At 41.3% G+C, this 124,243-nt stretch overlaps 1 protein-coding gene and 1 long non-coding RNA gene across 2 annotated transcripts; one reads left to right on the top strand and one right to left on the bottom strand.

Moving 5' to 3' along the window:
* The first annotated feature begins 52,403 nt into the window (after positions 1–52,403).
* On the top strand, positions 52,404–74,367 carry LOC122461046. Its single transcript, XR_006282739.1, has 4 exons — positions 52,404–52,758; positions 58,435–58,437; positions 63,536–63,541; positions 74,357–74,367. It is a non-coding gene; the product is annotated as an uncharacterized LOC122461046 (long non-coding RNA).
* Positions 74,368–78,703: 4,336 nt separating this feature from the next.
* Positions 78,704–121,089, bottom strand: LOC119858417. Its single transcript, XM_043518638.1, has 11 exons — positions 120,987–121,089; positions 119,540–119,726; positions 116,849–116,940; positions 115,678–115,910; positions 104,713–104,949; positions 103,672–103,717; positions 101,896–102,135; positions 94,656–94,864; positions 93,591–93,663; positions 87,178–87,295; positions 78,704–78,947 (listed from the first exon to the last, which is right to left on the bottom strand). Exons 1-11 carry the CDS (start codon positions 121,087–121,089, stop codon positions 78,752–78,754), a joined length of 1,734 nt encoding a protein of 577 aa, XP_043374573.1. The 3' UTR covers positions 78,704–78,751.
* Between the last annotated feature and the right edge of the window lie 3,154 nt (positions 121,090–124,243).

Genomic DNA, 124,243 nt, shown 5'->3' with positions numbered 1-124,243 from the left:
TAGTTATAGGAAAGAGCTCCTTAATTCTAATTAGCATTAATAGAAATTGAATACACACTTCTAGAGGAGAATTTCCCTACGGATAGCCAGTAATGCTTTTTCCCAAGTTTTGTTTGTGTGATTTTTTGTAAAGAGCAGAATATTGTAAGCAATAACAGTGTGGGAAAACAGACATGAGTGCACAAAAGATTAAAAAATGCACAAAAGATAAAAAATGATAGTATCCAACTTGGAGGCACTTACTACAATCTATAACACTCTCTGTATTTTTCTTTTCTGATAATGGGTCTGATTAATAAAAATGAAATGAACATTGTACATTACACGTGTGACAACAAAAGGATGGAAATTCAGCTACCAAGGGGCGGAGAATCTGCACATTGAGCAAAAAGGAAAATACAAAAGTTGCTCGTTCATGTGGGAGGTTTACATACTGAAGATGGCCTGCTCTGTGACAGCATTTGCCTTCTTTGTGCATTCACAGATTTTCAAGCAAGCTCACTGATTTCAGTACGGAAGAAATATAATGCCTATAGGGGCCAAAAGAGGCATCCTCATGGAAAGTGTACAAGAACAGATCCTCATCGGGTACAAATCAACATAGTTCCATTGAAAGCAGTGCAGCTATAATGGACAGTATGTCTATACTACAGGGGGTGTGAGTGCAGCTCAAATAGACATATCCTAGCTAGCTTTAATCTAGCTAGCTCAGATCCCAGAGCAGTGATGCTCTGGTAGCACATGCTTCAGCTCAGGCTAGTTCCACAAATAATTACCCATGGTTCCACTCCAGCAAAAGCTAACATGGGTATGTCGACTCGAGCTGCAATCACACCCCTTGGCAGTACAGATACCACCTGGGATTACAATATAGACATACCCTGATTTATATCATGGGAGCATCAACCCTGAAATTTACAAGAGATTTAAAAAGCTGTAACAACTACTCGTGTATTTCTTTTCTAGAAAAAAAGACTGTACAGTAAAAATGTTAGATTGTAATACTCTTCTTATAAATATTTTTAAGACCATATAGTCTCCTTTGCAAATTCAGCACTTTTTATTATAATAAAAATAGACTGCATTTGGGTGCATTAGACTCAACTGTACCTGATTTCTGTGCTTTTTGTTGAGCTAGGGGGCTGGAGTAGAAGAGGCCTGTTTTGTTGTATTACATGCCATACAATGTCAAGCTTTTCTCAACTTTAACCAGTTTAAGGATTAAAATGTGTGTTTCCATATTGTCTAGCCTGTGCCAGATGTCCTACTGAGGAGTAAATTTTCAGTGTGGAGAACAAGACACAGAGATCTGCCTCTGTCACACCCTTATTCACATTAGTTGTCCTTTCCTTATTCGTGCAAATAGTTTCATTGATTTCAATGCACATATGTGAAAGGGTAAGGAAGGCTACTCATGACCCTGACACTGAAATGTGATGCATAGAGGAGGACCTTTGCACAGTTGGCCTCAGTCAGATTCATCAGGAGCAAAGAGGTCTGTCCATGTGCATCATCTAGCAAGATCGGGGCTTATTTGACTAAGGCTTTGTAGAATTGGGCCCATATTTCCTATTTCCTATTACCTTTCAAAGCCAGCTTTTCTTCATATCAGAATCCATAGGTTCTCAAACTGTGGGTGGGGGAGTGGAGAAATGGCAAGAACAGGACCAGGAGAGTCAAAACCACAACAACGGCTAGATGGGACAGGTCTCCCGACACTTCTTTTGGCTGTTACATGGGTTCACCCACATGGAAAAGGTTGAGAACCACTGCAGCAATCGATGATGATCTTTTAAATAGTACAGAAGTGTCTCCTCACCTAACGGTTATGGGGGCATGCTATTTGGTTTCTTGTTTTATAATGCAGATGGATATTTTTGTGCCCTACAGCATGAACTAAGACACCCTGGAAAATGTTCTTCATCCTTATGTTATCTTAATGACTGAAAGGACTAACAGCTCATGTCTTCCCCCATAAAACGGTTAATTGCAAAATACAGCATACTGCATTTTCATGACACAGAGGAACTATTTAGCACATTGAGATCAGACAGCAGAGCAAGTGGGCTAGAATAATTTTCCCCCTGAAATATTCTAGAAATTAGTTTTTCTATTTAGAGATCCATCTTATTCCCACACATACCTGACTTTCACAAGTCAGACAAAATCCATTCATCAGATTCAGACTTAGACAGACATTGTTCAGACAGGTTAAGCACAGGTACTCAAAGCAATTCCGAACTGCATTTTTGGTTTACGTCAGAGAAAGGCCTACTCACCCAAGTGGGAGGCATTTGGGCGGCATCATTGGTCCATGCTGTCAGAATCAACTGTGCTGCCAAAGTGAATGTCAGCTCTGCAATGTGTGAAACCTCAACTCTTTAAGACAAGGAATAAAATATCACCATTTTGTAAATGGGAACATCTCCCTGATACTCTGCCTTTCTTCAGCAACTTTATTTTTAAACCACAAAACACTGACAGATTGGGAGGAGAAGAGAGCCAATCACAACGAGCCACTTGTTCCCCTCCTACAGAAAAGGATAACGTCCACTGCAAACTTTCTGAGAGTCTCCTCATGAAGATTCCTCTGCATCCTCCTCTCCCCCACCCCACCCCAGAGAAAATGGCTTTGCACTTCACAGAAGGCTCATAGGGCACAACATGGATTAGGCTGTAATCACTTTAAAGGCACAGATTCCATTCACTGTATGTTTTTACAGGTCCTAGAACAGTGTGGTCTCTCTCTGCTGAGATGTTAAACAAAACAATAAAATAAATAATAATGATAATGGAAATCCAGGCTTTGCACTGAAACTAAATTCTGTTCCCACAGACCACAGGCCTGGCGTCTGCTTCTCCATGGCAATCTGAATCCCTAAAGATGTGCAGGAGAGGAACCCAGGACCAGTGTCCTCAACCCAAGAAGATGGCCAGGTATAAAGAGGAGAGCAGGCTGCATTAGCCCTCTTCATTATCCTCCAGCTTCTGTGAGCTCCGGAGCTGATTTTACCTTTTGACACTATCTCAGCTTAACTAGGATGACCAATGTCTTTCAAACTGTAAATTGGTGGTGTGACTCTGATTAGGATCCTTAGGCACTGCTGTAATATAGATAAATTACTATTAATTATTATTATATCATTCCTGTGTTGTTGTTTTTAAATAAGGTTTCTGCTGAGAAACTGCACATTCTTTTATCACACACAGCATATAAATTGTATAGCCTAACACGTACAGGCAAAAAATAACGAACCCAATTGTTCTGGGCCAAGGTGTTCAAAGGACTGCAGGCCTGGCAGGAGGACTCTGAAAAAACAAGGCTTACACACAGCTGTGAGTTATTGGCTTTCCTGAAGGTTAGTGACCCATCCGCAACGGGGACTCCAAGCGTTGCAGTCACTGAGGCGGGGAATCCAGCACACCGGAGCTTTGCCTGGGACGGAGTCCCACGAAGGGGCAGACGGTCAGCATTAATAAGCACTACACAAAAACAGCTCATGAATATAGAATTAGGTACTTCCCAAAAGGGGCTTTCCGCTACCTGGCAAAAGGCCATGCAAAGCAGTTGGAACCGGTCAACGGCTAGTTCTAGCTGATTTTTTGTGTCCTGCAGTAACTTTCTATGACCTACAATAACCTCTCAGCTCGAGAAAGCGGAAGTGTCCTAGCTAGGCCGTAACAACGTCTTCCGCAGTCCCTTACATCCATATTGACCTGGATTTTCTAAATATTGTGTGTAAGAAACATTGGCATCTGATCTGTGTTCCCTGGCCTGTATAAAATGAGTTGTGGACCGAGGCCAACTCCTAATGGACATGTGCCTACATCATAAGCACCATCAATATAACACGCACCCCGAGCAATGATGCCAAGGATTGAGTGTACACAGAGCCCTTCCTGGCCCTTATGGTAGCTCCTCTATGCCCTGGGTCAAGGCATAATGTAAACAGCAATGCCTGCAGTGCATCAGCTCCCTTAATAAAGGGCTTTGTTCTCCAGAAACATCAGTTGGTGTCTGATGTCCACTTTAAAATAAGGTTAATAATAATTCTGAAATCCAGGGACCAAATTCTGCCTCCCCTCTAAAGTCAATGGGATAGATTGGGGATAAATGGGGACATAATTTAGGATGCATGCATCAGAATTCATCTCAATCTCAAAATGCTTGAGCATCCATTATTATCCCAATTTTACAGATGGGGAAACTGAGGCACATATGTCATTGTGATTTGCAGAGGCACCAGGCCTGGAATAGAACCCTTTTCTTTTGACTTCCAGTCCAGTTCACTACCCAGTGGATCATGCTGCCTCCTTATAAAACTGAAAGGAGAAAAAAAAGATGTTCACAGACATTCTAGGGAAGGCATGCCAGAACAGAATGTGGTAAATGACAAAACAATATTGAAAAACTATGCTTCTGTTTTAGACAATCTTGCAACTGAAACATAGTTATATTCATTCCCAGGCAGCATTATACTAAAACGAACATAGAACAAAGGGAAAAGAATCATATGAGTGCACAAGAAAATGATCATCAATGTCATTAAACTGTATACACAATGTATATTGCCAGTTTTGCCATGTTTTTCTATGAAATAAAAATAACAGCAAAGAAGAGAGAAGATTTTATTAGATCAACAGTATAAAAAGCATGAATGGCTTCCATTAGCACAGCACAGTTGAGAAAGGACAAGATTTAAGTCTAATATAAATATGATAAAATTATACAACTGAAGTGACATGTCCTGTTTAGAAAAGACAGAGCACAGAGAAAGGAGTAAGAAGACAGCTGAGAATTTAGTATTATAGTGTTAAAATATATGTTTCATCTGGCACAGTATTTACAACTCCCTGGCTTAAATGTGCTGGTAATGCTTCTATTTTATACTGTATCTGCTGTAGCTATGTAATAAGTGCACAGCTAAGTTACAGGAACATCCTTTGTTCATCTTTATTCCAGTAAATGGGTATCATCTATCTCCCCAAAGTTTTAATATTCCTTATCAGTTAATAAAATAATTATACACACACACACTCTAAATATTATAGCTGGCTGGAGAATGACAATTACAGGTTTTGAAATGTGTTTTATTTCTGCACTGGAATGGAAACAAAACCTTTCCAATGTTTTCACAAAATGCAATTGTATCAAAATATCTGTTTTTCAGATTTAAAAGGTCAGGTTTTCTCTTCTGGTCTCCCTCTCTCTGGAAGTGACTGGACAGTCCACCCTGAACCTCAGGAACTTTCTTGTCAAAAACTTTGTCAAAATCAACATGCCTCTGCAAAATATTTCACTTTTGCCAAAACACCACATTTCGACAAAAAAAAATTGTTAAACAAGTTTTGGCCAGCTCTACTAAATATACACACACACACAAACACATTTAGATAGATCAATCGATGGATCTATAGGAGTGTTTACATGTGCAAATGTATGCAATATCATATGTAAATCAATTGTTATTAGCCAGTAACAAAAATGGCAAGTGATCTTTAATTTTCCAGGAATTCTCTTGGTGGTATAATATCCACCCTTTTCTGCTATACTGGAAGCAAATGTGTAATGCTATATGCTGGAGAAGAATTTGAAAAGCCACGTCTTATTCTGTGGATATGTGCTATTCACTAACCCTTGTAGTTTTCAATTTCTTCTCTCACTATCTTATTTTATGACCTACTCGATCATTTCCTAGTTTACATCTAGCTACAGTTTTTAAAAGAAGTTTTCTAAATATTTCATTTCAGTAGAGCTTAAAATTAGGGACACGCATCAAGATTAATCTTTTCAAAAATATAATAACCAACAATTAATCCATTTCCAAACCCTCATTTTTAATACAAAATTCAGAGTTTTGTATAGTCTATAACCCATACATACCCATAAAGTCATTATATGAAAGAGAAAACTGGAAACATCCAGCTGGAAAGCAGAAGGTATATTTTTAGCTACATCAAGCCAATTGTATGCAGCTCTGCACACTTGTGTAATTCCAACATAAAAAATAATCCACAATATTCCAGAGGAATAAATCCAATTCTTAGTTATATACATTTTCCTACAAGTCCATCAAAACTCATTCCAAAAATGTTTCAGTCTCTTTGAGAGCTAGAGTTGGAACAAAAGACTGATTCCTTTAAAATGCCTTCAGAGCTTCCAGAGATGTTAAATCTAATTGCCCATAGCATAGCACCGATCCACAAAGGTTTAAGTCATGGAAAATGTATTTTACCTTTATAAAAGTTATCCTACACAAAGTTTATCATGGCACAGTAAAGTCAAATATAACTTGCTCCTTACATATTCCAGGTGCAAAGAAATTAACCTTTGATGCTTCACCTTGATTGCCTAGTCGGGCCATAAAACTGTATTTTCTTACTAAAGAGCTAAATATTTTTCTTTTTGAGTAAGAAATGACTGGAGGCCAAGGCACATATAAAAGTTATGCATGAGGAAACTGTGGAAATCAGGCAGAGCCAAGATCAGTGTCATTTGATAACCTTAAGAAGCTGCTTTATTATTATTAATTATTGGTATTGCAGTAGTATCTGGAGGCTCCAGCTGAGATCAGAGCCCTGTTGTGCTAGGCAGTGTACATACACCTAGGAAGAGACTGTCCCGGCTCTGAAGAATTTACCATCTAAATAGACAAAGGGTGTATTATTATTCTCAGATTACAGATGAAAATCTGAGACTAAGGCCTTGTCTACACTACGGGGGTAAATTGACCAAAGTTATGCAACTCCAGCTATGTTATTCAAGTAGCTGGAGTCGATATAGCTTAGATCGACTTACTGCGGTGTCTGCACCATGTTGGGTGTCTCTCCCGTTGACTTACCTTACGCTTCTTGTTCCGGTGGAGTCGATCTGCGGTCAATTTAGCAGGTCTTCACTAGACCCGCTAAATCAACCCCGGGTGCATCAATCCCTGATAAGTGTAGACATGCGCAGAGAGATTCAGAACTCCACTCTAAGGTACTTGCCCAAAATCAGAAAGGAATCTGGGATAAGCCAGGAACTGAGCCCCCAAGCTCCTGAGTCTTAGCCCTGGGCCTTAATTGCAAGACATGGCAGAATTCCAGATGGACATGTCTATAGAAAGGAGAGAGAAGGAACAGCAGGAGACACAAATCGTTTGAAAACATCCTTGCAATCATTCAAAAGGTGTCTCGGTTCTAATTCTTTTTGATATATGATAAGTTTTTAGACCTTGCCCCTTGCATTCTGCAGATCTGAGCCATTTGCTTCGTAGGGCAGGGTTAGATACACAGGCGTTATTCAATATGGACTTCAGTTAAGTCTGGAGTCAAGCCCCAGCAGCCGAGGGTAGGCTAAGAAATAGGGACCCCTCTCATCGTGGTTCTAACACCAAATCCATTTGCAGCCTTAATAAGAGATAGCTACATAGCTGAGAACAATGTTTACAGCTCTCCGTGCTCCAGTACACCTTAGATTGATGTTAAGTTTATTTTTTAAGTTGAACTAGATTGCCCTGCATCTGTATCTTGTGCCCTCCTCACGAATTACCTTGTGAAAAGCTAGGTGATTCAGCCAAAAACTGTAAGACTTAACTTGCATTTGGAAAACAATTAATAGACCAATATGGCCTTGGAATTCTTCCCCTCCCACCACACCAAACCTGTTCTAGTTCTATTAAGCACCAAAAGATCATACCCTCCTCCCCTTATGGAACCAGAGAGTTTCCCTCCTATAAAGCAGAGTTTAAAGGCCAGCTGCACTCCTGCGGCTGCTGTTACAATCTGCAGCCTCACTTGCCAGACCCCAGGATCTATATAGTCTCACAAAGACTATAAAACATTTGGTGCAGGGGAATGGGGGGGGGGGGGAAAGGGAAAGAAATGCCTGAGAGCTCTGCCAGACATTTTATACTTATATGCACGCATGCCAAATGATTCGCAACCTCTTTCAAAGGGCACCAGAATGTTACCCTGAATATACCCTGGAAGTCAAAGCCAGCTATCACCTTCTCTCATATCAGCTCTCTATGAGACAGGACCAAAACAGCTGCCCTGTCCCTATGACTTGGTTAATTCTGGGTTACATGCACACAACTTTGGCAGATTGAAGCTCAGTTAAAGTTTTAGTCTCTCTGGCAATCTAAGAAACAGGGACTCCAGGATCCTCGTCCATCTGTGGCTTAGGATGAGTCACTTAACAGCCCTGCCTCAGTTTCCCTTTCTGGCAAATAGCACTAATACCTACCTTGCAAAACTGTCCTGAGGATTCATTGAAGGAACATTGTCAACTTAAAAGAAAACCACAGTTCTCTCTGAAATATTCATCTCTCCTGTTGTTGCAACCCTAACAGCTACAGGGACTGTGACTTGAAAGCAAGTAGCAGGGATTAAAAATGGCTGGCGTTTTAGTTTGTTTGCTCTGTGCTTTCGGCAGCACTTTGTGAAGAGTCAGTGTTCTTGTTTTGATTCTGGTTATTGGCACTTCCTATATCTCGCAGTGGTGTGATAACATCACCTTTATACACGGCTCTGGAGGGAGCTTATGTGCAAGCTCCTCCCCAGACTTAGCATAAGATTTTGTGCCGGCTACAGTTGCAGAACAGCTGCTATTTCTCACTGTGTGTCTATAACACAGTCTTTTCCTGGGACCCTTGTGCAGAGCCAGAGAACAACAGAAGCCAGGTAAGAGGAAGCACAGACGATGGCTGGGGGAAAACTTGTCTTTGCTCCCCAGGTAAGCAGAGGGCTGATGAAAAACTCAGACCAGGGGGCCAAGGAGCAACCGTCCTGCCTCTCCAGACCTTTGCACAGTGGTAGGTAACATCAGCAGCCTGGGGCATGGCCACCAAGAGTGGCCCTATCTTTACATGCTAAGCGGGCTGGAAGGAGTGAGTTTTAAAGAGATTTAAAGGAGGTGAGTGAGATTGCTTGTGAAGAGGGGTGAGGGAGGCAGCTTTAGGCACTGATGGCAGCATGATAAAAAGGCAGGTGTCAGAACTGGGAGAAGAAGACTGGAGGAGTGACACGCACAGCACATAAGAAGGAAACGGTAACAAGCTGAGGTCCAGGCCGAGGCTGAGCTGTGTAGAAAGGTGAGTGCAAGCAGCTTGAATGTGGAAGAAACAAGAGGCTGAAGGTTTGAGTGGTCGGCTTTGCTGTGATCACAGCTATTGCTAAGGGTCTAAAAACAAATGTGCCCTGTCCTGACATGAAAAAGGAACATTTTAACTCAGCAGCTCTTTGGCCGTCATCCTCCTTTTTTCACTTGTGTGTGTGTGTTTTATTTGCAACCTCTCTCTGTAGGTTGATCTTGGCAACACACTTTCAAGCAGTTTGTGCTTTTGTGACAGCCGTACCTTGAATTGCAATGAGACAGGTTGAGTTGCTGATGTTGCCGAGAGTTGAGACAAAGAATATTTGAAACAAAAGAAAAATTATTTATATTACAGGAGCACCCACACTTTGCTAGGTACCATACAGGCATCTAGAAAGACATAGGCCTTATCCAGAGGATCTTAAAACATAGAAAGACAAAAAAAGATGATATGGCAGGGAAAGAGATGCACGATTCAAGTGAAGTGGTCAAGGTGATGATGGGCAAATGAGTTGTTAGTTCCATATTTTGGTTTGTTTGGTATTTGTTTGTATTAAAGTTCATTTAATTCTTCCCAACTGCCCTTCACCCTAGTAACTTACTTCTTTTTTTATTTTTTTTTTAATTTATAGTGTAAACACTCATTTTTTGAAAGTGATTCTAATAAAAGGAGAAAATTAAGAACGCAAAGCTTAATAGTAACTGTGCTCTGACCATCAGATCTGGGCAAGATCTGCTTAGCACAGGTTTGGACAGGGAGGAAAGATGGGCAAAGGTGACTGATTTTAAGAGCAGAAGGAACCATCATGATGATCTAGTCTGACCTACATTACACAGGCCATAGAATATCACTCAGTGTTTCTTGCATCAAGCCCAAAGACTCGGGATTCAGCTAGAGTATGTCTTTTAGAAAGACATCAAATTCTGATTTAAACACAGCGGGCCAGATCCTCATTGGGGGCAAATTGGTGCAATTTCACTGAAATCAGTGGAGCTCTGCTGATTTACATCAATTGAGGTCCTGGCCCTTTGTGCTTACTTAAGTGCTGGGAAAGCTGGGGACTGCTTTGGCTCCAGACGCAAGTTAGAATAACCTCCGGACTCCTTTAATATATGCCACCTTGTGAAAGCCACTTGGGCGCAAGGCACTGTGCCGGGGTGAGAGAAGCATTGACCAATAAGTACATCCCCTTGCTCCTACCCAAAAGATAGATTTGATAAGAGTTACAGGGTCCCAGTTCTATAATTTAAGTCTGTGGAGTCTCAAGGCAGGCAGAGTTACCAGTGCAGGTTGAAGAGAGCTTATTTCCCCCAGTCCAAATTCTGTCTTCCTTCACTCCTTCCTGTACAACATTGCTCACTTCTGCTTGTGCAACCTCTTTGGTGCTAATGGAGTAGCACAAGCAAAAGTGAGAGCAGAATTTGCCCCGGTAGCATGATCTGAGATAGTTAGTAGACTAAATTTTGTCAAAACGACTTTGTTCGACCCACTATTTTGAACTTTCCTATGTATAACAGTTAAGACTCAGATTTGTCAAAACAGGATAGGTGCTGCCAGAGGATTAGTAATTCATTTTTTGTCCCTGTACAAAGCCATTTTAAGGAAAGAAACAACATGTCAGAGCTATGCCAACAACTGACTGTATCAACAAGGAGGGATTTGACGTATTTTTCTATGCTGCAGTGACTGTTATAAGAAAAGACAGCAGTGCATTAGTGAAAGATTTATGCTAGTATTTTAACAATGGAAAACATGAGGGTGCCTGTGTTCTCATTCTCCCTGAGACAGGCAGCCAGGGCACGTCATGTAACAATATTGCCAGGAATGAAGTTACAGTTGAAGAAATGCTGATTTGCTCATGCAGTAAGACAGTTCCAGGAAGCAGGACAAACCCTAGCTTTATTTGTGGTCTCAGATGGAGAATTTCATAAGGGAACCGCCCATCCCCACCTGTTTAGGAAAAACTACTTTCCTGATCCCAGAACATGATGAGAAAAGGTGAGGCACCAACCTGCCTTGAGTCACCCAACCTGCCTTGGAGGGCCCAAGTTCTTTCATGGTCCCTTCCTAAACGTAGCATCCTTGGTGGCATCATAATTGAAGCCATCTGTACCAGGAAGCATAACTACAAGCTGATCGAATTTACTAATGATACATTCTCTAGAAACCTTTGGTTGCTGAACCCAGCGTTTTGTTCCCACAATTAAATTACAAACAAAAAGGGCATTTGGTAACATTTGACACCGTGATGTCCAAGTAACTGATTTACAGGAAAATCAGCACATAAAGGCCCACTCTGTCCAAAGCCAAAGGGAGATTTGACTACCAACAGAGATAAGAACAGGACTGGGTCCCTATCAGGGGCATTGGAGCTATGAAAGATTACTGTTAATGTTTTGATAAACATTTGTATTTAAAAACCCACCCACAGTCAGATATAACCAACATGAGAGAAAATTATATTAAAAAGTGAGTGAGAACAGCCATGTCATCCCAAAGCAGAGAAAGGGCTTGCTCCTTTCCCACCCACCATATACAGATTGCCCAGACTGCATGGAAAAGTGGGGATAGAGGCACCATCCACCCCGTTCCTTGGTGCTCCAGAGAGCCTTATCTAGGGCTGGGGGACCCATGCACAGGAAGGAAGACGGGTGCATGGTCTCCATTTCTAACAAGCACTTTGAGGCAGGGGCCATGTCTTCCTCAGTGTTTGCAGAGCACCTAGCTCAATCAAGATTGGGGTCTCCAGTCACCATATAAAAGATTAAATAATAATAATTCCTCCATGACCCTTCCCAAAAACACAGTGGGTTGTTTACAAGGGCTATACTGACTGTTCACTTCTACAGGGAGACGCTTGGCACAGGCAGAAACCCCTAATCTCCTTTACAAGGAGGCTTGGGGGACAACTGCTGGCAGGGGAAGTCCTGTGAACTGTGAGGTATCTGCAAAGGCAGGCAGCATAGAGTCTCAGGGACTCCAACCCACAACTTGGTACCTCCATGAATCTCCCAAGCATTCTGCATAGATCTTGGGGCACACGTGTGTTTCAGGTGCAAAGCCCTCTACTCAGTTTCATGTTACACAGTAGTAGGGCAGGCTCCATGAGTTTCAGTCATCTGCTCACGTTTATGCAGGTACAGGAAGGGTCCAGCCAAGAGAAGTTAATGCAGATAAAAATACAAGGGGAGCTAACCAATCCTGGCGGCTGTATGTTGTTGTCGGTGTTGCCATCATATGATATCAAATTTCTGAAAGGCTCATAGCCAGCCACACAGCAAAGTGAGTATGTGTGTGTGTTTGTGCACACGCTTAGAGTCCAGTCCTCCATGGAGGTCAATGTTCATTTCAGGTGTACCAAAGATGTAGTAGTAGTCTCCCAGGTTGCTTCCAGGGGTATAATGAATGGGGAAGAGGAAAGAAAAAGGGCAGAGAATTACAAGGCGAGTTAAACCTTGTATCCCTCTTGGAGATAAATCTGAACTCAACCCATTAAGTTCAACAGGACAACTGTTGTAAGTAAGAAAAACATGGCTTGGCTGCTTATTTGTCTCACTTACTACTGACAGCTCTCTTATCTATAGAAAGGGCATTCTAGCAGTAGGGATGAGTAGAGATAGTTCCTATAAAAAGCCCCTGATAAAAAGAAAAGAGCACATATTTATGGACAAGCCAAGTTCTTCAGTGAACATTTTCCCCCTCTACAGAAGTCTGATCCAAAGCCTATTGACGTCTATGAGATTTGAATAGGGTCTCATAGAACAGGAGTATATAAACAGTAGGATCTGGCAGTAGTACTCATTTAATGGAATGGAATACATATGTCCATGGACTTAAAAATAAAGCTTTAAGGGGCTAGTTGTTTTTTTAAAAACTTCCCTACTTGCAGGTGGGACCATAAAACGATTCTAGCATGAGTCTGAGAACCAGACTTGGCAAAACTAAGCCTGCCACTTTAAAAACAGAACACTAATTAAATAAAATAGCAACAAGGAGAATAAAATAGCTTCCCCCCAGCTCCCACCCTCCCCAAGTAACTAATCTAGCCTGAAGTGAATTAAAAAATATTTTACCTGGACCCCATTCATATACAAAATAAAGAAAAAAACATGCTTGCAAAAATTCACTTGGCAAAAGTCTAACTCAAACTGCCCTGGCATAAAAGTGCAGTATTATTTTTTTAAATGGAGTCTAAATAGAAGGAGGATTTAGCTCTAAGTGATTGCATCTCTGAGGAAAGGTCAAATGAATAGACTTTGTAGAGCTGTTCTGTGCAGAGCTCAGGCTGATTTGTGGCCACTCTGCTCATCTACTGCAGTGTTGGAAAGTCTCATGATTGTGATATTTGGTGTTTTTCCTAAAGCCTCAGCTCCTGGAGTCATGTTATTACATGAGAATGTTAGCTTTCATATTTTTTTAAAGAATATATATTTCCAGCCTCCAAGGTTGAAGAGAAAAGCTTAAAAATGTAAACCCTAAAGGCTCCAAACCCAGAACTCCAAATTTACTATTATTTAAAATCTCAGGATTTTTAAATTAATCCCAGGATTTCTGGAGGGGCTTGACTCAGGATTAGAGAATGCACGGAGTTAGTTGTACTGGTAACAAGCTTATGAAGTGTGTGCCACGTTTCCTTCTAATGGATAGTTAAAAATAGAGGGTAACAGCCTGCTACTACTGTCACCTAATGGAATTGCTCCTTTAGCCTGTGCTTTTGAACTAATGGTCCCCTGTGTACAAATGTTAATGTGAGGGTTATTGCAGATCTACTGGCTACATTCCTGTTCCCTCCTACAACATTCCTCTATGTTTCCAGGGATGGAGTGCCTGTAGAGCAAAACTCTGCAATGCATAGGAGGTGTGAAGGTCCACATCTAGGCTCTACTTTGGTCTGTCCTCTGCACATTTGAGTGCAAACATTCCAGAAAAATAAGACCAGTTTTGAAGTCACAACAACATGCAAAAATGTTCCGATTTTCAGCACTTCAAATTGTTTTACGGACATTTGGCAATTTTCTTAAAGATTAGTCACCAATTTGTATCATATCCATTGTTTATAAGAAACAGAATCCTAAGAAACATTAGGAACAGCGTAGCAGCCGTGTTAGTCAGTATTCTCAAAAAGAAAAGGAGTACTTGTGGCACCTTAGAGACTAACAAATTTATTTGAGCATAAGCTTTCGTGAGCTACAGCTCACTTCATCGGATGCATCCAATGAAGCGAGCTATAGCTCATGAAAGCTTATGCTCAAATACATTTGTTAGTCTCTAAGGTGCCACAAGTACTCCTTTTCTATTAGGAACAGCAAAACACTACAAAGATTCATGGGACAAAAGCACCAATAATCTGACAGAAAACAATCTATTTATCAAATACAACTAACTCCCCAGTAAAGCACCCTACACTTCTGGTATTAGTCAGGAGTAGATGTGAAGCTTGATGCAAGGATCACTGGGTGCGGTTCTGTAGCCTGTGTTATGCAGGAGGTCAGACTAGATGAACAAAGTGGTCCGTTCCTATAAAAATATGTCAGCCAAAATTGTGCAGAAATTCTGCTCACTTTACCTAAGGGTCATCCCATTAACTTCAATAAGACTCCACTTATGTGAATAAAAGCAAGACTTGCTCCAGAATTTCAGTTATCCCAGATAGGTGACAATGGATACAAAGCGCACAACCTGAAGGTATTCATTCCCAAGATTTCAGAGTAGCAGCCGTGTTAGTCTGTATTCGCAAAAAGAAAAGGAGTACTTGTGGCACCTTAGAGACTAACAAATTTATTAGAGCATAAGCTTTCGTGAGCTACAGCTCACTGCATCCGATGAAGTGAGCTGTAGCTCACGAAAGCTTATGCTCTAATAAATTTGTTAGTCTCTAAGGTGCCAAGAATATCAGAGGAACAGTGGGGGGTGGGGTGGGAGGGAGAAATACCATGGGGAAATAGTTTTACTTTGTGTAATGACTCATCCATTCCCAGTCTCTATTCAAGCCTAAGTTAATTGTATCCAGTTTGCAAATTAATTCCAATTCAGCAGTCTCTCGTTGGAGTCTGTTTTTGAAGCTTTTTTGTTGAAGTATAGCCACTCTTAGGTCTGTGATCGAGTGACCAGAGAGATTGAAGTGTTCTCCAACTGGTTTTTGAATGTTATAATTCTTGACGTCTGATTTGTGTCCATTCATTCTTTTACGTAGAGACTGTCCAGTTTGGCCAATGTACATGGCAGAGGGGCATTGCTGGCACATGATGGCATATATCACATTGGTAGATGCGCAGGTGAACGAGCCTCTGATAGTGTGGCTGATGTGATTAGGCTCTATGATGGTATCCCCTGAATAGATATGTGGACAGAGTTGGCAACGGGCTTTGTTGCAAGGATAGGTTCCTGGGTTAGTGGTTCTGTTGTGTGGTGTGTGGTTGCTGGTGAGTATTTGCTTCAGATTGGGGGGCTGTCTGTAAGCAAGGACTGGTCTGTCTCCCAAGATCTGTGAGAGCGATGGGTCGTCCTTCAGGATAGGTTGTAGATCCTTGATGATGCGTTGGAGAGGTTTTAGTTGGGGGCTGAAGGTGATGGCTAATGGCGTTCTGTTGTTTTCTTTGTTGGGCCTGTCCTGTAGTAGGTGACTTCTGGGTACTCTTCTGGCTCTGTCAATCTGTTTCTTCACTTCAGCAGGTGGGTATTGTAGTTGTAGGAATGCATGATAGAGATCTTGTAGGTGTTTGTCTCTGTCTGAGGGGTTGGAGCAAATGCGGTTATATCGCAGCGCTTGGCTGTAGACAATGGATCGAATGGTATGATCTGGATGAAAGCTAGAGGCATGTAGGTAGGAATAGCGGTCAGTAGGTTTCCGATATAGGGTGGTGTTTATGTGACCATCGCGTATTAGCACCATAGTGTCCAGGAAGTGGATCTCTTGTGTGGACTGGTCCAGGCTGAGGTTGATGGTGGGATGGAAATTGTTGAAATCCTGGTGGAATTCCTCAAGAGCTTCTTTTCCATGGGTCCAGATGATGAAGATGTCATCAATGTAGCGCAAGTAGAGTAGGGGCATTAGGGGACGAGAGCTGAGGAAGCGTTGTTCTAAGTCAGCCATAAAAATGTTGGCATACTGTGGGGCCATGCGCGTACCCATCGCAGTGCCGCTGATTTGAAGGTATACATTGTCACCAAATGTGAAATAGTTACTCTCCTTACAGTGTGTATGATAAACCCATTGTTTCATGTTCTCTGTGTGTGTGTATATAAATTTCTTATTCCCAAGATTAATTTTTATTGACCGCTATTTACAGAAGTATCTGCAGCTGCACATTTGGGACTCTCTCTATGGCCAGCTTAACCTACACAACGTTTCCTCAAGCATGAACCCAAGTGCAGGCATGATGTGCTCCCCATTTTTATACGCTGCAGCCTATGCACTGTATGTTATTGTTATGGGAGGACTGTGCACTCCCTATGCATCTAAAGCTTCCAGTAACTTCAGTGGGAGATGCGAGTGTACAGTGAATGCAAGCACAGGGCTAATATGGGGTGGAGCACATTCTGTCCAATATTATAGGGTCTTCATGCACATACATAAATCCCATTAATGCTAATTAGCATTCCAGGCACACATTGTAAGGGAAATAATTGACTGGGGTGCATGAAAGTTCATAGTGAGTGAGAATCTACCGTGGAACTATGTGACTCCTATTTATGAAGTGTCTCTCTATATTCCATGGACTACATTTGGTTTTCAGTTACAGCTGGGCAAGACCATTGGCTCAGTGGCTCATGCAGTATATATGTCTGGAACTTATAAGACCCCATCAACAAAATATTCTGAGCCCCTCACACGCATTGTTGAATTTACTCTCCCAATGCCCTCATGAAGAAGGGCAGTATTATTATACAGAGGGGGACTGAAGCACAGAGAAATCAAGTGACTTATCCAGGAAGGCTGTGGCAAACCCACATCTCCTGATTCCCAGCCCAGTGCCTTAGCCATGGGCTCATCCTTCCTACCTCCTGTAACAGAAGGCATCATGTGTTTCTAAATTTCTCGTTTAAATTACATTTAATAAGGAGGGTATGTGAGATTTTATTTACAGAAGTTTCCTGCTCAAGGTAATAGGAGAAAATAAAAATCTATTGACTGTGGCGAGAGAACAATACGGACACAGATATTGTTTATTGTCACTGTGTAATTACAGATAGAAAATCATTGACTATCACTATTGTTTATGGTTATCATCTGCAGTAGTTAAGGGACAGCTCCTACCTTTTTTCCTCATGCACAACTCCCATTGATTTCAGTGGGTAAAATACCATCATAATGTTGTCTCTCTATACTATAATCTTAGTAAATGATAATTTCTTGACAACTATATACCTGAAGAATTCTCACTAAATCATAGAAGTGTAGGGCTGGAAGGGATCTCAATAGGTCATCTAGTCCAGTCCCCTGCAATGAGGCAGGACTAAATATTATCTAGACCATCCCTCAAAGCATCCATGTTTGTCTAACTTGTTCTTAAAAACTTCCAAATGACAGAAATTCCACAAACTCATGGGCGGCGAGTGAACCGCCGGCTGGGGGAGGCTAGCCCCTGCCCTGCCCCTTCCACCCGAGGCCCTGCCCCTTCCACCACCACCACCTCAACCAGAGGCCAGAGCACCCCCACCTCCAACCCGGTCCCCCCCCAGGCTAGCCCCTCAGCCCCAAAGGAGTGCCGGGAGGGCGCACAGCCCCAGAGCACTGGGAAGGCGGGTGGTGCATGGCCCCGCAACCCCAGCCCTGGAGCTCTGGGAAGGCGGCCCCCAGCCCCAGAGACGGAAGACACACAGCCCGAGCTTTCCCAGCCAGAGCACTGGGGGCTGGAGGACTGGAGCGACATGCAGGGAGCGGTGGTAAGCAGGGGGCGGGGCCACGCCTGGCTGTTTGGGGATGCGCAGCCTCCTCCAGCCTATGTGACCCACCACCCAGGCACAAATTTCCTAGGTAATTTGCTCCAGTGCTTAACTACCTTTACAGTTGGGAAGTTTTTCATAGTGTCTAACCTAAATCTCCCTTGCTGCAATTTAAACCCATTGCTTCTTGTCCCGTCTTCCATGGCTAAGGAGAACAATTTATTACACTCCTCTTTTTAACCACTTTTTACATTCTTGAAGACTATCATCCCCACTCAGTCTTCTCCAGATTAAACAAATCCAATTTTTTAAAATCTTTCCTCAGAGGTCATGTTTTCCAGACCTTTAATCATATTTTTTTTTCTTTCCTGGACTTTCTCCAATTTGTCCACATCTTTCTTGAAGGGTGGTGCCCAGAACGGGACGCAATACTTCTGCTGAGGCCTTCTCAGTAAGGCTGCGAGTCCATCATGGAGGTCACAGAAGTCATGGATGCTGTGACTTTCCAGGACCTCCATGACTTCCACAGCTACAGCCACTGCCTCCCGTGACTTCCACAGCTCCTGGGGCAGCTGCTGCTGGAGCAGCCTTGGGGCCAGCCGCACCAGCTATTGGTCAGGCAGCCCCATGTGGCTGGTCCAGGGGGCTGCCAGTGCAGCAGTGGTCTCGGGGGTGGCCCTGGAGCAACGGTCTCAGAGCAGCAGCAGTCCCGGGAGCTGCCCAAGAGGCCATCAGAGCAGCGGCCCCCGGGAGCAGCAGGAGGTTGGGGCAGTCAGCCCCTGCCGCTGGAACAGGGGCCAGCCGTCAGCCCCGAGGGCCCTCCAGAGCAGTGGCACGCTGGAATGCCCGGAGCAGCTAAGATTTAGTCAGGGATATTTATGGACAGGTCATGGGCCATGAATTTTTGTTTATTGCCCATAACCTGTCCATGACTTTTACTGAAAATACCCATAACTAAATCTTAGCCTTACTTATTAGTGCTGAGCGGAGTGGAATAATTACTTCTCATGTCTTGCTTACTCCTGCTAATATATCCCAAAACAATGTTCACATTTTTTGCAACAGCATTACATTGTCGATTCATATTTAATTTGTAATCCACTATAACATCCATATCCCTTTTTTTCAGTACTCCTTCTTAGGTAGTTATTTCCCATTTTGTATTTGTACAGTTGATTATTCCATCCTAAGTGTAATACATGGCATTTGTCCCTATTGAATTTCATCCTATTTATTTCAGATCTTTTCTCTAGTTTGTCAAGATTGTTTTGAATTCTAATTCTGTCCTCCAAAGTGCTTGCAAGCCCTCCCAGCTTAGTATTATCCACAAATTTTGTGTGTATTCTCTGTGCCATTATCCAAATCATTTATGAAGATCTAATAGAACAGACCCAGAACAGATCTCTGTGGGATCTCCACCCAATATGCTTGAGTGTGAACCATTCAAAACTACCCTCTGAGTACAGTTTTCCAACCAGTTGTGCACCTGTCTTACAGCACTGTAGGTTCATTTAGGCTATATTTCCCTAGTTAGTTTATGAGAAGGTCATATGAGACCATATCAAAAGCCTGACTATAGTTGAGCTATATCACTCTACTGCTTTCTCCCTATCCACAACAGTTGTTACCCTATCAAAGAAGGATATTAGGTTGGTTTGACATGATTTGATTTGACAAATCCATGTGACTTGTTACTTATCACTATATTAGCTAAATGCTTACAAATTGATTCATAGATTCATAGATACTAAGGTCGGAAGGGACCATTCTGATCATCTAGTCCAACCTCCTGCACAGCGCAGGCCACAGAATCTCACCCACCCACTTCTACAAAAAACCTCACCTATGACTGAGCTATTGAAGTCCTTAAATCATGGTTTAAAGACTTCAAGGAGCAGAGAAGCCTCCCTCAAGTCACCCATGCCCCATGCTACAGAGGAAGGCGAAAAACCTCCAGGGCCTCTCCAATCTGCCATGGAGAAAAATTCCTTCCCGACCCCAAATATGGTGATCAGCTAAACCCTGAGCATATGGGCAAGATTCACCAGCCAGATACTACAGAAAATTCTTTCCTGGGTAACTTGGATCCCATCCGTCTAATATCCCATCTCAGGAGATTAGTCCTATTTACCCTGAATATTTAAAGATCAATTACTTACCAAAATCCCATTATCCCATCATACCATCTCCTTCATAAACTTATCGAGTAGAATCTTAAAACCAGATAGATCTTTTGCCCCCACTGCTTCCCTTGGAAGGCTATTCCAAAACTTCACTCCTCTGATGGTTAGAAACCTTCGACTAATTTCAAGTCTAAACTTCCTGGTGGCCAGTTTATACCCATTTGTTCTTGTGTCCACATTGGTGCTGAGCTGAAATAATTCCTCTCCCTCTCCTGTATTTATCCCTCTGATATATTTATAGACAGCAATCATATCTCCCCTCAACCTTCTTTTAGTTAGGCTAAACAAGCCAAGCTCCTTAAGTCTCTTTTCATAAGACAAGTTTTCCATTCCTCAGATCATCCTAGTAGCCCTTCTCTGTACCTGCTCCAGTTTGAATTCATCCTTTTTAAACATGGGAGACCAGAACTGCACACAGTATTCTAGGTGAGGTCTCACCAGTGCCTTGTATAACGGTACTAAAACCTCCTTATCCCTACTGGAAATGCCTCTCCTGATGCATCCCAAAACCACATTAGCTTTTTTCACGGCCATATCACATTGGCAGCTCATAGTCATCCTATGATCAACCAATACTCCAAGGTCCTTCTCCTCTTCCGTTACTTCTAATTGATGCGTCCCCAACTTATAACTAAAATTCTTGTTATTAATCCCTAAATGCATAACCTTACACTTCTCACTATTAAATTTCATCCTATTACTATTACTCCAGTTTACAAGGTCATCCAGATCCTCCTGTATAATATCCCGATCCTTCTCTGAATTGGCAACACCTCCCAGCTTTGTATCATCTGCAAACTTTATTAGCACACTCCCACTTTTTTGCCAAGGTCAGTAATAAAAAGATTAGATAAGATTGGTCCCAAAACCGATCCCTGAGGAACTCCACTAGTAACCTCCCTCCAGCCTGACAGTTCGCCTTTCAGGACCCGTTGCAGTCTCCCCTTTAACCAATTCCTGATCCACCTTTTGATGTTCATATTGATCCCCATCTTCTCCAATTTAACTAATAATTCCCCATGTGGCACGGTATCAAATGCCTTACTGAAATCTAGGTAAATTAGATCCACTGCATTTCCTTTATCTAAAAAATCTGTTACTTTTTCAAAAAAGGAGATTAGGTTGGTTTGGTACGATCTACCTTTTGTAAAACCATGTTGTATTTTGTCCCATTTACCATTGACTTCAATGTCCTTAAGTAATTTCTCCTTCAAATTTTTTTCCAGGACCTTGCATACTACAGATGTCAAACTAACTGGCCTGTAGTTACCTGGATCACTTTTTTTTCCTTTCTTAAAAATAGGAACTATATTAGCAATTCTCCAATCATTCGGTACTACTCCTGAGTTTACAGTTTCATTAAAAATTCTTGCTAATGGTGGAAGACACATTGAGGATGACTGGATGTGAAAGCTGTGGTATGTACATGATCCTGGAGGGGGGACCTGGTAAGAGTTTTTTCTGCATGAAATGCCGTCTGATAGCGCTGATGGAGGAAAAGATCCGAGGTTTGGAGATGCAGGTGGAAAGTCTGGTTGAGTTTCGGAAGGGGTTTGAGCAGATGATGGAGCAAAGATATGAAGTATCTGAAGTGAAAAGCTCAGACTCACAGATGGAAGCAGGGCTGGGGAATTCTGAGGGGAGACTGGGTGGGGAAAGTGGTCAGTGGAAGCATGTGACTAAAAGGACCAGGCAGAGGAAAAGACGGGCTAGTGAAGGAGAAATAGAGCTTAGGAACAGGTTTGCAGAGTTGGAAAATGAAGAAGGGGCTTAGCAGGTACTTGTTGAAGGTGGAACGGTAAGGAAGAAGAGAAGAGAGGCTAGTCCTATAGGAAAAGCGGAAGAGTCAAGGGAGACTACACCAAATATGAGCCCCAGGAGGATACAGGATGGGTTGAAGAGGATTATAAGGGAAAATAGGAATGGAAAGAACTTGCAGCCAGAGGTAACAGGGGAGAGACTGGAGAATAGCATTGTCACCAGGAAAAGGCAGGTCTATGTGATAGGGGACTCTTTATTGAGAAGAATAGACAGGCCAGTAACTAGAGCTGATCCAGAGAATAGAAGGGTGTGCTGTCTTCCGGGTGCTAAGATACGGGATGTAGATCTGAGGTTGAAAAGGATCCTAAAGGGAGTGGGAAAGAATCCCCTAGTTATCCTTCATGTGGGAACAAATGATACGGCTAGATTCTCGCTGGAAAGTATTAAGGGAGACTATGCTAGGCTGGGGAAGACGCTTAAGGAAATTGAGGCTCAGGTGATCTTTAGTGGGATCCTTCCTGTTCCTAGAGAAGGGCAACAAAGGTGTGACAAGGTTATGACTGTCAACAGATGGCTTAGGCAGTGGTGCTATAAGGAGGGCTTTGGGATGTATGGCCACTAGGAGGCATTCACAGACAGAGGACAGTTCTCTCGGGATGGACTTCATCTGAGTAGGGAAAGAAATAGACTTCTAGGATCAAGGCTGGCACAACTGATAAAGAGAGCTTTAAACTAGGAATTAGGGGGAGATGGTTGGGAGATGTCCAGGTAATCTCCACGCCGGATTTTAGCATTGAGAGGGAAGAAGACAAAGTAAGAAAGGATACAGCCGTGGGTAGGAGAATGTATATAAGGAGAGAGGGCGGTGTGGATACTAGTCTAATAGGTTATACTGGCTGTAGAATGACTGTGCCTAATAGGGTACAAAATGTGAGCGAGGCCAAACAGCAAAAATTAAGATGTTTGTACACCAATGCGAGGAGCCTAGGTAACAAAATGGAGGAACTAGAGCTACTGGTGCAGGAAGTGAAACCAGATATTATAGGGTTAACAGAAACATGGTGGAATAGTAGTCATGACTGGACTACAGGTATTGAAAGGTATGTGCTCTTTAGGAAAGACAGAAACAAAGGTAAAGGTGGTGGAGTAGCATTGTATATCAATGATGAGGTAGAATGTAAAGAAATAATTGTTTACTAGTTATCTTCCCCAATGTAATTTTTGCCCAGACGGACTCCGTCTTATCCATTGCATCGCTTCTTATTTCTCGGGGGTGAGCAACGGTCTCAGAGCAGCAGCAGTCCCAGGACTCTTACCTACGGATTCTCTGAATTTGCTAAAGTCTGCCTTCTTGAAGTCCATTATTTTCCTTCTGCAAAAGTGTATGTCCCCAGTGGAGAAATATTTTTTGAAAGAAATGAACTGTAAATACCTTCCCTCCATCTACATTTCTACACTTGTTAGCTTTTCCTCCCAGCTCTCCTCTGCCTTTCAGTATGCTAAAATTGAGCCTGGAGAAGAACAGGACATGTATTATGAAGAGTTTCTGCCTATAGGCTTAGCATGGGACTTGAGGACATGCATAAACTTAAGCACATACCTAATTGCTTTGCTGAACTGGGAGTTAATTTCTTTTATTCCACAGAGCGTGTAAAATCTATTCAAATGAATTCTTATAGTTGCCCTGTGAGTCTGTTTTGTACCAACATAACCAATTGCCCATTGTAAGAAGACTGTACCAAACTCACAATACCTCCTATTCCTCATAGTACATGCAAATAAGAGAAACTTAAGCTGTATTTGAATCAGTGTTTCTTTCTGTTCTTACTAGTTGTAACACTCAGACTAATGCCATTGATTGAGCTGTATACATTGAAATATAACATGCTTTTCTATATAATTAATGGAACTTTGATTCAGGAATAAATATAATGCAGCAACTATTCTCTTGGATCTCAGACTCCCATCAGGACCCATAGCCCTTTCTTTCTTTCTTTCTTTCTTTCTTTCTTTCTTTCTTTCTTTCTTTCTTTCTTTCTTTCTTTCTAACATTTGTCATTCTTTTACGAAGTTAAATCCATTTGACTATCAAAACTAAATGGTTTATTTTTCAAATGGTAAATTTTTTTAAAAAATGGATTTCTGCACAAAATATGTCCATCCTCATTAGATCCACTTTCCCAATTAAATTCAAGTTTCTATGTCCAAAAGGCATAAATCTGGGTATTGATTTAGTCATAAAATAATGAAACTCCCAGAAGCCTTCTAAAACCATTTTACTTGGATGAGCATATAGGCTTTTAAAATATCAAGTTATTCCAGTATTTAATACACATAACTGCTTTCAGAGGTCTAAGGCAATAAGGCATATCTCCCTACTCCATTTGAAGTACCACAGCTACAAGCAATGGCCCCCTACTATTTTTAAAGCTTTGGACGGTATTTTATTCAGTGGGAGCATGATATTTTTTGAACATGAACTTTATATCCTGGAGCCAAAAATCAATAACCTATCAAATCAAAGGTCTGTAAAGCAACAACAGGCTCCCGGTGTTGTGCACCCATAAAATGCATTTCAGTCTAAATCTACACTTCCAAAATAGTCTAGTTCTGAATTTATTGCCCTGTTCCAACGAGATTACTGGATAATCAATGTGTACTGCCAAAAAACAAACTTTTTTTAGGGAAAAAATTGTCTTCCCTTCTTATCAAAGCAAAGAACCAAAATCAATCATGCTACATTTTTTATTCAGGGCCCAATTCTACAATCCTTATTCACACTGAGTATGACATGACTATGCAAGTAGTCCCATTAATTTCAATGGGGCTACTCATACAGGGTGAAATAGATCCTTGTGCAGAGCACAATCCCTAGTCCTGTGTACCACTTACATCTCACTTAGGCTCTATTTTTGAAGGTTTAAATTGGATTTATCTGGTAAGTGTACATAGGATTTAGCAGTACATAGATCTCATACTGGCCATTTGCACAGGAGTGAATTTCAACCATTATAAAGATGGTGGAATCAGACCCAGGATAAATATCACAATTTTACCTGATTTTACTTTGAAATCCCATCTACATTCCAGTCACAGCTTGACAAAAAATAATCACACACAGTTAAATACAGTATTTTTATATTTATACAGAACGTTCAGAAATTTTCTTTTCTAGCGTGAAGTGAAATATACATGGAGATGTGTTACTATGAAAACCTATTTTGCTAAATCAGCATATATGCTGCGTAAACATTTTTTTCTTCAGTCTACAGAGTTTAACAAACAAACCTCCCTTGAATAGTGCATCATTTACTCTTTTGATAACTGGGAACAGCACTCTAAATTTGGTGCTTTTGCAACGTATTTGATGCTCCAAGTTCCTTCAAAGGCTATTTCTTCACCTGCCTTTAACAATAGGGGGCTTGATTTACCATTGCTTCACAGTGGTATAGCTCCAAGAGTTACCCTGATGTAAAACTGGATTAACAGCCCGTCTGCTTGTACATGTAAGTGCAAAAATAGCTTTTGAAGGAACTTGAAGTATCACTATCACGTTTCAGTGGAGTTATACCAACATGGAGTTACAATGGGGCATTGTAGTGGTGAATCGAGCCCAGAATATTTATATTAAGATTACTAATGAGCATAGAGAAACATAGGGACTTTCATTTATGGGAGATTCAAATAAACTCTTTAAACTATGATCTCAGAATCATCTGGTAGAGAATAGACAGTACATATAGTAAGCCAAATTCTGCAGTCCATTAAACTGACAAATACAAAGTAAGACCGAAGACTTCAGCCAAAGCTATGCTTATTTTTGTTTTGATGTATCCTTCACCTTTCAATTCACTCCCATAAATATAGCCAGGGTCTTGTCTTTTTCAGACAGCAGAAACATCTCCCCTCTGTACTAACCATCACAGACCCTAGGAGACAGACCACCTTTTCTTGCTTGATCTGTCATGTGTTTCCCAAGAACATAGTTCTTTGAATATGTTGCTACCCAAGCACCATCACTATTGTATGTTCATGGTCCTGTTCTCCAAATTGAATCGTTTCAGTGACTCTTATTAACTTAAAGTAATTCTTCAAACCCAGGGATAATGACAGGATTAACAGCACCTGAAATGTACGTCTTCCAGAATGAAATCCACCATTGCAGCTATACAAGGCAATGCCCATCTTTGAAAGCTTGAACAGCTGCAGAATGGGAATGCAACCTTTTCTTACTTCTTTTGTGACATCTCTTGTTTTGGCTGGTGCTTTTTTGTTATCAGAGAGATGGTCAAACAAATGTGCTGGAAAGTCCATTTCTAGCAGAATGGACCAGAGTTTTACATGACAAACTGTAACATTTGATTTTTGTGCTGCACCACCTGGCCTGTAGTTTCCTTGGTCTCAAATCAGAATCCCGATTATGAATGTTTTAAGCTTGACACTATCATTTATCAAGCGTGTTGTGGTTAAAAGGATGCAAGCGGCACATAACAGAAAAGGAGACACTGATCCAGAAGCATCCACAGAAAGCATTGCTCGAGCTGTCTACAGACTCCAAGATTAAGTGTGAAATCTGACAGGAAGAATATGTATTAAAAATATGTGTTGACAGAATGATTTAACTAATATTTTAAAGGCAAAACATCAACTGCATTTCCATATCATTTATAATCTTGGTGAACAGGGTACTACAGAGCAGGCTATCCCCTTCTGTCATCATTTCATTAGTCTCTACTTCATTTTACAGCTCAAGTATGTTTTAGTAAAACAAAGCTTGAGCTATAGGACCAGATTCTCAGCCGGTGTAAATCACTATCACATAGCACTATTGATGCCACTGGGGCCCAGATATCAATGAAGCTGCGCTGATGTACAACAGCAGAAGCTCTTAACCATAATTGTTATGCAAGTTCCTGTAGATACAGACAAAAGAAGTCTCAGGAAACAAATAACAGTGACACAAACACTGAAAAAAAAACCCCTCAGCACTCCATCTATGAGAAGAATCTACTATATGGATTCCACCGGGGTGTTTCCATTATCCCATGAGAATGAAAGTATCCAGGTAAGATGGCTGGCCACTCTTCCTGCTAGAAGAGTCTGTAAGGTCATCATTTTCCAGATGATGCTCAGTTCTCATTCTCTTTTTCCTCCATCTCAGATTCCACAGTCTCTTCACTCTCCCAAAGCCAAGTCTGCAGTTGGTGTAAATTGGCAAAGATTTATTGAAGCCTGTGGAGCGACACTAATTTACACCAGCTGTAGATTTGACTCCCCAGTGTCTGAATGAGGCAAGTATCTCGATGAAAGCAAACTAACTGCAGTTCAACACAGATTCATTGGCACTGAAGCTTGTTGACAGGATTGCATTCTCACCATCTACTGAAGATGCATGCCCACAGTCTCAGGGTCCCATTGGATCCATTACTCCTCCACTCTCAGATGACACAGTGTCCCTTCATATTTCTGGCCAAACACATTTTAGGTTACAGTTCTCTAAATCCATCTTCTTAGGGCTAGCCTTGAAATCCACCTTGAAATTCCAGCTGGAGCACAACACGACTAATCTGAATTCAAGATTCTGCACTGGCTTCCATGTACAATCCAAGGTAACTCATGCTCTGGGAAGGAATGATCTGAGAGATCATCTATGATCTGCTGGGACACTTAAGATTGGCTGAGATGTTTTGTGTCCTGGGGCTGATCTTCCCAGGGTTGATGGGAGAGCTTTCACGTTGGAGAGCTCACCCTTTGGAGGTCCAACTAGGCCAAAGAAAAGTAGCAAACTCAAACACAGTCTGGCTCTTTAAAAAAAAAAAAAAGTTTAGCTTAGCATTTAGTTCACTGGTTTTGTTTATGTGTATGTTTGTTTCTGGTTATGGTCCAAGTCATGTTTTCTTCCTAACAGCTCAGTAGCCTGCCCTTCAGAGTAATCTTGCCACCAGTGGCAGTTTTAGTTTCATTGATGCCTACTATTGCAAGTGGCTATGTACTGATGTGTTTTACCTTTTGTTACTGAAACACTTAAATGTCAGGATTGAAGGCACTATATTGAATACAATAAATAGGCAACTACACCAGGAATAGGTGAGGGATATGAAGATGTGAATCATCTCTGAAAGGTGGTACATCTAAGAATGTCAGTGTTAGACCATCTGTATTGCTAAGAGTTGAAACATCAGTTATAGAGATGACTGTAGTAGAAGGTACCTGGAATAATAACCAGAATAGTATTGGCCACCCCAGTTTAGAGGTGAATGCTAGGAAGGTCTCTAGGTGAAATATATCTGGAGGTAGCTACAGAGCTGAAATTGTTCAATCCATATAAAAATGTTAGCGCTTAGTTTTGTGAATGGAATGATATTTGTGCTGCATGCTCAATATTAGCCTTTCATATTAGCAACTTCATAGCAACTCTGTTTCTTAAAATAGGGAGTTACAGTGCAAGCTTTTATCTTATATAATCCTTTAGAAAAGAAAGCTCAGACACCTTTGGGGGGTTTAAAACATCAAACTTTCAGCCAGAGACCTGTCTTATCAAAGGAACTAGCAGCTCTATCTAGGGTTTATGGTTATTAGAGGAATTCCAAATTGCCTGTTTTTTATAGACTACCTACATAACAACCTCCTACTGTATTTAAATTTTTGTAATTTTCTACCCCTAATGTGATCTTCATATCTAAATTCACACAGAGTATTTTACATTTATCAGTTTAATCCCATAGTTATGTCTTTCTTTAAATGCCTGTTGTTCAACAACTGATTAATAGTGAATTGTTTTTTGGAAAGAAGATATTTAAACGTAGTCAGTTTATGATGATTCCCTATATTTTTTGAGCCAGGAAAGACATCATTAATGGCACAAAAGCCTATATTTATAAAACCTGTTTACCTATTTAACCTCATATATATCATTATTATGGGAGAACTAAAGCAATTACATGTCTTCTTTTTACCAATGTTTGATTTTTAGGCAATAAAAAAATATTGTTCTCTGTTTATTATTGGTAGTTAAACAGTGCTGGCATATAAAAAATGGTAAACGCACTCCCCACCCCCAACCCCATAGAATACTGTAAGTCTTTGAAGAATAATCCACTAACACAAGGAGGTGTGCTGGTATTGGCCAGGTGTTTCTATTAGTTGACAAATGAAGCAAAGGCAGAAACAGACAATGGATTATAACCTGGCTGCAGCAGCTATTATAGCATCAGAGTCTAACCCTCCCACTCCAGTCCTCTTAATATTGAGTTACAATTTGTCTACAGCTGGCACTTACTCAAAGAAAAATACAATCTTAAAGCGCAAGCTTAACTTTAAGCATGTGAATGCTCCCATTGAATTAAGTTAAGCCTGTTGTTAAGTGCTTTTCTGGATGAAGGCCTTGGTCCCACTGCATTTGGGGAGTAGGGAAGTACTTAATGTGGGTGCTGGTGACAGACTCTGGTCAGAGAAAGAAAGAGAAAGATGAAGGTTGATGGAGAATGATTAGACAATGCAGGATTTTAAAATGACAGACATAGTGTCAAGATGTCTGGCGTGGCTCATGCCTGCGAGTGCCAACCTCAGGGCAGACTATTAAGAAACAGGGCACAACCCCCAAATTGTCTGTGTATTCTATAATTATATTTCACCAACCAAGTATCAAGTGTGAACTCCTCAAGCACTATAGTAGCCTTAACATGGAGTCACAGGCAGTCCCCTTGGACAATCTATCTCACCATCTAGGCAAGTTTGCCTTTGTGATAGATGGTCCCTTATACCAAAAATCACAACAATATTCAGGTTACTCCCAGTTCCAAAGAACCAGTCACTTACCCCAGGTTCAATACACCCTGATCTCTCACCAGACAACACTTGTAGTAAATCCTATAATAAATTAACTAAAGGTTTATGAACAAGGAAAAAGAAGAATGAGTTATTTACAAGGTTAAAGCAGGTAAATATACACAAGTTATATATATATATACGAGTTACGGTCTTAGGCTTCCAAAAATAATAGAAGCTGCTAATGTGCAAGCTCTATGTGTCCTTTAGAGCTAACCCAAGCTAAACAGCCAGGGATGCCTTGTGTATGCTTAGAAGTCTTGTCCTATTTCTGAAGTCCAAGCAGCCCAGAGATAACATTTCTTCTTGACCTGGATTTTTATTCCCTTCCCCCAGAGCTCAAGCTGATGGGATGAATGTTTGTGCACCTCTCATCTTCATGGGTGTGGAGAGATCAATCAACAAAGTATTTTGGCCACTGATGTTCCACATTGGCTTGTCCGGTATCTCTGGGCAGTCTTCTGATGCAGAGGAGATGACACCTTTTGTGGTCAACTAGCATTTCACACTTGATAATGACATGTTTCAGAGTAGCAGCCATGTTAGTCTGTATTCGCAAAAAGAAAAGGAGTACTTGTGGCACCTTAGAGACTAACAAATTTATTTGAGCATAAGCTTCGTGAACTACAGCTCACGTCATCGATGCATCACGAAAGCTTATGCTCAAATAAATTTGTTAGTCTCTAAGGTGCCACAGTACTCCTTCTTTTTACACTTGATAATGCTTCTCTCCTGACTGTAGGTGTTCACAGTGTTAGAGCAAGCACTGTCATAGTTACAGAGCAAACACTTAAATATTGCCTTATAACCTGGGATACAAATATCATAAGTGAGATTAATGCAGGCAGCAACTCACAAGCATTTCATAAAGTCTAAACCTATTTTTATAAATCTAATACCTATTTTAACACTGCTAACACACAGGTGAGCCAGGCTGGTTTCCAGCTCTGCATTTGTCTGTCCAGTGAGGCCTAGCCATGAGCTGGCACCTGATCTGCCAGCGTCACAAATGCTATCAGGTAAATAAGAACGGTGGCTCCAAATTGTATGTTTTTTATTTAAGTGTAATTTAAGTTTTGTCATTTAAGTGTCCCTATTTGCTTTAATTACCCATTCCCACATACATATGAACAGGAGGGGAAAGCAAGTGCATAGCTTTTGAAAGGCCACTGGTCTGTCCATAATCACCAGGAGACTGGCTGGCCACTCTGATGAGCAGGAGAAAGACATGGGCAGGTCTTCCTAAGTAGCTTAGATCACATAGGTGGGCTGACCCTGGATGTAGTCCACATCCAAAACTCTCATTGATACCAGTGAAAGTTTTGTGCATACAAAGGGTACAGGACAGAGCCCAGAGAAAGCCTTTTGAACCTCAAGCTCCACAAGGACTTCCCTCATTGCTGTCCTTGGCTTCCCCAGTAATGTACCTCCATAAGCAATGCTGCCACTGTCTGCTCCCCTCCTGCTTGGCTCACATCCATTCCCCTCCATTGTATGGGCAAGCTGCAAAGGAGGAGTTAGCGGTGTTCAAAGTGGAAGCTACTTACAATGCAAATACCACGCAAGGTTAGGTGGAGCAACCAAATTGCTCCTACAGTATTAGGTGGATCCTGTGGCTACTCCTCTAGTAAAACTCCTTTGCTATGCAGAGCTCAATTCCAATGTAATAGCCATTGGTGACTGCAAGGCCCAGGACTACATGCCAGGCACTTTCTCTCTTCACAGCCCTATCTGTGTACAATTAGACGCTTCCTTGTCCCCACTGCGCTGTGCAAAAGGACATGAGTATACATGGCCCTCTCTTTCCCAATGTATTGTTACTTAACAACAGAAAAACTTTAGGAAAGCACAAGCCCTCTTTTATTTATTTAACAAGCATAATTTCCAGAAACTAAATTATATTTGAGCAGTAATGTATACATAGGTCTGTGCAAGGCAGCTCAGCTCCCTGAAAAGTTGATATGTGCTCTTGATTTGCAGTGTATAATTACGAGACAGGAAACGAAAGGGGGGTAGGCTGTCTTAGCTACCGCACAAGCCAATTTGACTATTGCAAAGCTAATTAAATATGTCTGCTGTGTATAAAATATATCATCTCCAGATCACAGCATACTGCTAAATTCTTCATCTTATTAAAAGCTTACATTAATGATTTTCCAACATAAATTTTAATATTGGACAGGTACTATTTGAGGACCCTGACAATAGGAATGACCTAGATTAGGCTGACAGTGCCAAAAGATATATCACCTAAGGCCGTCTTAAAGAGAAGAAGGATGAGGAATACATTCTCCATTATTGCTTAGCCCTGATGTGCTGGCATTATCTTCAAAAACCCGATCTTGCTTTGCCTCCTTCTCTGTCGATACAGTCAGTGGCTATACCAGGGAGAGGAATGATATTCCATGCTTGCCACATCTTATTCCCTGGATTATAACTCAACTGTAGAGGGATTTAATGGAGCAGTGGATGATGGTTTAAATCTGTTGACATGTCCTCGTGTAGTTTACAAAATTACCGGAGAAGTTGGGTAGTTCCACACTAATACATTTATGCACTGGGTGCAGCATGCTAAGAGAGGCTCAGAAACACAGTAATATTAATTCCATCTCCTTAAGAAAAAAAGAGAGACCTAGAGTCTGATTCTCAGTTATTCTTTCCATGTGCTTGGGGCTGGGGATACACTGGGGAACAAAGGTGGATCCAATGTGACTTCAATCTGGCACCATTCCAGATCTTCGTTGTAAATTGGAGCAGCCTTGGGGATGTTTTAACTTACACACTGCTTCCTGTGGGTCCAGAAAAACAGAGAATAGTGCATTGCATGTAGTCTTCTCCCTATGTGAGGGAGCAGTGCTGGCATAGAAACCTTGTACCAGCTGGAGTGTAGGGACCTGCACAGAGTGTATTCTTAGGGAGGCATTTCCTCACACTTTACATGGCTGGAGTGGTGTAAAGGGGCCTTAGTGTAACTGCACAGAGGTGATCAGAATGCTCTTCACAATGTCCTTATTCCCAAAGGAACCAGCAAGTAGATTTATAAAAGTCTTTCACTTTCACACCACTTCTAATGCAGAAAACAGGAAGATTACCAAACAGCAGCACTATTTCTTACGTGCATTACTGAATATGCAAAACAAACAAACAAATAAATAAATAAATAAAGTGAAAATAGCTTTAAGGATCCAAAAAAAGAGAAATTCCAAACTAACAGAAACTCTTCCATTGACTTTCGCACAACACTTGCATTGACACTGTAAGCTTTCTTGGTATTAGACACTTGATTGACATTGTGATGGCTCATTCAAAGCATAGATGATGTCAGTGCAACTGCATTATGGTCTTCTCTTGACATTGTAACAGCTTCTTCAGATTTTTTTTTAATTCTTCCCGTTGGCATCCCAAGGGCAATTGTATTGCCAGTGTAATGCTCCTGTTACAATATCAGTGTATGAGATATTCTCCTTTTAAGAGAGGTGATGGAAAAGGGCCTCATCACAAAGCAGCTCCCGGATAAAGAATTCAATATATGGTCAATGGAACCAGGAGATGGCATTGTAAGGGTCACACATCCTGATATTCAGCCATGTCTGGGAATTCTCTACACCAAGAACAATTTGGGGCCTGATTTTCAGAGGTGTTGAACACACCAGATTTAAGTGAAAGCCAATGGAAGCTACCTCTGGAAATCCAGCACCTGTGAAAATTAGACCATGTAAACTCTCTGCTATTGGGATAAGGCCAAGAATCTTTTTAGAAGTCACATTTTTCTTTTGTAATTGATTATGGTCTTTCCACTAAAAGGTCCCAATGTAGAACAGCTTTCATAGACCTCTTTCTTTTCACTTAAAAAGACTGCACAAGAAGCATTCTGGTAGCCAGATTAATTCCCCTACAGCTGTTGTGTGTGGGGAAAAAAAGAAAGGGAGAGTAACACAGATAACATTTTGTCTTCAGAATTTATTGACTAAGAAAGTGAGGAACACAAAAGAAGCCTATTCCGATGATATCCCAGAAAGGAAAATACTCTTTTACTGTACCGTTGGGTGACAGCGAGGCAGGGAATGAAAAACCAAGACTTACCTGGGATGAAAGATAAATTATCCAGGCTCCCTGTAGCTCTAAACAGATAAAGTGAAAACAAATGTCACCATATGTCACCTAGTGATTGTATCTGATAAAAAGAAAATTCAACATGAATTCAAAACACAGGAATGAAAAACCCACTGAGTGACAACAGAGGGGACTCTGGGCCCATTTTCACCAGTTAAGGAATTCGTCTCAGGTCTTCTGACAATGTCTTTAAAATAATGGTGCAGTCCTAAAACTGAAGCTACGGGCCAGAGTCTCATTTGCGCTAAGTCTCTTTTACAGCACTCTGTAAAGAGGATGTAAATTATATTTACACAAACTTCAAGGCCACTTTACAATGACAGAGTGGCACAAAGTGGCCTTAGTGTAAATGAGAATGCGGCCTTGTATTTTTAGAAGGAAAAGTATTATTTACGAGGAAAATCAAGGACAAACTGTTCCCCACCAACTGAAGTGACAAATACAGTTGGGGTACCCAGAAAAATATTTGAAGCTACCCCCAAATTAAAGGGGAAAAAAACAAAGAGTAACAATAAATCATCAACATTATCTGGCTGGCAGACTGGAGCACAGAAATAAAAAATTCTGCCTCTTAAAATAGGAGCTTGAATTATCTAGCTACGTACATAGAAACAAGTGACAACAGCTTTGAGATAACACTTCTCCTTTTCTGCATATTTCAACAAAGTCAAAGTTGAGTGGGAAAATATTACTGCCTTGAATACTGCCTTGAATACTGCATAAATATTACTGCCTTGAATACTACCTTGAATACTGATAAATATATAAATACAAATTTAGAAAGTGTATATTTTGAAGAAACCCAGGCCAGTAAATTTTGGATTATAAATTTATATTCAGAATTTCATGTTTTCTTAAAAAAAAAAAGAATTCTGTTTCACTGAACAGAAATGGTAATAATTTGTTTGTTGTACTGATATTCATTTTGCATTCTGTACTTTGCGCTAACATTTTCCCATTTCCTTTTAACCAGAAAAAAATGGAAAAATTCACCTTAAATATTTCCATTTAAATTTCTTCTATTAAATTATATACTTTTATAAGACCCACACTATGACCAAGATAGATTTCCTATAAGGAATTTCTACCCTTTGAGAGCTTGCCAGCAATTCAATACATATAAAACACAATAAAGTCACTAAAATTTGGTAATGGAAATTTGGAACTGATATACCAGAAATACTTTTTTCCCCCTGCACCACTCAGAAAGCCTATGGAATGCATTGCCACAATACATTGTTGAAACAAGGCATTCAGCAGGTTTTAAAAAAAGAATTGGGCATTTTTACATACAGCTAGGGTGACCAGATATCCTGTTTTTAAAGGGACAGTCCTGTTTTTTGGAACTTTTTCTGATATAGGTGCCTATTTCCCCCCCCCATCCCATTTTTTCACTGTTGCTATCTGATCACCCTACGTAGATTCAGAGTTATAACAGCTACAACAGTAAGGATTAAAAAAAAACACTCAAATGTTTTTGGAGGTGATATAACCTCATGTCTCAGGGTGTGAGCCAGCCTGTAATTAGTGTGAGCTAGGAAGAGACTTTTTCTTTGGACTTGTTATTCCCAGTTATTATAACTGCCTACTGTAGGGTTTCTTGCCTCTTGCTCAGAAGCGCCTGGTACTGGCCATGGCTGGGAACAGGATGTTGGACTACATTGATTACTGGTGATTCCTAGGTAAACTGTTAATATCTGAAATTCTAATTCTACATCCCTTAATCAGGCAGAACTGCCATTAGGCCTTGACTCTATAAAGCTTTGCTCATGAGGAAACAGGTTGAAAATATTAAAACAAGACAGTGAATAATAAATAAAAAATTGAAGTCAGCCTGGCAAGTGTCATGAAATTGAAAACGTAAGGTGTGCCAAGAGTGTTATGATTAAGCTTGGGAAGGAAATAGACTCTGGTCTCATAATTTATAAGAAACAAAACTGCTTAAGTGGGGCTAATAATAAAATGGTCAAGGAGAAAAATAAAACTGGTCTGCTATGTGTCGACCCCATCCTGCAAAATGTAAAAGGCACTTTTACTCAGTTTGTCCTTGCGCTTAATGCTGGCCAATAAGTGGTTCAAACGGGTGTTTTTTTCCACTGTATGGAGGAAAGAAATTGAGGAGGCACTACCTCGCTCAGCAGATGGGTGGGAGCATGTGCTCAGACTTTGGTTTTATGTTCTTACCTGGAAAACTGACTTCCACGTCATACAATACTCCACAGGTTTCAGTGGGGTAACAACGAGAATGCAAAATTTCTTCTTTCCCATTCAGTTCCTATGCTTGTTCATTAACATTTTAATGTAAAGTCCAGTTTGCTGCCAATCACAGTGTGGGGTACCTTTTTAAATAAATAATGCATAATGTGTACAATAAAGGACAAGGTAAAAATGCAGAAAATTTTAATGGGGTGTCTTGATGAAAGTACCAGTCACCGTTTCTGAATACTTTATTAACCTCCGAGCGTTGTGGTTTTTTAGTTTTTTATTTTTTTAAAGGCTCATAATGAACTACTAATATACCTCTAATGGTAGAAATAGCAGACTTCAGAAATGCTATTCTGATTACTGTTCTGTCTGAGTTAGAGCACTTAAGCCCTGTGATAAATGCTTATGTGGGGCTTAAGTGATGTATAGGGTCTTGTGCAGGCCTTCTTCACTAGGTGAATTTCAATCTCTGGGTATAAATGTGGATCCCAGTTTTTAAGGGAGGAATGTTGATCCTGAGAAAGCCAAATTCTGGTCCCATTGAAGTCAATGGGATCTTGCCCAACTTACAGGTAGATACTAATATTGCAGGCTAAGAACAGTAGTAATAGAAGGGTTTGATTTTGTTTTTTTACTAGGTTAATACTCTGGGAAAGTTCTGCTTTACTCTTTCATCATATTTGGTCATCTTTGATATTTACTTAAGTTTTTAAAAGGCTATTCATGGCAAAAGGTGGTCAAGTTATGCAGCTTTTAGAGTAGCAGCCGTGTTAGTCTGTATCCACAAACAGAAAAGGAGTACTTGTGGCACCTTAGAGACTAACAAATTTATTTGAGCATAAGCTTTTGTGAGCTACAGCTCACTTCATTGGATGCATGCAGTGGAAAATACAGTGGGGTAAGGTGAGCTATTACTAGCAGGAGAGTGGGGGGCTTTTGTAGTGATAATCAAGGTGGGCCATTTCCAGCAGTTGACAAGAACATCTGAGGAACAGTAAGGGGGGAATAAACATGGGGAAATAGTTTTACTTTGTGTAATGACACATCCACTCCCAGTCTTTATTCAAGCCTAAGTTAATGGTGTCCAGTTTGCAAATTAATTCCAATTCAGCAGTCTCTCGTTGGAGTCTGTTTTTGAAGTTTTTTTGTTTAAGTATTGCCACTTTTAGGTCTGTAATCGAGTGACCAACAAGACTGAAGTGTTCTCCGACTGGTTTTTGAATGTTATAATTCTTGACGTCTGATTTGTGTCCATTTATTTTTTTACATAGAGACTGTCCAGTTTGGCCAAAGTACATGGCAGAGGGGCACTACTGGCACATGATGGCATATATCACAGTGGTAGATGTGCAGGTGAACGAGCCTCTGATAGTGTGGCTGATGTGATTAGGCCCTACGATGGTGTCCCCTGAATAGATATGTGGACATAGTTGGCAACAGGCTTTGTTGCAAGGATAGGTTCCTGGGTTAGTTGTTTTGTTGTGTGGTTGCTGGTGAGTATTTGCTTCAGGTTGGGAGACTGTCTGTAAGCAAGGACTGACTCCCAAGATCTGTGAGAGTGATGGGTCGTCCTTCAGGATAGGTTGTAGATCCTTGATGATGCGTTGGAGAGGTTTTAGTTGGGGGCTGAAGGTGATGGCTAGTGGTTATTTTCTGTTATTTTCTTTGTTTGGCCTGTCCTGTAGTAGGTAACTTCTGGGTACTCTTCTGGCTCTGTCAATCTGTTTCTTCACTTCAGCAGGTGTGTAGTGTAGTTGTAAGAATGCTTGATAGAAATCTTGTAGGTGTTTGCACCAGCAAACACACACCACACAACAGAACCACTAACCCAGGAACCTATCCTTGCAACAAAGCCCATTGCCAACTGTGTCCACATGTCTATTCAGGGGACACCATCACAGGGCCACTCCCGAGCCCGGCCTTCCATATGGAGGGTGATAGACCTCTGCAGCCATATTCACCTCTTTATACTACAATAACAACTGCCATATCCAGTACATAACCCTTAAAAAATCACCTGAACTACAACCTAAAGGAAAAGGTGCAATTGTATATGGGTCTCTACTAGTGATGAAGCAGAGGGATGTGAGTCGCCTGTGTTACTTTTTGTCTCAAGCTAGCAAGAGATAGGGTTTCATCAGGCCCGTTTGGGAGATTTTAATTTCTTTAAGTATAGTGAAAGCATAAAAGCATGAGAACGGCCATACTGGGCAAGACCAATGGTCCATCTAGCTCAGTATCTTGTCTTCCAACAGTGGTCAATGCCAGGTGCTTCAGAGGGAATTGTGACAAAGCTCTGTCCTTGTCTCCATGGGTCCTGCATTTCCTGGCAGATTTCACTAGCCTCAGAGGCTCACTGTGACCCTCCACGTAGCCCTTCTCTCTCTCTAGAAACAAGGGTCACAGTCTACTGAGCCATTTTCATCATAAGCAGTGAGGGAGGTGAGGAGAAGTTATCCTCCCTTGCACAGTCTCTGTTGTGTCCCAGACTCACTGATTAATTGTGGGGGAGGGGCAGGCAAAAGGGGAAGCCCAGGCCCGCCTTCTACTCCGGGCTCCAGTCCAGGGACCCTAGTAGTATCAGCTGTGGTAGCTGACCTTTTAGAAACATGACACATACAATTCCCTGGGCTACTTCCCCAGCAGCAGCACCCACTTCCTCAAGCTCCACTTTACCCTTACCTCAGGGCCTCCTTCCTTGTGCCTGATATGGTGTGTACTACTCAGCCTCTCTAACAGCGCAACTTCCTCCCATAGCTCCTGACATGCACCCCCATCTGACTGACTGGGAGGCTTTTAACTAGTTTCAGCCAGCCCCTGATTGGCTTCAGGTGCCTCAATCGACCTAGCATCCTCTCTGCCTTCTGGAAAGTTCTTACTTGGCCCCAGGTGTCTTAATTGACCTGGAGCAGCTGCCATTTAACTTATCCTGGTACCAGGGATTTGTTTAGCCTGGAGCTAATATATCTATCTCACACTACTTTTCTATAGCCATCTGGCCTTGCCCCGTCACAGGGTGAACATATAATCATCAAGTGATCATCTCCTATCAATATTCCCAGCTTCTGACAATGAGAGGCTAGGGACAACCCAAAACACGTGCATCCCTGACTATCTTGGCTAATACCATTGATGGACCTATCCTCCATGAACTTATCTAATTCCTTCCTGTACCCCAGGATTTAGATATAGATATATATTTTTATACATTTATAGATTTAGCCTTCACAACATCTCCTGCCAACAAGTTCCACAGGTTGACTGTGCATTGTGTGAAGTACTTCCTTTTGTTTACTTTAAACCTTCTGCCTATTAATTTCATTGGGTGACCCCTGATTCTTGTGTATGTGAAGGAGTAAATAACACTTCCTTAATTCACTTTCTCCACACCAGTTATGGTTTTATAGACCTCTATCATATTTCTCTCTCCTCCAAGCTTCAAAGTCCCGTTTTTTTTTACTTTCTCCTTATAATGAAGCTGTTCTGTATCCTTAATAATCTTTGTTGCCTCCAATTCTCATATATCTTTTTTGAGATGAGATTACCAGAAATGCTTGCAGTATTCAAGGTCTGGGTGTACCATGGATTTAGTATAGTGGCATTATCATATTTTCTGTCTTATTTTCTATCCCCTTCCTAATGATTCCTAATGTTCTGTTAGTTTTTTTGACTGCTGCTGCACGTTGAGTGGGTGTTTTCAGAGAACTATCCACAATGACTCCACGTTCTCTTTATTGAGTAGCAACAGCAACTTAGATCCGTTCCATTGTTGTATGCAGTGTTGTTGTAGCTTTGTTGGTCAAGGATATTAGAGAGACAAGGTGGGTGACGTAATAGTTTTATTGGACCAGGCTTGTCTCTCTCACCAACTGAAGTTCATCCAGTAAATGATATTACCTCACCCACCTTATCTCTCTAATATAGATCCCATAATTTTGTACAGTATGTGAACTTTGAACTAATTGGGGGAAGAGAGAAATGAGAAGGTAAATTTCATTTACTTTATCTCCCTTTTTACAGTAGCTAAGGTCTAAGGTAAAGGTTCGGTCTCTTTTTGGTCCATAAAATATTTCAAACTACATCAACACCTCTAATAGCCATTCCCATTAGTCAGCCCTATAATAGCATTGTGATGCTATGAAATATTGACATGATAAAACAGTGTAGCCCAGAGGTTACTGATAGGGCAGCCTTTTTCATTGACAAATAAATGCCAACTTTTAAATGTGCTCCTCTTGGCAACTTTCTACCTGAGAGATAACATATAGAAACTTAGGGCTAAACTGTGGAGCCTTTACTCATCATAGAGAACCCTAACTTATGTGAGTACTCCCACTGAAGTTAATGTTTCTGCTTGCCAGCGTGAGAAGAGCCCTAGGACTCTGTCCAATAAAGGGTTAGTGCTGATTATTTTAGAACACATCAAAACCAGGGCTGTTCCACGGCTCGCAGGAGCGGGATGCAGGGAGCCTGCACTGAAGATGCCAACATCTTCTTGTAGTGCCCACATTGTGGACAGAGACTTCCAGGACAGGGGCAAATGGCAGGGCTGGTGGATCCAATCTCTCTCTCATACACATACACACTACGTATAGAGGCGCTGCTGTGACAGCTGCTATAGCAATACCCACAAAGCAGCTCTCCTTTGCTATTGCCACTGTCCTCATCTACACGGATCACCTTGACTATTCTGTCTACCCAATGGGAAGAGGATTTCGCCCTTAGAGCCGGTGTCTATTCTGCCTGTTGTGTTATGATTTAAAAACACCCTTGCACTTAGGTACCGAATAAATTATCCGTCTTCCTGATTCAAAACTGTTAGTGCAATTCTGTTTCAAATGGCAACATTCCATCTCCTTAGTCAGCTATCCAGAAATTGATCTTTCCATGTTAAAAAAAAAAATACGAGTCCAAATACAAAAGAAAGGTAACGGGCAATTTATTGGGGCATTTTTAAACTTCAAATTGTCTGCAATGTCTGTTTGATGGATCTCTCTCCACTCTGTAGTATACTTGCAGTGTGTTCTGTATAAATTGATGTTAAGCAAAGTTCAGACGGCACTGGATCTACAATAGAACAGATACGCAATCCTCAGAGGGGTCTGGGAGTAGTGCTTACAGCTCAGTTAGTAGAATACATTTCAACAGCATTAAACTAGAAATTACCAGCTAAGGCTCTTCATATAGCTTCCAATTCAGACTAAAATATCCAGCCAGTGCTCTCTGCTCCAACCGCTAAAACACTCATCCATGCTCTGATTACCCCCTGCCGTTATTACTGAGACCTCTTGCTCTCCCAGATACCGGCTACACTGGTTCTTCCAGTCTATCCAAATTCACCCACTAAAATCATGTTCAATGCATGCCATTCAGACCAGTCACTTCCACTCCTTGAATCCTTCCAATGACTCCTTATCTATGGCTTCAAGTTTAAACTTCTTGTCCTCACTTTCAAGGCCCTCCACAGCTCTGTTTCTGTTCACATTTCTGACCTAGAATCTTATCAAATTCATAGATTCCAAGGCCAGAAGAGATCATTATCATCAGTTTGACCTCCTGTTTAACACAGGCCATAGAACTTCCCCAATATAATTCCTAGAGCAGATCTTTTAGAAAAACATCTAATCTTGATTTAAAAGTTGTCAGTGATGGAGAATCCACCAGGACACTTAGTAACTCGTTCCAATGATTAATTACCCTCGCTGCTAAAAATTTATGATTTATTTCCCATCTGAATTTGTCTAGCTTCAACTTCCAGTCATTGGATCATGTTACACCTATCTCTGCTAGATTGAAAAGCTCATTATTAAATATTTGTTCCCCATGTAGATACTTAACCTTCTCTTTGTTAAGCTAAATAGATTGAGCTCCTTGAGTCTATCACTATAAGGGATGTATTCTAATCCTTTAATTATTCTTGTTATTACCACCCCATCCTGCTCCTCTCACTCTTAGCTCACTGCCTTTTTCCACATGCCCACCCCAGGCATGGAATAAATATCCACTCCATTCTTGTTTGCTAAACTTTCACCCTCTCTGCATTTATGTTCATCCTAAACAACCACTTCTGTTATGTCCACAAAAAATGAACAAAAATACACACACAGTTTGCCTTATCTCACCATTCAGGGCCAGCAGCTCTTGTTCTTCATCTCTAGGGGTTCTTGTCCAGGTTATCTTCCACGATAACACCAACCTTCTTCATGTCCTTCTGCCACATCTCAAAACACCTATTTCCAGGTCTTCATGGTCTTTGTCCCATGACTATAAACTTCTGTACCCTCTGGCCAACATATCTCACATCTCATGGTCTCACATGACCGAGACATCTCAGTCAATACTCCACTACCTTTTCCATAATGGGGACTACCTGCATCATGCTCATATTGTTTCACTGCAGAGACATTCCGCTCTCGTTTTACCCAACGTCCATCTGAGCATTCTCATTCTGGCACTGTGAAGTAGTTAGTTAGTCTTCTCTCTTCTTCATTGGCCAGCATTCTGACCCATATGACATGTCTGGCCTAATTAGGAACTTATACGCTTTGCTCTTAGTTAAATTGGCATATTCTTATCGTAGAGAATTCCCATCAACTCCCTCCTCTTACACCAAGTGCTGCTCATGTGGTTCCCAAGATCCACATCCACATTCCCATTATGGCTCAACACTGAACTGAGGTATTTAAATTGTTGCACAACCTTTAACTCTAGGTCATCTAGTTTATTGGCTTCTTATTGTTCCTCTCAGCGAATCATTATATGTATTCCATTTGTTGTCTAATTCATAAGTCATTTTCTTCCAGTGCATCCTTCCATAGTTCTAGGTCTCTTTCCAGTTAGTATTTATCTTCACAGCACAACATGTCATCAGCAAAAAGCATGCTCCATGGAGCCTCTCCTCTAATCTCTGACATCAAGGTGTCCATTACTATCACAAATATGAATGGGCTTAAGGCTGCTTCTCACTACTGTTGAAATACCCTTGGTCATATCCTTGATAGTCTGAACATGTGTCTTTGGCAGATTGTGCGACTGCAAACACCACTATATAACAATTCTCCACAAACTCTGTCATAAGCCTTCTCTAAAGCCAGAAACACTAAGTGCAATTTCTTGCGTTTCTCCCTATACTTCGCCTACAATATATGGGCTATAAACGCTGCATCCATTGTTGACCCTTCTAGCATAGACCCGAACTGGCTATCACTTATGCTCCTCCCAAACATTTTTCTCATAATTCTTTCCAGTAATTTTATTGTGTGAATCATTAACTTGATGGGTCGGTAGCTACTATATTTTTTGCATACCCTCTATATACATTAAACGCAAAGTTAACTGATGGATTTCCTGGTACATACTGTCTTATGCATTTAACTTATTAGACACAGATCCAGAAATCACATCTGCTAGCACAGACCCCTGCATCTCTGTAGCACCCCACGGTAAAATCATATAGAGGTGCAAAGGCTTAGACTAGTGCCTGCAATTCGTTGTTACAGCATAGAAAAGGAGGCTGAAAATTTACCTCTCACTGCAGAATTTCTTCTAGACCACAGAAACTGCCTGTATTAGTGGATATGAGTAGCTATGGTCCTTAAAATGTAGCTGTTCAGTCTTCATGCAGTCAAACTCAGCATCCCAGATTTGGATGTGAGAACAGGTCCTTGTGACAGAAAGAGTGCTGTTCAGTGATCATACTTAGAAGATGAAGAAACCTCAGGTTCTATGGCAAATATGGGGCTATGTTAATCATTGTAGCCAGATCTCTCATTTCCCAGTGGGAAGTGCGGTTAGTTGTTTAAGAGGAAGACAGGATGCACAGAGGCCCTGTGTTGAAGGCTGAGAGATCATATGCTGGAAACTGGAACTTCTTACCATCCTCAGGATCAGTCTGGCAGACCCAGAGCTCCCTTCAGTGGAGAAATCAATCTGCAGTAATTTAGCTCATTGTGGGAAAGTGAACACATGTGCTATGTGCTAAGGCCTTTAGCAGGGAAGTTCAATGTGGATCTCTGCTCAGCAACACAAATCCATGAGCTGTTCCTTTGTCTGTAAGGGCACGAGTCATGAAAAGGAACCCAAGGCCAAGCCAGAATTAGCCCACCAATCTGCAACAATCCATCTGCAGTACAGTGTGATGTGTAACTTTTAGCACCAAGTAAGCGGGGTGGGGGGTGCTTCTGGGACAGACATGGCAATTTTGTGCACTATCTGGACTAACTGGATTAAATTAAACCCTATTGAATTAAGTTTAAGTATTTTAGTAGTCATTGTAGTAAAATGCATATGTTTTTGTATTATTGTGCGTCTCTCAGAAGGGGACATGACTAACATAAAACCCTAAGAAGTGTTCTGAGCTTCAAAGGCCTAAAATAATGGGCCTACAAGAAGGAACTTTTGGGATAAATAAAGTTAAGTTCTCCTAGGAAATACCTGGGGGGGGGGAGGAATGCAAATTCCCCACCCTGAGACCCAATCTTTTGAAACTATGCCTTGAGGAGAGATCCATTGTCTGACTGATTACTCATTCACGGTCTCTAAGGATCAAAGACTCAAACTGTATAAAAGAGAAAAATCAGACTCATGGATGTGCTTGTTCTAAGACAAGGTGGTTGTGAACTTGTAACAACAGCAACACCCCTTTGTGGGGTTCGAAGGATTGCTCATCTGCCAAATCCCTTGCTGGATGATCTCTGGAAAATTTGTTAACATATGCGTAGACTCTTATTATTTTAATATGTTTTCTCTGAAATGCTTTCACCTTAAGAATAAATGTGCTTGCTTAGAAAGGGCCATCTGGTAACTTAACTGTGGGCAATTATGCTGTTTATAGCATCTGAGGAAGGAAGGCAAATCAGGCCTGCTTAGGCATTCTGACTTGCTGAGAAATTCACAGTGTAGGCAGGGAACTTGTGCAGCCTGGAATACCACAGTCAGGAGGGATAGAGACACTTGTGTCCACCCAAGAGAAGTCAGAGCAAGGAGCTGGAAGCCTAGAGTTGGTGCCCTTGCTGGACCACAGAGGGGAATGCAGGTGTGGTTGCCCTGGACTGTGACAGTTGCAAATTGCTGAGAGGAAAAAATGAAAGGTACGAGCAGCCAGGGGAATAAGAGTAAAGCGGAGAGTCCCTTACACTAAGGAAGATTGAGAGGCATAGCCATAACAGTGCAGAGAGCTAGTGAGCTTCACCACTGACAGAGGCAACACACTAGGAAAATGACTGACCTATAGAACAGGCACATGTGAGCACTAAAAATGTCTGAGGAGTCTCTGCTGATGCCTGTATACTATATTCAGCTATCCAAGGAGTCACTCTGGATTGATGGATGATATGTACATAAGAAAGCAGGTGACACCTAGCAGCTTTAAATTGGATGCTGCAGCACAAGAAGATAGCTAGACCATGGGGAATGTTTGAACAGCTTATGATTACTCCCATTTCCTTTTTCCACGTCCTGACTCTGGAAAGCATCCCTATTCAGGAAGGTTTCAGAGTAGCAGCCATGTTAGTCTGTATTCGCAAAAAAGAAAAGGATTACTTGTGGCACCTTAGAGACTAACAAATTTATTAGAGCATAAGCTTTCGTGAGCTACAGCTCACTATTCAGGAAGGGCATTTTTACCACATACTTAGGTTTAATCACCTGCTTAACTTTATTTGACTTAACCGTATGATTAAGTGCCTTTCTGAATTGGGATAGGCTTAATCAAATTTTCCTGAATCAGTGACTTACTTCATAGGTTTGGCCATCTCTATGGGCGACGCTGAGTTGTCAAGTACTAATGAACTGTGTTCTAAGTTGATTATTAAATTATTAAATTCATGAATGAGGAAAAAAGAACAGTTAAGAACTTAGTTAAAAACAAGATTTTAGCCTTAATGATTAAGGACATGACATGCAAATAAACTCATCCTGCCTCTTTGCCATTCTTTAGAAACTGATCGCAATCCCTAAATTAAACAGGTTTAAAACTGAGCCATGAACTCAGTTTAATTAGTTTTAAAATATCAACATCACAGTAATAGCTGTCAGATGGAACTTCAGCACTCAATCAAATGTACACCTTCATCTGTGCCCAAAGTGAAGCTTTGCTGCTCACACTCAAAACTTCTTATCGCTTAATGGCCTGGCTGGAAAGCAAGCTAATTTGGGATGGCAAATGGATTGACTGACCAACTGGTGTTTTAAGACTCTAATCCACATGTGCTAGACTTCACAGCATTCCTTGGTGAACTCCTCACCTTGTTCTGAAGCTTTCTACATGAGCTATCTTCGGTTACAAGTACAGGGAAGATGCAGGGAAGAGTTAAAAGTGAATCTCCTGCCTCTTTGAACTGTTTTCTCAGTACTGCATGTACACAGATACACTTTTGATGTGTTAACTAGAAAATCTGACTGAAAAAGAACAAAGCAGCTGTCACTGAAAGGAAGACACTGACGAAGAACCACACAGCCTTTTATTGAAGAACTGTCAAGATTGATCCTACAGCACTCAGTTTGTCTGTTGTATTTATCAAAGACCTAGATCAGATGAAGGAAATTAAAAAAAATTCCATCCACTGGACATTTATTAGTGGTCTCTGATAATGTATTTCATTTAAAACACTCGTGAAGAATATTTTTTTAGCAGTTATGGGACAGGAATACATACATCTGGGCATTTGTCATAAATCTTTAAAAAAATAATTTGTCATTGTTGAGCAAACCCATTTAATTGCCTGCAAAGTATTAAGTTGCAGACTCACTCAGTTAAAAACTTTTCTGGTTGGAAAAGTTCAAAAATGGTTGCCATTTAAGGAAAAGTATAATGTTCAATAAATATTTGTGTTATTGTTTGTACTGAAGTAGAGACTAGTGATTCCAGCCTTGATCAAGGCACCATTGTTCTAGGTGCTGTACATATGTATATTATGAAATCATCCTTGCCTGGAAGACTTATAATTTTAAAAGACAAGACAAACAATGGGTGGGATAACAGGAGTATAATTATCCCTTTTTTACAGGGGGTGAGGGGAAATCCAAGAGATTAACTGACTAACCCAAGGTCACACAAGAAGTCTGTGGCAGAGTTTAGAACTGAATCCAGACTTCAGCATCTCAGTCCAGATCCTTAATTACAAGATGATCAAGTAAACAAGCAGCCTGGCCTGACTGTTAACCAAACATGTCATATGACCTTGGGTGATAATGAGTTACAAATTTGATACAACAGACCATAATTGCCTTAAGAAAGACTTCATTTGCCAACAGCTACTGTAGTGTGACATTGAAGATCCTGATCTTGCAATGAGTCCCACTGAGAGAACTAAGACCCACAGTTTCCCCAATAGTTACCATAAAAAACTAACTGTGGTCACTATGTGGTATCTCATATTGACAATTTAGTGATGAAGATTCTATAGTTATATCTAACACACAGCAAACAATCTGAGCCTTTTCCATGTTACACAAACCTTTACTAAAAAAAATAAGGCCAATGTTTCTTTAAAAGTAATAATACTTTACCTTTCCTCCAAAGATCTGAAAGCACTATGCAAATGTTGATTAAGAATCAAACATCTCTGGGAGGGCAGTTAAAGTTGTACTTACTATATTTTCTGGAGGAGTAACCTTAAGCATAGAAAAGGTAAACAATTTTTTAAAATAATGTCCTCTTACATCACACACAGTTGCATACCTACAATTCCTGTGGTTGTCCACACATACTAAAGTTTTGTGCACGCAAGTGGCCACTGAGCAGCTAACTAGTCATTTTCAGCTGATTATACCCTATTTACACATTCATTAATGCCAGGTGTTACCAAAGGAGCACATGGTTGTGTGCAGAGGTGGGACTCCTTTGGAAACCAATTTGGTGGTGTGGTATGCCAAGTCATACAGTGAGTCAGTGACAAAGCCAGGAGTAGAACTGGGGTATTGGCTCCCAGTCCTGTACTCAAATGACTAGACATCCCATTTTTCTTTTTACTAAGCAACCTCATGTATATAAAACACCAAATTGTTGTGGATTGGCTATGCTCAGCACCTGTCAGCCTCTTACAGCTATAACCATATTGTGCAGCCTTCAAATTCTTGTAGTGTAAGGGGACTGTTGCCCCCTTACTAACATTCAGTCGGGGTGTTTTAGTTGCTAGCTCCCAGTACTAAAAATGGGGAAGGGTCGATGGGGAATCAGGACCCTGAGACTGACAGCCCCCAGGAACAGTGGGGAGAAGCCAATGCTCCAGGTCAGCCTGAATGACAGGGCTGGCAGGCTAATCAGGGAGTCAGGAGGCCAGGGAGGTCCCGTTCTCCATGTGAGCTGGAATTGCCTGGGTCAGACAGAGTGGGGCCGAGCTGAGGGGAAAGCAGGGGCCTGAGCTAAGCTGGGGAGCAGAGCTGGGCCAGATCCAGAGGGCCCAGAAAAGCAGCCCAGAGAGAGCAGCCCCTGTCCTGGGAGCAGAGCTGCAGCCCCGAAGCCAGAGGCACAGCCCAGAGAGAGCAGACTTGCCCTGGGAGCAGAGCTGCAGCAACCAGAGACAGAGGGGCCAGAAAAGCAGCCCAGGAAGCAGGTCAGTGCTGGGAGCAGAGTCACAGGAGCAGCCTGCAGAGCAGACCTGTCCTGGGAGCAGAGCTGCAGCAACCAGAGCCAGAGGGGCCAAAGAAGCAGCCCAGGGAGCTGGAGGCAGAGCAGCAGCAGCAGTGCAGAGAACGAGTCGTGGAGCTGGGTGTGGTGAGCAGCTGGGGAAACCGAGGGGGACCCTGGGCAGCAGGCCCAGCACAGGGAGACACCTCAGTCAAGAGGCTCTGCAGGCCAGGCTTGGATCGTAACCCCGACAGGGTGGGGACGACAATGGGTAGAAGGGTCCTACCACTTAGAGCCTGAGAACGTGTGGCCACCACCAGAGCGAGTGTCCAACCCACAGCATCCCTGCAGTCCAGCCAGGGCCCGAAAAGAAGGTCTGGGACTTACAAGGAACAGACTGTGAACTGCCCTGACGTTCCAGAGACACTGTTTGTGATGTTCCCTGCCACAGAGTGGTGTGATGTGTTTCCTTTAACCTTTTCCATTTTCCTTATTCTTTTTAAAATTAATTGTTGATTAAATAACTTGCATTTGCTTTAACTTGGATGTAATGGTCAGTGGGTCAGAGAGAGTACCCCGGAGTGGGGACACCCTAGCCCCTGTCCTAGGTGACCACAGCAGGGTTGGGGGTTGAGCCCCCCAGGAATCCTGGGCCCAGCCTTGTTGGGGTTACGAGGACTCTGCCAGACAGGAGAGTGGCAGGGAGGCCACTGGGTAAAGGAAGTGGGAGCGAGGACTCAGATCCTTTCACTAGCCCACTTCGCCGGGGTAGTGCAGAAGCCAGGAAAGTTCCCTTGCTTACATAGGCTTTACTTCTTTATCAAGAAGGAACCATCCTTTTGGTGGGTTTTTTTTCTCATTATATCTTACAGTATAAACCTCACAAGAGCAATTGACATCAAATATAAAATACACAGAAATCCTTCTGCATTTCCTAGGGCATGCAACTGAACACTGAGTAGCCAAAGAAATACACTACCAAAGAACTGGCACCAATGGTTTTATGTTGGCAAACAAAATCCTTGCTAATAAGGTACTAGCTATCTGTGGGTTATTAATGTGCCAACTGACTGTATTAAACCATTTGGCACTAACCTGCTGGTTTTAGAAAAGTGATACTTTCAGAAGTGGCAATCAGCATGGCAAAGTGAGAGATAAATACTTGGAAAGGAAATAAATATATGCCTTAGGTTATCAGTCACAAGTTAACTGAGGATGGATGCTACTTAAGTTCTAATACCACTCTCAGTGTTCTACTGTTTGAGGATCTACACCACCTTTAAAAGGTCAGCCAGTCTCTGATAGGTTTCAGAGTAGCAGCCGTGTTAGTCTGTATTCGCAAAAAGAAAAGGAGTACTTGTCGCACTTTAGAGACTAACAAATTTATTTAAGCATAAGCTTTCGTGAGCGACAGCAAATGCATCCGATGAAGTGAGCTGTAGCTCACGAAAGCTTATTCTCAAATAAATTTGTTAGTCTCTAAGGTGCCACAAGTACTCCTTTTCTTTTTGCCAATCTCTGATGGATCACTGAAATTTGAAGTATTTATGTGGGCCCATTCTTTTAAGGTGCAAACACAAACTCCCACCATCTAACTTTGGTAACTTAAAGGAAAGTTTTTGTTTCTTCCAACCTAAAGAATGGAGATAATTCATTAAGGGCAAGATCCTGAAGTCCTTATTTAGTTTTTGCTCACTCCTTATTCAGCCAGAACTTCCTCTCAAGTCAATAGATGATTTGTCCAAATTACAAACATTAGCATAATAACAGCCATACTGGGTCAGACCAATGGTCCATCTAGCCCAGGTTCCTGTCTTTCAATGGTGGCCAATGCCAGTTGCCCCAGAGGGAGTGAACAGAACAGATAATCATTCAATGATCCATGCCGTGTTGCCCATTCTCAGGATTTTGTTGATGTAAGATGATTTCAGTGAAGCTACCCTGAATTACATCCACTGAGGATCCGGCCCATAGATTTTACTTTTTCTGAAAAACACTGAAAGCTGTGGCAGACATAGCCCAGTACCAAATGCCTGAGCTATAATACACAATAAAGATATGGCTTTAATAATTTTCAGTTAATCTTCCTCTGCGAGCATGTTAGTGAATCTCCCCCAAAAGTAAATTATTGAGGCAAGATGATATAGAAATCTTTTGATGAGTGTCACTTTTCCATTTAAAGTTTTAGCAAGATCCTGTTGGATAAGATGCCATTTTTTTCCAATGACATATTTTGTTTCTATGCCTCTCTTTCAATCAGCAAGCTGTTTCTACCTTTTAATATACTTTTCTAACAAAACAGAGTGGCCATTCAAATGGGTCTATTCACAGGAAGTGCTCACATTCACATTCAGAAATACTGATCTATATTTTATTTAGTTTTAAGAATACATTTTTTTTTTCATTTTCAGAAGATGAAAAGCTGGAGCCAGATAAGAAATGGCAGTCTTTTTTCAAGGCAAGTTTGGAGGAAGACTTACAGTGGGTTGCATTAAGAATCTTTTTCTTTCATGTAAACAAATAGATCATTTACAAGAACTTTTTAAATGGGAAAAAGTGTCCAGGACACCAATACATTTTAACTCAGTTATATGGAAAAATGTATAGCAAACTGAAAGGATAAATTCCAGAATATTTCTTTTTAGATAGGTACTGAAGCCAGATTTGCAAAAATAAAATAACTATGGAATCAAATTAAAAAGCAGTTTAATTAGCCAGTCATATCCCCTTTGCTTTAATTTCAGGTATGTACAATAACTAGTCACTTCATTTTGCAAATACTCTGTCTTTCACTAAAAGAAAAGGAGTACTTGTGGCACCTTAGAGACTAACAAATTTATTAGAGCATAAGCTTTCGTGAGCTACAGCTCACTTCATCGGATGCATTTGGTGGCATCCGATGAAGTGAGCTATAGCTCACGAAAGCTTATGCTCTAATAAATTTGTTAGTCTCTAAGGTGCCACAAGTACTCCTTTTCTTTTTGCGAATACAGACTAACACGGCTGCTACTCTGAAATCTGTCTTTCACTGTATTTAAAAACCTGCATTTGTGACTCTGTCCCCTTACAGCCGAAAGTAACATCACAAATTTAACTCCAATCTGAGCCAAATTCTGCCCTTTGAAGCCTTTGGTTCACTAGGGACATTCTGCAAAAAAATCTTCATTCATTCACTGCTACAGATTGTTAACACTGTTAAAAGTGCCATGTCAATTAGACCTGCTCTGGTAAGGGTGAGATGACATGATGCTTCAGATCCCAATTAAGGAAAGTGTCCCTGTGATAAATAAAGTGGTGGGGTGGCTCCTTTTGATGGACACCCAGCTAGCCAGTTAGCTGTAAAATCCTTCTTGGTAGTTGTTCTCTGCTTGCTTTACACAGGTAAAGAAAAACAAAGTGGGCACCTGACCAAAAGAGCCAATAGGAAGGCTAGAATTCTTTAAAATGAGGAAAGAAACTTTCCCTTTGTTCTCTGGGCTGCAGGGACACAGAGCAGCAATGCTATAAGCAGGAGTGCTGCGTAAGGTATGAAAAAATATCTTCCTTACCTAGAAGAAATTATTTGGATAGGGAATGTGTAGTTAGACGCTGTCAGGTTTATTTCTTATTTTGGCTTGTGGATCTCTGTGCTAACCCCCAATGCTTTTGTTTGCTTGTAACCTTTAAGCTGAACCCCCAAGAAAGCTATTTTGGGTGCTTAATTTTTGTAATTGTTTATTTTAAGATCTAGCAAAAAGCCTAAGTTCCAGATGTATTTTTTTCCTTTCTGTTTTTAATAAAATTTACCTTTTTTAAGAACAGGATTGGATTTTTGGTGTCCTAAGAGGTTTTTGCATGTTGTTTGATTAGCTGGTAGCCACAGCTAATTTCCTTTGTTTTCTTTCTCAGCTCTTCCCCGGAGTGGGGTGAAAGGGCTTCAGGGTATCCCACAGGGAGAAATTCCCAAGTGTTCCTTCCTGGGTTCAAAGGGGGATTTTTGCATTTGAGTGGTGGCAGCATTTACCAAGCCAAGATCAGAGAAAAACTGTAGCCTTGGGAGTGTAATATAAGCCTGGAGTTGCAAGTATTAATTTTTAAAATTTTTGTGGGCCCCCACTTCCTGCACTCGAGGTGCCAGAGTGAGGATTCAGCCTTGACAGTCCCTGATCAGGACAGCACCTAAGAATGTGCTTAAACATGTGTTTAAGTCCCATTGAAATTAATGGAACTAAAGCACTGGTTTAAATGACCTGCTGAATGATAGGCTTAAGCACATTTTTAAATGATCTGGGCCTAAAACATTAGGAGGTAGGCAGTACCCATGTACTCCAACAACTTGGCAACCCCCCCCCCCCCCCGCTCAAAACAGTGGCACCTCCTAAACTATGTCATTGTAAGAACACAGGATCTAAGAGATGTCCAAATCACCTGTATCATGAGAGGAGCCTTCAATTGCTGGACTAACCACCACCTGGTGAGATCAGTCACATCCATCAGGATTGCGCCGAAACATAGAAAGCAATCCAAATCACACAGACGGCAGTACGACATCCAAAGACTTTGGTCCTCAGTGCACCAAGAGAACTTCCAAACACTCCTCAGTGAAAAACTGGAAATGACAACACATGTGTCAAAGAAGACTGGGAAGCCCTAAAACAGATCATTCATGAGGTTTGCAAGGAATCCATTATCATCGCTACCCACCAGCATCAGGACAGGTTTTGACAACAACAACATTGAGATTACAGCCCCTTTTGGACCACAAGAGAAAAGCTTTCTGTGACTGGCAAGACCATCCATCATCCAGTCAGAAGCAGAGCTCTTTCCATCAGCTCAAAGCTGAGGTTCAAAAGGAGGATCTGAGAAATCAAAAACAAATGAAAAAAAACAAAGAAAAAGAAATCCAAACGTGAGCTGATAGACATGATATGCGGAGCTTTTTTTGTGAGACAATGACCCTGTATGGATCAAGCTCAAGTGGCCTCACACCTCTGAGATCGAAGATGGTAGTCCCCTTCTTAAAGATAACGAATCCATCAAAGAGCACTGGAAGGAACATGACCGAAAGCTTCTAAATCAAGAATTGACTGTGACTGATGACACCATCGACTCCATCCCTCAGCACCCAATCTGGGAAACTCTTGCCAACCCACCAACACCTGAGAAGATCTGCAAAGCCATTAAACAAATGAAGAACAGTAAAGCACCAGGTCCTGATGGCATACCAGCTGAAGTACTGAAAGGGGGGGAGAAACACTGACTAACAAGCTTCACTTGCTGCTCCTCAAAATCTGGCACACTGAAGAAATCCCTGCTGACTTAAGTAATGCTAACATTGTCATCATTTTCAAAAAGGTAGACAGGGCTGACTGTGGCAACTATCAAGGCTTTCATGCTAGAATCTTACTGAATCTCCTGCTCCCTCTTGCAAAGGAAGCACTTCCAGAGCCCCAGTGTGGCTTCAGACCATCACGAGACACAACCAGCATGATTTTCTCAGCCAGGCAGATCCAGGAAAAATGTCAAGAACACCATTAGGAGCTGTATATGGCCTTTATCAATCTGACCAAAGCCTTCAACTCTCAACTGTGAGGCTCTATTTAAAATCATGTCAAAGTTTGGCTGCCAAAGCAAATTTATCACCATTGTAAGACTCTTTCATGACCAGATGACTGCCTCCATCCTGTGCAGTCACTCAACCTCTGAGGCCTTTGTCATCCAATCAGATGTAAAACAAAGCTGTGTACTGGCACCCTCCCTTTTCTTCATTTTCTTAGCAGCTATGAAAACACTAACCCAACACCGTCTACCACAGAGCATTGGCATCCAATATCGGATTGACAGCAACCTCTTCAACCTTTTTTATCTCTGAGCCAGAACTAAAGTAATATTGGCAACAATAACCAAACTCCAGTACACAGTTGACTGTGCTGTAGTTGCACACTCAAAGGAGAATCTACAAACAGCTCTTAATTGCTTCTTTGAAGCTTACAAAAGCCTAGGGCTAACTCTGAACATTGGCAAAACAAAAGTTCTCCACCAGCCAGTCCTCGGTCAATCATCAGACCCAGCAAGAAAGATCTACATTGACAAAGAAGAACTGGAAAATGTAGAATATTTTGCCTATCTTGGCAGTCATCTCTCACAGAAAGCAGACATAGATGTCGAGATTCAGCACAGAATTTGCTGTGCCAGCCTTGCCTTTGGCAGACTGTCTCACCGGGTGTTCAACAATCTTTAAAGACACCCTCAAGGTAAACATCATGAGATGTGCCATCGACACCATACACTGGAAGATAGGGCCCAGGATAGGGATAACTGGCGAAGACTTGTCAGAGAGGGAACATCCACTTTTGAGGAAAATTGCAGAAAAAGGCCAGAAAAGAAAGAAAAGACAACGGTCACGCAGCAATCACAGCCCAACCCTGTCTTCCAACACCATCTGCAGTGTCTGCCAATGAGCCTGTGGCTCAAGGATCGGACTCCTCAGTCACCAAAGGACCCATGAAAAATAAAACCTGTGAAAGAGATCATCCTCAATCTTGAGGGATCGCTGACAACAATTTTTCTGATCCCCATAGCTGCGAAGTAGAACCTGTGTTGGCAATAGTGGGAAATTTTAGAAAAAAATTCTCTAGTATAGACAAATCTTGATGTTTATGCTCAACGCCTCAAAGTGAAATTTGTCCAATAATATAATTTCAGTGTCAATAATTTGCTCAGCTCTGTTCACTAATTAAAGCTCTCATTCTTTTTTTGCCTTTGAGGGATACTGCTTCTGCCAGTCTTTTGTCTAATTCTTTATAGTTATATTTTTTCTTTGTAGTTAAAAAATGAACTGAAATATATTAGCAGCTCACAGCGAGTGACGTGAATCCATGAAAAGCCCTTAGTTGCCAGCATTCATTAGTGAATGCAGCAAAATATTCATTTATTTCCTGACATTAGCCAAGTGGAGCTCTCTCTCATTTTTGGCTCATCTGAAAGTCTTGCTGTGGCTAGTTACAAATAGTTCACAAATACCGAGGTTGCCCAGGTCTTTTGCATCTGGTTTACTAAAAGGCATTTTCCTTGGCTCTCTGTAAAAGCTTTATACAAATCTTTTCCACTTCCTCCCTCCCCCCAGTCTTAGCAAAACTTTTCCCATCACGTTACCTCCACAGATAATCTCTTGTCTTTAGCTAGCAATTTAATTGTGGCAGATATTTGCAACACTTTATCTGAAAGATTGCCACCAAGGTAATTGGACATCATGGTCCTGATTTCCATCCCCTAGGAAAGTGTGGATTTGCATTACACTAATGAGGTGCCACAGAACTGTGTGATGTTCTGCATCCCAATTTTTTATATATAGAACTTAGTACAAACAACCACAAAACTTGGAGAATAATAGATGCCCATATAATGTGTTAACTCTCTCTATATCAGAATTACTTGATTTCCTCCAGGATATACAGATTCTAAATATGGAACACAAATGAGTATTCAAGAATAAATAAAACTCGAACAAGGAAGTCCCTAGATGGGGTTCAAAGAAGACTGAAAAGAATGATCAAGGTCCTGGAAAACCTCTTAAGTGAAAAAGACATTGATAAAAATATATAAAAAAAAAATAGGAAACAATGAATGGTCTACAGAAGGTAGATTGAGAACTTCTGCTTTGTGTGTCTCAAAACACAAGACCAAAGGAGCAATCAATGAAATTAAAATTTGGGTAATTCAGAACCAATGAAGATTAATACTTTTTCAAACTTATGTGTAAGCTGTGGAATTTACAACTGCAGGAAGTTGTTGAGGCAAAGAACTTATGAAAATTCAAAAAGGGACTGAATATTTATATAGATCTCAGGAATATCCAGAGGTACCATAAGTAATAAAATACATTTTGGAAGTGATATTCAATAGAGCTGGTTGGGAATTTTTTTACAATAAGTTTTTTCATCACAAATTTCTGATTCATCAAAACCAAAACTTGTTGTGGAAACTTTTGTCAGGATTATTTCTCAGGTTCAGGATGGAATGGCATTTCAGAGCAAGGCAGACCTACTCTAGAAGGGCCAATAACCCTGTGGTTAGGGTACTTACTTGGGATGTGGAAGACTCAGGTTTAAGCCTCTGCTCCAAATCATACAAATCATTTTCTTATACAGTTAGTCTCAACCTCAAAAACTGTTCCACTTTGTATTTATATTTAGAATAAACAGACTGCTCTCTTCTAGCCCATGCTTACCAGGAATACTGTCCTCTACTGAACCCAATCAGCTCTGAAAGGACATCTGCAGTTCAGGTTCTCAGTTTCCTTTCCTGTTTCCCTCAAATGATCTTCCCTTGAAGCAGCAGGAGTCTTCAGCCTTTATTTGGCTAAATATATAAATATTTAGGCACTTACAGATTTGAAATATATGTATTTGTTGGAACATTTACCACCTGCTATGTAAAGTTAATCCATATATTACAGAAAACAACTTCTTTATCATGTTTAGTCTAATGCAAAATTAAACGCAGCTCAATGCCTACAGGCTTTTAATGTTTATGAATCAGTATTAGCATAATTATGCCTTTAAGGCGTAAAAAGTGGCATAGCACCAAAGTCTTGCATTAGGGGCAGTGTGCAGAGGTGCAGACAGCACTGTGCTCCCAAGGAACATAGCCATTAAAACACAGGCAGCAGACTAATGAAGGGGCTGTGAGCTTGTCTTCTTCATAGAGGCTCCTTGCAGAGTGGTTGTCCTCCCCGAGCAGAAGGATTCAGCCCATACAGGTGGGTGGCATGTGGTTCCTTGTGTACCGCTCTCCCTTGGACACACATCCAGGGTCCTGGGCGTGAACTGGCCTTACGTTTGGAGTTCATTATTTGCTGGTGCAATGCACTCACAGGGCCTGATTCTTAGCTCCACTAGGGAACCTGTACACCCCTATTAAGGACCCAGAGCAGTGTAAAAGGGACGTAGTATAAGTAGGAATTGGGCCTGCAGAGCCTAGGGTAGCCCTCTCCAATGTAGCCTTTCCTACACAAAGAATTGGTACTCTCAACATGGCAGGGTGTTCTGCTGTATTTTGTGTCTCATTGACTTCATGCAGCTTACACTGTGTAACAACCCCTTTGCTCTTGGAAAAGAGGGGTTGCTTTGGGAAGCATTTGGGGCCTTCAATATGTACATTGAATCTATGTTCTCCTGGAGTGGTTGGAAACCGAGTTCTTGGCAGAATGAGGTACATGTGTGTTGCTTTTGTAAAGTTTCTCAGGTGGCCGTTTGATCAGGCATTGCACAAGTACCAGGAGCAGTAGAACAAGGCCTGAATGAACAGCATTTCTTTGGGACAATACCTCACAGTAGATTAGCCACCGCTTATCGTTCTTACACATCAAATTGGGCTTGATCATTAAATACATGGCGTTTTTTCCCTGTGGACTTATAAAAAACAAACCAAAAAAGAGTAACCCCCTTAAAAATAGCCAAATTTACCTTAGACATTTTGGAAATGTCTAAACCGCCTGGTGTTATTTTCACTAAATGGATATCGACATTGTTAGTTCATTTACAAAGCCCAGGCACACTTCACCATTTATGCTACAAACAGTAAATGGAGTTGTACACTGAGGTGACAATTCATGACGCTGACAATAATATATGACATGACAGGCCTTGACTTAAACAATATAGCCAACACCTGGGGAACAGGTAGAGAAAGTCAGCTTTGATCAGACTGCAAGAATTCAATACCCTTTTTTGTTCTACAGACAAAATCAAATGTTTGCAGAATCTGAACAGAAGTATTCAGGGTTGGTAATAAATTCAAATATTTTGCTACGAGTCTTCTAGGAAAAGAGAAGCATGTATCTAGCCTCTAAGGAAAAGAGAAGTAAGACGCTTGAGAAGAGCTGCGCTGCGCTGAGGAATATGGCTTCCCATTTGCACTGACACATTTAATTATAACTTTTGATGTTTTGACATATAAATAGCTAAAATGTGCTTTTGCATTCTTGTTCACTCGTAAGGTTGAAATGTCATCAACTTTCATGGGGATTAAGATGGGGTCCAATTCGCTAAAAAATGCCTGATGCATAAGAAAGTTCTGTGCACTCTTTCACATGGGAGTCTCTCTGTCCAATTCATCATGCATTCATCTTTCACTTGGAAAGAATCTTGACACACTGCTCAGGTGAGTTACTGAAATGCAGGGAGAGTAACATCAAAATGTTCTGGATGCCATGGCCCACGTGGATGTATTCGTACAAATATTGCTAAAGTAAAAGTGAAGATATTTTATTGTATATTTTATTTTTTTATCCCTTCTGGCTAGTCAGAAACCATGCAAAATCTGTCTGTTGGGGGGGGGGGGGTTCTTTTAGAAAAGTCAGACCCTGATGTGATGGGTTGGATCACAGAAACTCTCTTGGGGCTGCCAACTGATGTGCCAAGACTATTTCTGCCTCTGCTTTCCCTGCTAGCATGGGACTCCAGCACCCTGTCTTGCTGAGCCAGACACACCGGTCTGCTCCAACACAGACCCAGAACCACATGACCCAAAGCTGCAGACTTAACTGAAAGCAACTTAAGGAGTGTTCCTGTCTTTAACACTCAGATGCCCAACTCCCAATGGGGTCCAAATCCCAAATAAATCCATTTTACCTTGTATAACGCTTATACAGGGTAAACTCAAATTGTTCAAATTGTTCTGTATAACACTGACAGATAGATATGCGCAAGCTATTCTGCCCCCAGCCCCCTGGTATTGATACATACTCTGGGTTAATTAATAAGTAAAAAGTGATTTTATTAAATACAGAAAGTAGGATTTAAGTGGTTCCAAGTAGTAACATACAGAACAAAGTGAATTACCAAGCAAAATAAAATAGAACTTGCAAGTCTATGCCTAAGAAAACTGAATACAAATAAAAACTTCACCCTTAGAGGAATTCCAGTAAGCTTCCTTTTACAGACTAGTCTCCTTCTAGTCTGGGTCCAGCAATCACTTACACCCCCTGTAGTTACTGTCCTTTGTTCCAGTTTCTTTCAGGTATCCTTGGGGGTGGAGAGGCTCTCTCTTTAGCCAGCTGAAGACAAAATGGAGGGGTCTCCCAGGCATTTAGCAAGAGATGTCAAGAGTAACAAGAAGGGTTTCTTCAGGTATGTTGGCAACAAGAAGAAAGCCAAGGAAAGTGTGGGCCCCTTACTGAATGAGGGAGGCAAGCTAGTGACAGAGGATGTGGAAAAAGCTAATGTACTCAATGCTTTTTTTTGCCTCTGTTTTCACTAACAAGGTCAGCTCCCAGACTGCTGTGCTGGGCATCACAAAATGGGGAAGAGATGGCCAGCCCTCTGTAGAGATAGAGGTGGTTAGGGACTATTTAGAAAAGCTGGACGTGCACAAGTCCATGGGGCCGGACGAATTGCATCCGAGAGTGCTGAGGGAATTGGCGGCTGTGATTGCAGAGCCCTTGGCCATTATCTTTGAAAACTCGTGGCGAACGGGGGAAGTCCCGGATGACTGGAAAAAGGCTAATGTAGTGCCCATCTTTAAAAAAGGGAAGAAGGAGGATCCTGGGAACTACAGGCCGGTCAGCCTCACCTCAGTCCCTGGAAAAATCATGGAGCAGGTCCTCAAAGAATCAATCCTGAAGCACTTAGAGGAGAGGAAAGTGATCAGGAACAGTCAGCATGGATTCACCAAGGGAAGGTCATGCCTGACTAATCTAATCGCCTTTTATGATGAGATTACTGGTTCTGTGGATGAAGGGAAAGCAGTGGATGTATTGTTTCTTGACTTTAGCAAAGCTTTTGACACGGTCTCCCACAGCATTCTTGTCAGCAAGTTAAGGAAGTATGGGCTGGATGAATGCACTATAAGGTGGGTAGAAAGCTGGCTAGATTGTCGGGCTCAACGGGTAGTGATCAATGGCTCCATGTCTAGTTGGCAGCCGGTGTCAAGTGGAGTGCCCCAGGGGTCGGTCCTGGGGCCCGTTTTGTTCAATATCTTCATAAATGATCTGGAGGATGGTGTGGATTGCACTCTCAGCAAATTTGCGGATGATACTAAACTGGGAGGAGTGGTAGATCCGCTGGAGGGGAGGGATAGGATACAGAAGGACCTAGACAAATTGGAGGATTGGGCCAAAAGAAATCTAATGAGGTTCAATAAGGATAAATGCAGGGTCCTGCACTTAGGATGGAAGAATCCAATGCACCGCTACAGACTAGGGACCGAATGGCTCGGCAGCAGTTCTGCGGAAAAGGACCTAGGGGTGACAGTGGACGAGAAGCTGGATATGAGTCAGCAGTGTGCCCTTGTTGCCAAGAAGGCCAATGGCATTTTGGGATGTATAAGTAGGGGCATAGCGAGCAGATCGAGGGACGTGATCGTTCCCCTCTATTCGACACTGGTGAGGCCTCATCTGGAGTACTGTGTCCAGTTTTGGGCCCCACACTACAAGAAGGATGTGGATAAATTGGAAAGAGTACAGCGAAGGGCAACAAAAATGATTAGGGGTCTAGAGCACATGACTTACGAGGAGAGGCTGAGGGAGCTGGGATTGTTTAGTCTGCAGAAGAGAAGAATGAGGGGGGATTTGATAGCTGCTTTCAACTACCTGAAAGGGGGTTTCAAAGAGGATGGCTCTAGACTGTTCTCAATGGTAGCAGATGACAGAACGAGGAGTAATGGTCTCAAGTTGCAATGGGGGAAGTTTAGATTGGATATTAGGAAAAACTTTTTCACTAAGAGGGTGGTGAAACACTGGAATGCGTTACCTAGGGAGGTGGTAGAATCTCCTTCCTTAGAGGTTTTTAAGGTCAGGTTTGACAAAGCCCTGGCTAGGATGATTTAACTGGGACTTGGTCCTGCTTTGAGCAGGGGGTTGGACTAGATGACCTTCTGGGGTCCCTTCCAACCCTGATATTCTATGATTCTATGATTTAAATAGACTCTCTCTTGTGGGTGGATACCCCTCCTTCACCCTGTTTAGAAGTCCAGCTAGAAGATGGAGTTTTGGAGTTTTTCAGAACTTACAGGTAGCAGCCATGGTTTACATGATACCTTGAACGTCCTCATGTAGACTTCCTATGTGGATTGGAGCCTTCCAAGATCCATTGTGTGTTAAGTGCTTCTCGACTGGGCACTTAACTTGCAAATTCCTTTCTAAAGAAGCTGACCAAATGCTACTGAGGCTATTTCAAAATCAAGCAAGTACACAGCCAATATTCATAACTTCAAATACAAAAATGATATATCCATACAAATAGGATTAATAGATTCAGTAGATCATAACCTTTACAGAGATATATCACATGGCAGATGTAGCATAAAACATATTCCGATTATGTCATATATACATTCATAAGCATATTTTCATAAATCCTTATCTGGGGCACTGTCACATCTGAAATTTCTGAAAGATCCTTTGCAAAATTATGATTTTTTATTTAATTTCATCTAATTTAAAATAAATTTAATTTAAAAATTTGCAAAAACATCTCAGTTCATGAATCTTTGAAGTGAATTTCAGTTCAGTTTAAATGAAATTTGGACACACATGAATTTTCTTGGACACCATCTAAATTTCAGATCCACATGTTTTCAGTACAATATCAGGTGAAGTGCAGGTGATTTTACTTTGAGATTTCAGAAGCTCTGGGAGAGCAAACTCACATGCATTGAAGCCAAACAAAATGTTCATATGGAAACCTATGAAGCAAAGCAACAGTTTTGCCATGGGTATTTTGAGCAATTCCATGATGCGAAAGAGCATCTCTTGTTGTCCTAAAACTGAGGCTCAGAGGGGTTTGGAGCATGTGCCATGGAAATAAGTCATCTCAAACATAACACTGTAATTTAATGTGGCCATCTGAAAAGGCCGGTTCAACAGGCCCAGAAAGCATGCAGCTAGCCACAAGAAAAAGTCCAGGGCTCTGAACCCCCACCCCAGAGCACCAGCTTGGGAAAGAGAATGCCCATCCAAGCAAATCTCTCTGACACTTTGTGCCCCAAATCATAGAGCATTCAAAAGCAGACTGATATCATGTGAAAAATAAATGTCAATGCTTCAGTACTCCCAGTGTCTCACCAACAGTGGCATGGCTCAACCAAGCCAGAACTACTGCTCCTCAGGCATCCATCCAGCAAGGGGGGTAGGGTGACCCTGCTGTTTTGCTGGAGAAAGGGCAATGGAGAGGGAAAGAGAAGGAAGAGGACAAAAAGAAAGAAGGAAGGCAGGGAGGGAGAGGAAGAGGTTTCTTGCCACCAATCCCTTTCCTCCATCCAACAGCAACTCCTAGTTAGGCTTTGCCCCAGCAGGAAATCCATAGCGAAAATTAAAACAATCCCCCAACCAAGGTTTAATAAAACTGACTGTGTCAGAAAGCCAAAGCTGCCCTAGGATAAAATGACAGGTTTCAGAGTAGCAGCCGTGTTAGTCTGTATTCGCAAAAAGAAAAGGAGTACTTGTGGCACCTTAGAGACTAACAATTTATTAGAGCATAAGCTTTCGTGAGCTACAGCTCACTTCATCGGATGCATTTGGTGGAAAAAACAGAGGAGAGATTTATATACACACACACAGAGAACATGAAACAATGGGTTTATCATACACACTGTAAGGAGAGTGATCACTTAAGATAAGCCATCACCAGCAGCAGGGGGGGGGGGGAGGAGGAAAACCTTTCATGGTGACAAGCAAGGTAGGCTATTTCCAGCAGTTAACAAGAATATCAGAGGAACAGTGAGGGGTGGGGTGGGGGGGGGGGGAGAAATAACATGGGGAAATAGTTTTACTTTGTGTAACGACTCATCCATTCCCAGTCTCTATTCAAGCCTAAGTTAATTGTATCCAGTTTGCAAATTAATTCCAATTCAGCAGTCTCTCGTTGGAGTCTGTTTTTGAAACTTTTTTGTTGAAGTATAGCCACTCTTAGGTCTGTGATCGAGTGACCAGAGAGATTGAAGTGTTCTCCAACTGGTTTTTGAATGTTATAATTCTTGACGTCTGATTTGTGTCCATTCATTCTTTTACGTAGAGACTGTCCAGTTTGGCCAGTGTACATGGCAGAGGGGCATTGCTGGCACATGATGGCACATATCACATTGGTAGATGCGCCACACTCTGATAGTGTGGCTGATGTGATTAGGCCCTATGATGGTATCCCCTGAATAGATATGTGGACAGAGTTGGCAACGGGCTTTGTTGCAAGGATAGGTTCCTGGGTTAGTGGTTCTGTTGTGTGGTGTGTGGTTGCTGGTGACTATTTGCTTCAGATTGGGGGGCTGTCTGTAAGCAAGGACTGGTCTGTCTCCCAAGATCTGTGAGAGTGATGGGTCGTCCTTCAGGATAGGTTGTAGATCCTTGAGGATGCGTTGGAGAGGTTTTAGTTGGGGGCTGAAGGTGATGGCTAATGGCGTTCTGTTGTTTTCTTTGTTGGGCCTGTCCTGTAGTAGGTGACTTCTGGGTACTCTTCTGGCTCTGTCAATCTGTGTCTTTACTTCAGCAGGTGGGTATTGTAGTTGTAGGAATGCATGATAGAGATCTTGTAGGTGTTTGTCTCTGTCTGAGGGGTTGGAGCAAATGCGGTTATATCGTAGCGCTTGGCTGTAGACAATGGATCGAGTGGTATGATCTGGATGAAAGCTAGAGGCATGTAGGTAGGAATAGCGGTCTGTAGGTTTCCGATATAGGGTGGTGTTTATGTGACCATCGCTTATTAGCACTGTAGTGTCCAGGAAGTGGATCTCTTGTGTGGACTGATCCAGGCTAAGGTTGATGGTGGGATGGAAATTGTTGAAATCATGGTGGAATTCCTCAAGAACTTCTTTTCCATGGGTCCAGATGATGAAGATGTCATCAATGTAGCGCAAGTAGAGTAGGGGCATTAGGGGACGAGAGCTGAGGAAGCGTTGTTCTAAGTCAGCCATAAAAATGTTGGCATACTGTGGGGCCATGCGGGTGCCCATCGCAGTGCCGCTGATTTGAAGGTATACATTGTCACCAAATGTGAAATAGTTATGGGTCAGGACAAAGTCACAAAGTTCTGCCACCAGGTTTGCCGTGACAGTATCGGGGATACTGTTCCTGACGGCTTGTAGCCCATCTTTGTGTGGAATGTTGGTGTAGAGGGCTTCTACATCCATAGTGGCTAGGATGGTGTTTTTAGGAAGATCACCAATGGACTGTAGTTTCCTCAGGAAGTCAGTGGTATCTTGAAGATAGCTAGGAGTGCTGGTAACGAAGGGTCTGAGGAGGGAGTCTACATAGCCAGACAATCCTGCTGTCAGGGTGCCAATGCCTGAGATGATGGGGCGTCCAGGATTTCCAGGTTTATGGATCTTGGGTAGCAGATAGAATACCCCAGGTCGGGGCCCAGGGGTGTGTCTGTGCGGATTTGTTCTTGTGCTTTTTCAGGGAGTTTCTTGAGCAAATGCTGTAGTTTCTTTTGGTAACTCTCAGTGGGATCAGAGGGTAATGGCTTGTAGAAAGTGGTGTTGGAGAGCTGCCTAGTAGCCTCTTGTTCATACTCCGACCTATTCATGATGACGACAGCACCTCCTTTGTCAGCCTTTTTGATTATGATGTCAGAGTTGTTTCTGAGGCTGTGGATGGCACTGTGTTCTGCATGGCTGAGGTTATGCTGCTTTTCCACAATTTCAGCTCGTGCACGTCGGTGGAAGCAGTCTATGTAGAAATCCAGGCTGCTGTTTCGACCTTCAGGAGAAGTCCACCCAGAATCCTTCTTTTTGTAGTGTTGGCAGGAAGGTCTCTGTGGGTTAATATGTTGGTCAGAGGTGTGTTGGAAATATTCCTTGAGTCTGAGACGTCGAAAATAGGATTCTAAGCTATCTAAACTACTATATGCCACAAGGGGCCACAACAATGGTTCCCGTAACCCACCCAGCAATATTGTTAATCTATCCAACTATACTCTTAGCCCAGCAGAAGAATCTGTCCTATCTCGGGGCCTCTCCTTTTACCCCTCCACCCCCACGAACATGATACAGTTCTGTGGTGACCTAGAATCCTATTTTCGACGTCTCAGGCATTGGCCCTTAATCTATGTTTTTTTGTCTTTTGGTTTTGTATATAATAGTTGTGTTTTGGGACACAGTTTGTATGAGAGATGCGAACACAAATTGTACTGCATTAAAAACAAGTTTCTCATTTTGCTACCTCTCCTTTTCTAGATTTCTATGTAGTTCAAGATCCTTTTGGGGACCCTTAGAGATATATGAATCATGTATTAATTTGGACAGTTCACCTGTGGCACAAATAAAGAGTTTACATTAGGCGGACAGCTCTTATCTTGCTTAGGATGTACAGTTGCCTGGTTCCACATGTTTGCATGCGTCAGGATAATATCCTGCAGAGTACATTCTGTTTTCAAAGAGCATTCTGCAGAATACGGGCACCCAGTTACACATGTTCACATCCTATTTATATAACATTCAACTAGGAATATTTACAACTTTATTTTGGGGCTCTTCTCTAGAACAAGGCAATGCATTCCAAATAGAGCTGTGCAAACAGGTTCTTTGGTTTGCTGGCAGGTCCGAAGAATCAGGAAAAATTTCAGATGGTGTCAATCCAAAACAATTTTTTTAAAATTTTTGTTTAACAAAAAATTGTGTCAGGTTTTAAAAAAAAAAACCCATTCATTCCACCACCACCACCAAAAAACCTTACAACCCCCCCCACCCAACCAAACAAAATGTTTCATTTTGATCTTGAGCATCTTTCTTTAACTTTTTAATATAAAAATAAATCAAATTGAAAGACATTTTGAAAAAAAACTATTTGTCTCAATAAGTCAAAATGTTTCATTTCAAAAAGGACAAAAAGGACTGTTTCAACTTTCACGATTTTTTTCCTACATAAACAATTCTGCAAAACGGATCTGATTTTCTAGAAAGTTTCAGTGTCACTGAATAGGCATTTTTTGCTGTAAAAGGTTCAGCCAAAAAATTTTGCCCACCTCTAATTATAAACCCAATCTGAAAAGAGGAACCTGTAAGGTACGTTTTCACTGCAATTGGGCGCATGCTTCCCAGCACGCATAAACAGACTCATGCAAGCTGCACTCAAGCTGGCATGCTGAGAACAGCAGTGTGGACTTGTGGCATGACTGGCAGCTCAGGCTAGCCCCCAAAGCTCAGATCCAAGGGGCCAGGTGGGTTTGGAGTTGGGTGGCTAGCCCGACAAGCCTCCCCTGCTGCAGTCTCCCCACTTCTAGTTTTGGTGTGCTAACTCAAGTCGCTCTAGCTTGAATCTATCTACCTGGTCTGGGAAGAACATTCCCAGCTGCAATGGAGACATAACCTTATAGTTTTCCATTTTCTTGGGTGTAAGATTTGTGCCCAAGTATTCCCTATGTTTTTGTTCCTAAAGGACAGAGTATGTCAGATCCTAGAAGTTTCGGTAAGGAAGAAGGAAGCCACTGTTCATTTGTAAATGCAAGGGATAACTGATCCCATTTCTCAGAAACTTTGATAAGAGGTCTGCCATAACAACACACACCTATCTAATTTATCGGACATGCTGACGACCAAGATATAAACAATGTCTAGATATATAGAAAGACTGTGCAATTGTTACACTGGAAATATTTAGGATATATATTAGTGACAAAGTTCCTCTTCTGCCTTGATGGGTCCAGTGCTTATTGGAGGATTTTCTCGCCTCAGAGGTTCACGGCAGCCCACTTTCGTGGCTCAAACCTGCCATTCACTCAGTTAGCCTCATCACTGGCCAGCATGGGGAAAAGAAGAAGAGCAATCCTCACAATCTCTGCTGATCACCTAGTGGATTGGGGAACAGGCCAGAGACCTTCCCTTCTGGTGGAACCCACAGTCCAGTTCAACTCCTCCAGTATCAAGTAGGGAGTTGGGGGGATGGAGGGAACCCGGGCCCGCCCTCTACTCCAGGTTCCAGCTACAGTGGCTCCTGTAACGGCTGCGTGACAGCTACAACTCCCTGGGCTACTTCCCCATGGCTTCCTCCCAACCCCTTCTTTATTCTCACCACAGGACCTTCCTCCTGATGTCTGATAATGCTTGTACTTCTCAGTCTTCCAGTAGTATGCCTTCTCACTCTCAGCTTCTTGCGCCTCTTGCTCCCAGCTCCTCGCACGCATGCCTCAAACTGAAGTGAGCTCCATTTTTAAACGCAGGTGCCCTGATTAGCCTGCCTTAATTGATTCTAGCAGCTTCTTGATTGGCTGCAGGAGTTCTAATCAGCCTGTCTGCCTTAATTGTTTCCAAAAAGTTCCTGATTCTTATGGAACCTTCCCTGTTACCTTACCCAGGGGAAAGGGACCTACTTAACCTGGGGCTAATACATCTGCTTTCTATCACTCTCCTGTAGCCATCTTGCCCGACCCTGTCACAATATATAAATAAATAAAAATAAAACATTCAACTAGGTTTATATACATAAACGCAAATATTTCCAGCATAAAAATTGCATTGTCTGTCTGTATATCTAGACAGTACACACACACACACAGTATACAGCGTGTCCATATTCTAACATCTGCAGAAATATTTGCACAACCTCTTTCCTTCTTGTAACTCCATTAAGTTGTTCATTGACTCTGTGGAAAGCTCCTTATAATTCCTACCTTCAGCTGAAGCAATGTGATCAATATGCTATTGAGAAAATAAGTCAGCATCAATAACTGCATTTAAATATTTATCTGCTTGTATCAACATCTCGTCTGTTATTGAAACAATGCAAAACTTCAGAGATTAACTATTTATTAACTAGGGATAAAAATTCAGTCAGGATCCAACATCCCTCTCTCCAGTTCCCCTCTTTTTGTGGCTGTTGCCCTAGTAACAACTGTCGAATGGAACCGTTCAACATTTTTCATCAAAAACGTTTTTAAGAAGAACAAAAGCTTTTGTGAACAAAACAAATATTTTTGCAAACAAAAAGCATTTCGGCAGAAATTTCCAATTTTTTATCAAGAAAATTGGAAACTTAAACCCTAAAAATTCTCCAGAAAAAAGTACTAAGACATACAATAGCCACCAATATGCAATCAAGAAATGAAAAAGATTGTAGGATGTTCAGTCTAATCCAAAGAAAAGTTTCTGGGTTTGACAACTGTTTTCAGCAACAAATTTCAATTTCCAATTTAAAAAAAAAAAGAATTCTTGCCCAAATGAAAATTTTTCACAGAAATTTTAGTTTAAATGATTGAACGGAAAAATACCAACCAGCTCTAATTTGGACTCTTAAAATGCCTAACACATGCCTGAACTGAATGACCATCTGATCATATTCCTGCAGCTAACTAGGATACTTACTGTTTGCAAATCCCATTTCTTGAATCATTTAAATGAATTTGGACCCAGTCCTGCGCACATTTATGCACAAGTTTAATGTTAAGCATGTGAGTAATCCCACTGAATACTCACATGCTTAAAGTTAAGCATGTACATGCCTTGTTATAGGGTCTGAGCCTAAAAATGCAAACGGTTAGCGGTAGGGAAGTTGTCAGCTTCTTCAATGAAGATCATTTGATACTCTGGAAGTAATAATGACAAGTGAACTTGGAATAAATTTAACAGCATCACTGCTACAGGTTCTAAACCCAACTGCGGGGCAGGAACCAGCAGAGAGAGGAAGGCCTTTGGGAGCATTATTGGGGTCAGGAAGGGAACTAGAAGGATGATGAAAATGGTGACAGCCGGGTGTCAGGTTGGTGGCAGTGCATAGGTGAATTGGCAAAGGGATTTGCTGGAAAGCTTTAGAGATAAGCAAGAAATCACCCAGTTAGGAGATATTTGCACTTAAAAAGTTTATACCCACAGGCACGCACACACCCCATTTACTTCTTGTAACAGAATCAGGTTCCTGACTGAGTTCTTAGCTGAGTTCCCAGGGGGAAAGTTTCTGAAAGAGAAAAGAAGGAAAATTAGCAAATGGTAACATCAGAAAGAATGACCTGCATTCAGACTGAACATCTCAAATGAAATCCACTGATGTGCCAATATCGGGGTCTTGTGTTAAAGCTTTTACCTTCCAGACTTGGGGAAATGTGTGGAGTCTGAAGGCAGAATTAGGGCCTGGGGTTCATTTTAAAATTCCACTATGCTCACCTATCCTGCTTGTGCGGTAGAGTAGCTTTGGATATCCTCCAGTCACATGGCTATAAGCTTGGTGGTGATTAGTTTTACCCAGTGTCTGAAGATAAAAAGGAAATTTAAGGCAGTCCCACACCTAAGTCAGCTATTACAAAGCACTCAGCCCGGTCGGGACAGCCACGGTGCAGCACTGGGGCTCCAGACATAACTCACTCCTTCTAACAGATAAATCGGCAGGCAAATGCTAAAGTAAGTCTAAGTACCATTTCTGAGTGATGGGATTGTGACATCAGAGTTTCATGAGTGACATGGTGGAAGGGGAAACCCAGGCAAATCATGCTACTGTCTCGAGAGATTTATAATGAAATGGAGTAGTACCTGTCATATTGCGATTTACCAAAAGTATTGTTATAGTCAGGATTTTAATTGCAGTCCTTAATCATTGGAACAGTTCCAAATGTTTAGTCTCTCTTACACATTAATGTATCATTTATGCCATAATATATATGTAAGAGCATGTCTGCATTTCTTTTGGAGCTAGAAATAGCCTGTTGGGTCAAAATCCAATTTTTTGTGTTTTATTAAAGCGGGAAAATACTGATTTAGAGGTTTAATAGCTCCTCAAAATGCTGTTAACAGTCTGTCAAGCAAACAATACATACTCTCAGAATTAATGAGCCTTCCTAGAGACATGGCCTACATATGGAGCCAGAACACTATGGGGCCTAAGAAAAGGCACAGCTATGACACCTCAGACAGCATTTGCAGATATAGGGCTGGATTGTGCCCTCAAGGCACATCCCCTCTGGTATATGGGTACAGTGATGCACCACTTCAAAAGCTGGCATATTGTCTCCAAGGTGTCTGAGGGGGGGTGTGTTACATCCAGGCACAGGGAGTTGCAGTAGCCCTCTCCCTGGAAGAGGTCAACTCTGCTGGCTAGTACACAGGAATGGTGGAACACGAGACTTTCATTTGCCTATGCATTAGCTCCAAGTGAGCTCTTTCCCACCACAGCCCCAGGTTTAAACCCACTTATTAGGCAGGAACCAGCAGTGAGAAACAGGTTGGCCAGGAGCATGACCATAGGGGTCAGGAAGGGCACTAGAAGGAAGATGGAACTGGTGACAGTAGGGGGTCAGGCTGGCGGCAGTGGATGAGTGAGGAGAGGGGAAATTGGCTTATTAACTGAAAGTGAGGATGGAAGGCTTAAGGATGGTGGAGGAGGAGACTTGGTTTGTTAGAGGGAGGGAGATGGAGAGAAGCAGGAGATAGGGCTGGGCTGAGGGAGTGAAAATTAAAGCTGCCCAAAAAATAGTAGAAATTGTTCATTAAAAATGTCATTGTGATTTCGACATTTGGAAAACTGTTGACCATCTCTATTAAACCTCATTATGGTTCCCTGTGGAAGGGTATATACCCTCTTTCGTTGCTCAAGGGGGTTAAAACTCAGCACCAGAAAGAACGTGTGATCATATACATATTTACTGTATAAACTAGCCAAGATTAAAAGCTCTCCCACAACGTAGGGCAGTGGTGGTTTGGCAGCCTGCTTCCCCCACAGCTTCTCCCTTTAATGTCCTAGCTCAGTAAAGGCCACATATGTAGAGCCAGCCTGTCTTTATGGGCATGGAAGGGTGGCTGGAGTGGTACTTCAGAGCATCAGGAGGCCCTTCCTTCCAAGAGGTGAGAGTTCACTGCAACACCCCTAGCCTCTACCAGGCTGAAAACTGACTGCCTGGGCTGGGTCCCATGTGTTGATGTGGTAACATACTGCACTGGCCACCAGACTGTCCCCAATGGGGAGACTCAATTCTGCTCTTGGGGAGAATCGCACTGGCACCAGTCACTGTAGGTGTTTTGCTGGTGGTAAACGCAGGCAGGCAGAACAGCTCAGGGAAGGTGGGGGCAGTCTAAATGCAGGATAAGCAGATGACCAAATCTTATTCCTTCTTTCAGTCCCCTCACTGGTGCAGAAGGTGGAAGACCTAGACTGCCTAGCCCTGCAGGAAGGCACAGGACAGAGGTTGTGGGTGTTCTCCATACAGGAGAATAATGGTGGTTGAACGGTTCCGTATACCATCTCCTCTCCTACTCTGCACATGACATTGAAATGATCCCCATTGCTTAAGTAAAGTGCTGAGACAGAAAGTTAAATACATCAGTGTGAAACATTGTACTGACCTGCAATCCCTTGACTTTACACACACACACACACACATCTCTCAGGTATCCTAAACCTGTTGAAAATTATGCACAAACTGCAAGACAACAGTATACTCAGAAATCAGACTTGTACGAGGTCTGATGTGGCACCTATAGCATTCTACGGTGTCACTAACACATTCTTTAAACATGACCAATGATGGATAGGTGAGCTAAGGTGACAATCCCTCTTTCCTCAGACGCTGGCATAAAATCCAGTCCCACTTTCATGTCAAGTTCAAGTCTAAATTGTATCATATACATTGAAGAGATTGTATTTTTTTTAAATCTAATATTATGCTTCTGAATACAGAATTTACCTAAGTAAATAATTATTTTTAAACCCAAGATTTAGGCAGCTTTAGTATTCTACATTATGCTAATGTTTGACAATTACTAAGTGTGGGTATCAGGCACTTTTTTTTAAGTTTAATTTAAAGCAATTTGACATGGAAAGGTTATTACTTTAGTTGCCAATAAAAGCTGTACTTTTAACATAAGTGTACACCAAGCCCTAGGGTATGTGACTATTATCTTTTCTGCAATTATGTGGTGTTCTACATGAATGTTAAAAAAAACCCTTCGAAATATCAAAAGTACTAACTTAGATACAATATAAAAGTTGAATAGATAAATGGGAAACCCAGTTAGTACAGACACAACATAGGTTGAGGTTTCCTCCTAGAGGTAATATTAGGAACAACACCATCTGGCTTTGACTGAATATATTAATTCAGACTCTATAACAACACCACAAACACTGGGGGAGCAGAATATTGGTTTATTTTATAAACATTCTAACTTGAGGTGTAGATGTTTCCATTTTGCAAGCTCACCAGCATTTACAATAAGGGCATCTTCTTTCAAAAACTCACCTATTTTTTGTGCCTTCTGTACTAAAATAAAGGGGGGGGGAGGGAGAATCATTTATCATCCATCTTGAGCTTTGTTTTTTTCCCCCCTTCCAAAAGAAAATGTGTGCTTGCCACTAACTCCAGGGCTATATTATAGACTTCAAAGCCAGAAAGTGGCACGGAGCATTTGATCACACTTCCTGGGTAACGTAGGCCATAGAACATCACCCAGAAATTTTGATTGAAGTGACTTGCTCAACACCACACAGCAAACCCACGAGAAAGCAAGGGATAGAACCAAATACTCCTGGATCAAGGGCCAGTTGCCTCAATCACAATACTGCCCTCTCTCTTTAAGGAACGGACCACGTTGAGGGTACTCCAGCAGTGCACCTCCCCATTAAGAGTTTCTTAGGCCACTGTGCCTCTCTTTAGGAACACAGGGGAAAAGGTGACTGCTACACCAATCTTTAACTTTCTAAGTGGTACAACAGGGCACAGGCATGGCAGCCCTATGCTCATACAGTTCCTGAATAGAAACTGATCTTCTCCCTTATCAAGTTACTCCTCAGACCACGAGAAAGGATTTTCCACAAATAGCTTGCCACCCAGTCAGACAAACTTAAGAAATCAGTCAAGGCCAGAACGCAGCCTAATGCAGGCCTGCTAGGTGACCAGGTTACATTTAAAAGTGACCCACGCAGTAGTGTTTGGACAACCAGGCTCTGGGGCAAGACACTTTCCAGAAACGTTTCCATCCCCGGTGCACCAAATGCTCAGGGGCACCGAAAAAGAGGGGGGGGCAGGGCCCCACACTTTTTACCGGCCATAAGTGTGAGCGATGCGGGGAGGGGGCGGAGAGGAGGGAGCAGGGGGAAGAGTCTTCGGAGGAAGAGGCAGCACAAGAGCGGGGCTGCGAGGGAAGAAGTGGCACGGGCGGGGGGCTTGGGGAGAACGGGCCATGTGGGGGAAGGGCCTTGTGGGGGGTGATGTAGTGTATGCGGGGAGGGGTAGTACTCCTGCCTACGCGTCCACAAGATTTGTTTTTCTGGACAAGGTGAGAATTCCATGCTGAGCCGGCACTAGGCATAAGCAGACTAAGTAATTGCTTAGGGCCCCGAAAAACTCAAGCCCCGCTTCCCCCATTCACTTTTTATTATGTGTTGGGCAGGGGGCAAAATATTTCTGCTTAAGGCCCCCCAATGGGCTAGCACAGCCTCTGATTTCATGCAAATCTAAACCAATGGGAATGCATCCACCTCCACTGTTAAGGCAAATACTCTGCCACGTTCACCATCCATTTATTACCGAACCAATCCTCTATAGTGGAAAAAATCCCAGTGAGAGGATACTTCCCTAACTACCTCTGGATACGGATTGCTCTGGGGGGGGAACCATTACTGTCCCACTCAATGACAAACCTCTGAGCTGGCCTTTCAAAAGGCACAGGAATAGATCACTGTCCTCTGGGAACAAATTGGAGACCCTGGGGAAACACCTTCAGGAAGAATTCTACTTAAAAGGCCTAGTTAATCACCTAAAGACCCAGATGAGCTAAAATTCCCTTATTTGTTGCAGGCAACAAAAACCCTAGAGAGGTCTTACACCATGGGTACAACTACCTAGCCTTAAAACTGGTGCTGATCATAATGTAAGCTAAGTCCTCTAAAATGAGAGACGCCAGTCTCCACAGGCTCCTGAGGACAAAGTGGGAGAGAGGACATTTCTTTAGCAGGAATGAGCTGGAGATAACTTGAGGCCAGCAAGCTATACTGATTGGAGTCTATAAAGCTGAGGCATAGATTGCTGGCCAATCAAACAGGAACGCCTTTCATTGATCCTATAGAGCTGCTGGCAGCCTTTCAGAATTAACAACTAGCTGACGAAGGTAGACACACACCTCACTGGGATGTCTAGAGTGAGTCTCTGGGGAAGTTACACAAGTGGGCCTTCCGAGGTCCTACAAGGCTCAAAATCCAGACTTCCAAAACAAATTCAGATAAATGCTGGACAAGTCCATAGGTCCAGATCTAATGAATCTGAGGGTGCTGAGGGAATTGGCTGATGTGATTGCAGAGCCATTAGCCATTATCTTTGAAAACTCATGCAGATTGGAGGCGGTCCCGGATAATTGGAAAAAGACAAATATAGTGCCCATCTTTAACAAAGGGAAGGAGGAGAATCCGGGGAACTACAGACCGGTCAGCCTCACCTCAGTCCCTGGAAAAATCATAGAGCAGGTCCTCAAGGAAACCATTTTGAAGCACTTGGAGGAGAGGAAGGTGATCAGAAACAGTCAACATGGATTCACCCAGGGCAAGTCATGCCTGACCAACCTGATTGCCTTCTATGATGAGATAACTGGCTCTGTGGATATGGGGACAGCAGTGGACGTGATACATCTTGACTTGACTTTTGATACAGTCTCCCACAGTATTCTGGCCAGCAAGTTAAAGAAGTATGGATTGGATGAATGGACTATATGGTGGATAGAAAGCTGGCTAGAGTGTCAAGCTCAATGGGTAATGATCAATGGCTCGATGTCTAGTTGGCAGCCAGTATCAAGCGGAGTACCCCAGGGGTCAGTCCTGGGGCTGGTTTCATTCAAAATCTTTATTAAATTATCTGGATGATGGGATGGATTGCACACTCAGCAAGTTCGCGGATGACACTAAGCTGTGGGGAGTGGTAGATATGCTGGAGGGTAGGGATAGGGTCCAGAGTGATCTAGACAAATTGGAGGATTGGGCCAAAAGAAATCTGATGAGGTTCAACAAGGACAAGTGCAGAGTCCTGCACTTAAGACGGAAGAATTCCATGCACCGCTACAAGCTGGGGACCAACTGGCTAAGCAGCTGTTCTTCAGAAAAGGACCTGGGGATTACAGTGGACGAGAAGCTGGAAATGAATCAGCAGTGTGCCCTTGTTGCCAAGAAGGCCAATGGCATATTGGGCTGTATTAGTAGGAGCATTGGCAGCAGATCAAGGGAAGTGATTATTCCCCTCTATTTGGCACTGGTGAGGCTACGTCTGGAGTATTGCATTCAGTTTTGGTCTCCTGCCCACTACAGAAAGGATGTGGACAAATTGGAGAGAGACCAGCGGAGGGCAATGAAAATGATTATGGGGTTGGGGCACATGACTAATGAGGAGAGGCTGAGGGAACTGGGCTTATTTAGTCTGCAGAAGAGAAGAGTGAGGGGGGATTTGATAGCAGCCTTCAACTACCTGAAGGGGGTTCCAAAGAGGATGGAGCTAGGCTGTTCTCAGTGGTGGCAGATGACAGAACAAGGAGTAATGGTCTCAAGTTGCCATGGAGGAGGTCTAGGTTGGATATTAGGAAACACTATTTCACTAGGAGGGTGGTGAAGCACTGGAATGGGTTACCTAGGGAGGTGGTGGAATCTCCATCCTTAGAGGTTTTTAAGGTCAGGCTTGACAAAGCCTTGGCTGGGACGATTTAGTTGGGGTTGATCCTGCTTTGAGCAGAGAATTGAACTAGATGACCTCCTGAGGTTTCTTCCAACCCTAATCTTCTATGATTCTAAATGTCCTACCTCTCTCCTCCTTGCCCTTCCCCACACATTCAAAAGGAGAACATGGAAGGTAACAGACTGGAGGAAGACAGGCTCTGGATCCAAATAGCTGGAGCTCATTAATTAAGGGAGAATTTGAATTTTGAAAAATGCAGCCTCTCATTTTGGTTGTCTGGGTTTTTGTTTTGATTTAAAGTGAACGTGTAGCTTATGAAAATTCCCAGAGTATCCATCTTGCTGTGAAGCCTCCGCTCCCCAGAACAGATAAAGCCCAGGCAGCTGAAATTCAAGCTTCCTATAACAACTTACCAACATGCTTCCATGTTAACCTGGAGCGACCATCTCTAGACATGAAAGGTTAGTTCAGTCTTCATGGCTTACTCAGTCCTTGGTGAAAAGAAAAGGAGTACTTGTGGCACCTTAGAGACTAACAAATTTATTTGAGCATAAGCTCACGAAAGCTTATGCTCAAATAAATTTGTTAGTCTCTAAGGTGCCACAAGTACTCCTTTTCTTTTTTGCAAATACAGACTAACACGGCTGCTACTCTGAAATCAGTCCTTGGTCTATCTGCTGAGACTGAAAGCAAGGAGTTCAATTAAAGCGCCAGTGGTGACTGTGGTTTGTGCTTCAGATTAGCTGAAGTTTGCTATTTTACCCTTTCAGCAGGAGCTGCAACAAGCTGTTCACCAAAGGTCCAACTCATGATATACAAGCCCCTCTAGGATCACTTGGAATCGCTCCTGATGAGTTCACCAATGTGTGCACCTTGGGATGAAAAGCCAGCCAGAGAGATGAGAGAATCGCACAAAACCCTCCAGAAAATGACACGGAATGAGGCAAGTGTGGGAGCTAATAGAAAGACAAGAGTTTGTGAGCCCAGAAAAATAATAAAATGTTTAAGTCCTTAATTGTTTTGCTTAACAATTTCTCCCATAATTAAGCTTTCCAGAAGCTTATGAGTTTGCCAAGCATTGTCAATAAAATAGATCATGCACACGAGGCAAGTTTTCCAAGCCAACAAGCTCTAGTCTTAACATCAACACTCTCCAGTAAAATGAATCTACATGAAACATGAAATATTTATTAGGTATCAGTGGTCTCACAGAAACCTTAATGAAGACAGGTATCTTCTTACACTTTATCCAGTATGACAATACGTTGGCAAAACACATAGCTAACAACATGATGGTGAATGTCAAGTCTGAAACAATTATAGCAATTCACCACAATAATGGGTAGCCAGCGTGTGGACATATATTACTAATAAAAGTAATGACATCCATCCGCAATTATTTATGTTACAGTAACGTATGGCTGCCAAATGAAAAACAAATGACAAGGATTTGCAAGTGAATTCTTGCAAATAAATTTTCTTTAATCACAGAGGCTCAGCTTAAAAGTCCTCAGATGGGAGACTATATAAATGCAGAGTACTGTCATTATTATTGTGCCATACTTTACTGTCTCTAAACAATGAGCCTTATTCTATTGCCCATGCGGGTTTTTCCAATGATGTAATTGCATTAATCATTGGAATTATTATTGATTCATGTCAGAGAACTTGCAGTTCTCAGGAATTTTACAAAAACAAAAAAAGTTTCAGTAAAACTTTAGCTCACCTTTGCCTGACAAAGGGAAAAAAAGACCCCAAGAGTGCATATGCTTAATTTAAGCATTTGAATGTCCCCCATTCACTTCAATGGACTTTAAATCAGAGCCATTATATTTGCAAAACATAATTCTCTGTAAAATACATAATTTTCTGGCAGAGGAGTGTATGTGTGTGAGTGAGAGTGTGTTTGTGTGTATATATAAAAATACTGTGACAAATACATGAGTAAATATAAAATGGCAACATTCAGGATCAAATGCAATCAATTTATTTTGTGAGGTCACATTTAATATTCGGGAGAGAGGCGGGGGGAAGTTAAACAATTCACAGATGTCACTGATACAACATGAATAAAAAACACCCAAAAAAAGCATGCCGCACAGACCAACTAATGTTTGCTTTAAAAAAAATGTTCCCCTGTTAAACTAAATACCAGCTGAGGCCTTACCTGTTGTAAACTTACCTACATTCTTTTAAGTACTAACTTCACAAAGATTGAATGCAGAATGTAAAGTCTCAAAAACTTAGTGTAAATAAAGGATTACATACATTTTTCCTACAAAATTATTTCTAGACTAGATGAGTAGACCGGTCTTCAAACAACATTTTAAACAAGGAAGCACTGGTTTAACTACCTTATCTGTTTTCTGAAGTGTTTTATGCATAAACTTTTGAAAAGATATATTTTTATTTTATTTTATTTACATGTAAGTAACCCAATTCTGCGAGGAACTAAGAATTCTCTGGGTGCATCTGGGAGCATCTTCGCTTGTAGACTATGGTGAGAATCAGGATTCTTTCCTGTCTACTTCCCACTCTTGTGCTCATGCATTAGAAGTGCTACAACGAAGAAAGCTGCTCCGTTCTTTTCTACCACAAGCTTTGACCACCTTCTATGGCCAAATTGTGGCCTGTCATGTAATCTGAAGCTTCAGATGCCAGGTATACTACAGCCGCCTGCAAGTCTGTCACTTGAGCCAGCTTCCCAGCAGGAATATCTGTTAGCCAACACTGTACCAGAGGCTTCAGATCTTCAGAATGGATCAGCGGCGTGTCTACAATTCCCCTAAAAATAATACACGCACAGTTACATTTTTCATACATAGCACTTATAACAATAAAACAAATAATGATGGGAATACAAAATGCCATTGCGAAAAGAAAACCATGAAATAATAAAGTAAGATCCCAGTTTTCATAGGTGCTGGAACTAGTGGTGCCGGTTGTGCTGCTACTGCACCTCCTGGCTTGAAGTAGTTTCCATTATATACAGGGTTTACAGTTTCGTTCAATATCCCCACTGTACAAATTGGTCCAGCACCCCACCAATGTTAGACATCATGTAGCTCTGCTAAGGAGTTACAAACACAAACTTCAATCATGGCTGTCCCTTCCTGTCTTTCACTGTTGATAAATCGACTTAGCAGTTTCCTCTTAAAGAGAGCACTCATCGTTTGTATTGTTGGCTAACATAGGTGCCCCATTATCTTTGGTTACTTGCCAGAGTACCCAATTTACATTTTCCTATAGAAAACAAACATATCGTAGAAACAAAATGAGCACAACCAGTCTGTCTCTGCATTTTGGAAACGTGTTCCATTTACCAATTTCTTTTTCATCAATGCACAGCCTAATGTTACACAACATGTTTGCATACAGTTCAGAAACTGAAAACAGTCCAAGTTTCCATATGCCAAAATACCGAAAACAAAATCCAGCAGCACCTTTCACAGCACTAAATTCACTTTAAGATGAAAAGGGGGCAGGGAAAGGAAAAAGTTAAGAAAAATATGCCAAGTATAACCCCCCATTAAATAAACAGCATGACCAGTTAACAAAACGTGTACTAAGCTGGATTGTTTCACATGAATGAGCCAACTACAGAACGCATTAAAACTCTGCTAAGTTCATTTCCCTCACATGCCCTAAAAATGAGTGAAAACCGTAGAATGCACATTACAGTACTAATATTTGGCTGGCTTTGATGACTTTAACTAGCACTGATTTGTCATACTCCTCCTTAACAACATATTTGTATTTTGTGAAATGTGTCATTTTTTCAGTCGCTGAACAAATATATTTACATAACTGTATCTAACGAGGAATTACATTTAACTTCTCAGAAACGACAATAACTAAAACCTGAACTGCCAATTCCACTTCATTAGTGTGGTAGAAATGCATTCCAAACGTTAATAAAAATTCCAACATGCTGATAAATTAGCTCTTCTAAGGAGCATGTGACACCTTGGTTAACATATTCAACCTCAATTATATTTCTCTTCAGCACCCTGTTATCTGGAACCTTTGCTGGCAATCAGAGGTGCTGTTTTTCAGCGGGCCAATTTTCTAGATAATGTAGCTTATCAACACTGTGGGTAAACTTGCCAATGAAATCAGGCTGCACTGAACCACACACACTAATTGCATCTCTTTTTTATGCATATTTACAGACTGTCACTTCAAAGAAATCAGTGGCCCATTGAGGCACCCAGTTAGCTGGAAGAATTGCCTCTTGCAAATGAAAATTAGCAAACAAGCTAGTGATAAATATGAAATGAACAAAGTATAAAAATAATGTTTTGTTCTGAAACGTCATCATCCCAATTTATACTTCCAAGGAAAGAGATCCAAGAAACACACTGGATTCTGGGTATGCGATTTACCTTTTGTTTTAAAGGAAGCCTGAAATCTTCGATTTACTGCATTACTAGGTGGAAGGAATTCAGAATACCCCTAACATTTCCATTTTTAGTAACGGGACACACTTTAAATACCAGCTTTATTTTTGCTTGTAATTGTCAATAAAAACCATAACTATTCAGAAATGCTGAGCAAGGACAAATTGATTGAGCTCTCACAAAGTAATACAATAGAATAAATTCCAGTATAACTTGTAGACAGTCTACTTATTTCTCCTAAGCACAGTCTCCCTCCCACCTGTTTAGCACTGGTTTTCTGGAGAGAAAACCGGAGTTTTAGTGTAAAACTGGTGTATATCCACTGAATTCAACAAAGTTACTCTTGATTTACACCAAGCACTATATCTGTTGGCAAACATTCACAGGATCTGGTTCTAGGTTTCCATGCCTCTATAGTGTTTTGATACCCTAATTAGCAAACACCAGCATTTTTAAATTAGGGTTTTGTTTTACTAAGAAGAGGACTCAGATTAAGAAAAATAATGCATCATTCCCATATAAAGTAAAAATAATACATCTTAATAAAAATAATATATGTATATTCATCAACCAACTTCAAACAGATAACATGGAGACTAAATATAGTCAGAGCAAACTATAAATCATTGAACCAGTGCCTTCAGCTGCCCTTCCTTTAATTTTGTTTCAAGAGTAAGAGGTCTGATGAAAAAAATATTACAGGCAATTTTTATCGAGAGAAAAAGATGTAGCACACAACTTAAAGTTGCAAACACACATACTGATACTATAAATATTAAGCATGTCATTGATAGTACACATCTTCTGGGAAAGGCTTGGTGCCAAGTTGGGCAATTTAATGTTGTAGAACCCTTTTAGGCAGATTTTAGTTGGCTTCTAACCAGTTCCAGCAAAGACAAGTGCCAATGCATTAATTCCCTACCTCATCTAATATGCAGTGCTGGGCCTATCAGTACTTTCTGTTGCATGTCAATGTTTTATCAAACTGCTGGTTCCTTAAGGTTAGACATGAACATCAGTATTCATTGTTGATGTATAGAGCAATTTGACAGGTTTCAGATGAAGTGAGCTGTAGCTCACGAAAGCTTATGCTCTAATAAATTTGTTAGTCTCTAAGGTGCCACAAGTACTCCTTTTCTTAGAGCAATTTGAGACATTAAAAAACAAAAACAAAATACAATTGCCTAAAGCATCTCCACAATGAGAGTGAGTGGGAAAAATCATTTAACTGGAATTATGTGTGTTCAATCCCCATATGGGGGGAGGGAGGAACCTTCCCTCTCGGTGTAACTTGATTTCTTTCATATGAGTTATTAATCTGAATGAATTAAGTACACTCCACTTAATCAGAAAATGTTTAATCAGGAGATCCACTTAATTGGGACCTCTCTCAAGGAATTACATTTAAATCCAAAGATACTTAACAGCAATGACTGCTGCTTAATGGGGACAGTAATGCTGCTTAATTGGGAAGCCTTTGGGTGATATAGTGGTGCTTAGCTTTTTCCTATGCTGCAATCTCACACTACTTTTGTGTGTGTGTGTACTCCCCTAGCAATGGTTTGCACACCATCTATAATTGGGGCACATGTGGAAATTTTGATTTGCTTCACCACCTCCTGTACTCCTTTCAGACCAACTCTAGATACTGGGCATCTTATAGCTGCCTCTAGTCTAGACAGTAGCTCAGCCCCTCTTTCATTGCACATGGTGCCTCCTTCCTACTCCATACACCTATCCAATAACATGACAGGCTCTGTAGTGCCTTAGACTGCAGATGAAGCAGGAGATCATAAGCTTGAGAATCTTAATATCCCTGGAACCAGGGGTGATGGCGCTTGCACGGGATCCAGGTTAAGGAGCTTGAGGCACATTGGAATCTCCACAGAGCAAGGAGCTGACACATTCTGCTGGCGAAGCAGAACTTATTAGTCAAGGAGGCTAAATAGCTATGCATAGAGATGGTGTTAGTTGTGTGTGGAACCTGAGTTGTTGGGAAACTCAGGCCAGTTAGCTTCTACTGACATTGTTGACAAGGTCTTCAGAGAAAAGACAACAGAGAGTGTTACATGAGCAAGCCAGTGAGAGCACTGATTAGCACAGCTGATTAGTACAGGCTTACAGGCCTGGCCTACTGTGTTGCTATGCAAATCAGAAGCTCCGCAGGATATGGGCTTCAAATCAAACTTTAGAGGACACATCTGACCCCCAGATGACTGAGAATTTTGGTTCACTAGGGTTCAGATAATTCAGGTTTGACCATAGTTGCTGTTCAAGGAACTTAGAATTCAAGCTCCAGCTCAAATTGCCCTAACCAAATAGAGCACCAATCTGAAGTTCTCCCCCCTTTAAAAACAAACTGGAATGAAATTTTTTGGGGGGAGGGGTATGAATGCAATTCAAAATTTGCAAAATCAAGCACGCAATCAGGACATGCCAAAAAAGCAAAGATTCTCTTATAATGTCTACTCAGCCACATTGCATATGTGTAGTATTTTCTATCACTTGTGAAATAGAAAATGTCATATATTATTGATTGTTGTATTAATGCATGTACAAACATTGTCAAGGCAGCTTGATTAAATGGGGGGCACTGTCCCAGATAGAGTTTACCCCTACTGTCCCTCAGGGTTTCAGCTGAAAGAGGGCAGCTGTAAGTTGTTACCTGGACTCTATATAAGCCCCAGTGGTTGCTACCCAACTGAACAATTGCATCCATTTCTCATTCTGGTCTTGCCCTCTCACCTGCCAGTTTCGTCCAGTTTTGAGGATGTGCTGTTCTCCCATAGATCCTCAAATGAGAAGTTGCAACCATTTAATGCTGTTTCAACTCTCCTCTAGTTGGGCTTCCTGCCACCAGGACACTGGGCAGAAATTAAAAGTGGCCCAAGACAGGGTGAATGTAGCCCAGCATACAATGTGACCAATTAGGAGGCATTTGAGACACAAAACGTTACTAAAAGTTTCTCTTGAACTATTTTGCAATTTCCCCAACTATGGAATGCTCCAATTTTCATCACCTTCATGTAGCATCAATGCCAGTTTTTTGCACTAAAATAAGTAATAAATTTTAAGCATATGATTTGTTTAACTTTACATAATTAGCAATTTAGCTGCAAAATCAATCAACACAATATTTTATTCTCATGGGACATTAACACTTATCTTTCCAGTTCAGCAGCTATTAGGTATTGTATGTTGTGTCTACTGTTCTTGATGAAGATGGGTTAATTTAATGTGGAGTTTTATTTTTCCTCTCACTTTGTAGTGTCTGGGACAGATCTACTGGTGATCAGAGGAATTTTGTCACTGATTTCAGTGGTATCAGGATGAGGCCCTATGTTAATAATATCACTTGAGAGCAAAATCTAATATATTCATAAGATTCTGGCATGCAGTGTCAAGGGCTGATAGGTTTTTAACACTGCCAATTGGATAGCGCATTGGCTATTTGTGATCTGGGTTGGATCCAAACAAAATTTGTCTTGTGAATCTACAATCTAGGAAGGAACTTCTCTGTAACTCACTCTCCAACTTCCCCTATCCTCAGTATCCTTCCCAAAAAGAAAGAGGCTGTATTGGTGAATTATCTAAAATGTGAGGCAGGGACACCTGGTCAGCAAGAGAATTCAGAAATTCAATAAATTATGCAAAAATCCCTGCCATAACATTGTATGCACGGATACATTTTACATTGTATGCACTGCTGCTATGCTATGTTTTATATGCTCATTTACAAAAATAAATTGATGAAAGCTGACAAGAAAGGAAAAGAAAAAAAAGCGTGAATGTTGGCATGTTGAAAGAACGCTTGAGGTCAGATGTGACTATGTGGAGATACAAGGACACTGATATAGCCAGGATCCAACAAAGCACTTCAGCATGTTCCTGATTCCAGAACACATCACCGTTCAGGAAGAAGGATGGACTCAAGTTTGTGCTTGCAAGCTTTCCTGAAGTGGGACCCAAGTGCTCCACTATAAGCATCCGACAGTTCCATTGACTTCAGCAGGAGTACTTGTCAGCTTAAAATAAAGCACATGCTTAAGTGCTTTGCTGAACTGAGGCCTATGTGCACATTTCTGGGGTTCCATGGGGTCCTTTTATTGAAATAGTTGCATGTTATAATAAAGTCTATATGCCAGGTTCACTTCAGCATTCAGGTAGATCTTTAAAACTGGACCAGACCCTTACTCTTCCACCCAGCAAAGCATTCAGCATCGTCAGTGGGCCTATTGCCCCAGAGAGGAACCGGGCCTGAAATTGTGAAGTGCTGAGCACTTAAAAATGAATGCAATGGGAGCAGAAGATGCCCAGCACCTTTCAAAATCAGATTGTGAGCTAGGAATGGAAGATTTGACTCATGGGGATTGTGTGAACATATCTGTGGACAGGCCAGAACCTTTCTTTAATGTACAGAATGAGACTGAAATATGTATTCCACATTTCCATGTCAGCGGAGAAATGAATTTGAATATCCAGTCATTGAAATGAACACAAGTGCATTTGAGTTCAACATGCAGTTTTTTAAGTACGTGCAAGTGCCAGCATGTATGTATCAAGAGCTCCCTACCTTGTACATTGTTAATAATAATCCAAGAAAATCATGGACAATATACGCCTGATCCGAACCCCATTGAACATAATGGAAAAACTCCTGTTGATTTGAGTGGGCTTCCAGACAGACCATATGTGATTATCAAATATTCATAACTAGTATGCCTAAACCAGGGTTCCTCAGGTATAGCAAAAGCTCTTTTCCTCACTGAGCATTGGCAGCCTTCAATGAACAAAAGTCTCCCTTATTACAATAGGATTCCCATATAGAGAGAGTTTGAAGGTGTGGGACCAAAAAGTCTAGGATGAGTAAGAATTATTAAAATTAAATCCAGTTTTGGTTAATGATAGAAAAAGAAAATCCTCTGAATGGATTTTTCCCTTCTAAGCATCAGTATACCTTTTCTCCATTTTCAGACAACTCACAGCTAACATGAAGTTTTACTATACTCTCTGCAAAAATGTTTTTATATATACATAAAATGAATATATATATATATTTATTTTCATTCCTGCAAAATTTCCTGCAAAAAAAGTTACCCGTTGAGCTGAAATTTCTCCTGCTTGTTAAATAAGTATAGTTAACAAGCAGCAGAAATTTCAGCCCAACAGGTAATTTTTTGCAGGAAGTTTTAAACACCCGAAAGCTTATAACGTAAGTGCTTCTTTAACCGCGGTTATTCTGAATGTGACACTAATATTCCAGCTATATTAATAAAGGGTACCAATATATTTCTCAGCCAGAAAGTATATTGAAACATGACCAATATTTTCTGATTCTGGTGAGCCCCAGGAGCTCCAACCTGTATATAAAAATTAATTCATTGCAGCTAAAAGCCTCTCTGCTTCCTACCTCTATTGTTAACACTAGGTCTGCCTTGCCAGTTCTTGCTACAGCTTTGCTAACTTCATTCAGTCCTCCTGGCCCTGGAAGCTGGTGTAGAGTCACTAGACCTAGACACTGGATCAGCAATGTTGAGCTGTTGGTACTGGTGTGAGTAAATCCTAGTTCAGAAATAGGATGTTATTTAAGTAATCTGTGGATTACAATGAGCTAAGAATGGAATTACAATTATTATTAGTAGTAATATATAAATAAATAATAAATAATAATAATAAACAGAGCCAGCATACAGAAGTAAAGACCAGATTAAGAATCAAAATAAAGATATTTGCAATTGAACTCTGTGATATTTTTCTCCTCTTTATGGATTAAAATATTTAACTTGTTTTTCTTAATTTCATGTACATCATATTTTCATTATTACAGTTAAACTTCTGGGTTAAAATCCTTCACTTCTTACTCTGATTGGCTTCAGTGGTCTAAGGAATTTGACCACTCCCAATTAATGTCATCCACTTGAGTTTTTGCTCAGTATTAACTTGCACTGAAAATTGCATAATAAAGAGTGTGCGAGAGAGAGAGAAAGAGAAAAAGTGTGTGAGGGGGAAAAAAAAAACTTTGCTTCATGTTATTAAAAGAACAAAAACAAATAAACAACATAACCCAAAACCCCCTACATCTTTAAGATTTCAAAAATTAGGTAAAATGTAACTTGTAATGAATACTTTTTGAAAAAATTACACCTAAAAATCCTGTAATTGCCAGAGCTGAACAGTGTCTCAATTACAGCACTACAATACGGCTTTTAAAGTGTCTGTATATTTGTCTGAAGTAAAAGAAAAAAAGAAAAAGAAAAGGAGAAGCATTGTCTATTAAGTGTCAAAAGCCTTTTCTTAAACCACAGAAGGCTTGGACAGAACTAAGGAAATTTTCATCTGGAAGAGAAATGTGAAAAATGACCCTTCACGTTATTGGAAAACATATTATCAAATGCTAAAACCTTTTCTCAAATCCCTCAATATACACAGCCATGGAGAACACTTTGGTTATAGTGATTAAACCTTTGTTAAACAGAAGACAAAATAAAAATGGATGCAATCCACCTGCTAATTAGCAACTTTGTTTTCCTAGATTTTCTTAATTTGAGCAGTGAACACTTCTTATAACATTTCATTTTTTCTGTACTTTATAAAATGAGACTACATTTTACTTACGGGGAAATGCAGTTGACTCTTACTCCCCTGTCAATCCATTCAGTTCCTAATGTCTGTGTTAATTTTACGACCCCAGCTTTTGAGGCGTTGTATGCTAACTGCTTCTGCGGGTGAGGCACTAGAATAATTCAGAAATACGAAATATTGATTTTTCACATATTAATATGCACAGGGAAGCTAAAAATCACAACATGGACAGATGAACTAGCTGCCCTTTCCCCTGATGTTTGGCAGGTAACATGAAGGAATTCTAATATAGCAAATCCCTACATCTATATTTTTCCTAATATAATATATTCCATCTAATATTTTTGCATTAACAGCTGAAAGATTGAAGAGAAAATGAAGAAACAGCAATAAAACAGACTGCAGATTTTAGAACTACAAAAAATAGATATTACAAAACATACTCAAAATATTTGGCTGTATCGCATAAATATAAACATATGCACAAACACATACAATTTTTATAATACACACATACAAGTAACTGCCTGAAACAAGTTATTCTGCTTAATTTATAACCTCTCTCTATTATCTAATCAGGTGTTTGTGGGGTTGTGAATGTGTGTGTCCAAAATTCAGATGATCTACCACTTTCAAAATCTGAAGCCTTTGAAAATGTTTCACAGATGTCACATGTCAGTCAAAGGAAAATGATCGGCTTGTTAATTACAATGTTCAAGCTTGCTTCTGCTGGGTGTTCTGTTAGTTCTATCCCGTCGCTGAGCTCTTCCAGTGTTTCAAGGACAAACTACTTTAGAGTAGAACCTCAGCTGGTGTAAATTGTCATAGTGCCACCAAAATCAGTAGAAGTCAATTCCGCTCTTGCAATTTACACCCGCTAAGGATCTGCTCCTCAAGTATTTTTAGCTACCTGGCTTCCATTCTGACCTATTTAAACAAAGTTGTTAAAAAAGCAGTGAAATCTAAACATGTGCATTTTAATATTAAATATTACTGACCTGTAATTCTTTTTTTACTGAGGGAAATCAGTACTAAATACCATTAATGAGGTAAAAAAAACACAGTGTCTGGTATTAAAGTGTTTTAAAGGTAGTTGTACTACTGAATTTTTGTAAGGTGTATTAGAATATCAAATTGGTTTTAGTTTCATGTGACTACTGGCATGAACCATATAATACAGGTAGGAAAATTCAGTAAACTAACAAGGGTTGAAAATGAGCATTAAAACAGCTTAGCTAGCAATTTTATGTCACCCTTATAAGTACCAGATTCACCCAAGAGTTCTGAAGGAACTCAGATAAGAAATTGCAGAACTACTAAAAGGTTTGCAACCTATCATTTAAATCAGCCTCTGTACCAGATAACTGGAGAAAAGCTAATGTAATGCCAATTTTTAAAAATTTTACCAATTTTTACCACTCAAGAAAGAGCTCTTTAAATAAGAGCTTTTTTAAAAAAGGCTCCAGAGGTGATTCTGGCAATTACAGGCCCATAAGTCTAACTTCAGTACCAGGAAAACTGATTGAAACAACAGTAAAGAACAGAATCATCAGACGACAGATGAACATAATATGGTGGAGAACAGTCAACATGGCTTTTGTAACGAAAAATCGTGCCTCATCAATCTATTAGAATTCTTTGAGGGTGCCAACTAGTATGTGGACAAGGGTGATTCAAAGGATATACTGCACTTGGACTTTCCAAAAGCCTTTGACAAGATCCCTCACCAAAGGCTCGTAAGCGAAGTAAACAGTCATGGGATAAGAGGGTAGGTCCTCTCATGGATCAGTAACTGATTAAAAGATAGGAAATAAAGAGCAGGAATAAACGGTAAGTTTTCACAGTGAAGAGAGACCCCAAGGGTTCTGTACTGGGACCAGTGCTGTTCAACATGTTCATAAATAATCTGGAAAAAGGAATAAACAATGAGGTGGCAAGGTTTGCAGATGATACAAAATTACTCAAGATAAATAAGTCCAAAGCAGACTGCAAAGAGTTACAAAAGGATCTCACAAAACTGGGGGATCGGGCAAGAAAATGGCAGGTGAAATCCAGTGTTGATAAATGCAAAGTAATGCACATTGGAAAACATAATCCCAACTTTACATACAAAATGATGGGGTCTAAATTAGCTGTCTCCACTCAAGAAAGAGATCTTGGAGTCATTGTAGATAGTTCTCTCACAACATCTGCTCAATGTGCTGCAGCATTAAAAAAAAGCTAACAGAATGTTAGGAACCATTAGGAAAGGGTGAGATAATAAAAATCTCATAATGTCACTGTATAAATCCATTGTACGCCTACATCTTGAATACTGTATACAGTTCTGGTTGCCCCATCTCAAAAAAAAGATGCACTGGAATTGGAAAAAATATAAAGAAGGTCAACAAAAATTATTAGGGATGTGGAACAGTTTCCATAGAAGGAGAGATTAAGAAGACTGGGACAGTTCATCGTAGAAAAGAGATGACTAAGTGGGAATATAATAAAGGTCTATAAAATAATGAACAGTGTGGAGAAAGTGAATAAGGAAGTGTTATTTACCCCTTCACATAACACAAGAACCAGGGGTCACCCAGTGAAATTAATAGGCAGCAGATTTAAAACAAACACAAGGAAGTGCTTCTTCACACAAAACACAATCAACCTGTGGACTTAGTTGCCAGGAGGATGTTGTGAAGGCCAAAAGTATGACTGGCTTAAAAAAAAAATTAGATAAATTCATGGAGGATAGGTCCGTCAATTTTTATCAGCCAGAATGGTCAGGGATGCAATCCCATGTTCTGGGTGTTCCTAAACCTCCGAATGCCAGAAGCTGGGACTTGACAACAGGGGATGGATCACTCCGTTATTGCAGTGTCCTTTTCATTCTCTCTGACACCTCTGGCATTGGCCACTGTCAGAAGACAGGATACTGGGCTAGATGGACCATTGGGCTGACCCAGAATGACTGTTTTTATGTTCTCACTTCTCCTATACTCCAGGACTTGCATTTATCCTCTAAACCCACTGTTTATAAATGTTGCAACTTAAAGTATTGGAAAAGGCCGGTAAATAAAGAACAATATTGTTGGATTATGCAAAAACACTGAAATGACATAGGCTCCAGTTCTTCAAACACTATAGCACATTTAAATGTATGCATGTGAGTAGGGCCATTGACTTCAATGTGACTTCTCATGTACTTAGATTTGAGAACTTGTGTGTGTGTAGCATTGGGAGAGAGCAGGACATAGCTAATAGTTCCTCCTCTTTCTGAATGCATTAAAGATTTGAAAGGTCCTTCATTTGTCAGATAATGCATTGTGTAGTTTGAAACCCAAGTCCATTCCATATATTATTTTTTTCCAAAACAAAATAATTAGGATTTTATTAGAGGAAATATTTCTCCTTTCTCGCTCTTTTTTTTATTTGGGGTGTGTGTGTGTGTGTGTGTGTGTATGTATCACACCACAGATGCAGCACTCCATGTGGGCCATTGAAATAGAGTGGAATATAATTCCTTGATTTATTGCCGTACACCAGCTCCAAGTTATGTACAACTGTAGTAGTTAACCTTGTCACCTCACAAAAGCAGTCATTGCTAAACTTTCCCAATTTGTCTGTTTGTAACAAATAACTTGGAGTTTCCTAAGAGGATAAGGGCTTTTGCATCTTCCTCAATCAAGGCATTGCAGTTTTCAGTGTGCACAAACTAAAACAGAGATTTGCTGTAAGATGTTGGAATCTGCCTGCTGATTTTGGGACAGAAGCTCATTAGATATTTTCTAGAGTTCCTTCTTCTAAATGCGTCTCTCTTTACAGAAAGGGTTAAGGAAAGCAATTTAGAAGATGAAATATACACCTCCTGAAACACTTGGCCCCTCTTAATTGAAAGCACTCAAGAGCGAGCCAAAGGGTGTCACAAAGTGGATGGCTTTCACAGCGCTACTGTTTTTGCACTAAAGTATATATTACCAAATCCTGTTCTCCTTACTTCTGCTGTTATCTTCAGCTGGACTGCTCATGTGTACAAAGACAGAATTTAGCACACACACACACAATCAAAAATTGACTAGAGCATCTTTATAAATGAAAAGATTTATCTTCAGCCCAGTGGAGAACACTTTAGAAAAGGTCACTTCTCTTACCGCTCTATAGGAGTGGGGCTGGGAGAAGGGGGCTAATTTCCCTACTGTTTCACAAATTCCCTACTGTTTTGCATATACAGGGGGAAATGTAGGTAAAAATGATACCAATATCGGCTGAGTTATATTTTTAATATCTAATACAATGGGATTGCTTCTTTGCTCAGTGATTGGGGGCATTGTTTCTTTGCTCAGTGATTCCACCCTGCCCTTGATACAGGCATGTAACATTATACATGTTAGAGGATAAACCCTCTTACCACCAGAGATAGTCACTGCAAAAAAATAGGGATCTTAGCTACACCTGGATAACTCAGAGTAACTCCATCTGCTCTCTGTTACACTGGCATATATCTGGAATACCTCTGGTGAAGCCACTGGAGATACTCAAAATTTATACAGGCAAAACTGAATGCAGAATCTCAGCTTGATTATATTAAACTATTTTAGGGAAATATATCTGGGAAACCACAGTCAAAATTCTATCCAATAGGATTAATTCCCCTGAGTTTCTCCTCTGCTCATTTTGTTGTATCTACCAAAGAGAAATCAACCTACGAAAAATTATCCAGTATTTCTAGAAACATTCCATACTATGCCAGTTGGCCAACATACTTAAATAACCGAACGACATATTTATTTAACATTCAGCAGATGGACACGATATGAACATCATGATTTTCAGTTATACTTTTAGAACTATTCGGCGGGGGGAGGGGGTTAATGCCAAGATTCAAACAGGTTCATGAAGTAAACACGTTCCATCTCGTCTTAATGACTGGTCTCACTAGGCCCACTTGGATTAACATTCTTTGACATTTAAGTGTACTCCTGCTGCCTTTCACAAGATATTTTCACTTTAAAAAAACTCTTTTATATTTCAGTAAAGATTTCTAATTGTGATTAACGTACTTCAGGGCCAGATTGTCAACTGCTGTAAATGGACAACCAAGCTGCGCTGACTTACGCCAACTGAGAATCTGACCCTCAGTTTGCAGTTTCAGTAAGATAATTGTAATTTAAATATTCTCTCTGGAAATATCACTCATTTATTTAAATAAGGGACAGCACTTTTGAACAACAAAAATAAGAGAGAGAGTGGCATTTTAACACTCAGAAGAGCAAATCCTCAGCTGATGTAAAGCCAAGGATTTACATCACAGCTGTTGCCTAACATTCTGTAGTGTCTAAATCTACTATTAAGCCTTGTATTGTTGTTGCTATTATTCTAATATAAATTGTGGTAGCACCTCGGCACCACAGGCACGTACTAGGACCCCATTGTGCTAGGCACTGTATAAAACACATAACAAGTTTAAAGCTTTGAAGTTCCGTTTTTATTTTTGTTTGTGCAATTTGCAATTCTCCATACTTGGGGAAAGGGACTACTCTTGTGTTTAACCATAAGTAAAACAGCTGGTAATGTCATTTGTAAAAAGATTAACAACATTATAAATGCATTTTTGAAGAAATATTTAAAGTTACTATGTAATAAACTGAACAGAATGTCATAGAATGTCAGACTGGGCACAGTAAAAAATAAATGTTATTCCCAAGGAAAATAAAAAGACTGAATATTTATGTAACATTCAGCAGATGGAGATGATATTAATATAGGGGTTTTCTGTTGTACTTTTATAGCTACTAGATTTTCTTGTCTAACTTGGTAACTGAAGGCACCATTTGATTTTTGGATTAGGACAATACTGCGACAGATGTCCAGACCAATAAAATAAATTCCTAAAGGACTATGCTTAATTTGTGTAATTGATCAATTTTTGTTACATGGGCTTCAGTTCACCAGCATGTAACTGCTTCCCAGATTAGCTCAGCAGTTGGGATTTCGTTCCATATGTTCCAACAATAGTTTATTGGCTCTTTGATGACACTGCTGATACAGCAGTGTTAGTGGAGACGCCTGTTGGCGACATAATGAAATAGAACAACTGGTATTGCAGTTAAGGGAAGAGTGAAAAGCTTTTGGATAGACTGTAAACTCTAGCAAGGCACAGTTTTCGGAAATGTCATACATTGTGCTCAGATTAAGGGAGTTACACCAACATGTTTCTTCCATAATTAATGTGTCAGACTCAAGGAGGGTAACTCCACCTTTTCTATAAAAAAGTAATATGTGCTCTAAAACATGGAGGACAGATAAATGTTGAAAAATTATATCATAAAAATTTTGTAGTACATTTTCCCCTAATACAAAATGTCAGTGATTTACTCCTTCCCAGTACAGGTTTAATTGATTCAAATAGCATTGGTAGTAATTAAAATACGGATTCTAAAGCACAACTGTTAGATATCATCACTCACCTATTAAACTTGCCATAGATGCTGTGTTAATTATCTTCCCATATCCTTGCTTCAGCATAATGCGGCCTGCAGCCTATGACAGAAATTAAAGGAAAGACCAGTGACCCCTTTTGTGATTGTGCTAATAATTACATGATAATAAATTAGTCTTCACTTTTCAGAAGAGTTTATGGATTTTTTTTAAAGTGCACAATGTAAAAATTTGATATAAAATGGCTGATGCAGAAAAATTTCTATTGTCATTTTAATTCAGCTACTGTGTTGCCAAAATTTTCAAAAGGTGAGTAGTAATATTGTATTGGGAACTCCAACTGATATCCCACAAAAGGGTCTGATCTTCAGGAAGTTTTGAGCACCCGGCCTCTGAAAATCAGGTCTCTTTTTAAGGCGTCTCACACTGGACACCCAATAATTACTAACTACTTTTGATAATCTTGGCCTAAATGTATACCTGATTCACAGTGTCAGCAGAATTTAATTTTTATTTTTTTTATAATTTCAACAGATAATATCAATGGTTATTTTTAAGCATTTTAATTTTTTTATCTATTTAAATTTTCACAGTTGAAAAAATGCTTAAAACTGATAATGGTGTGCAATTTTTATTTAGTTAAATTTCCCAAGATGTGGGAAATTATGGGGGGGAGTCAGACAATTATTTAATGACAAAAGACATGGAAATATAAAAAAGTTAAAGCTTGATAACCATTAAAACACAAATTGTCAACATCACATGTCAAAATACACAAAGTAAATATCCTTCAACTCTAAGTAAGTTCTTGGGCAGCATTTTTCTTACTTTGCCTAGCTGTGAATTTCAGTTGTTATGGATGGAAATATTTTTTCATCAGTTTGCATTTGTTTGCTGAAATCGACATTTACTGACAAAAATCTAATGTGGCCAAGCCTACGGATACATAGACAAACTGTTATTAACACCCACCAATATACGTTTGATTTTATGTTGATAATTAGCAACAAGAATATTATTAAACCTCTGGGTAAGTCAAATGCTCAGAAAACAGCTACATTTCTGTGGAAAATAGTACAGATCCTCATACTTACTTGGCAGCACAAAAACAAGCCTCGTAAATTAACGTTAAAAGTTTTGTCCCATTCTTCTAGTGAAGTATCTTCACTTGCAGAATTCATGTTAATTCCAGCATTGTTACAGGCAATATCAACTGTGCCCCACCTAGCTACAATCACATCCAGAATCCTTTGCACATCTTCAGGTTTGCTTACATCTGCTGCCAATGCAATGCTTTTTATCCCTAGATTAAAATGAGATTGATAAAACAAATACAGGCATTCACAGAAAACAAGGTATCCTTTCTTGTGTAACTAGTTACTAATTCTTAAAACAAACAACAACAAAACCAGTTTAATCACCACTCCACTGATGACAGCAAATTATATGCTATTAATGGAAGCATGATGCATTGGGAAATGAATCTTTTAAAAAGTTTTTAACTTTAACTTTGGTAGACTGCACTTACTGTAGTCTAATACACAATCAACTTATTTAAAATCAGAGTTCTGACTCTCCAGTTGAATGAATCTTTGAATACTACACCATCTTCTGTTCAAAAGTTTAACTGCAGCTTATCAACTAAAGTGATGGTCATTCCAACAATTCTCTAAGTGCTATGGATCAAAGTGTATCTCTTTCAGATGACAGTTATTAGCTCATAAACAAGACAAAACAGAGGAATATTTTATCTGTTGTGCTACAGATGTTTTTACAGTGAACCCCAGATGCCACTGAAATCAAATAAATTTGTCAGCCAAACTGATTCTAAACATCAGGTTTTTAGAGTTTGGAGTGTACGTATTTCTTTAATGTGTTATAGTGTATACAAAAGCCATCCAGAACTATAGCTGTGATTTAAACATGAAAATCTAAATATTCAAAATTATGGTGCTCATAGTAACTAATTCGGTGCCATCGCAGCTACACATTAAAGCACAAAAGTTAATGTAATTAGTAAATAGCTGTAAAAGTACCCTATGGATGTGAAATGTGACTGTTAAATAAATCAATAACTTTGCATATCTTGCCTTTTGCACATGTACAATCTCAATCAAAAATTATTCCAATGCAGATGTTGCATTTCATGTTTTATTACTGCATATGCTAGAAAGTTGATTTTAAATAAAATGTGAAACCTTATTTTTTCTAAGGCTCCAATCCAACGGAGCACCTGAAGTCAATGAAACTACAGACTTGCTTAACATTAAGCATATGCCCAAGTGTTCTGCTTGACTGGGAATTAATTCACAGGAGGGTAGACAGCCTTTATAATTATAGCATAGATCAGTAGTCTATGAGGAAGAAACAATGGACAGGGAAGAAATTATATATTATAAACAGGATCATAATAGATCTGCTCTCGTGTGGTTTATTAATAAAAACAGGAAATAGTCAATAACTGAAAAATGAGCCATATAATATGTCAAAAAGGAAAATGCCTAGTCTTTTCCCAAGAAAAAATGTCATAATATATGTCTTCTGAAGCATTATAGGAAAGCCCCAGAGTCTTTTGGGGGTGGGGCGGTGCAGGTGGCAAAAAGCTGCACCCTCCTGTATATATATATATATATATATATATATATATATATGTGCATGGTAATCCCACACTAGGAGTCTGGATGCCTATGCCCCAGAGCAAGGCGTGAACTGGGAGGAAGATCAGCATTCTGCCACCAAACTCACCTGTGGGCCTGATCCAGTAAGCACACACAGAGCTTGCCAGATCAGATCAGGCCACCAGAGATGAATTTACACACAAGAACATAAGAACGGCCATATTGGGTCAGACGAAAGGTCCATCTAGCCCAGTATCCTGTCTTCTGACAGTGGCCAATGCCAGGTTCCCCAGAGGGAATGAACAGAATAGGTAGTCATCAAGTGATCCATCCCATCACCCATTCCCAGCTTCTGGCAAACAGAGCCTAGGGATACAGTATTCTTTTATACAGTGTATGTGATAAATACACTGAAAATAATCAAAATTATCTAACATTTCCATCTACTCCTAAACTGTCTTCTAAGCGTGTAAATAATTGGTGTTCCTATAATCTTTTCATTGTTTTTATTAACTTTATAGGCAAACATGGGTATAAGTGTGTAACAAATTTTGGCTTTTTCTTCCCCTCTAATGAATACATCACATCTAAAGAGGAGCAGATCAAAAAAAATAGAAAAGTGGGAATTTAAAAACAGCATTGGCTTCTCAGAATGTTGTCATTTTGACTTTTTTCAACATATTGGATAATGGGAAAATGTTGATGTGCTATAATGCTTGCCAAAGCCCCCATAAAACTGATGAAACTTTGCATTGACATCGACAGGTTTTATGACAAATTTTGCTGAAAACTCAAAAATCCAAAAATGCTGACCAGCTCCATCTGTATATCTGCTTTTGTTTCTATGCTAACAGACTTGGTCCATTAGTTGACGAAGTAGAGTCTTATGCTTTTAGGTCCAGAAATCTGCCTTTCAGTTCATGCATATGACCCAACAACCAGGCTATTCATTCTTCATACACCTTGGTGCCGATGTGCTGTGGTGCCAAAAATATCTCCATTGAGGAGTAGCTGGTACCCTACACCACTGTCCATTGACCTGTGTTGGTTTGTCTCAAACCTTAATATATAGGTAGCAAAATGTAAACATATTTCTGTGTTATCACTAGTCCTGCAATCCAATCTGTGGAGATGGACCTCTGTGCCTGCATGGAGTCTGACTGACTGCACTGGAAATCCAGCCACATTGATAAGATTGCAGAATCAGGGCCTTATCTTGTATTCATAGGTAGAAAGAAGATTTTTTTTTCCAGAGTTCACCCTATTTTACCCTACACAGAATTTCATCAAGTTCATTTTCACCTCCTCTTTTTTGCAAGATTTCAGCATCCCGACTCCCACCCGCAGTGATACGTTGCTAGAGTTCTTTTTCCCCCGCTACATAAAATAAAAGTGTTTCACAACAAAATGAATAATATTTTTGCTGCAATGTAGTGATTGTGGAGAATAGATAATAATAATTACTGTACCTTATCAAAGTCACACTTAAATCAGGAAATTAAATAGCTAACATATGGGTCTGATCTTCCATTGATGCACCCGTGTAACTCCCATTAAAGTTAACAGGACTTGTGCACATACTTCAGTGAGAGAATAGTCCCCCTATAGGATCCAAGCATCACATCAAACAATTCAGAAATTCTGCTTTCCCCAGGTATGTATCCCCAGCTGCCGTTAATGCTAATGGGAGTGATATGTGAGCATCTAGCAAAGGACTGAAATGTGGTTTCTCATTAAAAATAGCTTACCAAATTTAGCCACTACTAATCAAATCCATTAAATTGCTCTAGTGCCTGAAAGGGCAAAGAAACTGGACTTTTCCCTCTTAAAATAATATACTAAAAAGAAAATTAAAGAGTTAGAAATATAGTCTTAAAGTAGTATCCGCGTTCTGAGCCTATATATCCAAGACAATTCAGAGCTAAAACCGTCTATTTAAGTCCTGATGCAGATGTTTGTTGAGATGAACAATTTCAGGCACCTAAATCAGTCCCCATTGATTCTGGTCATTCAACACACATGAAGGCAATGGGACTTCTCCGATGCACAGAGTTAGTCATGGGAGTGTTTGCAGGATTGGGGGCCTTAAATTGTATGTTATGAGTCAGTTTATTGCAGAATTCTCTCAAAGCCCTAGATACGGCATGTATAATGTCAACAGACTCCAGTCGTCGGTGGGCAGGATCGAACCTGGGACCACTAGAGCTAAATGCATGAGCCTCTCCTGCATGAGCTAAAAGCCACATGGCTATTAGCCAAGGCTGAAGCAGACTCATCAATCTCTAGCTGGGTTAGATGACACTAGAGGAGGACAGAGTGCCATATGAAGCAGACATGGGTTACACATGCACTGAACTTGGAACAGTTTTTTCTGCAACAGTGGATAAACTTTGCAGAGTTCATGGAAACAGCTTTCAGGATAAACCAGCCAAAGAGACTGTTGCAAAGGAGTGAAGCACTTGATTTAGTCCTCTGTAGCAGTGACTGTCTTGTTATGTGTGTGTATAATGCCTAGCACAAGCCAAAGATTGGGATTGCCATGTTTCTATGTCTAAAACTCATTCTGGGGTGATGGCACCATTAATGAAGGCAGCAAAATGTTCCTTGATACAGAATACACAAACTGCACAAATGTAAAGAACTCTTAGGAGTGAAACCCACATTGAAAGACTCTGAAAAGATCAATCAGGTGATGATGCAGGGCAGTATTTCTCAACCTTTCAAGTTAGTGACCCTTTAATTTGAAATCAAAAACTGCCATGACTCCCTTACACTTACTATAAAAATAAAAGTGAAAAACGTGAAAAAGTGAAAAACCCATATAATTTACGCGAGAACAGAGCTGGTCAGAACATTGTCAATTAAATGTATTTTAATCGAAATATTGTTTCATCAAAGCCAAAAATGTTTAATGGAGACATATTGATTTTCATAGGATCATAGAATATCAGGGTTGGAAGGGACCTCAGGAGGTCATCTAGTCCAACCCCCAGTTTTGAAGAAGTTTTCAGTGGAAAGGTTACTGGGGTCCAGGATGGACTCTCAGGTCACTTCTGAGAGAGAGAGAGAGAAATTGAAAACCTGACCATTTTGATCCAAAAATGGACACGGACACAATTCAGTTTTACAAAAACTTTTTAAAAAATTGTTTTCATTCCATTGCAGATCGGAAACAAATGTCAAAACTTTCAAGTTGTTGCAAAACAGAATTGTCATCCTCAAACCAGTTCTGTTTTAAAGGTTGACAGTGAATTCTTTACCTTAAAGGGCAAGGATGTGCAGGGAGTGAGAGAGATGAAGTTTTTTTCTTTGCTTTAGATTGTAATAAAAAAATGACATGCCTTACTACCACTCTGATTGCTTTCTGTGAACCCCCTAGGAGACACAAACCCTTGGTTGAGAAACACTGGGCATCAGTTGAGGAAAGAATGAAAAACTCCTCTGGTGAAACTGTGCTACAGAAAAGTTAAACTAGGTTTCCAAAAGGAGTTTGCCAACAGTCAAAGTGTGTCATCTCCAAGAAAGTCTCATGTTTTCCTCAAATAACCCATTTCCTTCAGAATATCCCACTTGATACATATAATCTAACCGTGAAAGCATGTCCAAAAGGCTAGTTAACATTCAAGGAGTAGCTATGTTCCAAGATCCTATACCTTTGGTGCACAAGAATATGAAACTTTTTCAGGAAGGAATAACTGGATATCTCAAGGAATTTATTCTGATCTAAAACAATGACCTAGAACTGAAGCTCTGAATCCCATTACAAAGTCAAAGATCCAATGGCCAGACCCAGTAGTCAAAGCCTTACCATTAGGCTGGTAATTCAATGACCTAGGTAAAATGAGTCTCTCATCACTTAGTCCTCTTTCTGCTGCATAAACTAGCACCTTTTTAAACAGTCTTACTAGAGAGACCAAGGCTTGTATAAATATGGAGTCTAAAACACTCCTCTCTCTGATGGAGATTTGCCCTCAGGAAATGGACTGAGGCACTAAGGCAGGACAGCGGAAGGAGTTTTATTGCCACTGCTTGCACTCCAGCTGTTCTGCATAAGAACCAAATTTGTGTTGCAATGCTGCAAATGTACTTTTCACAACCAATTTTCATTTTAGAAGGAAAATTTCTACTTCAACTAATACACCACAGAAAAACTGACCTAGATCCTCCCTGCAGTAGCATACAGTCTATTACAATATCCGTTTACACAAATATTAGAATACTGGCCCAGATGGCAGTACCCCACTTTCCTGAACGAAGTTACATCTTTGATGATATCGAAGAATCCGATGTAGCGGAAGGGTTGGATGTACTTTCACAAGAGGAATTATAAAATGAGTGATACTTCATCTCTTTTCTCATTAAAACTCTATTTCCAATTGTCTATGTTTCCTTTATGAATATAGTTTAGCTTTATCATATTTGCAAATGTCTTTGGAGAGGAATTGAATTTTAGGTCCTATTTTAGTAATAAAAACACAAAATGTAAGTGGTTTGTAGAAGATTTCACCTATTGTTTGGGATTTTACTTGTGATGTATGTCAGTATTGTGTACTTATATCTGACCTCTATGCTTTTCACTCATGCATGTTTTGAGGAACTATGGCCAATGTTTTCAAAAGTGACAATTGATGATTTTGGATGGCTCTAAAAAGATCGGCACCCAAAAATTAACAGGCCAGATTTTCAGAATGTGCTGGCTACCCTGGCCACTGAAAATCAGGACCTTTCAATGGGTCCCAAATTGGGCACCTAAAGTCAGGCAGTCCTGAAAATCTTGTTTTTTAGTATGTTTATGTCTGGCATATCCCTCAAAGTTACATGTAACTAGCTGACCCCCTTAAAAATCTCAGGCATGATCAGCATTGCTTCTCTTCGGCCCTTTCCCTAGCTCCTCTCCTTGCTTTCTGCCCTGCGAACAAATCATTCCTCAATGACGGCTACTCTACAATGCAGCGAGTGGAAGTAAAGTCACACAGACAATGCCTGCAGCCTTTTCATAGGCAAAATCCTCATTGAGGCTAATGGATTCTGAACAACGACTGAAGCCTTTGGCCCACAATTATTAGATATACAGGAGACAGATTCATGCCATAAAAAAAATTACCCTACGCACCCATGACGTGTTTGTGGCCGTATGATTGGTTGTGTGCGCGAAAGGAGAAGCTGTAGTTGGGATATGTATTAACAGGTGCATTGGCTGTGTCTGGCTGTTCTTTATTAGCAAGTCTTAAGTGCCTTAGCTGCCACATGATATAACATATGGAACAACTCTTTTTCTGGCTGATTGATGTATATTATATAGCACTTATTAATAAAAGATTGCTATTCTCTGTGCCCGTCAGTCATGGCTTATTGTATGCTGTTTTTCCTTCAGGTACCCTGGATAAAGAGTTTTATACACAGTAATTTGCTTTCCTGGTTGCGCATACTCTGTGAGGTAACATAAGCAGGCAATGTGACATTGGTTATTGCTTGCTGAGGCAGTGCTAAGATGCTGCGTGAGGCAATCACTCTCGGCAACTGTGGCATGTGTGTGCTATTTGGAAATTCTTTGCTTTGCTGTTTGACTTATTGTGCATCAAAACTCGATGCAAGATGTTCTTCAACAAGCCACCAGCTACGAAAGTTTAAAATAACAAAGCACACAGACATTACAGGGATAAGCACTGTAGAAGTGCATGTATGAGAGCAATCAGAGAATTAGTACACTGCTTACCTTTCAGGCTGAGCTCTTCTGCTACCACTTCCGCCTTTGCAAGTACCAGATCAACAATGGCTACCTTAGCACCTGCTTCCCCCAGTGCATGAGCAAAGGCTCTTCCTATCCCCTGGCCTCCACCTGTTACATAGGCCACTTTGCCATCCAAACGCAAGCGATCAAGGATGTGACATCTGTTATAGCCCCAAAAGACATCATCTTTCACCAGTTCTTTCTGTAGCAAAACACCACAATGCACTGAAGGTCAAAATTCAGTTATGTTAAACCCATTAGCCTCCCCCCACACACACACACAAATTATAGAATCATAGAAAATTAGGGTTCGAAGAGACTTTAGGAGGTCATCTAGTCCAATCCCCTGCTCAAGGCAGGACCAACCCCAACTAAATCATCCCACCCAGGGCTTTGTCAAGCCGGGCCTTAAAAACCTCTAAGAATGAAGATTCCACCACCTCCCTAGGTAACCCATTCCAGTGCTTCACCACCCTCCTAGTGAAATAGTGTTTCCTATTATCCAACCTAGACCTCCTCCATAGCAACTTGAGACCATTACTCCTTGTTCTGTCATCTGCCACCACTGAGAACAGCCTAGCTCCATCCTCTTTGGAACCCCCTTCAGATAGTTGAAGGCTGCTATCAAATCCCCCCTCACTCTTCTCTTCTGCAGACTAAATAAGCCCAGTTCCCTCAGCCTCTCCTCATTAGTCATGTGCCCCAACCCCATAATCATTTTCATTGCCCTCCGCTGGTCTCTCTCCAATTTGTCCACATCCTTTCTGTAGTGGGGGGGCCCCAAAACTGGATGCAATACTCCAGGTTTGGCCTCACCAGTGCCAAATAGAGGGGAATAATCACCTCCCTCGATCTGCTGGCAATGATCCTACTAATGCAGCCCAATATGCAGTCAGCCTCCTTGGCAACAAGGGCACACTTCTCACGTGTGTTAGGGTGTGGGGTAGAATGTGTTGGGAGCTGTTCCTTCCTGCCCCATTACTTTGGTGCAAAAGGTAGGATTGAAATCAGGCTGCCCAGTTCAGTGAAGTCCAAATGCCAGCAGAGCTATCAGCTCCAGAGGGGGTATGGAGGGGCAAGGCAATGGGGTAGAATGGCTCTGCTGCTGAAAATTTCACTGGATGCTCTAGTCACATAAGTGTAGCATAGCGCACTTCACAGTGAATTCCCTTGCATGCCCAGGCGTCATTGTGAATGTCAAAGGCATAACACCTCCAAAGGCACAATGTACCTTCAACCCCTCCACTACAAGTATGTCTGTGGCTGGCCTGTGCAAGCTGAATTGAGCTCTTGGCTGGGGCTCAGGCTGGGGAGCTGTTTAACTGCAGTGTAGATGTTCAGGCTCGGGATGGAGCTGTAGGACCTGCAAGGTGGGAGGCTTTTATCCAGGGAACAGTGGGGGAGGGAAACTAGGTGCATATTGCATAAAGTAGACATAAAGGGGTAGGGTAGGAGGGGGGAAATGGCAAGCTGGCTGCCCCACCGCACATTATAATTTATGACATGCCTCACTCCGATACTGGTTTCTTTTAATATTCTTACTCTTTAGGCAATTACTGGGGAAAGTGATGCATGCAGGATACAGTCTTCAAATGAGATTGCCTCTCTAATGCATAACGTGAAAACAAAGGGTGATATCCTGGCCCCAGTGAAATCAATGTGAATTTTTCCACTGACTTCAGCGGGGCCAGGATTTCACCTATACTGCTTATGGAGAGAAAATACACACCTTTGATTCAATCACCTTATCTGCGTGTGCACGGCTCCTTCGGATGACACTCATTCCGCCTTGCACAGGTAAAATAACCTGGAAAAACACAAGTGTCCAAATCAATACTGAACCATTTTGACTTCAGGGCACACCACATTGGGCCTGAGCCAAGGCCCATTGAACTATGTGGCAAAGTCTCCATGGACTTTACTGGGTTTGGGCTAGGCCCATGCTGGGTATTATGGTGGCTCTCTCTTTGCATGTTGCTCCCTGCAATGAAAGTCCCATCCTATCCCAGTATGAAAGTCCTCCATCTTACCTCATGTTCCCATTCAAGACTCACTATTTTCACAAATGCTAGATCAATAAAAATGCCATTTTGTCTTCCAGTTTTATAAACAAGACATAGCCTCTGGGACTTCCAGTACATCTGATTTTGATTGTTGAATGAGATTTTATGTTCTTTGGGACTTGTAGATTACTCTTGGAGCTTAATAATAATGAGTGAATATTCTCTGGACAATCTTACCTAATACTGTTTGTGTACTTCGGTATATAAATTACATTTTATGCTCCACCAGTATGATTTGCAGGCCTGAACTAGTGACCTGGTGCCATTGTCTAGATGGCAACCATACCTTAGTGAAAATAACAGCATCTTGTAGACCGAACGCCACTGTCCAAACACAAGAAAACAAGATGTGCAGGCTAGGTACCAGGGTGACTTAGTGATTAAGAGTAGGTGTCAGGGCCTGGATAGTTAAAGTGTCAAATACCCTCTTCTGCAATTGAAGGCAACTATTTCTGATGACACAATAGAGCATGATGATGCACAGTATGAACCATTTGGATCTAGTAAATCAGGCTTAGTGTTCCACTGGGTGAATAATATAATGACTCCTTTTTGGTTCTCTTGCATACCTTGCTGGAACTGAGCAAAGTAAGTTTTATAGCGTGGCCACTACTGTAGGGAATAGACAGCAAGAGTGAGACAGCCTACTTCCAGGACTCTTAAAAAATAATATTGCTGAAGCAATTTCATAGATGCTTACAATACCAATATAACCCTGAACTAATTGTATAGCACTAACCTGCTCAACGCGAGGATCTGAATTAATTATATTATTTAATTTTCTGACAGCTAATATATTTTCATCAGATATGTTCTCCAGGTAGACTTGTCCTTTCATGAGAGTATTCTCCACACAGATCACTCCATCCATTCTCAGCAAGTGGTTATCCATGACAAAATTGTAGTCATTAATGGCATTTCTTTGATCAGCATCAATAAAAACTATATCAAAGTGTTCGTCCACAGCCACTAACTCCTGGAGAAAAATAAATGATGTCAAAGGAAAAAAGTACTGTTTCCATGCAGGTGGAGGGTCTTGGAACCAACCTCCATATGAAACACATGAAAAACGCCTAATGGAAAACACTATTTTAAAGTAATTTTCCTAATCAAAGGTCATTTCTGCTGGAAAGCAACTTTTTGATTTATAGCAAGCAAGGTAGAACTGGTTGAGATGTTTCTGTATACAGGTTGCCTTGGCTATCTACATACTACTGTATCTATCCACAGAGAAGTCAAGCCCTTTAAATTCCTCCTACCAGTGCCAGTGCCCACATCTGTGTGAGCAACTGAACCCACAGTGTTTTAATACATCATAAAGCACCACATTGCCAGCTTGTTGATGGGTGCTTGTGGTACAAGTCAGAGGAAATACAAATCAAGATCTCTTGCATTGGCTCAGACACACATCTGTACCTCTTCACTGTGGGGTGTGCCTGCATTTATATTCAATATATTTTAAAAAGCTACATGTAGCAGGCAATATATGATGGAATTTTCACACATGCTCAGAGTTGACTTAACTCTATTGAAGTCAATGGGAGTTTTACTATGGACTTCATTGGCAGCAGAGTTAGGCCAATGCTGAATGTAGCAATACACAAAGAAAATATTTTTGAAGAGAATTAAAAAAAAACAAAACAAAAAAAACCTCATGAAACAAAGGCTCAAAGGTAGTGAGGAGTCTACCACAACACATCCAAGTGCCCAAGTCTACAACTCCTGATTAACATCTGAACAATGCCATTCTCCTGGGTGTGACCCTTGCTCGTTCTCTCTATAATATAGTCATACTTATGCACTCGCTATCTGTGTTTTGGTAAATGGACAGGTTAGGACAGAGATGGGCAAACTATGGCCCACAGGCCACATCAAGCCTGCGGGACCATCCTGCCTGGCCCTTGAGCTCCTAGCCGGGGAGGCTAGCCCCTGGCCCCTCCCCCACAGCCACACAGGCAGTGGGGCTGCAAGCTCCTGCTGCTCTGAGCAGCATGGTAAGGGGGTGGTGGCGGCGCGTGGTGGTGAAAAAATTGGTAGGGCGTCCAAGGGGGCAGTCAGGGGACAGGGAGCAGTTGGATGGGGCAGAGGTTCTGGGGCGGTCAGGGTTCGGAGAACACGGGGGATTGGATAGGGCGTGGGAGTCCCGGTGAGGGGCAGTCAGGGGACAAGGAGCAGGGGTGTTGGATGGGTCAGGGTTCTGAGGAGGAGGGAAGTGGAAGGGGGTGGAGAGGGGGAAGGGGCCAGGCTGTTTGGGGAGGCACTGCTTTCCCTACCCAGCCCTCCATACAGTTTTGCACCCTGATGTGGCCCTCGGGCCAAAAAGTTTGCCCACCCCTGGGTTAAGAGATTGCTGCTGGGACACCACGTCTTTTGTTAGCAAACTTGGCCTATGTTACTGGCTTGGTGGTTTATGAGATTAGCAGACTCTCTCAAGTCTAGCTCCTGGTGAGTTTGTGGACCTCTCACAGAAACGTCCACCATTAGTGGAACTAATTGGCACCCTTATTGGCATTGTAGCAAACGGGACAAGAAACTGAATGAATTCCTGAATGAATCAATCACCCTGTAGAGCCGATACATCCAGAACAGCACTGAGGGCCATGGGTGGGGAAGTTCAGAGAGCTCGCACTGCCGCAGCCGGTTGGGTGGATAAACATAAGCTTTCATACTCCAGGACTGTCAATGCAGCACTTTTCACTAACCCTAAGGACTAGATCACGGCATTCCCACAGGCCCAGAGTAAGGGGACATGTGCATTGTGCTGTCCCAGAAGTAGACCAGGGACCAAATTATGACAGAGTCACAATTCAGTCCCTACTGCATCCTTTGCCTGAGCTCAGCTGCAAGGACCGAGGCGCGGTAAAGGGGTGGCAGAGTGAAAGCTTCACCCACTCCTGCTCGAGCCTGCCCAGTCCCTGCCCACCTATATGGGAAAGGCTGTAATGGCTGTCAGGAGCTCCCCTCCCTTGCTCGTTATGGCGCATGGCAAAGGTAGCCCACATAGGTGAGTTAGGGGGCATCTCACACCCCATTAATCTTCTGCACAGTTTGTCCCAGGGGTCATGATTTAACCCTCTACGCACATTAAAATGCATCCAATGAAGTGAGCTGTAGCTCACGAAAGCTTATGCTCAAATAAATTTGTTAGTCTCTAAGGTGCCACAAGTACTCCTTTTCTTTTTGCGAATACAGACTAACACAGCTGCTACTCTGAAACCTGTCATTAAAATATAGTTAGGGAAGTTCCTTCTTTCCTGTGCCAGTGATTATTTTGTACGTGTCTATCATGCATGTTCTTATTTGACTCCTCTCTACACTAAGCAGACCTAACCCTTTTCAATCTGTCTCCATATGGAAGTATCTCTGGACCACTTCTATTTCTACTCTTTATCTTTTTTGAGATGTTTTGACCAGAGCTGAATCCAATATGCAAGGTGAGGGCATACAACTGATTTATACAATAGCACTATAATACCTTTAACATTATTTTCTATCCTTTTCTTCAGACATCCTACCATTTTATTTTGCTCACCACTGTACACCGAGCCGATGTTTGCACTGAGCTCTCCACAAGACCCCTGGCTTTTTTCTTGAGTATATTCAGTTATTTGTGGAAAGCAACAATGTGCGAGAGTAGTTAAAATTATTTGTTCTAATGTGCATCACCCTGCACATGTGAACAATAGATTTCATCTGCCATCATGTTGTTCAGGTACCTAACTCTGGTAGGTCCCCCTGGACTTAGGCATAATCTTCTCTACTCTTGACTAACCTAAATAATTTTGAGTCATCTGCAAAATGTTGCTACCTCACGGTTTATTCTTGTTTCCAGATTATTAATGCACAGTCACCTCACTGTTCAACTTTATCCCACATTGCACACTGACCATTTATTCCTAGCTCTTTGTTTCTTTCTCCTAGCCAGATTCTGATCCAGGACATGTCTCTCACCCATGACTCTCAGTTTCTTTTATAGCATCTCTAATGGTTTTTTTGGAATGGGGTAGTGACCATGCTACCATGGAGCCTAGAGGAAGTTCAAAGGCGCAGTGTAATGGCCCTTGCCTCTAGTAGCTCCCTGAGAGCTACACAGGTCTTGGGAGATTTCTGGGTGTAGGAAAGAACCCTCTCTCACTTCCAAGGGTGAGCAAATCCCACTGCTTCCCACCAGAAGAACTGGGAGGAATTGCAGAGGGTACAATAACCTGAACAACACGACACAACTTTTGTTGCTCTGGGTTACAGTAGAGACACCTATACATATAGAATGTAAGAGATTCAAATCCTCAGGACCGGATGGCACACATCTAAAAGTGAAGAAGAAATTTAAGAATGAAGCAGCTGAATTGCTACCCAAAATATGCAATCTCATTAAAATAAGTGATGGTTCTAGAGGATACTGATGCTGATTATGATGTATAATGGTGTTGATTGGTGACCAAGTGGGTGGCCTTATAGATTACTTGTGTGTGCTGACTGATGCCCTCTCTGCCCAGAAAGCTGCTCTGGGACATTCAGAATTCAATCTGGGGCCATTTTATCTCCAGCTGCATGTGTTTCAAAAATGCAACATTTCACCCATCTACCTAGAGCAGATTTAAATTCTTTTAAGCCTTGGTGTTTAGAGTAAAAGGAGACGACTGACATTTCCCTGGACTGATTGTTTCTACCCCATTAAATCTTAACAGCACTTTTCATCTCCAGCTTTTTCTCTGTCATGTTAAGACTTTGGGCAAAATGAGGAAGAGCGATATCCTGTGATGTATGAAAGAAAGAGTTAACCTTAGTAACAAATGACTTTGGAGTATGAAGTATCATCTTATCCTCCTGGAATATGTAGTAAGGTTCATGTCTTCTAACAGAGGTTTCAGAAACTCTTCTAAAAAAGTGATTTGGACCATCAAGCATGTATTTATGGTGAGAAAATATGGGAAATTAGATAACTCCAATGCAGATGGATGAGTTATGAAAGCTGAATGCACAGTGGTCTGGAAGATAAGCCTGATTGTTAGTATGGATAGACATACTACTGTAAGGCACTTAGATAGCACTGGGAGGTCTACCAGAGACATGCATGAGCCTATATTTATGACACTGTTTACTGTTGAGATATAAGATATCAGATGTAATTGCAGGAGATCTTAAGACCAAATCTAGGCTATTTCTAATAAATCCAGCAGATCTGGGTCATCTGGTTTCCTGGAGCTGATCTTGTTATCTCAACACTAGTAAGAGACTTTGTCTACACTCCTACGTAGGTCAAAGTGGTGGAAGGTCTGTGGGAGTCTAGGAAGGTCACTGTTGTTTTGGGAAAGTATCTCAATTTGTTTAGGCTTGTTACTCAGTAGCCAAGCAGTCAGGTTCAGGTAATCTGGGTAGGGAAGGAGGAGCAATCCTTGGAATAAGAGTTTGCTGGGAGGATGGACTGGAGGTCTCTTGAAAATTCTACTAGGTCTGAGAAGCATAGCCAGTTTGGGTTGACTAGAATAACCATTGTTTCCTTCTTCTTGATTTTTCAAATTATCCTTCTTCATACAGGAGGAAGACATGCAGAAGTGGATTTGGCCCTCTCTGAGCCAGAGCATCTGTTCCCAATGATTTCTGGTCTGCTTCCCTAGTGAAGAAAAAGCTTTTTTGGCATGATTTGACTGAAATAGATCTACCTGGGGATTGCCTACCGCCCTGGATATCAACAAGATTTCCTCATGATTCAGACACCAGTCTGAGATCGTTACCCACTGACAATTTACCTGTTTTTGTGATCCCTTTTATGTGGAATGACATGCTGGAACAGCTTAGGTCATTTAGGTCACCAGCTTAGGGACAGGTATAGTTATTCTCTCTCATGTCTTTAGTCCAGAGGAATCCATGAAATTCCTTCATGCTCAGCATTCCCTATAGTGTAATCTCTGTGCATGAGATCAGAAGACACAAGAGCTGGCAATAGAGATACATGGACAACACTCACTTTTGTGTCACCTTGATTCTGTGCCTGGATTTCAGTGATCACTTTTTGCCTGGGGAGACTGTGGCCCTGCTGGTCTCTAATGAAGCTTTGGAGAGGAGAGAGGATGCAGAGGCCTCAACAAGCCATCCGGTCTTTCATCCCCTTACACTGGCAGAGTGAGGTCCTATGGGCAAGGAGCAGTTTTGGCTAAGATTCCATGAAAGGCACCACTTAGCCATTGCCTTGCTCTATTTGGGCAGGATTTAAACAGAGAGAAAGAGCTTAGTGTGAGCTCTGTTTGGGGAGCAATGCACAAAAAATATTGGTACTGTAAGGGAGTGGATGGGATCGGAGGGGGGAATTCTTTTCGCTACTATCCCCAGAAGTACCTTTAAAATATGGGATTGCAACAGGTAGAGGGGGAGCACTGGACCACTGCTCTGATTGAATGGCCAGAGACGAGCAGCTGGCCCATGGGTAGAAGGGTTGTGGTCCAACCCAGGACCCCTTGGGCAGTCTGACCTGTCTTTACTATTTGCAGGAAGAGAGGTGCAGCCCAAGTATCCTGGACTGGGTGAGAGGCTGAGATCCAGAAAGAAATCATCTGTCTGCAAAAACATTCTGCTGAAACCCACTTGGGAACAATTTCTGTGCAATCCCCATCCCTTCGCTACAGAAGCATCAAGACAAATTGTCTTAATCCAGGGTTAGCTTGGCTGCCTGCATTTATTGTTTTTTCTTACTGTAAATAACTATTTTTTTTAAAAAAATCACAGAACCATGTAGTGTATTAAAAGTATGCCAGAAGACAACGTTTTAAAGAGCATAAAACTATTGCTAGTTACAGCAAAAAAAAAAAACCCAAAAAAACTAGAGACAAGACACTCTGAGTGAGCAAATAAATGAATCTTCCGTCAAATCTTATTTAAAACCTGATGTAGTGTTGATTGGAACCACCACTCACACCAGGTACCTCCAGACTCACTCAGCAGAATGACTGTCCAGTTTCTTTTGATATAGTCAGTATATTCTAATAAAGATAAACTCCAAACTCATTACCTTTGATACACCTTGTTCTTGACCTAAATGTAATAGTAATTTTTCCTTTGGGTACATAATATACATGAAAAAGTTCAACTTCCTTTTAAAACACCATTAGAATATTTTACTGGATGTGGACATTCACTCTGGTTACTCCTAAATGCTATTCTATTGAGTACAGTTTATATTCACTGGCAAAGCTAAATCTCAGGGGAAGCTAGAGAGGGAATGCAATTTCTAGTAATAACAGCTCACAACAGTGAATACTATCCACTTATCCCCACAATTTCCAGCTATTTTGGACTCCTTTCTGAATTAACCTTTCATATCAAAAGGAGCAATTCTGCACACTAGAGACTCCGACACAATTTCATGCATAATTTATTCACTCAGTTCAACATTAAACGCAGAGTCCTTGACTTTGTCAAGGTGGATTCTGCTGGCAGACTTCACAAGCAGCAAAACAGGAGAAATGAGATCTGCAACTCAGCCTATTCACCTATTCTTGCTTGTAAAGGGGGGCGGGAGGTAGAAAAAGCCCTATATGGTTGCACAATGCCCTGAAGTCAGCACAATCTTCTGCAAGCACATTAATTTTTTCCTGTTGTATTTTAGACTTTGAAATGGACATAACAAAAACAACAAACCTGAATCATTTCCCCTGCACTTTGCATTCACGTTGGGCCCGATCCTGCATTCTTTGTTCAACAAAAACTCCCCCCACAAGTCAATGGGAGTTTTGTATGCAGGACTGGGCTCATTTGGTACAACCCTTGCATGGGTGTGAAGGCATGTTATTCAGATAGAATACTACACATTGGAGTATTTTTGAAAGGGCTTAGTTTGGAAAGGATTCTGGAGTGTCAGTGTGAGCACCAGAAGTCTAAACACAGAAAAGGGAAGCTTCCATGCTTATTTTAAAAGAGTTTAAATTCTATATTTTGGTCATTCATCTGTACCAAATTCAGGACACAAGAGGTTATTTTTTCATGCAAGCAAGTGGACTAAGAACACCTCATGCTAGGCTGCCACTGCCCTTTGCTGCCTATTTTCATTTGCACGAAAGCAGGTTTGAACCAAATATTCAAATGTGAAAAGTCTATTGCATTATTAATTATTATTATACAGTATGCCTCTTCCATAGACGGATTTGTATATGCCAACTACCTGCAGGAGGTAGGTCACTATACACCTGGTGAATCCCTTCAGAAGTGGTAGCTACATTTCTAGGAAAGATTTTACTGCATTGCACATAAAGAGCTGCAGGTGAGGAGAAGTTGCCCAAATGCATTAACACACAGGCAGTTTTTCACCATAAGCAGCATATCTATTTTAGGCCCCAATCCAGCAAAGCCCTTAAGCATGTGCTTAACTCTAAGCATATGAGTACACCCATTAACTTCAATGGGAGTATATGCTAATCTAAATACCGTACAACCTGGTAGTGTTCTGAGGCATGGATGGAATACACAGTGCTCAGAAAATATGCCAGGCAGTCCTATTAAAGATAACTTTGGCATGCATGATGTATCTTCCCAGTGTTGTGAACGCTGCATGCCACCAGAGTTGATTTCTATCTGCAGTGCTAAACAAAACAAAGCCATGCAATAGGATGTGCAGAGCAGGTAATGTTTGACAAAGGGACTAAGAAACTTGCTGTGTTTATACGTCTAAGTCACTAGAGGGAGAGCTGCACGGGGGTATATATGTATCCTCTGTGCTCTGCTGCTATGCTTCATGGAAGCTACATCACGGCCACAGAGAGGGCTCTGGGAATGGGGTGAATTAGGAAAGCTGTGGAAGCATGTCCAGTAGATAAGATCTATATGGATCAAATTTTCTGTGGGCACAATTGCAGAACTACGGGCCACAGTAACGCTCAAGGAGAGTTTTTGTTGCCACTCTATGACTTGGGGGTCAGGACAATTCTGTTTCCCATGACCCTGTGGAGCACCGTGAAGAAAAGTAATTTATTGGGGCTCTGCCATGGAAGAGAACATTTGGGCTGAGCTTTCATCTCTTCATAAGTTTAAGACCAGAAGGGACCATTACATCATCTAGTGTCTGACCTCCCACATATCAAGACATTACATTTCACCCAGAGAACCTTATGCTGAGTCCAATGACTTGTTAAACTAAAGCTCTCAGGAGACTAATCTATTATGTGCTACCAGCAGAGGACAGGAGAGAGACTTAGGCACCGATGTCACCAGAAGGGAACTGGTTAAGTGGCATATGTCCTGATGATCCTACCAGACAACCCATGCTCCATTCTCCAGAGGGAAACAGAGAACTTCCAGTGTTGTCAGCCTATCTGACCCACAGGAAAATTTCTGGTGGTCAGTTAGACCCTAAGCACATGAGCATGACACATCAATCAGGCACCTAAGATAGGGAATTCTCCATACCATCTCAGAGCACCAGTCCACCACAACTATCTCTAGCTGTAAGGTTAGAAGGAAGCAGCTAACACACATGTCCCATTGAGCACCTGTGTAAGATACACAGATATCTGACCACTTCAATAGAATACTATAACTAAAAACATCTTTTGGCTCTAAGAAATCAACTTGAGCTGCATACAGACATTTTCAGCTCTCGTTTTTACACGTTTACCTAAAAATATCACTGGGATTTTCACAGCTGCCTAATGGGGGTTAGAAGCACAACTCATCAATTTCAAAGGTAATTGTGCACCTAAACCCACCCCCTGTTCTTTATAAAATGTAACATCTTTTCCATGAAAAAATATGTTATTGTCATTCCTGCTGAAACTTAAACGGGTTTTTTTTTCTCCATGTACATAAGACTATAAGAATGACCATCTAGCCCAGTATCCTGTCTTCCAACAGTGGCTAATGCCAGGTGCTTGAGAGGAAAAGAACAGAACAGGTCAATTATCATATGATCCATCTTCTGTCATCCAGTCAGAGGTTTTGGGACACCAGAGCATGGTGCTGCATCCCTGACCATTTTGGCTAATAGACATCGATTGACCTCTCCCCCCATGATCTTATCTAATTCTTTTTTTAATCCAGTATTGTTTTGGCCTTCACATCTCCTGGCAATGAGTTCCAGAGGTTGTAGTTAATTTAACAAAATTCCAATCTCCTAAAACAGTGATCCTGCTCCTGTTGAAGCCAATGGCAAATCATCCATTGACTTCAATGGTGCAGGGTCAGGCGCTAATACAGTAATTCTTCAATCTTTTCATAAGAAGGAATCCACAGCCATGAGGCAATAAGCACCTCCAACCAAATACCGAACACCTTCAACTCCCACTAGCTTAAATGGGAGTTCAAGGCACTGAGCCTCTTGCAGGATTGTGCTTGGAATGTTCTTTTGGTGGTTGCTGATAAGAAGCAACAGGAAGATATAAAATCATGTTTCAAGGATTTAATTTTCATGTCTTGGCTCCCATTCTGGTCCCTTCTTTAATCTCTACACAGCAGGTACCCCGCCTGCCTCTATATATTTTAATTCAGTCACAGTAAGTCAGTTGCACAGAATGAGCACTAGAGAGCAACAGCAATTCAATTAATTTCACACTCACTGCAGGGAGCAAGGATTTTAAACACCACTCGTTGCAGCTGATCTGTATCGTTTTGTGTTCAGGATGCATGCCAAAGGTCTGTTTCTTTCCTATCCAAATGCATAGGTCACAAAAGCCAGAAGTCAAAAAGCTCCTGGCCATTCAATTTTAGAAATGCATACAGTCCCTGCTAATGCAAATAATGTTACAGCTGAGCCCACACTTTAAACGGACATCATGTTCAGTCTCAAATTCATTGGCATTAGTACTAGAAATGTCCCTTGCTTAATGATGCCTACCATGAGTGATCAGCAGAAACAGAACCCTCAACCTTCAAAATCAAATGTTTGGGTAGCTACTTCAGATAAACTTCAGATAAAGGAGTGCCTCCATTAGCAGGTATCAGTGGTAGGCTTTACTCTTCTATGGGACCAGCCAATGGACCAGATAAACCAAATCTAACTACCGTGCTACATAATGCTTTGGAAGTGGAAAATTTTTTTCCTGATTCTCTGATTGCGTCATCAGTAGGAATATATCTAGAGAGTATCACCAAAGCAAAGACCTCTACCACTTCAGCTGCAGAACTTGGTCCATCTTTTGTAAATTGTACCAGATGGCTAGTCTCTGTGGGGTCAGTCACAGAGGGCCACGTGTATACTTTACCCATGTGTTGCTTTGGGAATCATAGGCTCTGATCCAAAATCCACTGAAGTTAGTGGAAAAGCTTCAATTGACTTTGATGGTTGTGATCCAAAGTCCACTGAATTTAGAAATGAATCATTTTCCTGATTTAAAAGTTTCAACCCTTCTAAATAGGGAACAGAAACAATACCGTGTGATTTAGCAGTCCAGTCACACACCACGAATAACAAATAGCCCCAAATAAATAGTTGAAATGAACAGTTCATGAAAAATCAACGCACTGAACTTTTTTTTTTTGCATATTTGCAAATGGCAAAGAAATCAGGATAAATCAGCAAACAACCTGTGAACAGGAAATAGAACTACATTTATTTGCAACCAATACCATCACCAGCTCTAAAAATGAATGTCCCCTTCCTTAAGATTGCAACCACTTTGGGCAGGGAAATGTCTTTTTGTTCTGTGTTTGTACAGAACCTAGCACAATGGGGCTCCTAGATGCTACGGTAATACAAATAATGAATAGTAAGTGAGTTTACCTCCAGAGTGTCTCCTGTTGGTCCCACTTTCACACTTATCTGTTTGACATGAGATGAGTAATCAGACGCTTCTTGGCTTTTCACTCCAAGATATGGCTCTGTTGCACATGCAGTTATTTTTCCATCATCTGGCAAAGCCTCCGCCATAGCAAGGATACTGCAACCTTTAAGCCTGCCAATTAATAAAATCCTCTTGGCTCCAACCATATGAACAAACATCCTGAGAACTTGGCCTATTCAAAGAATATAACAAACTGTTAAAAATAACCATATTAAAGACAATACACTGTACATTGTTCACAATGAAAATTAAATCTAACTTCTAAGTGATCTTTTTTTTTAAATCACATCTTAAAACACTTTAGAATAGGGGTTTAAACAACAGAATCTGACAGCATCTCATCAAAAATGCTGCTAACGACAACAGAATAAAGGTATTGGTTTTAAGTGTAGAATCTTTATCATCAATGCTGGTATTGTTTAAGTGCTTGTTAAATAGTGCTTGAAATATTGCATATTTTAACATTCCCCCCAGAAGAAAATGGCTTTAAGATGTCTTCTGTATTCTTTCTGGGACCAGGTTAAAAAAAATCACATTACCTTGCATTTGCTCTTAGAGTCATTATCCCCAGACAGCACCATCATTTAAGAAATTTATCATCAGCACTGTCCTTTGAACAATGTATTAGTGTAATACATTACAAGAGTGCTTCACTGCAATGATGTATCACAGTAAAGATGGCAACATCTGGGAAGAATGAGTCCCGGAATAGATTTAGTGCAATAGCTTTGCACATGAACACAACCCCAAGTGTCGTTAGTTTGGAAAGGACCAATACTTGCCCCACTGCAAGCACACTTAAACAACCTCTGCCATCCTGCCATTTAAAAAAAAATTGCCCTTCACCCCATTAATCCGATCTCTTTATTGTTTGTGAAAGAGGCAGAGCAGGTTTGCAAATTGGATTTTCAAGAAAAATGAAGAATTCAACCTGAGAAAAACCTCTCATTTAAATTCTTTTTGTCCCAAACACTTTCATGTTGTCTGCCCGCACCCATCAAACCCTCTCTCTGGATGCATGGGATATTGTGGGATGAGCATCATGGTCTTACTGGTATCTGGCATTCAAAGTTTGTAGCATTTAATTGTGACTCGGACTGATGGACTTGCCTTTTAGATAGCTAGAGGCACACTCTTTATGAGGCTTAACTTTTGTTTCAACTCCTGCGACGTTCAGTTGCCAGCCTTCAAGTGAGGCTGTTCTAAAAAGGAAACAATCAGCTGAATGTTATTGTCTTGTACAAAATCTGCAAATTCCCCCACATACACCATGGCACGCCCACAAATAGTGGAATGATATGCAAGAACATTGGGGCCCGGAAGAACCACTGGTACCCTGAACGACAAGGGTCCCCAGAGGGCTCTGAAGCAGGCAAGCAGCATCACAAGAAGAATAGACTGGTCTGCTGTGGTAAGTTCCAGAGCCTCCTATGCTCCACAAGTCACAGAATTCATGGGAGTCAATTTAGCTCTAGGACAGCAGTAACTCCCTGGGCATCAGGTAGGCTGTGGTCATGGTTTATATAAAACAGAACAGTTGTAAAGGAAAGGAGATCCTTCAATGAGAGCTGATGTGTGGCAACTCCCCAGCTGTTCTTGGTATATTATCTCTGTGACCTCCACTGAACACTGCTTTTCTGGGCTGGCAACTCCAAAACGGAGCTACTGCCTTCAGAAGACTCAATTTCTTGGAGATGGAGCTCATTTAACCTCCTCCCTGTAGCCCGGGAAGAACCCACTGAACATCAGGAGACTCCCTGATGATGATCTTGGGAGTCGCCAGGCATTATTCCACAGAGCCCAGCTACAATACAGTGTATGCCAATCAGACAGGTCTAAATACGGGTATGTCTACACAGCAATTTAACACCATGGCCTGGGTCAGATGATTTGGGCTCGTGGGGCTCAGGCTACGGGGCTGTAAAACTGCTAGGTGGAGATTCAGGTTTGGGCCGGCATCTGAGCTCTGGGACCCCAGGAGTAGGGAAGCTCTGCTTTGGAAAGAAGACAGCATGGGATATCGAAGCAGGCCAGAGCCACCAGGAAGGCGAGATTCCCCCATCTGAAGAGAATAGCCACCACAGCCGTCAATCCCAGGAGGCTCGTGACGCTTCTGCAGGCCAGAATTTTACGCCATGGAAGCTATTTTTACTTTCCTCCCCCCACCAACCTTCAGTAAAATGAGAAAGAATTCATAACCCATATCAGACACACTCAGATAATCCAAGCCTTGAAGAGCTGAACATTTCCTATAACCTCTTTTCTGCCCCTCACAATGCTTTAACAACTTTAATAAGATAATGTATAGCTATTATCATACAGCTAGCGCAAGTCAAACAACTATCAGCTATTATTTCAGCAACAGAACTAATGCTCAGCATTCCCGTAATCCACAGACTGGAACAGTTTACACATTGTCAATTTTAGAAATAACTGGCTTTTCCCACAGATCAGAATTTACGCTGATAGATGGGAACTGTTTAGCAGACCCTTTACACCCCAGTAATATGCCGCAGCGCAAAGAGGAATAATGAGGGTATCAACTGGACTTCTGAATTAATGATACCTAAAATTAGCTTAATTAATTAGCTCAGTTACAAAATAATTTAGTTAGCAGCATAATTAATATTTGTAAAGCACTTTTGAGATAAAAGCTCTACTGCATACAAAGGCTATTATTATTGGGCTGAAACCTCAGGCCCCTAATGTGTTTTATAGAGAAAGTTGAGCTGTGTTTACTCTTAACTAGAAGAAGCAAATAGAGAACAGCATTTTAAAAAAAAGCAACAGCTGCATTTGAGCAGGATCTCCAAGGTTGCAGACTGTTAAAAACACAGCTTGTTCTTATTATTAGTGGCTAAATCCTGACATTCTTTCTGAGGCCTCGATCCTGCAATAAGCTCCACATGGGGGTCGGGGGGGAGGGGGAAGAGCCCTGTGCCTGGACAGAGCCCCAGGGAAGTCCATGTGAAGGTCAAGGCAGAACTTGGGCCTTAGCTATCAACCAATTGTTTTACCAAGTCCTTACTCAGACAAACTCCCTGGTTTTACAGGAACAGAGAAGAATCAAGCCCCTTCTTTCTTGGCTCTCCTAAAACCAGTCCAAAAAGAAAAATCATTGCACTGAGAAAATCATTGCACTTTAAATGAGTGCTAAACAAGAAGAAAACTGTTAAACGGTATGCATATGGTGAATCTACCAACGGGAGCGGTGGATTTCCATCTCTTGAAGTCTTCAAATCAAGACTGGATGCCTTTCTGAAAGATATGCTTTAGTCAAACACAAAGTCTTAGGGCTCAATATGGGTAACTGGATCATATTCTATGGCTTGTGTTATACACAAGGTCTATTCTATTCAGGTTGTTGGAACGTTCAACATCACAGTATCTGAGCGTCTACCACTAGTGCATTAAGGAACAGGACTAACATCTGTCTTATGTTTTTTCTCTCATCTTCTCCTCAGTGGGTGAAGTGTGTGCAATGGAGTGTTTTGGTTTGGATTTTTTAATGATTATATTTTAAATATATAACGTATAACAGACATGTAGCAATGTGTGTGTGTTTGCATGCACACACCCCCATAGAGGTACATTGCTTTGTGTTTGGGTTAGAGAAGGCAAGGTAAAAGAAATGTGCCTTGCACTTTACAGTGGAAGGAAGTGAGGTTGTCGTTCCTGCAGGAGCTCATTCCACAGTCTTGGAGCAGCCCTGAGATTATGGTCCCTTAGGCCCTTAAAATTTACAGCTTTAGGGATCAGACCGCGAGAAAAATGCACAAGGTAACAAATAAATCTCATTACTTCTTTGCAGTTGACATTGCGTCCAGGTAAGGGTCCAGGCCAACAGCAATATCCAGAGCTTTCTGTAAATAATGCTTTAGCTGTTCAGGAACACAAGAGTCACCGTGAGCTATTTCTCTAGCTTTCCTAAGGTTCTCAGCAATAAGCCCCATTGGTGTTTCTGAAAAAGAAAACAAAAAAGGAAGTACTTTTCAAATTGAACATGGCAGTACCCGGTACAACGATTTTGTGACTGCTCAGGGTTTAATAGTTGTCCAGTGGAAAATAAAAACTTTTCTGTTTTTAAAAGCTGAAAACCAAATTTTGTTTTTTGACAAAATGAAAACAAAATAAAACAATTCCATCAAAAATCCAAACTAAGTAAAAAAAAATCCAGACATTTTAATTGAAAATACATAGAATTTTTCAACTTTTTTTGTAGACATCAAGAGCTTCTGCTCCAAAACACGCAAGCCCTCTCACCTGACTTGAAGGAAAATCTCCATTAACTGTAGAAACAGCCACTAAAGGGCATTTGATGTGCACATAACCCACTGATGAATGTGTGTTACAGGATCCTTTCTGTGCTTGATTTACAGGGGCAGAGTCTGTTATAGTCCCAGCAAGGAAGCCTCAGCTTTTCAGTTTATGCTTCTAGCTCCAGCAATCCTGGTTCAATCCCTGTGTGTCTGCCAAGATGGAGTTGTCTGTCTCGCGTGGGCGCACACACGCACACGCACACACAGAGACATTCTGTTTGGTACAGGCCAGTGGTATGCACGCACACAGTATTACACATTCCACCAGTCAGACAAAGTTTGTCTTAAAGTACCTGGGTGTTTAAAATGAACATGCTGGCGCTGGTCATTAGCGATGCTCAGGAATTTTTGACAAAACAGTTTTTTTTGGAAAGAAGAGACTGACTTTGCAGTTTGGTGCTCCGGGCACTCTTGTGGAAAGTGGGAGAATCAGATTAAAGTCCCTGCTCCAAATTAGGAAGAGTGGGGACTTTGACCTGGATGTCCCCTCCACCTCCCATACCACATGGCAGCCTTAAGCACAGGGCTGTTGGCTTCTCTGGGGTCTCCCTTTCTCTGCGTTGGATTCTGTGACAATTTTTGAAAGGTCTTTGGTTTGTCTCGCTGACAAATGGGAAAAACTTCTGAAATCTCAAATATTTTCACAGGTTGGGAAAACCCTTTCTTGCCCAGCTCCTGTTGTCACTAAACTATACTATATTCAGCTACCGGCACAAAAATCAGCACCTTCTGCTTCAAAAACACTTGAGCTAAAGCAACTGCACTATTAAGCAGTGTAGTATTAGGACTTCTATCCACAGCAGTAAGTCATCAGCAGGGACTGAACATGGAGGTTCTGATTTCCAAAGACTCTCAAACCTCTCTACGTGATCAAGGAGTATGGCTGCACTGCATCTGGGAGTGAGCCTCCCAGGCTGGGTTCCGCTGACTTGTGCGGTCTCGAGCGAACACACTAAATATAGCTGTGTAGCCCTCGCTGCTCAGACTGGAGCTCGGGCTTTCAAGCCCAGGGCAGGGTGGCGGCGGGGCCATTGAGAGTCCAAGCCGCAATGTCAAAGCGATGTAGACACAGCTATTAGTAGTGCACTGGCTAGAGCCCTGTTAAGACAACTCTGTGGGCCTGGCTGGGAGGCTTGCCCTCAGATGCAGCATAGAGGTGCCCAAGGAGACAAAAAGCCACTCCCCCATCTTTTTCATGGACCAGTCATAGGTGGTTACTCTGTGGGTGCTCCGGAGCTGTAGTGCCCACGGGGAAAAAATAGTGGTGCTCAGCACCCACCAGTCATAGCTGTTCGGCTGCTTGGGGAGGAGCTTGGGGGAGGGTGGAGACCTCAGGGAGGGGGCAGAATGGGGGCAGGAAGAGGCGGAGTGAAGGCAGGGCCTTAGGGAGGAGCACCCCTATGGAAAAGTAAAAGTCGGCACCTACGGAACCAGCCACTATCTGATGTGATGCTTGCCGTGACATTTCTTCAGGTAGAGAGAAGTGGTCTCACACACACTCACACTGAGCCAATCCTGCACAGATCATAGAGCGTTTCCAATAGCAGCTCTCTCAAGGTGCCTAGTTGCAAAGTCTTAGCTTGGGACATTCGTGCTTTTTTGCACAGATTCTTACTTACAGCTTTTAGCACCACACAGTGAAAATCAAATGACAGGGGATATGGGGAGAGGGGGACATGGCAACACTCCATAACACAGCATTACAATCCAGTATAACAATAGATTCACTTTAGCAGAATTCTTCCAATCTCCATTTGTCAAAACGCGTGTTATGCTGTGAAGGGATCTGATGACAGCAATTTCAGGGCAGGACAAATCAAGCTGTTTTTAACACAAGAGGGGGTGGAGTTGTTTTCTCAAGGGCAACGTTTTATTCTCTCTGTGATAGAAAAGCTGCTAAAGAACATCACAGCAGCAAGAAGGACCAAAGGGTCATGGCCTTGGTTCCCAAAGGCCTGATCAGCAGCACAATCTGTAGGGAGTCTGGGCCTGATGGCCACACACACACACACCCATAGTACTCTTGGGGGCGGAGAGTGGCTTCCTCAACAGCAAAGAGTGCTGGGAGGTCTGTAATGGAACTGCAACTATATGGCCCCACTAGCTGACTTACAAACCGTGCCTGAGCCAAGGCTGAGGGCAAGGTGCAACAGCCGGCCAGCTGGTCACAAAATGACCTGGCAGCAGGATTCCATCTCCCCCGATTAGGGTGACCAGAGGGCAAGTGTTAAAAATCGGGACCGGGTGTGGGGGTAATAGGTGTCTATTTAAGAAAAAGCCCCCAAAATCGGGACTGTCCCTATAAAATCGGGACATCTGGTCACCCTACCCCAGATGACTGAAGAGTGTTCATACGAACAGCTCAAAGGCAAGTCCCCATGCACGACCTCGCTTCCTGTCAGGAGCACCAGGTGGGCAGAGCAGGTCGGGGCATGGGGGAGCCCATTTTTCCAGCCCCCCCAATTGGCCGGGACCCCTGGGCACAGGCCTTGTTGGCCTACTTGCTAATTTACCACTGCCAAGGCTGATTTGTTCCAGTACCGTTTCTGTAGCTGTCACAGTAGGCAGATGTGGATAATCTGACCCCACATTAGATCTCATCCTGATTTCCAATAGTCAGAGACTGGCTTAAGCCCTGAAGCATGAGGCTTAATATCCCTTGCAAAAATGTTTATCGTTAATTTTGATAACTCTGCATCTCCACAGAAATATCTAATCCCTTTTTGAATCTTACTAAATTCTCAACCCCAACAACTTCTGGTGGGAATGAGTTCCCTCATCCAATTACATGTTTGGTGACAGTATTTCCTCATATTAGTTTTGAATTTGCCACCTTTTAATTTATTATGTAATTAAATTATGTTCTTGTATTGCAAGAGAAGGAGAAAAGAAGCTCTGATCTATCTTTTGCAGAGCGTTTATTATTCACTCTGAACAAGCAAAGGTTTTATTGATAATGCAGGAAAAGAAAAGGATTTGCCTCCAGTCTTTGAGTTTTAAAATCAGTGAGTTACATTAGTTTGAGTAACAGACAAAGATTCAGTTAATTCTCCAGAACATTTGCCTGCTAATCAAAAGAGATTTTGTAACTAAGCCCCACCTTTATTATAACACCTCAGGTGCCAGGAATTGTGAAAGGAAGAGAAACAGTGAGAGCTACGTGCCAACATCAAGTATATAAACATTACACAATCACCCCAGGAAGTGCTGCACCTATTAATGATACCCTGGCCCAAGAGCAGGGTCAGAATTGCTTTAGTTTATGCAAGCCCCAGACAAGTCCAATCAGGACATAATTCACGGCTAGCGCCCTATCAAATGCTACATACTACCCTGAACTTTTTAAATTACATTTCTACTCTGCATAATCTAGGTACGTGGTAAGAAATCATTTGAGCAGCTGCTCCTCTCCTTTGCTGCTTTGGGGAAGGACCTGGTTTTTTTTTGATTGCTTGTTTGTATAGCACAAAGCACAATGAGACTATTTGGCTATATTTTCTTTTTTCTTCCCTAAGTTTCTCTTGAAGATCCCTCACCCCACCCCTTCTCCTTTCGACACCTGTCCTCCTCCTCTTCACCCCATTCTCCTCTTTCTACCTTTCCTGCACCATCCCCAGCCAATCTAACATCATAACTTCAATGTATCGGGGGGGGGGGGGCAAAAGGACTTGCCAGGAGTTGGATAACACTCCCAGATCCAAAGCCGAAAAGGAGCCACAACCAAAGGGCAGGCAGGAGCTACTTATAGGTTCTATAGCATCAGCAGTTCTTAAAACAGAACCACAATTGTTCAGCATCAACCACCATGCCCCAGTTGCAGGCTGAGAACCCCATCTTCCACCACCCCCTATAGAAAGGACGCTGACTCAGACAGAGGTTATAACTTCTGGATAGAGCCGAGCTAATTTGGGACAGACTTGGATTCAGATAAGCATTCAGGAAACTCAAAAGTCAAAAAAAAAAAAAGAGAAGGGATCAGAGTATGAGGGACTCACTGTATAACCTTGTGTCATATACACAGAGCCACATTCTTTGCCAGTACAAACTAGTGTAATTCCATTGACTCCAACGGAGCTGTGCAACGGAGAATTTGGATACATTCAGAATTCAAATATACCTGAAGTTTGGGCAGATGATAAGAGGGTGGGAAAATAAAAGGTGAAAGACCCAAGCTGACCTTCTGCCC

This window comes from Dermochelys coriacea, chromosome 7, assembly GCF_009764565.3.
Source record: "Dermochelys coriacea isolate rDerCor1 chromosome 7, rDerCor1.pri.v4, whole genome shotgun sequence".
Classification (NCBI taxonomy): Eukaryota; Metazoa; Chordata; order Testudines; family Dermochelyidae; genus Dermochelys; species Dermochelys coriacea.
This window is presented reverse-complemented; position numbering and strand designations above follow the sequence as displayed.

Coding starts and splice junctions, on each gene's coding strand:
- LOC119858417 (XM_043518638.1), bottom strand. CDS start 121,089: ATGGCCCCGCCGCCACCCTGCCCTGGGCTTGAAAGCCCGAGCTCCAGT. Junction 119,727..120,986: donor GTTCGCTCGAGACCGCACAA/GTCAGCGGAACC, acceptor CAATTTGAAAAG/TACTTCCTTTTTTGTTTTCT. Junction 78,948..87,177: donor AGAGTCAACTGCATTTCCCC/GTAAGTAAAATG, acceptor TATTATTTTTAG/GGGAATTGTAGACACGCCGC.